This window comes from Brachyhypopomus gauderio, chromosome 8 (assembly GCF_052324685.1).
Source record: "Brachyhypopomus gauderio isolate BG-103 chromosome 8, BGAUD_0.2, whole genome shotgun sequence".
Lineage (NCBI taxonomy): Eukaryota > Metazoa > Chordata > Actinopteri > Gymnotiformes > Hypopomidae > Brachyhypopomus > Brachyhypopomus gauderio.
In genome coordinates this window covers 15,228,726-15,370,227 of record NC_135218.1, presented here as the reverse complement: position 1 = coordinate 15,370,227, position 141,502 = coordinate 15,228,726, and the positions used below count along the sequence as shown (strand labels likewise).

Here is a 141,502-nt window from a genome sequence, read left to right as displayed (position 1 = left end):
CGCAGAACAAGAACAGCAATTAAAAGTTACAGTTCAAGTCAGATGAGATGCCTGGTTTTGTCTTGACGTCTGGCAGTGTGCTTTGGGCAAGCTCCACTGTGCGTTAGAGCAGATCACCCGCTCTCCTATTCTCTGCTTAGCCAGGTTTAAAGAGCTGAGATGGACCGTAAGCTGGAAACACATCTCAGATTGGCTTTCCCCTCTGTGTGCTGTCCTTTCCCCCCTCTCCATCTCCTTCACAAGCTGGGAGATTAAGTGTGCATGTCTGAGGAGGTGCCTGCTGCTACCGTGTACCAAGAGAAATCAATGGGGATAAGCGCTGTTAGCTTATAGGCTAGCTAATCCTTATCTCGCTGAGCCACATCCTGTGTCCAGCCTCTTCATTCACTCCTGGCAATTACTAACCAAGCTAGACCAATGGAGCTGCACACAGAGAGGACACGGCCTTTATGGACACAGCTGTATTGATTCAGCATGGCTCGCAGTGTGAGTGGGTAACGGAAAGAGTAATCTCAAGGGGGCTTCTACAAATGCTATTGTGCTGAAATATTGTATTGGCAACTCTGGCATCTCGAGGCATACTGAGTTTGTGGGGAATGGGCACTTGTTAACCGCTAGACATTATGTTGAATGGATAAATAGCTTGTGTTGAATGCTGTCTAAATGATTTTACAATTAATCAGTAGACTTGGATGAAGCAGTAGACTAGACTTATGTTCACCTGATGCTCTTTTTAAAAATCTTGTCACATCCTTGGGTTTGAGGTGGAAGGAAAAGTGAGAATCTGTGTTAGCTGTCAGACCAGTTCGAGGCTGAGAGTCTCGTGATTAAAGGTTTGCAAGAAACCTGATGAGTGGGCATTAGCAGAGCCCCATTGTACCCGCAGAGGATCATGGGAGAAGTGGCTGAAGACAATAAGGGAAGCCTTAGACAGTATGAGTGAAAAATGATGTCCACTGGACCGTGAAATTCTTCCTGTGAAAAGAGAATGACACGTGAGAACAAAGGACACAGAAAGTGAGAGAGCGAGAGAATCTAGAGAGAGAGAGAAAGATATCAGTAGGTGAGGGCTATGGCCTAATAGAATGCATTTTGAAAGAAAACATTTAATTTAGGTTGAATCCAGGGCTGCCCCAGGGGACAGGGGGGTGGGCAGGTGGGGGTGGCGAGCTTGACGGATCCAGTGTGGCTGGGACATTTTAAAGCCTGCCCATCTTGTGTTCTCATTCGGAACAGCATGAGTAATGCGGCCCATTTGTCTCGCCAGGTAAGGGCCTGTCACAACCTCCATCCAGCGCGGAGCAAGGCCTGCCCACCGCCGACCCTGTTTGTTATGCAGCTGGAGTCACCATCACAGTTCCCAGCAGGGAGCGGAGAGAGTGAGAGAACTCAGTAAAACGCAGAGAAGAACGAGAGCAGAGGCTGCTCAAATATGACCGCTTCCTCTGTGCCGCTGACAGTAGACACTGCTTCCTGGAGATGGATTCCAACAGCAGAAGAGACCGAGGACCTAATCTACTGTCAATTTGATACAGCACAGAGGTGCCCAGCGTCGTTTTCTAACCCCACACCCCTGCCGAGTGGCTGGGCGTTAATGGCCAGCCAGCAGCAGGAACCCAGGCGGGGCAAACAGCTGCAGACCAGGAGAGTTGGGTCATTATGCATCTCCTCTAGCTTCCAGGGCTAATCTTGGCACACTTTTTGACACAGTTGTGTGGGAACATCGATCAGTGGCCTAAAGTTCCCTCCGCAGCTGTGGAAAAGTCAGACGAACAGGTGAAGCTGAAGGAGGCGAGAGGAGCTGATGATGATTGAGCATGATGACCAGGGCCATGCCAGGTCACTTTTAATCAAAACGCCCCGTGCTGTGCGCCACTGACACAGATGATGATGGCGACAATGATGATGACAACGAGGCTGTTGATGATTATGATGGTGATGATGATGATGCCCTCGGTCGAGTGTGTGTGTCCCGTTGGACTGTCTGAGAGTCTCAGGCAGCCCTCCATCTCTCTGACAGCCCCAACACGTGCAGCTGCATTACGGGTATACGCTTATCCCCAACACGGCAAATTAAAATGGGATCCTGTCAGCTCTGTTTGATAGCACTGAGGGCATCAGTCAGGCTCAGGGGACGGAGCAGAGCAGGCTGTCTCACCGTCCAGGCGCTCACATGAACACGCGTGTACAGCGCAAGCGTGTGTACAGTCACACAGAGAGACATACGGCAATGCAGCAAATGCTTTCGTCAGGTTATGCATATGTAATAGCAAGCACGCTATTACCCGCTTTATTTGATACTTGTGAATATCAAAATAGGACAAAAAGTCAGATGTAAACCAAAAGGTAACAGGTAGCTGTAGCTGAGCCCATAGAATTTGTGGTGATTAGATAGATAGATAGATAGATAGATAGATAGATAGATAGATAGATAGATAGATAGATAGATAGATAGATAGATAGATAGATAGATAGATACATACTGTACATACATACATACATACATACATACATACACACATACATACATACATTCATTCATTGCATGAGGTTCTAAAGTTATAGGAGTGTAGATATGTTCTGAGTTTCCTCATTTCATTGCTGCCTTAGCAACAACTGGCAATACAAACAGATATATCATTAACACAGTGTCCATTAGTGTTAAAATGTCAAATCCTTATTCTGACAGTTCAATGGTGTTCAACAAACCGATCAGTAAACCTCTCACTTTTTTCAGTGTAAAGCTGATTACATCCCTTGCGAGTAACGCAGCAGACAACTCCTGCAGTAATGCAGGAGGTGGAATGGGTGATGCTTTTGTGCTAATGATTTCAGCTATTAATTAAAGGACATGTAACACATCTAGATTGGCTGCAGTGCCACAGTTATTATCTGAAAGGTATTTTATATTGCTCTTGGCGAGCATGTCTTTGACGTTTTTGACGTGTCTACAGGAGATTAGTGGAGGATCCACACAAAGGGTTTATCTACATCATCCTGGAGGATTCTGAAGTGCTTAAGTATAATATTAGCCACTGTGTTATTTACAGTATGATATGTCAGCGCTATTTTTGTTGTCTTAACAGATTGTTTATAGGTCAGTGCATCTTTTCTCTGAACAGGTAAAACATGAATTAGGATACACACACACACACACACACACACACACACACTCATTTTGTTCACCATTGCGGAGGGGGTTGAACGCATGGGCAGAAGTATTGTGGGGACTGTTTTATTAGCTGGTGAAATTTGAGAAGGAGAGTCTGGCTCCTGAAGTGTTTTGCTTGGCTGACTTAAACAGGCCAGTTTTAGGAGAGCAGAACAAAAGAGCAGTGTGTACACACATGGCACACACACACACACACACACACACACACACACACACACACACACACACACACAGACACACACACACACACACACACACACACACACACACACACACACACACACACACACACACACACACACACACACAAACGAAGAGGCAAGCGAAGGTAATGGGCCAGCACTCTGATAGGTGAAGAAAACGCTTGGAGATTCCCTGAGTTAGCCATTGTTTTCAAGGTGTGAATGAGTCCAGCATTGAGGTTAAGATACATTAGTGCATCTCATATATGTGTATTACCTCATGCTGAGTTTTGATTGCAGGTAATGAATAAATAAATCTTTACTACTCCCTGCATATCCACCATCACTATTACCATTAATGGTGTATGATGACAAATCAATGAGAAGCCATTATAATTTCAGCATGGGAGGTAGGATAGTGCATTCCAGTAAAATCACAAATGATATTGGCCTACACACACACACACACACACACACACACACACACACACACACACACACACACACAGACAGACACACACACACACACACACACACACACACACACACACACACACACACACACACACACACACACACACACATAGCCTTGGCTTTGCACTGTAAAAAAAATCTGTGATTTGATAACCTCTAAATCAATATGACAGCACTTCCTGCTGACCACTCTGAAATTTTATTAAATTGCTCTTGTCTGTGAACAAGGACTCCTATCCCCCCTTGTCAAGGTTCCATGGCCCTGCTGGTTCTGACACCATGTGAATCATAGGAGCATTAAAGACACTAACCTAAATGTAAATTAAGCTTGCAGTGTTTTGTACAGAGATGGAAGCTGAACGTATAACACAATGACCCTGTCCCAGTCCCAGTGGACCAAGAGAGGGAGGGCAGGGCTGCCAGGCCAGACCTTCCAGAACATTCCACACCACCTTGCTTCCACTCATCATCCTGGCACACTTTCACATTTATTGACACAGTTTAGTGGAGCCATAGATCAGTGTTTGAAACATTCCAGTGCAGCTCTGAAAACTGCCCAGATTCATAATTTATGTGTTTACACATTTAGCTGCCCCTCTGTATCACACTGAAATGTGAATTGTGGATGAGCAAAAAAAGTAAAGTGTGTGCAGGTAGTGGAGACTGAACGTCTATGAGTCCAGTGAATGAAGATGAATCCGATGAATCTGACAGGGTTGACGTTTTTTACAAGAAACCTAATGGAACACATCTGGTTTTAAGACTTACTTTACAGTAGCACTCAGTCAACCACAAGAGAAAGCAGAGGATGCTTTGTTGTATGAAGGTTCAGTGTGTGTATTTGTGTGTGGATGTGTATATATGTATGTGCGCATATGCTTATATATGTGTGTGCGCATATGTTAGGAAGTGTTATATGTCACCAGCCTCTCAACACATGGTCATACCCAGACAGTGACTAAATGAGTATTAGTTCTCTGGGCCTTCTCATAGCAGGCAGACATAACACCACAGTGTTCTCCTCTAAACCAGGCCAATAAAGGGCCAAGGGCCCCACAAAGAGGCAGCACACACACACACACACACACACACACACATACATGTACATGCACCACAATCTGCCAGCACAGGTGCCAGATGGCTAAGGAGAGAGTGAAGGACAGAGCTGTTCAAGTGTGTGTGTGTGTGTGTGTGTGTGTGTGTGTGTGTGTGTGTGTGTGTGTGTGTGTGTGTGTGTGTGTGTGTGTGTGTGTGTGTGTGTGTGTGTGTGTGCGCGCACATGTTTGTGTCTGTGTGTGTATATATTCTTACAGGGACACTGTGCACCATCCAATTGTCAAAATCATTTCATTTATATGTATGCAGTGTATAAGCTACACATAAAGAGAACATGTATATTCAGGAAAATGTAAAGAGAAAAATGAATAAATAGAAAAAAGGCATATATTTCATTATAGTCAATCATCTCTGGTCACACCTTCCAGCATAGCCTCTGTCATTGCGAATTAAACCAGTCCAGTCTGGATTGTGAGAAAGAGTCAAGCTGCCTTGTGTGGTGCTGAGTCATGTAATAGCTCAGCACGGCTTCAGACCAGCTACCCCACGGCTACGGGGTGTGAAACTTTTCCACTTTTAAAACCATAAAATTGTATTTTCTTTTTAATCGAAAAAATGGATCAGACCTTCTCGAACTATAACAAAAGACCTTTATCTTTTATCACATGTCTATCATTTAAGCCATTATTCTGACTACACCACAGTGTATGTCCCTGGCATGAGCAACAACATTCACATCCCTCATCTGATTCTTAATTTTAATTACGGTCGGCCTCCCTCTCTCTCTCTCTCTCTCTCTCTGTCCCTCTCTCCCTCTCTCTCTCTCTCTCTCTCTCTCTCTCTCTCTGAGTCTACCCATGCCTTGTCCACCCAAGCACACTGTTGATTTCCCACGGGCGGCCCAGTGTTCCCTCTTTTATTGTTATGGCCTATTAAATTCCATGATAGACGGGCCAAGTTGGGGGTGGCATCTGTTCTCCGACTCGTCCCAGGTGGATACTTGCACCAGACAAGGCGGCTGCTTCTGCTGAGCTGAATACATTTGCTGCAAAGGTCAGATCAATTTAGGAATCATTTATTGTCTCTTTTAATGTCCTGTTCAGAACTGCTGGCCTTTCTCCCCCCAGAACTTCCTCAACCAACACTGGGCCTCAGTGAACTCTGGGAGTCTGGGGTGAAGTGTCGGGTTTGTAGTATGTCCTGTGCAGCTTGCCTCAGCGGGGGGTCTTGGCTGTCTCAGACACTGGCGCTGTGCTTGCGAGAGCCTATTACACGTCATTTGTCTTTTCACCAAAAAGACATCAGCAGTGTCCCCACTTAGCTACCGTCCTCTCTCCCTTCACTTTGTTTTTTTTTTCCTCTGTACACACAGATTAATTCATCCGTTGATGGGAGGTGAGCTGCACTAATGAATCTTCCGGCAAAATGGTTCCATCAGCTTCAATGTAATGTAATTAATCGAGAGAGAGGCACGGCTTCCCCCTTCTGACTCACGTACAGTTTGTACATACGGTACCATGGCTTCTGTGCTCCACCTATAGTAAAAACAATAAGCACAGCCATACCTAGTGCTTTTTAAAATCGTTTTGTCTAATTAATTTTCATCTGTGTGAGGTACAATAATGACAGTGTGAATGGTGGAATGGACTCAGTCAATTATGTGAATTGAATATCTGAGAATGAAGGATCAGTCCGATAATTACCATCACCAAATGCCACCAACACTGTTCACTATGGAAAATAAAGCCAAATTAATCCTTAATCCAGTGAACATAAAAAAAAAACAAACCAAAGAAAAAAAAAACAAAGCAAGCAAAGTTGTGGACAGCTGGCTCAGTAGATAAAGGCGGACGCTGGTGGCGGGCACCCTGGTTCTAAATGCAGCTCCTCGTTAACCTCCCTGCTGCCAGCGCACTGCTCTCATGAATTTCACATGATTAAACCCGTAGTGTGAAATGCTGTGGTTGGGTGGGGTTGGTGGGGGGTGCGGGTGGGGGTGATAGATCGGGCTGGATGGCGGGGGCCCATGCAGGTACAGCAGCTTGTGCTGTGCGCAGGTGGAGATCTGGATCTGCGTTCGGTTCAATCGCGGCAGGCGCCTCGTTTTGTTACTTAATTCCCTGCCTAATTTCCCAAGGACGCCTGCCTCCCCTCCATATGGCCGCCCCCCCCCCCCCCCCACGGCTCAAACGCTGTCTTATCGGCATGCAGCCATACAGCAAGGGGAACAACAGAGCTACTCTCCCCGTTCTTACGGAATCTCTGAGAAAATTGAGCTGTGATTGAGGTTTCGTCCCATTGACTGGCCGAACTCGGGAGACAAAGAGATCCCGATGGTAACATCTTCTTCTGCTGCTTTGGTGTGTAACTCCTTCCACACCATGATGTCACTGCCATACCTGCGAGACGCTCGGTGGATACGATTGATCTGTTTATCATTTACGCCCAGTGCTCTTATATTGATGCACACACATTAGCGGCGGGGGAGGGGTGGGTCTGCGGGCTAATTGCTTGTACTTTGCGCGTTCAGTTCAATGCCGATGTGATTGTCCAGACAGCCTCCGTGCAAAGCGAACAGGAATTACTCATCCCCATGGCAAGCCGGCCGTAATGTAATATACGCAGGGAGGACGTGAGTGAACATCTCAAATCCATCTGGCGGCCCTGGGAGTTGGATCTAGCCTAATGGGCCCATCCAATGTCAAAGGGAGCGCATTAGCATGGCTGGTGTTACATAAACACCCTTAATGGTTTATTAAGTCTCCAGCTGAGGGAGAGGCTCATGAAGTTCTGGACCCCGAGGCACTTCGTGATCCCCAAGGGAAGGAGTCTGGACATATTCACACGCATGATCTCACAAGGTCTCCAGCCTCACAGAGGACTCAGAGGCCCAGTGCTCGTATCCATAGGAAGGCCACCAGTATCAGATGGACTCCACTGCAGCTAACGCAAAAATCTTTAGTTTTAAAAAGTCATAACGCAAATGATGAATAAATAAATCAATATCTCACGGTCATCACGGGGGCTCCACTGTTTACTGCAGGCTTGTGAAACAATGTGTTGTTTTTCACTGGAGTTACAAGACGGTAGCTAATTTGGTAGAAAGCATGAGACTGAGAAAGCCACAGAGATGGAAAATGTGGGAGGTAGCAGCGGTTAGATGCGGTTGTGTAGCTACTTTTACTGGGGCAGAAAACCTAGGCGTGCCCTCAAGAAACTACGTTCTTTTAAAATCCTGAGATTTAATACTGAGCTCAAGAGTCTGGAACAGAATGGCCTACAATTGTGTTCTAACAAAGAAAACCCATAAGGGGGCACATGACTCACAAGTACAGAATGCTAATTAGGCTTTTATGGAGAAACACTTCAAACCCCAAAGAAAAATTGCTGCACCTGGGTGGCCAGTTTTTGTATCCAATATGCCACAGTAAAACCTCTTTGGAGGAGCGTAAGTCGTAAGTAAGATATTTTAATGCTGAGATAATTCACTTCCAGCTCCACTCTCCTTCCTAGCAGGGATGGATTATGGTCTTGCAAGGACAGAGATCTTTGGACACCACCCCAAACCTCTCCACCCCAAATATTTAGAGAAACATTTGTAAGGACACACTATGCACACAACCAAAAAGTATCAACATGTTTTAAATGTCAACATCAGAATTCCTAAAGTTGAAGATAGAATTTTAATTTTGCTGTGCTTGGATTGGTTGATCATCGGAACCCTCCAGCTGCTCTGACCTGAAGGCATACTGTGGAGAGGCGGTGGCTTCTCCTGAAGATCTCTACACTGGTGGTTCTTCAATTCTAAGCATGGTAAGCACTAATGGTAAAGCTCCTCCTCAGAGCTCATGTCCAGATAGCTGCTGTTAGCAGTAGCTTCAGTGTGCCCAGTGTTCAGTGCATCAGATCCATTACATTAGCATCATAACAATTGGCTTTCTCGAAAAAAAGACAAAAAGCCAAGTAAAACCATGTCCTATTCATCCTTGTCTTCTTTTGTTTTCCCTTTGAATTCTATTTGAGCCATTGTAATTTTGTCAAATTAAAATCGATGCCAGATGACAGACAACCTCTGATTGGATAACAAGCATCAGTGATTTTTGTTGTTTTGGTCATTCTGTGGGCATTCCGTTGGCTATTTTCATTTGTAAAGTACCAATACATAGCAAAACCATTTTTTCCTTTATTGTTGTGTGTGTGTGTGTGTGTGTGTGTGTGTGTGTGTGTGTGTGTGTGTGTGTGTGTGTGTATGTGTGTGCGCATGTGTATGTTATTTGTGAAGAAGGCTTGCTGTCAATTTTATATTTGTGAAAGGTGAATCTCTAACTCTTTTCCTGGAGTTCACAGAGACTCCAGAGCTCAGTGAGCAGTATATGGACTGAGTGCCCTTAGGGCATATTATGCTTTGTAAAATAATTTGCCAATTTTCTTTGTACATAATCTAGGGATCAGATTTTTACCCCTGCAGTCTTTGAGCTGCTTCAGGCCTGAGGCTCCCCACAACCCCTGAGGTCCCCCGAGACCCCAGGCAGTAAGAGGCCCCTGGGCACTCTTCCCACTGCCCCGGTCGGTGCTCCATCCCTGTTTCCTCATGCCTTAGCAGCTTATCAGTGCCAAAGGAGATGACATGCAGATGACCCGCTTGTAGTTTACATTCTGTTTAACCCACAAAACATTTGTGTTTCCTCCAAGATTTCCAAACTTTCTCAGCATATGAAGTAACAGTTCAATTTAATGTCCTATTCATAACAGTTTTCTATCAAATGTCACAATCATGGCTGCAGAACATTAACAAATTCACTTTCCATGTCTCTACTGATCACACAAACATCATGGTTTCCCATGTAATGTGATTTGTAAATAGCTAAATGAATGGCACTTCTGTTAGTATCTCCTCCATATGCGATGGAATTCAGTGTTTTTTTCAGCGCACATGGAGTCGCCATTAAAAGGTCACACAGCCACAGCTTTGTTCCCCAGACACTGTTGAAAGTCTTCAGCCTGGCCTGGTCTCCATTCGCCCATCCACCAGCACTACGACCTTTAACCCTGGTCTCCATTCGCCCATCCACCAGCACTATGACCTTTAACTCACACTCGCATCTCTGCCTCCAGGTCTGGGAAGACACAGCAGGGCAGGCGCAGACATTGAACATCCTGGCATATGGCCTTCACACAAGTATCCAGATGTGTTAGACATGTTCACACTGAAGAAGCACACTCCGAATAAACCGTGGAGAGTGTTGGGAGGTGAGATCATGTTTGGAGGCTTTGTGTGTTTTTGGTGCAGCTTTAAGCTCATTCTGTGTCAGCACCTCAGACCTCCTTATGGAAATGGTTCTCTCCATCTCATCTCCTGAAGCTAACATACAACTTGACAGGATGATGGAAGTGAAGCGATGGATTTGACATGACAGTTTTCATAAGAGGAATAAAAAGTACATAGAAGGACATAGGAGAGAGAAATACAATAATGTAATGTTAAGAAAAGAAAGACGTGTTATGCAACTAACCTCAAAAAACAAAGATGACAGAAATAACACTACCAAAATAAACACAAGTCATAATTTGGCAAATTACAAAATGTCTTATTTGTTAATACTGCCTGCCATTACTGAGCTGCCTAAGCAATAACCAGGCATGCAGTGACTAAGTTTAGAATTTACTTCTAAAAAAAGATACACACATGACAACTAGCCATCTTGCTTTCACACTCTGCGTAATGACTAACAGGGAAATGAACCTACTGAGGAGACACCTAGATGCTAAAGCTACTGCTAATGTTGCATCATTACGCTGTACACACAAGCACCAACAGCTACGCCTCCTGTCAGAACTCTTCCTATGGCGCACCAGAGAGCGGACGCCATTTATCTTTGGCGTAATCAAATTAAAAAAGTGGGGGGGGGGGGGGGGGGGGGGTGGAGTGAAGCCATGTGGGTGTCAGTCCCACTTCATGTTGTGGTTGACAGTAGCAGCGAGTATTCGTGGAAAAAAGGTTAATTGAACTATAATTCACTGCCAGTGACGGCGGCAACGGCGAGGTGAGGGAACGCAGGAAGAAAGGAAGAGATATGGAGGGGGAGGAGTCTGGGTGGGATGACAAATGCACAGTTTCAGGCTCCCTGACAGCTAAAGTGTGAGTGAGAGATTGGCTGACAGAGACGTTTGCAGGACAGCCAGGGGCGAAATTTAGCCAAGGTGGGAAAGATCTATATCCAGCGATACACAACGGATGGGTCCACTACAGGAAACTTGCAGGTTTCCTTTTGTTTAACACCATACGTGGGGCACTTCTTCACTGCCACAAAATGGCACTTAAAAACTTGTACACTGGGCATGTGCCTGACCTCCGACAGGTTACCACACACAGACTAAATTATGTGTGGGCCACGCCAAAAGCCAAGCACACAAATCACACAGGAGCTCGCTGTACACCTATTTTGCAAGGGCTGGAACTCCTTAGCCACACATATGTTCTCAGTAACTATCAGGGATCGCTATTCTTGGCTCTCCACAGTCCCCACACATCTTAAATCATTTCCAACTTGCACCAGGGACTGGCAGCCCATGCTAATATAAAGACTTATTGTGCTTCACATCGAACTTTGAGCAATAGCATTCAGATGGAAATATTTCACCTGTGACACACACATGCACACATATGAGCACAAACACCTTCATCTCTTCGGTGCAGGGCGTTTTCGTAAAAGGCGTGTGCATTTGAATCCATCTTGATAATCTCCTATGATGTATTTTGGTCTGGATTTTTAAGCATCACGATTGAACAACAATATTTGTATACTCACGGCTACATTAATAGGGGTTTTGACAAACTTCACTGTACATCGGAAGCCTCTATTATTAGGAAATACCAGAGAATAACTCCTATACACAATGGGCTTTTGCTATATCTCCTTTGCCAGTGTAGGTTCCTCTGTGCTCTGCATGCAGAGACATGGCTCTAGTTTCCACGCAGCAGGTCAAGGCTGGGGACTTGTGCTGGATACACTACCCTCACTACCCTCTCTCCTTTTCTACACAGCACTTCCACCACACGTCTCACACTCTGGACGGCCATTACGCAACGGCACCACGGGCGTCTTTTGTTCCTTTGTTCTCAGGCTGAGCCAGGTTTGCTTCTTCTCTTTTTTTTGTTACTTTCAACCTTTCTGTCCCCCAGATTCAATTACTCTTCCGTTCCGCCAGCCTCAGTTGCTCAGTAAATGGCGATGGCCAAAGTGCAGAGAAGGAGGTCCAGAATGTGGCTGATTGTGTAGAGGGAAGTAAAAAAAAAAACCCCAAGAACTTGACACACTCGCAATTATGGGGCTGCAACAGACACGCGAGAGACAGTGACAAAGCAGAGCTATGACAAAGTGTGTGATGGATGATTTTTTTCTCTTTAATTTCCACCACATTGGAGTGTACGGTGAGCTGGCGTGAGAGCCGTTTGTCACTCTCCCTATCAAACATCTCCAAGAAAAGTCCACCCCACCCCTCCAGCAGTTGACTAGCTGTCACTCACAGATTTAAAGAGCACTAGCATGGTTTCATAGTTCGTGTATAGTGTTTTGGAGTGCACCGTCATATCTGAATTTCAAATGACCAGGCCACGAGAGAGGCTGATAGGGTAAAGTCAGAATGCCATACTGTAGATCCATCACCTTGGAATTATCCCAGATCTTAGCTGCTAGCTTGACTGACAGCCTCATGATTGTTATTTAAGCCCTTTTTTTCTTGGCAGTGAAGCCTTAAACATTTGGCCAGATTGGTTTTGCTGACTTAAGGATTTTGGACTTGCATTTTCTGGGAATGTGAACCCACAAGTCTTACTGTGAAGTGTTTATGTGCCAGAAAAATCTCTCCCAAGGTGTGCGCACACACACACACATACACACACGCACACGAGTGTGCTTCCGCTTACACACTTGTGTGGGCAGCACACACAGCAGAAGCTTGTGTGTGTACGTGCAGAGATCTTCACAAGAGATCATGAAGTAGCATTCCACAAATCATTCTGTGGATTTTTGGTCAGATTATACAGCTCTCTTTGCAATGTAATAAAATTGTACAATTCTGAGGGGCACTTCAACCTGAATTTCCTACTCGAAGTGATGTTCATATCATTTCCCTCATAATCAAGGTGTTCTGTGGAGTTTGTCCTTGGGGAATCTCAGCAAGGTTCAGACCTGTTAACCTTTTGCTTCCGTTCCTTCTCCAGGCTATTTAGACACAGTGCTGGGAAAATTGAGCAGTAACTCATCCTGGACTATCCACCCTTCAGTGCCAAGGGGCACATGCATTAGAATGCTCAAAGAAGTCCATATAAGAATGGCTTATTGGAACGGTTCACTTACTATATATTTCAATTTGACCTTTGCATGAGACTTGTAATAACAGCAAAAATAGTTTTTAAGTTATGATTAATGACCAGTTATCTCACAGGTGTCAAACCCTTACACAGAGCTTTTTTTAATGAGTTGTGAAGACAAAAGTCATGTCATTTCTAAGTTCACACTTTGGGGTTGTTAGTTAAAGCCTCCTGTGGCAGGTGGAACTGCTCCACTTGGACTGAGTTTGACCAGGCATCATATGAAGACTTCCTCTGAGGTCATGTACAGAAACCTCACAGGCGGTGGGGCTGAAGGCTTCTTTTACTAGCGCCCTGAGCATAGCGAGATACTGGAAATAAGTGTTAATATGACATTTTACGGCTAATTGTAAATACAGCTAGCCGTAATGTGGAAGAGTTGAAATACAGTAAACGGTACTACTTTACAGACTTCCATCCCAGAACAGGTGAGAAAACACTTCAGAGGAATATGAAATATACAGCACCATCCCAACCCGGGGATGGAGTGTATGCCCTGAAAGGTAGCATCAATTCCGAAAGAATGAGGCTGAATGGAGACAAAGGAGATGGTGATTTGAAGGAAAGCAGCACTTCAGGCCCAACACAAAGTAACACAGAGCATTAGACAACCCTCATAAGGGCCGGTGATGTGGCACCAAAGCAACGGGCAATCAATTGTGGCTCGCACGGCCCCGCGGCAGGCCGTTAAGGAGACGGGAGGATTGATTTGGCTGTCACAGCCTGGGTGGCTCCGGGGAGACCCAGGAGGGCGCTGTGTCATCTGTTTACATGGCCACGCCAAGCCTTCCCAAGTCAAGTTCACATTTAAATGCTGCGAAAATTAAACAGCCCCTCCGCTTAACCCTTAACCACGCGCGGCGCCGATGGCGGTTTATGTCCGCGGTGGATCCGCCGGGCCCGCTCCGCCGGGCCCGCTCCGCGCTGCTCCAAACCAGATGTTGTGACCCATTTAGCTTAGCGAGGAATGTCAAGCAGCAAATTGAAGCCGCTTCTCATTGAGGCTGTAAAACGGTGACCCCCCCACATAAATCACGCGCGCGCTGGCGCAGAGCCTGCGGAGCCGCCACTGTCCGCCCACGTGAAACAGAAGGGGAGAGGGGGGCTCTCCTGCCTCCGCACGGGCCCGCCGCTAATCAGCGCTATCTTTTTCCATTAGACTCCCTGGCACTCAGGTTTCCTTTGGTCCACGCGTGCTATCGAGGCTCTTTATGCAACAGGGAGGCGTTCACGGAGGTCGGAGTTCGGCGTCTGAATGCAGGACGAATGCCATCGATGCACATGTGGACGTCATCTGCTCCTTGTCAGGAGTTTTTAATTCATACATATTTTTTCTCAAGTCGGGGCGCAACGTTCATCTTTAAAATACTTCATCCCTACACGTCAACACCATACATCCTGCTGACCCTGCTAGCCATGCTCAGGAGCTCACAGGAATCCCAGTAGTAGCTCGAGAAATAGCTAATTAAAATTCCTTTCAGCTTCACCAGGCAGAAGTGCATTTTCAAGGTCAAGACTAATTTGATACAGAGGTCATTTTAAATATTCATTGTTGACCTCAGGAGTTTTATTATTTACTGACATTCTCTCTAGGCCACGAGTCTCTTGTTAGCCTCCCTTCAGTCCGGTGAATGACAGCTGATACCGTTTGGCTTCAGGCAGAAACAAAAGAAAGCAAGGCAAGACATTTCGACCTAATATGCTGATTAGGATCATTTACAGGATTGCCAATCAAAAAAAAGTTTACCTGATTGGCTTTAACCAATTTAAAAAGGTTACATTTCCCCCCCCTGCACCTTCATTTCCCTCGCAGATTCATTTGCATTTAAATTCATGATGATTTTAATGGCAATTAAGGTTTGGCCCAAAGAGTTTTTTTTTTTTTTTAACATTTTATTTTCCTGGTGTGTGTAACAGTGTGGGCAGTGCTGTTCACCGGCTGTTTAAGCACCTGAAGTCATGTTCCTGGGCCTCAGGACAGGCGTGTGGCGTTCGTTAGCATGTTCCAGTGGCAGCAAATGTCTCTTTAAATGGCACTAAATGGCAGTAAACCCCAGCAGACCCTAACACGGCAGACATTACGACTCGGAGGTTCCTCGGGGACGGTCTTGATGTACTGTGTACACTGAAGTGGCACTGAGCCAGATCACAGGCGGCCCGTGCTGCCGCAGCTCAGCTGGTTCTGGTGCTGGGTGTTTCACGTCTACATGCATTATTCAGCGCGTGGAGTTCAAAGCGTACAAAGCGCACAGCCACACGAGCACACGTCTCGCAGAGGGACGGGAAGGGGACGGATCGGTCAGGCATGTCCCTGCTCCCTGGCACGGAGCTGTAGTCACACATCACAGGCACCGTAGAAAAGCAGAGTGTTTGGGATTTGGATACAAAGTTCAATATTAGATTGCCAGGCAAAAAATAGCCATCAGATAAAAGGAGTGAATAGGAGAAAGTCTAAGTTGGAAACAAAAAATGAAATGGAGAGGGAAATGCAAGAAAGAGAATGAACCCTTACATAATGCTTTAAGTAAGTCTGACCTCTGGTGGGAAGACTTCCTTATGGTAAAATAGAACATGTGTTTTATTGTGTAGTTCAGTATAGTAAAGGGCATATTAATATTACATATTAAAAGTAAAGCACATGATCAAAAACAACCAGAATTGAATTCTGAAGCTCATATATAAACACTCACTTTTATAAAAAGGAGTCCAGAGGCATAATGATTTATAAAGCATACAAAATTGTGAACAACACAGGGTTAAAAGTAGGTCTTGATTGGACACATTATGCAACAATTTGCAATAGTCTATACTGAGAGGGCAAAATGCATTATGCAATTCTTCATACCATAAAGCACAATACACTCAAAATTGTATCCAGCGTGTTACATGTGTGTGGACGAAGCTGCCTGGATGTGCTGTTGCTGGATGTGATCTCTGTGTTTAAACAAAGCCTAAACCCAGCGCAGTATGTGCCCAGTGAGGAGATATTTTAATCTTTCTGAGGAAGAAGGGGTCATGCATATGGCTAGGAGCTGATTGTTTTTTCTGTCATGTATCTCAGCTCTGTAACATCCTCTTTTATCTCTGTTTATATGTGCTTATCTCCTGCTCTGAAACTGCAGATGAGAGAAAAAAAGAGAGATTAAGAGGAAGAAGGAGAGAGATGTGGTGTGCCCATTGCTCACAATGTGGCTAATTGCCTGATCTGTCCTTGTAAGGTTTGTGGAGACCTGTTGTCTTGTTGTAACAAACTGTGCTTATTATGATTCATTCAATCACCTCTCCACCGCTATCTCCTTCAGTCTCCCCCTTCTGTACGCCCATCACCGAGTTCACACAACATGTCTCTCTCTCTCTCTCTCTCTCTCTCTCTCTCCTTGTGTGTGTGTGAGCACGTGTGTGCGCATGTGTGTATGCGCGTGTGTGCGTGCGTGTGTGTGTGTGTGTGTGTGTGTGTGTTTGTGTGTGTGTGTGTGTGTGTGTGTGTGTGTGTGTATGCGGTGTGTGATACTGGCCTAGAGTCATTGCTCTTTCCCAGACTTGGTCTGATGGTTCATTGAACATACCTCTGACCCACATTCAGTGCCATCACACTGGCTGCTCTCTTTCGGCCCCACTCACACACACACACACACACACACACACACACACACACACACACACACACACACACACATTGCATAACACTGAACCCCCCCTTCCCACTGCTTCTCTTTCACCCAGATCTCAGAGACAGCGAGCAGGCAGGGCTACATTCACACAACCACGTTTGCCTGCTGCTTTTAGGAACAGGCGCAGTAAAGAATATTCATGTCCATCTTTGATAATACATGATTCTGGTTTTCCCACTGGTGGAAATAAAGGTCTTTACAATTACCATACATAAAGTACACACCGTACATAAAATATATACCATACATAAAACACACAACATACATAAAATGACATTCTCCTTAGCTTGCAAGTCAAGGTTTCCACATTCTAAGTTTATCTTTCTAACTTTATCTTTTGGGCCCTCAGTTTCACTTTGAGAATATACTGAAAATCAGCTGCTATTTATTACAACCTCAGCTTACTGAAAGTTTTTCTACATGGGCCACATATGTGTGGTTCCAAGATATTTTCCATTGTGTGTGAGCTTAACTGAAATCATGTTGTGTGATGAAACATTCTGTGCTGAGGCTGGGAATTTGCCTTTCTCCTCACTGTGATACACAGCGCCCCTATGTGGTCATTTGCAAAAACAACAAAAACAACACACAGGTGTGCTGTTTCTGCAGCTCTTTTGTTCTCACTCCATTCTGGCACTCTACATAAACACTTTATCTGTTTTTCTTGTCATTGTGTATCAGCTAGCACTTAATCATTTGAAAGCACTTCATGCCATATAACTGACTGACTGGTTTCGATCCAGAAATGCATCCATCCATCCATCCATCTATCCATCCATCCATCCATCCATCCATCCATCTAGCAATTGTGCCACCATGCCACCCCAACTAATTGACAGAATGCTCGGTGTGACTTAACACAATGTTGATTCCAAAGGAAGCTGGTCAGTTTTGACCTGATGGGGTTAAAGTGCGTTGGCTGTATCAGTGAGCAAGTGTTCACGGCTTCAACGCTCTGATCAACTTTCTGCACTGTAGTCTGGAAACATAAGGATGTCTGTGGTTCCACATTCTGGCTGTAGGTTAGAGTTCATCTGGCTTATAGCCTCTCTACCCATCCATGCCCTATTATAAATACAATCAGATTCAGGAGGAAAGAGAATAAAATGAATCTCATCCCAATGGAGGATCATTAGACTTGCATGATTAAGACTTGATTCTGTGGGAGCTCTCAATTTTACAGTCAGTGCACATGCAAATTTCCCCATGGTGAAGTAGTAGGTAGCAGGTCAGTTTTAGTGGTGTGGTCCGCCACATTCATCAAGGGGGGTGGGCTGGGGGGGCAGGTGTAATGAGTCATCCATCCAGAGGCACTGTGGCGCTGACGCTGGGCATACAGTCTGGTGGCATTGTTTATTTATTCAGTTTCCAGAGGTTAATGGTTGTTTCCTTTTTAAATGGGTAATAAAGGATTAGTTATTCATAGACAAGTAGGTACTGCAAAGGGCAGTTTACCCAATAGTACATAGATGGAAAGGTTTGATCCAGGTTCCCCTCCTCTGAGATCCTTAAAGGTCTGTCGGACTGGAAACATGCACACGCAGTAGACACTCTTAAAAGAAGCAGCACTAAACAGAGCCTACATGGGTTCTTCAGATCATCTCTGCTGAAGAACCATTAGGCTCGCGTCTTACTGGTGTTTGGAGCTTTGTCCAAGCGTGATTATCTGAGGCTCTTCAAGGATTCTCTAAAGCCCCATACAGATGTGAAAAATGTCACATGGTCTTTTCTTCAAGACTTGGGGGACAGGCCTTATTCAAGGGCTGATAAAACCAAACGTATCTGACATTTATGTTTTCTGATATCTGATGTCTTCCTATGAAGTGCACAACGAAGAGCTCTGAACTCTCAAAACACCCATGGTTTGTTAGCTACTCCAGTATTAAGTGTTAATCATATGGTCTTCCGTGTTAATCACATGACACACATGCAGCCCGCACAGAAATCACGTTTGAAGTAAATCTTAAAATGTTTTCCTTTCCCCAATATCTTCTCAATGTAGTCAAAGGGATCACAGAGATCCACACTACAGCAAGATCAAGAAAGCAAGGCCCATGATGTTTTAATATTATTTTTGCATCACGCAACCCCACAGTAAGAGCAAAAGAAGCTTTCAAGATTTGTTCCGCTGCCTGCTTACCCAGGCGGACCCTTTGAGCGGTGGAACGCCTCGCCTTGCCTGTCTTACGCCATCCTCTCTGTCTCCACGTGTTTACATTTGTTACAAACAGCAAACAAACCCATTCATCTCTTTAATGAAGCTCGTGTGGTGCTAGCCTCTGATCTCGCCACCCCATCAGCACCTGCTCCAGGAGACGGCAGCACCCGTGAGGCTCTGAGTCAGCAAACGCTCGCTCACGTCCCCGAGCACCGTCTCCAGGGTCCAAGGCCACCAGAGGACAACGGCTCCAGAACAGAGGAGAATACTGTCCCTGTGCTCGGCCTCGGGGAGACTGAGAAGCTGTACGATTTGCCAAGCGTGTGGGAACCGTAGGGAGAGGCGGCAAACGCGCTCGTCTGAAGTAACTAGAATTTAGAGCAGATGGGCAAATGTAAAAGTACAAGCACAACAACAAAAACAGTGGTTTTCTCGCAAGTACACTTCAAAAACAAGCCAAAAGTGTAGTCTCTGGAAAATAATAAATTCTTGTGTGGTTTTACACGTACCCCTAACTAGTTAGTTTATTATTATCCACCTTTGTAAAATAAAAGTGCAACCCAGTGAAGGAGCAGCAGTGGTGAAGTGTGTGTGTGTGTGTGTGTGTGTGTGTGTGGGGGGGGGGGGGGTGCAGCTAATGGCGCTCTGGCAAGGTTAGCTCCTCCCCACGTGAATGATGGAGGGAAAAGAAAAGAAACAAAGCACAGGCGCGGCGGGGAAGCGGCGGCACTAATCCCAGCCAGGGCGGACGCTCGTGATGGGCATCGCCAACGCCGCTGCTGGCATATTTCGGCTTGACGAGCCTCATTTATTAAGCGCGGGGCTTTCGTGCGCACCGCGCTGCCTGGCAATCACCTTTCGAGCATCCCAATTAACTCCCTCTTAATTGATGTTGGATGTATTAAAGTTAATGAGGCAGCGGTCCATCTGTTGAGCGGAGAAGCGGAGAGGGTATTATCATTGAGAGGGCGCGCACGCACGGTGCAGCAAGGACAGCGGTTTGGGGAGAAGGGGCCCTGGCACAGAGCGGGAAGAAAGACAAAGAAGTGTTTGGCAGGCGAGGAGCGCACATGACCGCCGAAAGCACCTGGCATTGCTCTGGGGTTCCCCATCCGTTCGGCTCGCCTGCATTTTTACGAGTTTCATATATCTGCGATATGGGTCTATATAAAGAGGATGTATATATGACATATAATTAATGAGCCTCAGCTAGCACTGTATGTCCAATAAATAATAAATCTCCATTTTACAGATATACACCATGCTGCGTCAGATTAAATTTTAATTCGAGGTGATAGTGGTTTGAGCAGGCCAGTGCTGGAAATGGGAATGGAGTCAACATCTCTCTCTCTCTCTTTCTCTCTCTCTCTCTCTCGCTTTCTCTCTCTCTCTCCCTCCCTCTCTCCCTCTTCACTGACTCTCATAAACACTCTCACTCATTACAAAGTCTTTCTTTCTGAGAGAGAACGAATTGCGGAATGTCCCGGAGCGTTTCACTCTGTGTGTGTGGACGTATGTTTCAGGCCACAGGGAATTGCACCCTTGTGATCCGCCTCTCCCACTTCCTTGGGCTTGTTTAACTGTTCAGATGATATCAGAAAGAGAGCCTTATGACTGCTACGGCCGCCTCGGGCCATTCATAGATCTCCAATAGTACTGGCAATGTCACTCTCTGTAGAGCAACAGCCCAAACACACACACACACACACACACACACACACAATGATGGGCAGAGTGCAGGGGAAGAGGCTGAAAGAGAAAGCGGGTGAGAGTTAATTAAATGAAGCAGAGTGCAATTCTCCAGGAGAGCGGCAGATATAAAATGACGCACACATTCACCACACAGTGTGACATATTGTTCTCATAATTTGGCCATTACTACATTATTAGGTCATTCTTTCATATCAAGGTCTATTTCATTTGAAAAATACTTGCTGATAAGCCACTGAACAAAGGCTCCACTGGTTATAGCCATCTCGCCGAAGTGGCCCGTTATGTGTAAAACCCAAACCAAAAAGGACATAAAATGTCTCAGTGTTTTATTAGTAACATGAAACAATGTGGAGCTGTGCTATCACCAAATCACACTCAGCCTTTGCCTTTCTCGTTATTTATTAGAACTGCCTGCCTGTGCCTTTACTTCTTAGGACAGCCTGCGCCTGTGCCTGACAGGGAACTGTGTGTAATTGTGTAACTCTCCCAAACATGGGCCCTGAGTAATGGAACAGGTTCTTTGGCTGAAACTTCCTGTCTGTGAGGGCGCTAACTGCTGCTCATCTGGACGGTGTTCCTCTCTTCATCTCAGCCAGTTCTCCACCAGCGTTTGGCAGAGACAGAGAGCAGCAGTGGGAAACAGACCAAAAAAATGAGGAACTTGTTGGAGAAAAAGTGTGGGGGGGGGGGGGGGGGGGGGGGATTGTGAAGGTGGTCAAATTTTACGGTTCATCTCCCCCTCCTGCTCTATGTCCACTCAAATAGCCAAACAATTTACAATCGTCCAACACATTAACCTTCCCAAAGCTCCAGCGGTCCAATGAGATGCTCCACATACTTGATGAAACTCAAAGAGGCGATTGGCCTCCAGGTATGGAGAGACGAAAAAAAAAACCTAAGAGAAGATTTAAGCCAGAAGGAGAGGAAGGTGGCTCGCCATCGCATGCCTGGTCGGCATATTTAACCCGGCCATCTGCATGAAATATGGCCGCCGGCCGGCTCTCTGCATCGCCGCTCCCGAGGACGTAGTTAACATTTCCGCAGGTGAAAGGGGGCGGCGCCGTTAAGGAAAGCCGCACACCGGGGACGCTCAGCTCGGCGCTGCCCCAAGCCATTTACCGCATGAGTGGCCCCATATCGCCGGCAGCCCCCCTGCCAACCGGGAGGTGTTCCAGCATCTTCAGGTCCCCAGCTGGACCCTCTCTGCCCTAAACGGCATCTACCGTGTAAAGAAGACTGGGAACGACTGGAAAGAGGTTGAGCTCACGGTCTCGTCGCAGGCGGGAATGACGACCTCAGAAGCTCACCTCCACCGTTCTCCTGTTGTGAAGTCTACTGTTGTAAATTGACCATGGATAAGGGAACTTGAGGATGTAACCGGATGTGTTATCACTGGAGGGAACCGCTGGTGTTCTGTGCTAAGCTCGGCAATGACTGGAACTCTGAAAGGAGCAAATTCGTCATCTGTCATTTTGGAACATATTACATAGGGAACTAACTCAAATATTACATAGGGAACTAACTCTAATTTATTACATAGGGAACTAACTCAAAACGTCTAAGTGCGATTCAAGCAAGAATATATAATAGTAAATGATTTAACTGTTGTGAAGGTTTTATTGAACTGTGAAATTACTGATGTTTTCAAAGAATTGAATCTAATTAGTTCTTTTTAACACAAGGACATGAGATGAATAATAAAGAGGATTTTTCAGAGAACAGTTCTCTTCTGCACTCTAAAAGCAATTTGCATAACCTGAACTCTGCAGAAGATCTCATCAGGTTCAGTATTTAACATATGGACACCAAGTGCAGATTCTTAACTCTGCTATTCAGAGCAGTCAAGTGATCTACTGAGCCACAGACTTATTTTTTACCCATGGATACTCAGCCAACTCTATAAGTGAATTAACCAAGTGCAAATCTTTTTTTCAAGAAACTGAACATGTGAATTGCACATAACTTTGACTGAAGGTTGTTTTGGCATATTTGGTGGATATGTTTCTTTTTGGAGCAATTGCACAAACAAATAAACACAAAATGAGTCAAAAGAAAGCAGCGGTAACAACAGAGCAGATTAATAGGCCATGTGCAGTTTAATGCATTAGGGTTCAGCGTACGCTGCAGGAGGTTTTCATTTGGTAGACACTCTTGTCCAGAGGGACTTACATATATTTATCAGTTTAACAGTCTGTGTGCTCCCTTTGGAGGTGAACCTATGACCTTGGTGTTGCTAGCACCTTCCTCTGCTTGCACCGCCAGAGACTCAGTCTGTGCACCTTCGGTCCCCAACAATGATTTCAGATATCATTGTGACCCGACCCATAACCTGACCCTGAGGATCATTTGTGCTTCAGAATATTCAGATCAAATAGGACATCATCTTCTTCACGACTCTTTACCATGACATCATCAGGCAACACAGCAAAATCAAATGTGCTGAGGTGAATACATTTTTAATGCAATAATCTAGTTTACACTAATGGGCTTATTCTGTTCCTCCTGCTTGTTCCTCAGAGACAATCACAATCCCTGCAACCTCGTCTGCTGCCACATATAGCAGTTCATGAGCATATATTTATGCAAATGATTATTTCAGGATATTTAGGATATTGGGGCTTAATGTAATGTGGTGAGTATGCATCTCTGGAGAGACCACAGGAAACATAGGCGCGACTTTATTGAACACATTTGCAGACACGCTTATGAAGGTTTCATGAGGAACGTGAGGATAGCTCGGCATGTTCTGTGCTGCAGAGGCCGTCTGAAGAGCAATACAAAGAACAAAGGAAAGATGGATCCTGTGCCTCTTAGCCCAGCATTCTCTCTCTCTCTCTCTCTCTCTCTCTCTCTTTCTCTCTCTTGCTCTCTCCTTTTCTCTCTCTTTCTGCCCCCCCCCCCCCCCCTCCACCACACACACACACACTATCTCACTGTCTCGATCTTCTCCTCTCGCTGTCTTCCATAAACTGGAGTCAATTAGGCACCACTCCTGTTCTGATTTATTGGCCCGGTCGCCTATGGCACCGAGGACCCGCTAAAATTAATATGCATTTGCTTACAGCTGCCAGTGATGAATTAAGACTCAGAAAGACAATAGAGGTCACAGGGGAGCCTCCGTGTTTAGGAGAAGACACCACAGCTTTGGGGTGTTACTATTATTGCAATTTCTCACCTCAATGGTACCACAAGCCAGACAAGTGGACCTTCATTATATGTTTACAAACAGTCATTACAGCGAGTTCTGTAGCAGGGCCGTGTGTCACTGTGTCCGTTCCCTCATAAACAGTGCCTGATGTGTCTTCCGCCTGCAGCCACTCTTTTATGGCTCTGGATAATGTGCAATTATCAGCTGGATGGTGGGACTTGGATCATGATTTAGGGAACGAGGTCCTTTTAAAAGTGCTCCTCTCTTTATGACATCATAACTTTGTATTTCCTCTCGCTTATTTTCCACCGGTCTACTCCTGTGACAGAACAAGCGCAGTTCTGTGTTCGTCTGCTCTGGTCTGTCTGCTTTCTTCTCCATTAGAGCTCTGCCACTTGCTTTGCGGGTTTAAGGGTCATATCGTCTGGGTAGACTATAAAGAGAGCCCTGTCCCAGGGAAAAGGAGCTTCATGAGGCACGACCAGAGATCTATCACCTACGCACCTGCCCTGGAGCAAGCAGGTAATGGTCAATCTCGCCAAACTCATTATAGACATCCATGTTTTACTGGCTCTGTCGGCATCACAGCTTCTCCACTTCTTGTTACCGGGATGATGGAAAATGACCAAAATAATAATTTCGTTTTTTCTTCCCCTAAGTACTGGATTATGCATGGAAACTATTAACTGGTTTAATACCAGTAGTGCAAAGCATGATGGGTCCTTTTCTCACTAAGATTAAGAGCTGGGGATTTAATGATGGTGTGGCTGAGATTGGCATAACTCACAATAGGACCATTAAAGAGGCATTATAGAGAGGACTGTAGCATATATACATTTAACTTCAGCATGGTGGTGCCAAGCAATCCATCTTTCCTCTTTTTTTATACCTGTGGGCCACCACTATGGATGTCATGTCCCATACTGACATGGTGAGGGGGATGGGGGGTATAGGGGTGATAGAATGAAATTGTGTTGGAATGCTGGTTGAAGATGATTAGAGTGGGCTGGAGGAGAGAAGAGCAGAGGAAAGCAGGTACGAGGTGGAGAGTGAGCACTCCACCCTCCGCTCCGATCAGCCTCAGCACCACCAGAACCTCACACAACCCGACTACTTCTTCTAACACAGGGTGAAGAACAGCTACTCCCAATGTAATCTATACTCTCCCAAGATCTTTTTTTTCCCCTCTGGACCCCAAAACTTTTTTTTATATAACTTTGTTTTTAACTACGGTAAATAATAGTGTCAGCTGTAGCCCAAAAGTTGTTTTCAAATGCTTTGTTATCTTAAACAGAAACAGGTATTCATTTGGCTGCAGCTGCGGAGACCCGCTGCCTACACTAGGTCACTGCCCATTTCTTTGAGTCTTCCACAGGCTTATCTGATTACCTCTTTGTTTTGAGCTGGGCATTTCTCACAGCGAAAACTGGACAAAGAAAGACGCTGTCCTCCTCCGAGAGGACATCAATCAACTCCATGAACCGCAGACAGCACAATGGTGAATTAGTGAAGCCTAGTGCCTTAGTGAAGTGTTGCAATACTGTCCTCTACAGGTGGAAATAGGAAATTCATCGGGAGCTGTGCACAAAAGAACAAAGGAAAACACACAAAGGAACCCGAGGAGCTGTTACTCTGTGGAAATCAAGGCGCAAACAAACATGACCTATTAACTATAAACGCTGCCTAGTTTGAGCATGTTGTGCTGATGTGTGCAGTGATAACTACTTTGATACTGAACAAATTAAGTTTTGGGCTTTAAGATATTACTATTTCTTCAGTAATATTGTCACATTTTCTATTTCTTTATTTGCCCGTGACTGACTTGTGGGTGTAGGTGATACTTAAATAGGTCCTCATCACCCTGTGTGAGCCAGCTTGGGTGTTTCATTGATATGGTCGTTCAATGGCTGGAGCCAGACACTGAACCAGCCTGCTGGCAAACAGCTACCTTACTGCTCCAACGAACTCTAGCATGACCTAACCACACCCATGTCACCTGTGTGAGCATCTTTTTTCTCTTTCTCTCTCTCTCTCTCTCTCTCTCTCTCTCTCTCTCTCTCTCTCTCTCTCTCTCTCTCTCTCTCTCTCTCAACCTTTTCTCACCTACTTTCCCCGTAGCAGACATAAACACATTCTAATCAAACAGGTGGGTTTCTTTTTATTATTATTCATTTAAATACCAATTTCTTACTATATTTCACAAATTCTCATGCCTATGTAAAGAGGAGAAAAGAGTATGCATGGATTTGTTTTTATTGCTTATGTTCACAGGCTAAAATGGCCACCTTCAAATTTGTCAGAGTTATGATGGCTTTGTTCAACTTGCTAATCTTGGCAAGCATGTTCTGTTTCATCATCACATGTTTGCCTATAAGCCTAAGAGGGGGTGTGGGGGGGGGGGTTGGGGGTGTGGGGGTGGCAGTGTTTAAAATAGTAATTGCTTTTCTATATTTATTACCCAAGATTTTTATGTTGTGTGTAAAGTATTAAGGTCATTCAGTCTGCCTCTGAATGTGCAGAAAGTAATTTACACCCACGATAATACAAACACATAACAAAGGAGTTTACACCCGCGATAATACAAATATAACAAAAGGGATGTGGGCTTCACAACCCTGTGTGGAAGCTTACACCACCATGGCAATCACACTTTCTTACATACAGCAATTTTCATCTCATTAACTTTAAAGCTTCCAATTTTTCCACAATTGTTGTTAGCTATTATACCTACATAATGACACTGGCAAAATAAAGGGAAACTTCACTGTTGTTAGGGGGCTTTTTTCTAATACTGTTAAACCTCTTGCCCATTATGGTATACTTTCAATATTGTCGTGCATAATGGACAGTGTGGTTTCCTAAAAGTGATATTTATATACCATTTCATCAATTCAATTCTGAGAATACTACAGCATATAGCATGCTTTATTACCAAATTTGTATGCCATATGATTTGGATGGTATTGTTGTTTACTTTGAAAGTCTACAAAAGCTGTCTTGGCATTGTTTAACACATTATTAATAGATGCTTAATATATTTAGAAATTATATTCCTTAAGTCCAATGTTAATTAGTGACCCTTTAGGGCTATGGATTGTTCTGCATTACATTATCTAAATGCCATTCGTGTGTGTGGTACGACCAAACATACAATGAAGGTTGGCGGTGACATTGGAAGAAGCCCTAGTGCCACGTTTTGCCTGCTGCTGTCTAGTGCTCTAAAACACCCCCATTTGTCCGGGTCCAGGCAGTCGGCAGCTAAAGAGCCAATGGGAGTTGGTGTTGCACTTCTGTCCCCATCACAGTCACTGCCACATACGAGCAAATGAGAACACTTCAGAGCCTCCTTACATGCTTATAGAAACGAATCCCTGGTGAAAGTCAGGTAAAAATGGACATTTCATTCATGCCTTGGATGCATGAGTTTACTGGTTCCTGCTATCTTTGGATGTCTGCGCCATTCTTATCTACTTCGCGTGTCCTTCGGGCATATCTACTTCGGGGGAGTTTCTATTTCTCCCCTCTTCATCTGGATCTTTCTCCTGCGGGGATCTCCGTGGCCTTGTGATGTGCGAAGGCAGTCCGTTCTCCCGGCAGCAGTGCGCTGTCCCTCCTCTACCCCAGCCCTCTTTCATTTCCGGACTTTTTCTGGCCCATAAACTGATTTATATATAATCTCTTCTATGCATCTTCTCCTGACACCACATTCCCCACACGTGGCATTTCATTACAAGGATCAGGCCCTGCCTCATGGAAGAAAAGGAGAATGCCAGGAGCAATTATGAAAGGCAGCAGGAAGCGTTTGGAGATGAGAAGTTCAGGGTGATATGCCTGTCATATCTGATTTGCCAAGAGCTGTGCTGATTATCAAAAGCAGGTGGGAGAAAGTCATGTGGCAAACGAGCAGACTATTCTGGAAGCTGCAGAAGTGAAGAGGAAATATGTGAAGGCATCACAGAGGCAGCGTGGAGGCAGCGTGGAGGCAGCAGAGTCACACGGGCTTCATCTGACAGGCAGCTGATTTGCAGAGGAGCCGGCGTGACAGCTGGGATTGCGTTTGACATGAACTGTCAGGTTTCCGAGATGGTTACAGTGCCTTATATGAACCAGCACACTGACATCAACCCTCTCATTAACCCTTGTGTCACTGAAACACAATTCATCTTGCGCAAAACGAAAGTAAAATACTCTCCAGAGCACTAAACTTTTGACATTTGATTGGTGAAGGAAGAAAACAGTACTGCAAAAATGTGGAATTAACAAAGAAACATTGAACAAGCACAAAGATGCGTTGGATGGGGGAACCATAAGAATTAAATTTCTCCTAAAATCTTCTTTATGCACTTAAAAGTGTCAAAAAAATTATTACCTTTACTTAATTTAACAGATGCATTTGTCCAGAGTGACATATAAAGACACCTTTTATGTTTCTTACTGAGCCTTTTACCATTAATTAATGATCTAGCTGTGTAGCAGTGCTCGTGTCTCCGCTCCTGAATGGCTCTAATGTCAGATCACTTAGGAGGACTCCTTGCATGAAATACTAATATAAATGGTGAGTAAAGGAAGGTCATGGGAAAATGTGACAAAGAGACAATTATCCTGTGTGGGCATGACACTGGCTTATAAAGGTCCTAACACAGAGCTGGCTGCAGTGTGAAAGATATGCTGGCTGGCGCCATGGCCAGTGTAGTCTTACCAAGGCTAAGATGAACCTTCTCCAGTAGTGCCTGAGGGGAGATATAGTGTTCTCCATGCTAATTAACCATGTCTGGAATGATTGCTTTTATCAGTGTTTGACACTAGAAATGGGTAGGGAAGAATCTGGTGCTTCTAATCATCCATCTCCTTTAAATTTGAATCACCATTTAAACTTTTTTTTTTACATTAACTTTAATCATATAAAGGTTTTTAATGATGTAAACTACATATGTTTTGCCTCTGAAAAATAAACCCACAACTAAATGGGTGGTTTTGGCAGGGAGCAGGTCTATCCCTGAGTGTGGGTGGAGGTCCTTTCCTGCACGTTCTGGAGATCTTCTCCACGGATGTGCTTTCCTCTGTCAGTGTGGCCGTCTTCCTCATTGCCATCATCGCCTGCTGGGGGTCATGGGCTCCTGTGCCGCCTGAAAAAGAGAGTAAATGTCTCCTGATAACGGTAATGAAAACAGTCACCTTAACAAGCGATACTACATACATATGAATAAAATAAGCATTACTTTTCAATCAGAATGAGCTTTTCATCCTCCAATACAACAGCACACGCTGCCCTTTAGCTCCAGATAGTCTTAAAGGTGTGATAACTCGATTATACGGTTACGTCCCTGGTAATACAGACCGTGCCTCATTATGCATCTTCTCCGCCTTTGCATGCAGTTCTTCTGCGTTGTTCTGCTGGTTTTCATCTCTGAGCCCACGACTGTGGTGGTTGTGCTGACCTGTTCTTCATTAGTAAGTTTTGCTCTGAGACGCTCACCTCTTCCTACATCTCTCATTCCAGCCTGTTTTATGTCTCTGCAAATTCATATCATATTTTGCCCATTATTAAATAAGGGACGTTGGTGGATGCTCCACTACATTCAGCCTCTTAATGATGATTGCTCCAGGCTTTATGCCACCACTCTCACTCCCAGCAATTTATCCTGCTCTACCACTGAAGTTCAAGCATTTTATATGCAAAATAGGCTATTTACATATATAGCTATGCCCATTTACTGAAATGTATAATAATTACAGCAATTCTGAGTGAGTTATTGGAGGCATTTAAAGAGAATAATGCATTTTAATAAAGAAAATAAAACCTTTTTGGTCAAATTACCGAATAAATCTGTCATTGTGGAACAATCTCAGCTAATGCATATCAGGTGTCAAAGCCAGTGGTGGAATACTCTTGAATATTACGATGTATTTATGTTCAGCTGTCTCTGAGAATGGTCCTTTGCCCCACCCAAGTTTACCCAAGCCTGTGATGGACGTAGCGGACATGTTTTCCCTGCTCCGTGGTGGGAATGTCTGTCCAGGACCTTTTTTAATGGTCCACTGGGTATTTTTGCAAAAAGGAAATCAGACTGCTCCCTGAGCGTCACTTAGACAGCAGTCTGAGTGAAAGACTGTGGTATCAGACGCTCCTAAGACCGTTCACTAGGCCACAGGAAGGACGAGAGAGGGACATATGTCTGAATTATAGACACCTTGAGTCGTTAGGGGGAACATTCGGCTTGCACAAGCACATTTATTGTGCTGTTCATATCACCATCATTCATATCCCACTGTCCATTTATTCATTACACTGACAAACAGAATTGTTGTTTGAACATTGTATAAGCTCGTCTACAGCCAGCTGCTTCATCTGGAATTCTGTAGAGTATGGATTCCATAGGAATAACAATATCACAATACTGTGAATTTGAATAATATATGCATACATCTGAATAATCTATAAAAGAATGGAAGGAGTGGAAACATTTTTCTGTCCCTCATATACTGCAGTTCACCACTCCTGTTCCCTGCTGCACTCTAACCGCAGAAAGCAGGTCAGAATCCTAATGTCTCAAGACAGAGATAACAAAGTCCACAGACTCCTTCAGGAACAGTTTGTTTACTGTTTGTGAAGATGTTCCGCTGGTATTAACCAGGAAGTGTCATGTAGAATGGCATCGCACATATCAAACTTACAGTCATGTATAATATGTGTATGTGTATAATAAGTAAAAATTGATGAGGAGAAACGAATAGAAAATAATCCAACAAATAAATGGATCCTGTGTTGCAAATAAAACGTGTTGCCTTTGTTTGTAACATGGCACGTTCCTATTAGTGTGGAGTAAATGTCGTACGTATTGTCCTTTGTTCTTACGGTTATGGAATATGCTTCTCTCAGCAGGTCTGAGGTCTTGGGTGGTTGTGAGCTGCACCCAACCTTGTTTAGCATCGCCTGAGCTCAGCTGGGCTTCTAGCAGACTCACACTCCCCACAGCACCGGGCCGGGCTGCAGATGGGAGGGGATGGCTAGAGACAGTGATGGATTAGCCTAGCGAGCGCATAATAACCGCACTGATCTGCGTCCCTCTCCTTTCTTCATGGCGGACGGAGGGAGGTCTTTTAATTGCGGTTTGTCTGCATGTCCCCCCCAGGCTGGCGGAGCATGGCTCACACTGACCCCCCCACACCCCTGGTCCATCCATCTCTCCCTTTCGCCGGCTCTCCTGCAAATGAGGCTTTGTGTGATTGAAACTCATCAGGGTTTATTAATCCAAACTGCAACAAATAACACAGTGGGAGCGAAGGATCAAAGGGAGGCGGAGGGGGATGGTGCACAGAATGGCACATTTATGTTTTTTTTTTCTCTTCAATGTTTCTCTCGCACAGCACAGCACTTCAACTAATGTGGGGAGAGAGGGAGAGAGAGAGAGAGAGAGAGAGAGAGAGAGAGAGAGAGAGAGAGAGAGAGAGAGAGCGAACAACACAAAGAACAGCACACTTTTGCTAACCCAGTTGCCACATTAGTGCTTCCCTTTATATGGTTTGCTGCATGAAATGATAATTCGATTAAATATAATTGGTGGAAGCCTTGACGACCAGAAGCATCAATATATATGGAAATGTGCCTGTGATCAGGATCAACAATAGATAATCTTTATGTTTTCTTTACTTGCTTTGGTTGACTATGGACACCTTTACATCTACCAAAAATTTTCCTGTACAGGCACACCATTCCGGTCATAACCGTTGTGTTCCTTTAACTGATGCTGTCATTTTAACCTATGCCTACGTGTTGTTTATCTATCTGCTGCTACTTTGTCTATCTTCTGTTTGGTTTGAGAGCATCCTGGAGGCGTGGGCTATGTTCTGTATCAGCAGTGCGGGACAGACAGCGCAGTCACAGACGTGTGCAACATGACCGTGACGAAGGTAAGTCAAGGCTAATCAAAACACATCTCACCATACACCGCGTGCGTGCTTACGGGTCGGCCACCAAACCCAAACAAACCAGCGCACATTGATCTAGGCCTGGGGCGGCTCGCTATGCGGCTGTGTAAAAATTCATCAGTCATATTTCCACACTAGATCACCTCCTCAAAGCCCCTGCAGGCCAACGTGAGTGGGCAAAGGTGAATGTGAAAATTAGCCTGCTAAATAAACTGCCATAGGGACTCTGACAGAGTAATGAAACTCCACCTGGTGCATAAGAATCAATACTCAGTCATGTACCCATGAAGGCACAGGCACATTAACCCGGTAAAATAAATTTCCCAAATTTATTCTTATCATAAAGCATCACATACTCGTATCTGTAAGCTGCATAATTGCCACTAACTACCTGCCATCTCTCCTGTTGGGATGCGTGACGGCTATAGTGGCTTTACAAACTACATGGACTTCAGTGATTCCTATTACTCCCAGACCCATAGTGGAGTCGTCCCTGCTGGCTGCTGTAGCCACACTCAAAGCATCTGTGATGGAGAATGCAGTGAACAGTGGAGCGAAGGTGAGAGAGCACAGCCCTAAATGGACTGAATTGTTGGAAGCATACAATAGCCAATACCACAGCAGAGTAACCCAAGGCTTTCACCTGAACCGGAGCTTTTATAAAGGGATATAAACACTGAGCTGTAAAGTTGTGGAACTCACGATTATGGAAACTGTGTTTTCATCACCAGGGCTGCTATAAGTGGCTCACACTACCATCCTGCAGGAAAAAAAAACTCTTCATTGTGGGAGTAATATCATCATCGTTGATGGTCTTAAGGTAAACGTAGAACAATGGAACTGTGAGTCTTGGTCACTCATGCTGGTACAACTAGCAGCACGTCAAGAAAAACAACAATAACCTTTTAGAAATGTATTAACAACAAGTGGGTTTTAAACATAGAGCGCTTTATTATACAAGTTTAAAGCATTCGCTACAGTAAGGCTGAATTCTTGGACTGACTGAAGTGTGTTCTACATTTAGCTATGCTGCATCTATGCCTAACTAATGTTGTGCATGTAATAGATTCATAATGAGAGCATTATCGTTTTAGTTTATGAATTAAATGACATTAGCTTGTTTATAAAGTTGTTAAGTTGTTTATAAAAGCACTTGTTATTATCAGCAAATTTTTGTTATTTTTACTCTCTCTTTCATCTTTTAGTTGGCAGCAATTGCTGTGTTCATGTATCTTTACTGTTACATGGACAAAGAAAGCAACGGACAGTTCCCACGCATGAATATCCCCTTACAATCATTATACAGCTGCTTGTTGTGTAATGAACTTACCAAATGAGGCTTTCAACACAAATGTTTGTGTACATATACACTACCTTACTGTAAGACTGGATGTTTAACATCTTATTCACATAAAGCTGAAAATGTAAATCCTTGAAGTATGTGCATTTACTGTGAGCATAACCTTCATAACAGCAACAAATAAGTGTATGATTAACTAAATCGAGCATTTGTTATGAAACAGCATTAAAAGCTTTTGTGGATTTAATGCTTTCACATCTGAAGCATATTGAGAACAACAAATAATGTTTATAGCAGCAACCATACATCACATTACATGATAGATGTTTCATTATGGGATCAAATCACTGTTTAAAGAGTTATCAGCTGCCGCATTCACTGCTTCAATCAATGAACAGACGTGTTTGGTCAGTATAATTTCTTTTACTTATTTTTGTTAAGGGGCTTTTCAGATTGACTCGCGTAAAGAAACCCTACTGGCCAGCAATCTTACAACGCAGCAGTGATGCAGTGTTATTTGAGATAGTACAGAGAATGAATAGTCTTGCATCTTGGTCAAAGGAGACAACTTGCCAATATAGCAGAGAAGATTGGGGTTATTATCTTAAATGGACATGAGATTGCACAGCAGACCTTGCCACTCAATAATTCACTCTGCAGGGGTTTGTATACCATGCGAGTCCAGTATATTGACCAGGTAAAGGCTTTTGTTAAAGGATGGAGATTGGAATGTGCAAAAGTGCCTTGATTTGAACTAGATGCGTAATTCCAATTTCCCTAGTAATACATAGGTACAGAGCAGCAGAGCTGTACTTGAGGAAAAAAAAAGTCATTATAATATATTACGCAAGCCAAAAGCTGAATGCAAGGACCAGAAAGGCATTTGTCAAATGGAAGTCTACGATAAGCAAAGAGTTCATGAGTTCATGGTTGGAGCTCAACATTTTTCAGGACCATCTGCTTTGGAGGCCACCATACATTAAATGTGACACCTACAGTTACAGAAGTCCGACAGTGTGGAATGTGTATGGTGGGGACCCTCAATATGTAAAGGACCATGACCGTGGAGTTTAGGCGTGAAGGGATTGAAGTATGTCCTTTCTAGGCAAGGAAAAGCCACAAGCAGACGACCACTAGGTGTACTTTGTGTCCGTACCAGGATTTCTACTGGCTAGGCCTATGTCAATAATGGGAGGAATAGGGAATCTGACTCCACAGTGGAACAAGTGCCTGTTGGGTCTTATTATCAAGCCCCTTGTTGAACTGCTGCTGCAGTACATGGAAAGGAAAGGGCAGTAGAAGTCTTTTGATGCCACTCTCTAAAATATGCCTCCATTCTTCACAAGTCCTCAGCATTGCTTCTCACTCCTCCTGCACTCTTCCCAAATCCAGCCACACTGCCATAACTCCCTCGGTGGGTTTTGCTGAATAGCTCCTCAGAAAGAAAATTGGAGAAACATTTTGGCTGGCTATTCTTGGCATTGTAACAGAATGGTCCCTGCTCTGTAGTGGAGGCACAACCCACTGAAACCATGCTTTTATGCTCTTATAACGTAGTCTGGGTCGAAAGTTGTTGTTTTTTTGTCGAAGAGAAAAATGAATGAGTTTTCTAAACCTGTCTCAGTTTTCCCCTTTGGTAACAAAACTGTTTCACATCTCACACCACTGAAAGTAAACGTCCAGGTTTTATTCTGCTTTTTACAGATATTTTTTCACTGTGCCTGTGTAAATGTTGCCTATGTTCAACAGCATTCATTTTGTGCACTCTATTTTCCACAAATTGAACATTGCATTTTTTTTTATTGTACTGCATATCTATACTACATACCTAATTATGTACACCATCTGTCCAATACTTTGTGGGCACCTTTTCTGAGACAAATAAGCTACATTAAGTTCACCCATTGCTGACACAGACATTGAACTGTGCACATGGCCTGTATAATCTGCAAAAAAATTCACTGCTAATAGAACACAAGTCTAAGATCATCATATCCAATGCCAATAATCGGCGAGAATGGTCTAAAGTCCTCCAGTACATGACTGCTGAGCAGTGCAACCATGTCCTCTATGAACACGGTTGATGAGTTGGAGATGAGTTGGAGTGGTGTTTGTGATGTTGAACGAATCCCCCAGCACTAGTATCTTGACTTATGCTCTTTTGAGTGAATGCGGCTATGGGCTCACCACAGGGTCACAAATACCCTCCCTATTAAAACGCTTGACTTCGGAAGAACTATTAGCTAAGCACGTATCCACCAACACCATATGTTGGCTACAGTATAGTATGTTGTATTACAATTGAACTGTTGGGCTGTATATCGTCCTGTTCAGTGTTTGGGTACCAACAAAATGTTACTTTGTTAGGATGTTACACGAATTATATCACAATTTGCTAATTTTATGCATATGACGCTCACTGGCGATGGACCGTTATATTCAAAGCTTGCTTTAACTAGTATGCACAAAACCCAATGCTCAACATCACCAAACTGAAATTAGTTTTCAGCTCTTTTAATAATTCTCTGGTCATCAGTGAATACTGCAGAAAGATTTTTTTCGGATTTTTAACGGTTTTTCAAAAACACCATTTATTTTACCCATGTCCTTTAGACCTGGAGTTCCTAACATGGGCATTATAGCAGCTACAAGATGCCTTGACATCAGTAGTCTATTGACTACCAATATAAAGGGTACTATAGTGTCCAGGCACTTCAGCAGGGAACCTGAAGTAGTGTTTCAGGAAAAAAAAAACTACTCTGTCCAGCGAACCTTGAAGAACCTCATTTAAGTAATGCTTCAAAGAAGAGACACCTGTGCTGAAATGACAGCAACAGCATGGCGAAAGGTAACAAACGACTTTGTTTGGAAATTTGCTGAATTTCCAGCTGGTGAAAAGTACCTCGCCACTTTCAAAGCAAGTTAACCAGCCTAATAACCACGTGATCCAAGGCACACAAGGACAGGGTGCAATCTCAGCACACTAATCCTGCCTGGATGTCTGCTGAGTCTGCAGTGGAAAACAGTCCTCAGAGCAACTTCAGTCTATCCACTACCGACAGTAATAGAAGGGGAGAAAGCGAGAGCGTAGTCAGCTACTGCGTACGCGCCTTAAGAGAAGTGAAGCTGACACACGCCCCCTCCACGCCCCCATCCCCTCCACAAAGACCGTCTCTACATGAGCCTGACTGGTGTTCCTAAAGGGCTCTGAAACTTTAGAACGGCGTGTGAAAGGTACACGCCCACCATCTCTCCCTTCTGATGATGTCAGGAGTGAGATAAAGAGACTAGGGCTGATAAGACGGGGAGGAAAACACGATTATCTCTTCCCGAAGTGGAGAGAAGACAGGCGAAATGAGTTTTAATTTACGTCAAATATACACATACATAATGTACTGTCTGCTAAGTGTGTGTATCTGGAGACAGGTCTTAAAAAAAAAGAATAGCATACAAGTCTCACAGCAGTGAGGACACTCAAAATAGATTCTATTTTGTGTCTCAGTAAGGATTTGGCCTCATTGGTGAATCATGTAGCTTACATGCATGCAATTATATGCACTGTGGCATTTACATCGGAAACTGAGCAAGGTACAGATTTGCCTGGATTTTAATTTCCGATTCAGAAGAGATTTGCCTGTGGTGCTGAATAATTACAGAACTGCGTCTGCAGACTTCAAGGACAAGAGTCCCACTCATACTCCATACAAACAACGTTTTGGTACAAAACCTCTTTGAAATGTGTAGAGAAATGCGTAGGTAAAAAAACAAAAACCAACAACACACATAAAATAAAGCAGTCACAGATAACTTGGTTTTTAACTCAAATATCCAAAATAATGGCATTCCAGCATTTCGAAGCACAACCCAAAGACTCACAGGCGTACTGATGCACCTGCTTTCAGTGAGTCTTGTACTCAATATATCTACTGAGTTCCCCTTCAGTTGTGGAGTTATCTATAGATCTTTATTTATGACCAAGTAACTCATTGGATAACCAAACTATACCTTAAAAGATGCAGTTGTCCTCGATTGAGAAACGTTAGGTTAGTGAAGATGCTTTATACATGAAGATACAAAATGTTTACAACCTGAAGCATACATGAAATAAACAAAAACTATTGACCAAACTTTCAGGTTTATTAAAGAATACAAAACGTAATTCAAATAGATGTAACAAAAGGAAAGGACATGTTTAATGTTCTTTGTGACTTCTTTGAAAGGGGAAAAGAAGCAACACAGGCAGACAGTCACTCAACTAGTGCAGTTCTGCACACACAAACATGTAGTGACAGCACAGAGAACAAGTCTAATGTGTCTGGCTGTAACGTACCACATTTTAATTTTCAGCAGACAATGAAATCTCAGTCATGAACTGTTTTGGACATTATTGCATGATCATATATGACTACTATCAAATAAAGACATAGAATCACAGGACAATCCTGTGTAGTTGAGGATGACAGACATGACTCCTCTCCATTACTTGCTGGTTAACATACAACCTCTGACTCCTCAGACATTACTGATGTTCAGTGAGATGTAATATTTCTCAGACTGAACAACATCTGAAAATATTACTAAAGCAACCAGAAAGAGACTTAGCCATTCATTTAATTTACTAATACAACACATCTTCATACAGCCTTGAATTAAACATAATCACCTAAGGCAACAATGTTTATTTTAACAGGACCTTCTCTCAGCCAGCCACAGATCTCGTTGTGGAGAACACTTGATAAATAATAAATACAACCATAGTTATATATGCACTCCATTTGAAAATGTATGACAAAAATATGATCATTTTGTTTCAAAAATATATATCTATAGAGCTTTATCTGAAACAATGTTAGGCCTTTGTCTCTAAATGTATTGTTCTTGGATAAAAGTGAACTTGCTAACAAAATAAGAAACCCCAACAGGCTTGATACTGGTAAAATAAATAGGACTTAAGTTAAAATGTACAGTACATCCAAAATTATTCAGTAGTGTTAAAAATAGTGATTAGATTCAGTTATTCCCTTCTGGTGCAGCTTCTCTGTGATATCTAGATTTAGCTTCTCTTTTGATCAGCACTGTCCTTTATCATGGGACCAAATCAGGTCTATGAATTGTTTCCTGTCTCCTGTATTAAAGAAAGCACAAGGTCTGTTTTCTTGGCGTGGACAGACGCAGCTCATCCACGGAAGCTCTACGACTGGGGGGTGGTTTGCGTCGTGGAGCTCTTCCTATTAACCCCACGAGCTCCGTTCACCTGGCCTCACTCAAACGCGAGAGCTCACAGTCCACGCAAGCAGCACACACCAGAAGTGCAGGCAGCAGTGACTGGGCCAGCCTCTCGCTGCGGCCCGAACAAGGGAGGCTCTCGTAGTGCGGTGTGAGCGCCCTGGACCCTCAGCAGCAGGGCTACACCTGTTCCACAGGGGCTCCCTCCTCTTTGGGTGGAGGCTCCAAGTGAATCGGGGTGATGTGCGTAGGTTTCCTGACGCTGTGGGAGACGGGTTTGAGTTGTGGAAAGAGAAAGAGAGGAGAAGTAGAGAGAGAGAAAAACTGTTTTGGGACTCACGAGTAAGGCGAGACTGGGACGGCCACCACGAGGACATGGTTCTTCTTCCTGAAGAGTCTCCACAGGCCTCGGTGATAGCCTCGAACATCCAGGTCCCATACGTGCAGACACTACACACGGGGAACATACCCAACATTCTTTGGCTCGACACTAAGCAGTCACTAGAGGGCGGTGTGAGGCGTCCGGTGCCTAGGTTGATGCAGTCTTAGTTAGCACACGGGTCTGCGCTACCTTAGCCAGCTCAGTCCAGGTGCTGGTATCTGCCTCCTGTTCCATTCTGATGAACATAATGTAGGTCTTTCCCTCGGTGTCTGGGATGAAGGAGTCTTCACATGGGTTCCTGCTATGGTCTAGAACCTCCGCTTCACTACACGTACACAACAGACACGCGCACAATGACATGGGCCGAAATTGTCGGCACCCATTAAAGAAGACAATCTCAACTGAACCCAAGTCTGATATCCCTGCCCGTTTGTCCAACAGCTTGCAGACATTTTTAGAAGAGTACTGCTGGTAAGTATGAAAGACGAGTTTACTACTACTGGTCAATAACTTCAATGTTAAGAGTTGGTCATCTGTATTATCGAGCGCTTTCTTAAAAGCTGATTAAGGACCATGGGTTGAACTTACCGTAGCAGGTTCTGAATCTCTTTCTCATAAGCAGCGTTCTTCAAGCTGTAGATGGGAAGTACAGGAAGATACAAATGAGCACATGCTGGAGATGGTGGAAGGAGCACTTCACACCACACAGTGAGGAGAGAGCTCGCCATTTTACATACCCAGCAACATTTTTCAGCTGAACATTTGGGACCGTGTTAAACTTGTGCTTCTTAAAGTATACTTCCTACACAGAAAACGGAGAGTATTAGAAAATTATTAATTATCACATTTTTTCTAGGTTCTAACTGGACTTGGGGTGGGCTGCTCTCTTCAGTAATTGCTTTAAATAGCAGTTAATCTTAGGCTAAACAATATGGGTCTTGCTGCAGACATTCAACACCATCTCTGCTATCTGATGACATGGCTGCAATCCATGTTCTTTAGATTGACATTCATGCATCATGGCTCCAATTAAGATAATCGGAGTTCCACCTGCAGTCTACCCTCAAGCCTACGAGCGCTGGAGATATGTGCAGTTTCATTTGTCTGGAAAAGTAGAAGATGTAGATTACCAGCAGCCCACATTTATCAGTTCAGCACCCCATTAATTAACTGGCAAATGTATTGATTATTTTTTTTTTACAAGGTAAGCGTGGAATGTTCACGTACTGCAAAAGATTTACTGGCCTTCCAGCTTTTAACTCAAACGAGCAGAGTTAGCAACTGCGATAGAGGCTCTTGCGGCCACCACGGGCCGTGGACGTGCGCCGACACTCACATGGAAGTAGCCGTTCATGTTGAGGCCAATGATGCCGAAGTGGTAAGAGCGTGAGACGTCGGGGATGACGCACTCCCGCCCCTTCCTCTGCTCGGGCATACGCATCCACATGTCCCAGTCCCACAGCTAGGCGTGGAACAACACGGGACACGTTAACGTACTCAGGAAGGCACCGCGGAGGGGCGGTACTGAAAGGCGTATCGTTACGCCTTATTAATTTAGCCGCGTGAAAAGAACGAGAAGTTCTGCGGAGCTTGGAGCGTGATCCGTGGAGCTCCTCACCTTCTCGGGTGTGGGCCATTTGGGCTCCAGCTCATCCTTGTAGAGGCTCTTCTTGAGCACCCAGCCCAGGCCGGGCATGCTCTCCACCCTGTAGAGCAGCGACGGGTCTTCTGCCGTGTGCTCATAGCCCTGCAAAGGTCATTCAACACAAGCGCTGCTTTACTGTGCCGTCACAATAATGCCAAGGAACAATGGGGTGGGTCAGAGTAGCCGTCAACCAACGTCCGACTCTGACAGGTTCATCTAATCGTGGATGTGTATTATTTATTACGTACACGACGCGCTGGACAGAACAGGATATGACTGTGCTATACCCACTTGATCATTCCAAGCAGAGATACAATAGAGGGTCTCATCTTCCTCCAGCAGATGGATGGTTTGACTGAGAAAGCTTTGGACAAATGGGGGTGAGAGTTAACATGAATACTACTGTATCTGCACAATAAAGATGTAATATCTGATATACTTGGCTTAGGCCTTCTATAAGGAAAAACAAATACTGCAAGAAACTCGGCATACATTTGCAGGTCTTTGAGAGGTAGCATGCTGCCCTCTAGTGATCACATGCCTCTACTGCAAAAACTCCTCACAAGTTCTCACATACCTGAAGAAGTCTATGGAAATATCCAGATCTTCTTCCAAGACGATGGCAAAGTTAGCATCCTAAAAGTGAACAGGGTCAGTAACATGCAAAATCTCTCTAAGACCCTGTAGAATGATCCATCACATCACCACGTTCGGTAGGCTACGGGCAGTGCTAGCCTCCTTTGATGTTTGAGGAGACCACTGAGCTACACTTCTTGAGCTACATGCCTTGCATTTTTGTCAAGAATTTTAAGACACTTGGAAGATACAGTCAGCACTGGAGTGAGTTGTACAGTCTCCAGCAGCTACTTTGTAAAACAGAATGTATTGCACTCACGGCTTGGCTTTACCGAAAGAGCATTTGTAGCACGGACAGAGTTCAAACTACAACTTGAATCACACAAATTGCTGAGCAGCGGTTTTACTGTACAATTGGCATAATACTCACCGGATGTAGATTAAACGTTGCAGTCAAACTGGCTTTGTAGTGCTATGACAAACATAAAGCAAATCTATGTACACCATCTGTCTTCAATAACTGGGATGCCAGTATTATAACAAAATGTCATTAAAGAGATGTAACTGATCATTTAAAGAGGCAATCGCATGCACCCTTCACAACATCTGAACAGTCACCTGTGATACTCGTGCATTCTTTATGCTGATAGGAGTGTGCTGAACACCTTTAAGACCAAACAGCTCCACCACATCCATAGGCTCCTATAGGAGACAAAATCAGCCATTACGAACAGGGCCTGCATGCACCTTCCTGAGTCTGTGAATAGATGGTGCAGAGGGCCACACCAGCACAGAGGAGAGAAGCACTTACCTCGTAATATCCATCAATGAACACGGTGATCATCTGTGGATTCACGCCATGGGCTGACAGCAGGGAACGCAGCATTCTGCGCGCGCGCGCACACACACACACACACACACACACACACACACACACACACACACACACACACACACACACACACACACCTTCTTTAGCGGCCATATGGCACCTGGCATGGGCTAATGAAAGGGAAGCCTACTTACCTGTACAGGTAGTTTGGTCTATTCCCAGCAATGACAGCAACTGGGACGTTGTAGACATTATTGTTTGGAAGCTACATAAGAGGCAAACGGACTTAGTTGAAAAACTGATGCTGGAACAGTGTTGAATGGTCAAATGTACTATGTATAAACAATAAAACTGCTGAATAAGAAAATGCCACACACATTATATGACCAATAAAAACACTATATACAACAGGCTTCTATACCTAAACTAGGTACACCATTCCATTAGACAATGCATTACATATCGTCTAAGACTCCAGCAACTGCTGCTGCATGTGGCTGCAGGAAGCGCTTGTATCTGGGGAGGGTGAGAGTGAGGCCTTACTGGCTCTGGGCTGAACTCGATGGGTGCTGGGTCCTTGCAGCTACAGATACTGCCATAGCCCTCCACCTTACTGCAGAAGAGCTTTCTCCTGCGGTTTAGCTCTGTGTCGGCCCAGCGACACTCTGCCTCTGCACCAGGACACACACACACACACACACACACACACACACACACACACACACACACACACACACACACACACACAGTGCTGCTAGACCACAGTGTGACCATCTCGGGGCTGATAATCAGCTCATTAACTGTGTGCCAGGGGCTGTGGCATCACACTGGGCCAGCGTCCCAAGGCATGTGAGTAATGTCGATGAATATTTGTTAACCTTCGGTACAACTTGGCCCACTAACCACACGAGTGTGTAAAACTCGTGTTAACAATGAGAACCCAAGCTACGCAGTGAAAACCCATAAAAACAGACACTGAACCAGTAATGCAGGTCTGTACCTTCAGAGGCTGTGAGCTGAACCTCAGTCTTCAGCAGCACAGGGTCTCCCCACGTAGAGAGAGCCGGCGACTTGGAGTGCTTCTCCCCATAAACCTGACCTAAAGACACACGCTGTTAGCAGCCAGAGGACCACATGGACGAAAGGCACCTCAGCCCACTTGTGTGTTAAAAAATGGGCCAAGAAACTAGAGAGCCCTACCTCCTTTCTTCACAACCAGAGTCCACATATCCCTCCAGCTAAAAGACGTGGCCACCTGGCTTCCCAGTCCCTTCAGAAGGCTCTTGGCAGCATCCTTCAAATGGAACGTTCCCTCGTCCTGAGCATCACACAGCAGGCAGTAAGACTCACACTGACAGACATATGCTCAGGGGGGAAAAAAAACCGTAACAAGCACTTTAAAAAGTGCCGGTGTTGGAGGAAGCAGTTTCCTGTCACCTTGATGGTGAAGATGAGGACTCTGCCACGCGTGACCATGTTGAGGAAGAGGATCATAGCTTCATCTTCATGTGGGGAGTAGGTGTCAAACACCCTCTTTGCCATTACATGACCCTTCGAAGGAAAGACAACCTTTCAAGGCATCTTTTCATTCATTCAAACCTCCTCAAATAATACACATGTACAGTGAGCATTTTCATTTATCATCAGGCTTAAACCAGTGAACTTGGTTTATATCAGAGGACGTAAACTACAATTACTGCAAAAAAAGTGCACAGACTGCAATAATGATTTCCAGACACTGCAGAACAACTAAAGATCACCTAACCGTGGCTGTTAATTGAGACACTTAAATTGAGACTTTTAATTTGGCAGTTAATTCAGACACTACCTTTGGGTTTAAACACAGTAAAATGTCACTTTACCAACATGTCAAGGGTTTTCAGACAAATAATCTCTGCTTACGGTGGCCTGATTAAGCACGATGACATGAATGCCTCTTCCCTGTTCCCGCATCTCGTCCTCCAATACCTGAAGAAAACCGAAAATCAGAAACACCCCACACATGCTTTGCATTTCCATGCTACATCCGAACAGTGGCAGTGGGTCCATCCTGTGGTTCGGGGTGATCTCCTAGTTAAGGTGATCGCTAATTGATGAGCTGACTGAGCCAGTAATGAAATGAAACTGGACTCATGTGAATTACCTCAGATCAACACGTCTGTTGCTAATGTTATTCTGCATCAACACTAAACCAAATCAATCTCACAGCACAGTTTTTGAGGTGAAGCATTTAAACCAGGTTTTAACTGATTGACATAAACCCAAACTGTTTGAAGACGAAAATAAGTGAACACTAAATCACTCACTGTGGTACCATCTACTGCCACATACACCTTTGAGCGACTGGAGTACACCTCAATGTCCAGCACCTTGCGTCCAGTGGCTGGTCTCCGTGGGGTCTCCATGTTGACCAAGGAATCATCTGAGAAATCATTTAGCAATGAGGAGTTGCCCACATAACAAAAATGTACAATCTTAATAATCTATTGCTGTTAAATAACATGTCTAATCTTAAAGCTACAACATTATAGACAAAGATTTTATCACATTTATTACTTTTGCAAATGCAAAGTCCTCACATGTAAAGACCTACGGCTTGGAGATCTACCTGCCTGCAGAGATTATATCCAGTGCCAACATACCACACCTAAACATTTGGTTAACTGGAACTAAACCATGCAGGCAGGTAGACCCTCAGGCAACCCTGGCTTAAGGAGGTGACAGGTCAGCACTGATTGACAGTTCCTCATACCGTAGTCCCGCCCGGCATCATCCTCACTTGCTACTCTCCTCGTGTCAAGAATAAGTTTGATGTTCACAATTACTGTAATTAACAGGAACAGGACTGCACCGGCCTGAGGACATAAAAACAGAAACACTCAAATGAAACTAGAGTCTGCTGTCCTGAAATCTCACTGCAAAGGTTTAAGTGAACAAGTCAGGTGTGTGTACTGGTTATATGGGGAAAAAACAAGGCCAAACCACACAGGAGAAAACTGAGGTGGCTTCAGGAAAATACTCAGTGTAACTTTCCTGTTACATTAAAGGACAAATAAGTGGGCTTGCCTGGCAGAGTCGGCGGATAGCCCTTTTGTTGGTCAGTTTGTATTTCCATGTAAGGTAGAAGCTCCTCTGCTGTCTGGGGATGAAAGGTTTGGCTCGGGGGTTTGGAGTCCAGTTGTCCATCCCGGTTAACCCGCTTCTGCTGCTACTGCCCACACAACACCAGTGAAACCAGTGAAACTTTTACAGTGGAAATTTACCACAACCACACAATACATGTGTCTCGCTTTAACCACGACCCTGTAACACAACTAATATTACCCGGACAGCTATTTCTGTTAGGCCAAAGCATCAGAATAACAATTTAATTCAAAAGCGAAAAAATGGAGCAAACGCTGAAATACAAAGACTCGTCCGCCATTATGTGCCGTTGTAACTGTATGCAGTAATATCTCATGTTAGACCAGGTGAACAGCTAAAGACCTTTAATATCTCCACTACTGCACCGAGCTAGCGAGCCCAGCCCGCTAACCGTTTAACTCATACAGTTAATGCCCACTTATACTGTGCAGCTTAATTACACGTATGCACGGCGGATTAAGACCGTTTACCGTTACTGCAGTTTATGTGTTGAATTCACCCATGTTGAGACGGACGTTTCTTATATTTGTACTGGCGAGGAAGAGGACCGTTAGTGCGGCTCGCATGTGAAGTCTGGACGCTCATATATGAGCGAAGGCAGCAACTGTTAATCACGCAATGGCTGCCGCGAGGTTTATCCTTCAAAATAAGAGTCTGACGGTCGCGGTTTTACAAGCAAATTATGAGTGATCTTCATCCAATTGGTTCCCTAAGTAATACAAGACAAGCACTTGGTCCATATGTGTAACAAAAACGAGGGCGGGTTGTAGTCATTTTATTTCCATGTAGATATGATAGATCTCTACCATATCTACCACATCAGTAAACAGCTACAACTTACAGAAATAAGTAATATAAAGGCATCAAAACACTAAATATTTGGTGCTTCGGTGCAACATGAAGGAACTGACAAGTTAAAAACCAACAAAACAGTTTATTTAAGTAGTTTCATTAATTACCCCAATGATTACAATATTTTAGGATTGTTGGATAAAAGTGAAAAAAAAAAAGAAAATGAAAAAAAAAAAAAAAATGTCAACCACCCTAATAAAAAAGGTACATTATAGCAAAAACGAGAAGATAAACAATCTATTTTTTTTACATTACTAATACAAGCATTACATAAAAACGTCACACAGTTAAATGAATCATTCGTTTCCTCTTCGACTCCTCTTGTGACTCTTCTTTGACCGACTATATGGTAAAGAAACAAACGAGAATTTCAGGTCAGTGCCAAATAAGTACATCTCAAACACACACAAATTCGACTTTAATAGTGTTCCGTTACCTCTCTGGGGACTTTGAGTGGCTGCGGTGCCTATGGCTTCTGTGGTGACCTGTAATAACACCATATGGATCAAATTTGAACTAAATTAAAACCAGCCGAATTCTCAACAAAGGAAGTTACGTTCTACGGCAGGTCTCCGTACGAGGAGAGCAGAGATATTGGGGAAGCAGCAGGATACCTGGAGATTTGGAGCGGTGCCTCCGTTCTCTGGACCTGCTGCGGTGTCTGCGGGGACTCTTACTGCGGTGGCGGTCTCGCTCCCGCTCGCGCTCACGCCTGGGCGACGGGCTGTGGAAACACGCAGAGAACTCAGCGTGGAATCAGAACCACAACCGTAGAGGACCGGCATAGTCGTTCAGACACAGGATTAGTCCAATGCTCAGAATGTGATGCTGTAGCTAAGCACAGGTACGGTTGACATTTTTGCCGTGTTTATAAACAACAAGGAAAAAGCTGCATAGCAAACAGAAATGAGGAGATGGATGGAGTTGCTGGATATGTGCATGTACCTTCGTCTCCTGGGTGATCTGCTTCGTCTGTAATAAGGTTAAAAAAATAATAATAAAGAGAGAAAAAAGAAAAGCAATCAGTCATGTGGTTGGTTCAATGTCTTCAAAAAAGCTGGAAATCTTAGCTATAGCTATTACAGAAGGGACACAATATAGTGTACAAACAATAATTTAATTACCTAAGAAACTTGTAAAATGACATTAACTATTAATTATCTACCAGAGGGGTTTCATAAGGAATTACATTACTTAGGCAATTTATTCATGTGCAGAAGCAAAGATAGAATGGAACTGAGGAATTTCACAATATTGTTCATTCACAATAAGATCTGTGCAATATAATACTATTGATGTGATCAATAATTAAATAACTTTCATTTATAGTACTAAAACATCCTTTCAATACGTGAAGAGCTAGAAGACACGAGTTGCCAAACGCTGACCTTCTGGGTGAACGGCTGCGTCTGTAACGGGGAGAAGGAGACCTGCGGGGTCTGTCTATGTCTCTGTAACTCCGTCTGTGTGGCTCTGGTGTCTGGATTCGCTCCGGCTATACAGCCAAAGGATGAGGAAGAAATTACATAATTGTTTCATAACGATTCAAATACATTTCATCGTGTTTATAGTTTTGTGATTAGGCGCCCATTTCTCTAAGCCAGGGGTGGCCAACCCGCCAGAGACCAAGAGCCAATTTTTTTACTGTGTTACAGCAAAGAGCCACACCATACATGGGCATGTAAATTGTTGACGGTGGGGAGGGGGGTGGCGAGTGTAGATTGTTGACGGGGGGAGTGGAGAAAAAAAAAGTATTATATCGCAATCGATCGATCGCCAGTAGTTGGCGAATTAGTAACTCGTGTGAGCGTGTGAAGACAGTCAAATGCGTGTTTTCCACTACGCCGGTTTTAAAAGTATTAGCAGCTCGCTAGGCTTGTAAAGGCTTGTAGCAGTGTGTCACCCTCAGAGTTGATGAGGTAACCGGGCCACGGCACAGACTGTTTGTGCAGGTGAGCGTGCTGACCGGCTGGGGAGCCGCATGAAACCAGGCAAAGAGCCGCAGGTTGGCCACTCCTGCTCTAAGCCAAAGAGAGGAGTGTACTGAAGCGATTTAACAATGACATGTCTGTGATTCTAACTCATTGCCCTCCTCATTGTGCCTTTGTTGTACAAGTGAAAGCCAGAAGGAATCATAGAAAACACATTCAAGTCACTTGGGCAGTACCTTCTCCTCCTCTTCATCATCATCTTCGCTGGACTCCACCTCGTCCAGGTCTTCTTCCAGTGCACTGATGCGAGGATCAAGCTGTTCGGCCTCCTCCAGGACTTGTCTTTTCTAGAAGATCCACAACCAGCACTCAGCACCATCACTTCACAAGCTCAGATTTAATGCAGCAAAATGAGTTTCAACAAGTCTTCCAGAACACAGACAAACCAACCTGAAGCCTTGGAAGAATAACGTCACACACACGCTCTCCGTGAAGCAGTTCATCTATGAACTCATCCACATGCATCAGTTCAAACTCTGGAGAAAGATTGTTTAAGAGGCCTCGTTATTTAGCAAATATTACACGGTTGATATAATTTGTGCATCTGTTTTACTGTGCGTGTTTGCTGCTTACCTCCATTTCTGTTTTGACTTTTGATTTTTCTATAATCATTGTACAATGGTTCCAAATACTTGTAGCAGTCCACTGAGGTACCTGTCAGGCGCATATACGTCGCTCCAAGCAAGCGAACATATCTGGACAGAATACAACAAACAGTCCCAATTTAATTAAAGACACCGTCTTCACAAACACACGTGAAATCTGCTGTATATTCATTCTGTCTCCTTATGTTTCCTTTAATACTTCTCAGCTGTACTACGCTTCAGAATATGTGCATGTAATCCATAACAGATCACATCAGATGTGATTTTCCCAATAAGTGTAATTAAGAAATACAAATAATAATGGGAAAGTGAATACATTTGCGCTTAGAAGCAGTGGCTGTTGTCTGAGTACAATCTACATCGGCATATTGAGACCAAACAGAGCCAAGTATGGCAAAATTAAGCATCAAGAAAACAACAAATTGCCAAATGGCAAACTGTGATCACAACAGACATGTATGCAAATAGGCCTATAATATTTGTAACTTCAATAACTAATAAATTCAGAGTTATTTAACATTAAGAAGTAGTTACATCCTCTGTGAGCAACGATTATGCTGATGAAAACGAGTTTGACACCAGGGGTGGTTTAGACTACACGCAGCTCTCAGACCACTTACCTTTCAGATTCCCTATTATTCCAGTTGAACACACCCACTATTCTAAATCTAAATGTCCTCTCCACCCCTTAAGAAAATCCTTTATATTTATATGATATACGGGTACTTTGCTAAGGTCGCTCGCAAAAGCTGAAACTGGTCCAGGAAATCTCAATAAATTAGACAAATCGTGAAAAGCAATCAAAGTGTGATAGTGGGCTGCATACTTGAAATCCTCGTTCTTGATGAACTCAACGATGATGTCTTTCTCGGGTTGTATCTGCAGCATCTTGAGGGTGAGGCACAGGAACGGTGTGGGTTTGATGTTCCCTCCATACACCCCACCCACATACTTCAGCTCCATGGCTTTATCCACGACCAGCTCAGCTGCGATGGACACGGAGACGATTGAGAATACAGAAGAGAGTTCACATTCAAGGCAAAGTCATTTGTAAAGTAATTTGTAAAGCCAACAACACATCTATATACAGTTAGCTAGTGAGGTCAGTAACTATATAACGTTAGAAAATACTTCTTATAACTTTAATAGTCACGTAAACCGGGTGTTGCAGGAAATTAAGTCTGTGCGACTCGCCAAGTGTCACGAATGGTGAGTTAGCCACGTTAGCACTGGCTAGCGGCCGCTGCTAGCCAGCATAGCATAGCACAGCTTGCGCACCTGTAAGGCCAAAACATTCTTCTTTCCAGTATTTGGACTCGTAGATGCGCGTCCGTATGATTTTCTCCACCAGGTATTGGGGGTTAGTCCCGTGTATGCTATGCGCGTCTTTAACTGTCCTGTTCGCCATCGCACAGATGAATGAAACCCGCTCGTGCGAGCCTGCGCGAGCAAACGATTCACTACGCTTCCCGGTGCAAGACGATCACTTCCTGGGGGCAAGGGGCGGGGCGAGGGGGGCATTTGTCCAATGACGTCAATACGCAAACGGTTTTTTCGCGCGAAATAAGTTACGAGTTCTGTGTAGTAGCAGACTTGAGGTTAGCTAGCTATAGGTTAAATAACGTTATTCGTACTTTTTATGTTGTGTTTCCAACTAGCTAATTAGAGATATATGTTTAATGTCCACGTAAATAGGTTGTTTCGGAGGGTGTAATATAATCAGGTAGGTCATTTTAAGGTAAGCGTGGCAGTATAGTTGTGTACTAATATGTCCTGCTAGTATAGACAACTAGGCCCCTAACTAGAGAGATTTGCAGCGTTAATACATATTTTACATAATTTCAGCAACATGAGTCGGTATCACACAATGTTGCGTGTGCGAAGATTTTACAGTTGGAAAGGAAACGCTATAAATGAAGACAGAAAGCTGGGGAGACAGTATTACAAGTGAGTGAGCAGACGGTGGCGGGCTTGAAATGAAATGAGTGTATCTGTTGACCAGCTCATTTTAGAGCAGTTTGGTGCTGCTCATGGACGAATCAGCTGCAATTTTACAAGTAGCTTCGTTGTAATTGTAACAGATTATTTTGACAATATAATATAATAATAAATAAACAATATTAACCCCCCACAGGTATTTGACTATAGCTGTGGGTGACAGGAAAAGCAGTACAGTGGTGACTTTGGGACAGTACATTTTGATTGAAGGACACGACGATGACAACCCCTATGTTGCACAACTCTTAAAGCTTTTCTGGGATGGTAAGATGGTAAACGTGGTTTTTCCTGGACATTTTGTTTTCAGTGTCACTGCATCCACGCATCGTGTAACGACTTCTGTGTTTCTAGTTAATGGCAGCCAGATGAAAGCCGTGGTGCGCTGGTTCGTGCGTCTGCATGAAATACCCCAGAACAAACGCAAGCTCCTGGGCCGGGACCCACACCCACAGGAGGTCTTCTACTACCAGGATGGGTCCTGTGACAGCGAGCTGGAGGCTGAGACCATACTGGGAGCGGTGCAGGTATGTGCACATATAAAACTACAGTAGTGCCAGATAGTCCTTGTTCCAGCAGACACTGGGAAAATTGGTCTGCTGCGGTACTTTGTTAACGAGACAAAATGCTTCAGTGAGTATAACTACAGCCAGTCAGTGGGACAATGGGAATATATAGTAAATCAAACTGCAGGAGGCAGTGGACATGGGCTTTTATTACTTCTGGTTTCCTGACATGATGTGGCAGTAAGATCTGATCTGCAGATTGCCATCAGCCCAAAGTCAAATGAGCCTTTGCTTTAAACACTTAATGTGTTTTTGTGGTATTTGATTGCGATTCAAACCAAACACACAACTTTAGGCTAAGGGTTGCAGTAACATTGCTAACTGCTTTTATTTGTGTTTATTCAGCTTATTACAATTATACATTTGTTTATTATAATTTTCCTGTTCAGTCATTCTGTTCTTGGTGGTTGGGGTTCCTGATTCCCCTACAGGTAAAGCACATTCCAGCTACGCAGCCTTTCCCAGACAATGAAAGCAAAGATACTCTGTTTGTTAAACTTATATGGGACACTAAGTCTTTTCGTGCCATGGATCCGGACCTGATTCTGCTTCCTCGGAGCCCCAGATCTCCGCCGCCCCCCGCACATGCGACCCGAGCTCTCCCCACCCCGGACCCCACAGTGATGAAGCGGGCCATGATTGGCGTCCACCCGCGCACCTGCATGAGCACGGGTAAGATGGTCACCGCCGAGGCAGAGTCGGCCCACTCCGCCTCCAAACTCTCCGCCGCCAAAGTCCTGAACGTGAAGAGGAGGAGCAGGGTCTCCTCCAACCCCAACATTCGCAAGAAACTGGACCTTTGCAGTGAGTGCCGTTGCATTCCTTTAGGGGCAGAGACATCACATTATAGTAGCCATTGCACCGATATGTCTGTTTTTGCATTCCTAGGTCCAGCTAAGAATCTTTCCAGAGATGATGTTCTTTGTGAGATCTTGGATGAAGACAAGGATCCACAGGAAGACCTGGCCACCAAACTAGGCAGCTCTCCAACTCCTGCCATCTCCATATCCGTCTGCCTGACCCCTCTATCAGCCCCTCAGGAACATTCCTCCAAAGAGGACAGGTTCTCCCTGCGACCTTTGCACAGACCCGCTGAGCCCACGCTGGCCAGCCCTGACTCTGCCAGGTGAGAGCTCTGGCCTGTTGCATAGAAAGAGGTTCTCTTTCCTCTTTCACTTTCACCTACTGGTCTTTCTACTTGGTTATAATTTGTACCAAAATTATGCAGTGGTACATGTACTCAATATGCAAGTTATGTGTTTAATCCAAAACTGTAGTAAACGGAAATCTAGGCAGTGTGTTAGTAAGAAAAGTGCTGACTGATCTTTTGTGGAGAAGCCTCCTGAGTTTCCCACTGTCCTCCTAGGGACGTTCTTGGGGTCCAGCCCCTGGAAGACGATGTGCTTACGCTAGAGCCTGCACTCGCCAAAACCAGAACCCCTCGTAGGAGAGCGGCCACTCCCAGGAGGTTTAGCAGTAGGCAGACGTAAGCTTCACTGCCCAACTACAGGGTCACTCGGGCAGAGGGATGGAATCTCACACCCTTGGTGATGGAGTTTAGGGCATGTCTTGCTAACTCAAACTGCTCAGTTGACTTTCTCATCACAACTTCCTCCTTCCACCTGAACTGTTGATTTTTTAAAATAAGGATTATACCATTGTTTTAACGCAGTTTGAAATTGTACACAAGTGGAACCTTCACCCCCCCCCCCCCCCCCCACCACCTCCCTACCCCCCTCCGGGATGGATGTGCACCAGCGGTTCAGCGGGTTCAGCGTTTTGGTTTAAGTGATGACAGAATGAATAACCCCAGTGCATCTCATCCACCGTTAGCTCAAGGATCCTGAGCGAGAGGAGAGAGTGTGCCGCAGTGAGGGAGACGGCTCTCGCTGTGCTGTGAGTATTTCTGCCTTCCTCCTGGGTGCTGCTGTAGGCCTGTCGGTCTAGGACAAAACAGGCTTTTCTTTCTGGCTCTTTCCCCGTTGTTCCAAGCGTCATCCTTTTTTTTCCACCCTGCTGCATAGACGTTTCGCAAAGCAGAGCGATGAGTCTAGATCTTCTGATGCTCTGCTTCTCTCCCGAAGGAATCTGTCAGTAACCACCAATGCATCCTGTTTAACTTCACAACAGTGTAGTCTAGCTGTAGGTCTAGCACTGGAATGAGCTGTGTGGGGGGGGGGGGGGGCTCCTGAAGTGCAGTGGTCTGATCAAGAGAGAGAGCTGTTGTCTCTGTGTTTTGTAGTTTTGAGCGGTTGTTTTCACATGCTCCGCCAGGACTGTGGAAACTGCCGAGTCGTTTCATCCACTCCTTTGCGAGCTAGTGAGTGAATCTGAGTTGGCAGGGGAAATAAGTGATGTGTGGAGGGGCTAACTTCACTGTTTGTGGGTGTACTGCACTCAAACAGTACACCCCATTCTGCATGCAGCAGTGTGACCCAGACAGTCATTTAGGAAGGTTAAATGGCTCTGCTCTGGCCGCCATGCCAGGGAGCTGCTCTTTAGTCCGGTGGTCAGAGCTTCCTCTTCATCCTCTTCCTCTTCTTCCTCCTTTCGATCCTGCGTCTGAGTCCCATGTAGGGCGGGTGCCTTCAGGCTTCGCCACAAGCAGTTTCAAGTTTTGCCCTGTGATGAGCTACAGGAGGCCACGACCCTCAAGCACAGTGACGATGTGTAGCTCACCATGCTCTCAGAAGAGCTAGAGCAGACACCGGGGCAGGTCTCCAACAGAAGTGCTACGTGAACGTGCATGATGATCGTGTTGTGCTGGGTTACCGCTATCTGGATAGTGTAGTGGTTGTGAGATGGGTGAGTAATGACACATGAAATGATCGTGGTGATTGTGGAGGCATTCACCGTGAGGCGACTCGTCTCTAGGTGTCCGTCCATCTTGAGTTGATGCAGCATTGTGGTTATCAACTCCAACCGTCTCTTATCGGTCCTCTCTTGCGGTTACAACTGCGTTTGGTATTCTTGGTGTGTCAGACGGGCTACGGTTGTAGTTTCTTTGCAAATGTTTGAAGTCTCTCCGCATCCTCACTCCTCCACCCTAAGGACGTTTCTTATCTTTAGTCTATTTATCCTAAACTGCAAGTGGAGAAATGTGATGTTGATGCAGTTTGACTCAGTTTTTATTTGTACTTCACCTTCCTCAGCTGTGTGTGGGTGTGTGTCCTCATTCTGTATGAGGACCATTTCAACCAGTAGTTCACTGTTGCGCTGCTCTGGTAACCTTGACTGTCTAGGGAGGGAGGGAGGGAGATGGACAGACAGACATGGAGGGAGACGGACAGACAGACATGGAGGGAGACGGACAGACAGACATGGAGGGAGACTGACGGAGAGAGAGAGAAAGGTGGAGTAGTTGCTAACATGAGGTGAACTGGAGAGTAGGTGTTCACCTGACATTTCCTCTGCTTTCAGTAAAGCCTTGACCTTGTTGACCTGTGGCTGCGTTTCCTCTCTCCTCCCTGCTGTTTGGGGACGTTGTCAGTTAGCACGAGTGGCCTAGTAGTCTTATATACCCTCTCCAAACATCTGAACTTGAGGGATTAATGCTTTAGTGGATATAATGTGCATGAAAGTGTTCTCGAATCAGGATAAACAACTACAACTAATTTAGATTACTAGTGCACATTTGCAAATGTGATTATCAGCAGGATTACAGCTAATCACACATTCCTTTCTTCTTTCTCCTTCTTTCGTCCTGCTTTCAAAATAAATAAATAAAGATGTAGCGTACATTTATTTAGACTTCTAAGATATGTACCACGCACTGTGTTCTTACCCACGGTGCATTTCGGGTCGTTGCTCTGTTTCCCATGCATTTTGTGGCTGGAGGTCTTTCTGGGGTAGTTCATGTGGTTCTTTCAAAACTTGGATTGCGCAGGACGTGAGGCAATAAACAGAAAACCTGAACTGCCTCATTTAAAACCAAATATAGCATATTGACCCATGGAAGAAACTGAGGGGGCAGACCGACAAGAATAAAAAAATATATATTGTACTGTAGTACAGGATGTTTGCACATAGGCCTTTGTTATTCATCAAGAAAAGAGCTTCTGAAATAATAAAAGGAGGAAGCAGTTTATATTAGAAAAAGATGTTCGTCATAACATTATTGGGGTTCTGAAGAGAGTATGTTCATATACACGCTCTGCACACTTCTAGTTTGAGATGTTAACAGCACAGGTGTGTGTGTGTGTGTGTGTGTGTGTGTGTGGGGCGGGGGAAGTGGGTGTTGCGTATCCATGAAACCAACTGCTTGTTTTTGTTGTCTTAGGACTGAAGAGGAACATGAAATCTCACCTGTGCAGAGTGCGGACACGGCTGCCTCCAGGAGGAGATCGGCCCGTATCAAGACACTGCAGCTGTACGTCTCGGACCCGTCCTGCTGGTTAGAACTTTACAACGTGATCTGCAACTCCCCCTTGAGTGTGTTTGTGAACTACATTGTAGGAGTCAGCCGAGTAGCTACGGCGACCTGCAGTCAGACGGCGAGGATGCGGATGACGACGCCTCCTTTGCGCCCGTCGCCATCGACCTGGAGAGCAGCAGCGAGGAGGAAGAGGAGTGCAAGACGGACAGCGAAGATGAGTTCATCTCGAAGAGGAGCAGGCGCAGGACGGGAGGGAGGACGCCTCGCTCGACCGTCAAGAGCAGGGCGTCGGCCAGAACCCCGCGCAAAACGCCCAGCAAAAAGGTAGAGGGTGTGTTGGCAGGAGGTCTCGCGCTGTCGAGGAGCTGTGGGGTGTCCACACCTCCCGCTTTGTGGTTCTCACTGTGACTAATGAGGTGTGAGATGTTGCGACGCTCCTGTTTAATGAAGAGCAAAAGCCCTGCAGGCGTTCGCTCAGCGCCGTTTTTTAATTGTGCTGCAGTCTGCCCCTCCCACTCCCCGGACACCTCGTCATGGCAACCCTAGCATTCCGAACAGGAGCCGGCCCGCCAGGATGCCTGGGAATGTTCTGGAGGAAGCGCGTACGAGGTGAGTGTGGGCCAGAACCTCCCTGCACTCTTTACACTTCAGTCACGCCAGCTGAGAGTTAAAGGTGTCTGGTAGGAATGTTGACCTTTTTTTTTTGTCAGTAAGAAAGATTTTTGCCTTTTGAATGTAATGTCCAAATAAAGGCATAACTCTGCCTGGCCCTGCTGGTTATTGGGGAAGTCCTGATGGGTGGTGATGAGGAATATCTGTCATTACTGAATCCGCTCTCTGAATCCGCTCGGGTTCCACTCCTGTCATTTCCAGTGAAAATGTAGCTATCATGGGAGAACTTGGGATGAAGGCTGTAAGCCAGTCTGCTCTCTTCATCCTCGTGTAGTCTTCGCTTTGCTTTTTCCTCAGTTTCTTTGTTCTTAAATCGACAGGTTGCATGTGTCCTCCGTTCCCGAGTCCTTGCCATGTCGGGAGCAGGAATTTCAAGACATCTACAGCTTTGTGGAGAGCAAGATCATGGACGGCACTGGAGGGTGAGCAACACGCAGAGCCTCGCAAACCCCTGACCTTCGAGTCCCAGCAAGTGCACTGATGGATGTGCTGGGGTTTTGGGGGGGGTTTTCATGCAGGTGCATGTACATCTCAGGAGTGCCTGGCACGGGCAAGACCGCCACGGTGCACGAAGTGATCAGGTCTCTCCAGCAGGCCACGGAGCAGGAAGAGCTGCCCCACTTCCGCTTCGTAGAGATCAACGGCATGAAGATGACCGACCCACATCAGGCGTACGTCCAGATACTGCAGGTGCGCGCTCACTCCAGCTGAAGCTCTCTGTGGTTCCCACCCTTTTCCCGCCTTAACTTTGCCCGGCAACTGGCGCCTTGTCGTAGAAACTGACGAACCAGAAAGCGACGGCAGACCACGCGGCCACCCTGCTTGAGAAGAGCTTCAGCACGCCCGGGCCAAAGAAGGAGACCACCGTGCTGCTGGTGGACGAGGTGAGCTGTAGGTCACCTGTGGAGGGGGAGAACTTCAACTTCTTCATGCCATTGCACTGCGTTCAATACTGTATTCAACACTTCTATCCCAGCTGGACCTTCTGTGGACCAGGAAGCAGAACGTCATGTATAATTTGTTTGACTGGCCGACCAGACGGCACGCTCGCCTGGTGGTGCTGACCATCGCCAACACGATGGACCTGCCCGAACGCATCATGATCAACCGCGTGGCCAGCCGCCTGGTGAGACTCGCTTGAAATGGACTCTGAAAGTGCTGAAATGGTGGCGAATTTGAGATGGATTCATTTTCCAGGCAGCGAAATGCGTGTTTGATGCTTTGGTTGGTATGTTGTACCATGTGTGTGTTCACATGTCTCTCCAGGGGCTGACACGCATGTCCTTCCAACCATACACCTTTAAGCAGCTGCAGCAGATCGTCACGTCTCGGCTGAACAGGGTGAAGGCCTTTGAAGAAGATGCTCTTCAGCTGGTCTCAAGGAAGGTACAGCCAGACGATCCTCTACTACAGTAACTTTACAGTACTGCACTCGGTTCTGTGGAGGCAGAACTATTTTCTGATTTGAATAATAAAGTCCGTGTTCTGCCCAGCACCTCCCTGGTGACGGTTGTCTTTGTTTGTGCCCACTTCAGGTGGCGGCCCTGTCGGGCGATGCCCGCCGGTGTCTGGACATCTGTCGACGTGCCACCGAGATCTGCGAGCACGCCGGACAGCAGGGCGGCACCGGCTTGGTCGGGATGACTCATGTGATGGAGGCGCTAGATGAGATGTTCTCCTCTTCCTATATTACAGCCATCAGGTCTGGACGTGGGTGCGTCGCCGGGGCTGTTTTGTGGAAGGTGTTTCTGCGGTTCTGATCCTTGGTGCTGGACTTTGCTGTTCCAGGTGTGCGTCTCTGCAGGAGCAGCTCTTCTTGAGGGCGGTGATCGCAGAATTTCGCCGGCTAGGGTTGGAAGAAGCTACGTTTCAGCAGGTACTTCCTCCGCATATGAACATGTGACTCATAACAAAACATCGTACATGTAGGACATTCATTCTCACTCTGCCCCGCCCCCCGCCCCCCAATCTCCTTCCGGACAGGTCCTTGTGCAGCACCAGGCTCTGTGCCGTGTGGAGGGCCTACAGCCGGTGAACGTGTCCGAGAGCCTGGCCGTGTGTCAGAGGTTGGGCGCCTGCCGCCTGCTGCTGCTGGAGCCCAGCCGCCTGGACCTGCTTCTCCGCGTGCGTCTCAACGTGAGCCAGGACGACGTCCTGTACGCCCTGAAGGCCGAGTGAGCCCACCCACCCCCGTACTGCCCCCCCCCCCCCCCCCCCCCCAGCTCAGAGGAGCCTCACGTTCTCTGGGGCCACATCTCCACCTCCTTAAGGCTCACACAGGCTCACGAATGCCTGTGGGGTTGGACTTCAGCGTCTGGTGAAAAGTGACTAAGGGGCTGGACCTGCTGGTCTATCTACACTTACACATACATGCGGATGGACAGATTTCCTGTTAGTGCGTGTGAGAGTGCTGTGCTGTTGCAGGAGATGGCCAATGCGTTTGTATTCACACCACTGTCAAGCACTTAAGGCTTTAGAGGGATATTATCAGATATTTCAATATGGCCATCTTGGTGACTGTATTTGTCAGGTAACTCAGTTCAGTGATCGTTTAAAGAAAGCATTTAGATTTTTATCTCTGGAGAGGCAGCCTCCCTCATTCTTTGATGACCGAACCAAAAATCATCTGTATACTTTCTCATCTGTGCTCTGTGGAAATGTGTGGGAATTAAATCATGTTTTTGTGTGCCAGATATTTTATGACCATCCATTTTCTTAGAACTTTCATAAACTCAATAAAGCCATTAAATAACATGTTTTGTGAAGTTGTCTTTTTTTTTTATTATTGTGAATTCGGAATAGGTGTTACTCCAAAAAAGCTCAAGAGCATAAACGGGTCAGAATCCGATAGAATATGTTTGCTTGTATTCAAGCTGTGTTCAGATCCATTGAAAAACCCAAGTATTTTCATGTCTTTTAAATTTAAATATGCAACTGCGAGAATGTATTGTCACCTCTGTCTGAACTGTAATGTATCTTTACCAATAAAAAAGCACTGAAAATTGTATTGAAATAAAAAATTTAATCATACTTGATTGTGTATATACAAAAAAGAAAATAGCACAGACATCAGTACACCTGATTGCTATAAACAAACAATTTGCACAGTGCAAATATACATGGTAATATATTTGTCATGTTCATACAATTGAAAATGCTGAATAATTTTTTTTGGGTTTAATGTCATAACAGTAAACTCTTACAGTATTTGTCTACCAAGACAACCGTGACAGACATCAAAATGGCAATAGATTATTATCTGTGTATGATTTTAGATTACATCTGTGGTTCAGGCTAGCTCTCAGATTAATTGTTTCCGGAAGTAACTTTTCAACAACTTTTTGTTGAGGTTTTTTTTTAAAATAAACTTGCATACAATTTTTTCATGTTGTGGAAACTGCCACTTCTGCAAGCATCATATTGCACTTTGCAACATTGTGGGGAATGTACAACTCTGTAATAGTGAATCATTAAAAGTGTATCAGATGTACCCAATGCACAGAGAAGCAGAGGGTCTCTGATATGTAATGATCATCTGCTTTTGTTTGCCATCCAGTCTGGTGTAATATTTAAAGAACTTGTAGGTATGAACTGTGTACTGCCAACCACACAAAACATCTCACTGAAGTTGGGACCAAATGGATTATATTGTTTGCTAGTAAAATTTGTGATTAAGATTTGATGGATCTAGCAGTGGTACAAATCCTACATATATATATTTTTTGTAAACGTAATGCATATATAGAAAATTACATTCAGGAGTGGATTTTTGAACAACAGCTGAACAAGTAGGTGTTAATAACTCACTTCATAGAGCCTGATCACTAACTCCACTGTATAGGCAGGAAAGGGGCAAGATTGATCCCCACCATTTGCATTCAAAATGGAGGTTTTGCCCCTGTGGTAAATTGGTTTGAAACACTCCTTTACAGGCAATATTATACCTAGTATACTAAAATGAATCGAGGAGGAATAGGGTATTTTTTACAAGGGAGGGGAGGGGGGGGGGTCATTTTTGTCTTTATTTCACTCGAGCTGTTTCTGTGTTATCTAGATTGGTGTAGTGGAAGGCTGGAAAATTGCATTCTCCAAACTCAGCTTGCAGGTAAGAGTGGTTAAGGATGCTGGTGGAGGACGCTGAGAAGGTTGTAGAACAGATGGAGGAGCAACAGCACAGTCTCTCACCAACCAGACCCGGTGGTGCATGCCCACTGCACACGTAGTCATTCCCAGTCAGGCATGGGAGGACACTGGTGTCAAGGGTCACATACTCCCGGCTAACCTCCAGACCACCCTGAGAATACTCTCCACCGCTGTCCGCAGTCAAGGAGCCTTGTGGCAGGAAGAGAGGACAGGTCGATGCCATGGATGGATTCCTCATGAGCTGACTCCCACTTTCAGACATGATCTCTACCACTGAGGCAGGAGTGTCGTCACACATCTTGATGCTGAACTTGGGCTCCTAGTTCAGGGGCACAAAGTCATTACTAGTATTTAGAAAAGTATATTGTGATTTCAATTGAAAAGTGAAAATTCAAAATGTCTAATTTATTATAAATTATGATAGTAGTACACTGTACATGTGCTAAGATATAATTACCCAGTTTTGCTCATTGATGTCTTTCAGGAAGTTCTCCAGTACCTCGTTAAGATTTGGCACTGGTGGCCATAGGAACTGCTTGAGCTTACTGATGGACAATGTTCAGAAACATTATATGATTGACACTGTAAACAAGTATCGTGAAACCCTGATAACTGACCATGTATTGCATCATCTTTATTTCAAATAAGTCATGTCTGTTCTTCAAACCAACCTGACATATCTGGTGAAGGAGGGATACAGCAAGATGGAAACAGAGAGGATGAGCAAGCTCAATGGGCCACATACAATGAACAGGAACCCTGAATGCATGTAGATATGTGAATATGTAAATATTGCAAACTATATGAATATGTAAATATAAATATATGAATATGTAAATGTTGTGCCCCGTTATAACAGTCTAATTGTTAGTTGATAGTTTTCACATGTTTTCAAGGACTGGCTATGAGAAAGCCTGAATACCTGTATTTGATGGTAATTGTACCATGAGTGGTTTGGACCAGTGGCTCCAGTGTCCCTTGTAAAATGTTCCATTGGGCATAGCTTGGACTTGGATGGTATAATGGCTACCCATTTGAACATCCAGGCAGATCTTAGCACTCATTATTGTCAAACTCTGCAGAACAATTACAGAGAAATGTAACGTGCTGCCATAGAAGCAGGAAGAAAAAATATACCCCAGTGCTTATTTCCATTTCTACTCTAGTTATTAGGGGCTTAGTGGCGGTTAGCTTGATGCTTATGCTAATTACACACCTTCCATTCATTTTCTCCTTGGAGCTGGTAGCGGACGTTGTACTTCAGGTGCTGGGATATGAGTGGAAGAGGGCAGCTCCACTTCAGACAAAGCCTTCCCTTTTCAACGCTCTCCTGCAGCCGTCGTGGAGCCTCTGTCCTGACTAATCACAGAAGGAGAAGGCGTAACTGGCACCCAAGCACAGATAACCTTTACATGGTTGGGAGTGAGTATTAGGCAACTGTATTTATGACTGAGAAGACGGAATCTTACGATGTGACATCGCAGCACATGAACATGTCACATGAACATTTGTGGTCATTTCACCATGTTATCTTTCCAAAGCGTTTTTTCCACATTCACATCTTGACCATATGTAAAAAATACGTGTTTACATTTTTTTCTCATTTATTAAAAAAATTCACTGAAATGAAAAATGTCAGTATGAGAATAAATTGTGTACCTATTAGTTTTAACTGTGTAAACTCCACAGAATAGTGGGTTCAGTCTTTTTCATTTCTGGATTATCATTTGTAATTCATAAAATGGTGTTACCTTTCATAGGGTTTGTATACTTTCACAAAACACTGTGTTTATTCTGTAGTGAAATTTCTTACTGTAACGGGAGGCTGAGGCAGGACACCTCAGTGCCCTCAGGACTTTCAGTGTTTTATTTAAGTATAGAAGCGCTTAGTGCTATTAGACACAAAACACTCACAGGGACGTAGTCAGACAACCACTGACAAATACGCAGACCACACTCACACATAAATACATAAACATAAACAAGACACAAATGCGACACATAACATTAAGACAAGTGACAGGTGATACGAATCACGAGATACGATCTAATAAAGAAGAACACACGCTCACACACACACACACACACACACACACACACACACACACACACACACACTTACTGATGTTATTCATGCAGATCTTGTCCATGTAAAAGGTACGACCGAGGGGCCCCAAACCACTTCTGAGGTAAACGTGGAAAGTGGTGGACTCCTCTCCGTAGAAAATACAATGTGTGGCAGCGTCACTGTGCTTACCACAGCTCTCCCACGTACTACTGAAAAATATGACACAGGCATCATAATCAGCGAGTCTTTTTTCTTCAGTATAAACATGAAATATGATGGAAGACCCAGGGCTACCTGTTACTCTGCCTGTAATGTAAGGTGTAATTGGCATCACTATACAGCTCCTTGTTCCATTTACACTGGATTTGATGCAGGTCGTGAGTGTGGCACTGTAATTCGATGCTGTCTATAATAGATTTTGCACAATAGAATTAGAATGAGACAAAATAAATACACAGCGTCACAGTTCTGAGAATGTTGGCTGTTTTTGCTGCCCGTTACAAGATGGGAGAGAAGAACAGCATGTAAGTGAGGGACTGGGTCCAGTTTGGGGTAGTACTGTCGTAGTTAAATCCAAGATAAGACATCTTCTCACAGAGTCAATTTAGATGTGACTGGAGTAAAAACAGCATTATCGTTGGTTCTTATGGTGATGTCACCGATTGTAAATATTGCAATGTTTGTATGATATTGTTAATATTGCTATGCTGGCCTCGTGGGAACCTTTCCCACTCTCCAGTTAGCTAAACACCCCCACACAAAGGTCACGGACGCCAGGATGGGTTCAGACCAGTTTTTTATATGGCAGGTGTGAAACTGTAAATGCAAATACAATTTACATGGATGGATGGATGGTTTATTGTCACATCGTACAAGTACAAAGTGAAATTACATTCCCCGGGACCAGTGTTAAGGCAGAGTCAGAGAAGCCGCAATAGCACTTTCGCATGCAGCCCTACACTCTTCAGGACGGGGAGAGAAACATAGAAAGATAAACATTAGGAGGAGACAAAAAAATATGACCACAGATTATTCTCGCGAACAGGACAACAGTTTGTGTGCATGCAAAAAATCCCCATAGCACATACAGCATTGTTAACACAGACAGTAAGCAGTGAGGGGCGTGATTCATCCAGATGGGGGGTGGGGGGGGGGGGTGTAGAGGCCTGGCACAGAGTTTTTGTGTCAAAGTTCGCGGTGAAAGGCGAGAGCCATCTCTGACAGTCTCTGTGTGGGGGCAGGAGCAGGTAACCAAGACGACGACCTTCCGGGAGAGATTTGTTTGGGCGCCAATGCAGATAAGAAGAATGAAGAATTTAGCAAGGAGCTCGTCCTTGGGAATTTGAGCACACGAACTCCTCTTTAAGGCAGCGGTCTCCCAACTGATGCTTTAGTATGCACATATACATAGTGGTTATGAATTCAGATTCAATATAGATCACACAAATTTGTTACATCACTACACAATTAATTAGATAACTCCTTATGACACGGATTAACCACTTACATGTTTCATAAGTAATTACTATTTATCTAACACATATAACGCAGTTTTAACTGGAATACTTACAGGGAATGCCTTCATGAACTTAACAGCTACGAAACAATACCCAGCCGTCTCGAAATCTAAAACGTGCAGCCTAGCCGTCTCTGCATCGCATGGTCTGAACAATTACTTCCTGGTTTCAACTTCAAGGGCCAGGCTACAAATTAATCTAATTGGGGAGACAGAACAATTGCCTTGTGGTCAGTTTGCACCCTGATTGGACACAGGATCCCTTACTTGCTGATTGAGGCACCCTGGCCTCAACTGCAGGTGACCAGCTGCTCCACTGTCCTCTGAAGCTGGTGGAGTTATCGGGCCTAACTCTCATCTTCACAATGCAGCTCTCTCCTGGATCCAGGGAGGGCAGTTCATATTCACATGTAGGACTGCAGTAGTGTTTAATCACCTAGAGTGGTAAAATTAGCACTACAGTAAGTATACGATTTAAAGGTCCTTTAAGAATACAATACAATTAATGTTTCTAACTCACCTGTGTAAACATGGCTTGCGAGTTCCTATAGGAGTAACATATTTCATACTCCATTTTATTTGATAATTCTTTTGGTTCTTCTTGGTTTTGCCACCTAACCTGCATTTTCCCTACCTTCTCAATAAGGTGAAGAGATATATTTGATGGAGGATACAGCAAAACTGGAGAGAAGGAATGTAGATAAATATGTCAATCACATGTAAGAGTAAAAAAAAAGAGAAACTAAGGCCCTCACTTTAAGACCAACACTAAGAGTAACCGACACTAAGAGTAACCAACACTAAGAGTAACCAGCATATACATTACACAACTCTGTTCACTTACCGTGTTCCTCTATACTGACAGTGCGTTTATAGATGGTTGCGTTGGTGTGTGTGTCCATCACCTTGACATGTATGTTGGTGAATAAGAACACATCACTTGGTAGGAAAGAACAGACATGGAGCACTTTGCCCTCCTCACTGTTCTGCTGACTTATATTACACGTCGTCTCTTCACTGTGAGAAAAACATCATTACCCAGCATGCACAAATACTGTTTGATATTGTTACAGTTTACATGGTATTGACACCAATACTTGAATCCAGTGCACCAGTGTTTGTTAAAATGTTTTTGCAAAAACGTGGGTAGTTTCTGTGCATTCAGTTAAATTAAAATTATTTACTTGTCTCATAAGAAAAAACTAAAAGTCAACCCATAGGGTGTTAATTGAGCCTAAAGTGCAAAGACCTTTATAATGCCACTTTACATAGCATACTACCAAACTTAAGGCGACAGACTGAGGAAACAGTACTGAAACTTGATTCCTCGCTCTTGAAGTGATAACCAATAAAAACAGTAAGATGTGGCAGGCCTCAGAAACAAAATGGTTACATTTGTTCTCATGGGGGTCACAAAATGAAACGGTGTACTGGTGTTTTGTTTGGTTTCAGAATTAAAATGGACACTATGAAAAAACTGTGAAGCATTTCGATGGCAACATACATGTTAACACCAGTGAATGTTAACTGCTGAGTCAAAATGATTAAAAATGGTTATTATTCTGTTTATATAATTCTGTCTGTTTTCCAGACACTGACAAGTGTGCTGTTCAAGCAAACACAGCATTTTCTTCATCAGCCTCCCCTGTAGCCCCGTGGTAGCCGCCTGCACCATTGTTCACAACAGATTCTCTCCCAATACATTTATACAATGTTTAAATCTGAGAAAAATTTTATTTCTGTATATGGCACTTACTTATCTATTCTATAGATAAAATTGTATGATGTTCCCAGAGGTGCCTCCCAGAAGCAGGTGAAGTCATCTAAAGTTTTGGTGAAGCACTTTGGATCCTCCTCAGCAGACAGCAAGGCCTGATCTGTAAATGAAGACATGCTCAGAGCAACACTGGGATATGGAGAACCCGCCATGAAACAGCCCTGAGATGCTGCCCGGCATGTCTGAGTCCTCCTTCTCTGTACGAGCACACTGCACCTTTTAGTCAGTGTAGACTCGGGGGATATGGATGCCGGCAGATTCAGTTCGTCTTATCGACTGCTGTAATTTGTAGGGCGTTAAGTAATATATAACAGTGTACTCCATCTCTGTATGTAAATACCATTATTTAGAATTATTGAGCTTATTTATTCATCAATTTGAAAATAAATTTTGCTCTGTAAACTCTGTAAGTCTGAGCCGGTTCAGACTTTCCTGGGGCCCTAAGAGCAGTTTTGATAAGGGGCCCTCCTACCTGAGCTCTGAGACCATGGCTGTGTTCGAAATAAACTACTACATACTGGATACTGGATACTGGACTCAGTATATACTGGATACTGCATACTGGTCCTCGTAGTAGTATGCAGTACAGTTTCCAGTATGCGACAAAAGCAAAGCACACTACGGGTTCACGTGAACGTAGCGTTGCATGATGGGATGCAGTACACCACGAAGATAGCTCTGTTCGCGTACTGGAATATTTTGCGGAAGTAGTAGGTCATCCGGGTATGTTTCGCGTACTGGAAATTTTCATTTTGGTCACATACTGCATACGGCATACTGATTTGGGGCTCGATCAGTACGCCAGTAGTATGTAGTAGGCTATTTCGAACACAGCCCATTTCTTGGCAGCTGCACCTGACTCTCCACTGGTGTTCTCTCTCGTTTTTTTGGCTTAAGAATAAACAGCCACCAAAGCCAAAAGTATATTCAGGGCTTGATATGAACGTTCGACTTGGGGGGAGTGTGTGTGTGTGTGTGTGTGTGTGTGTGTGTGTGTGTGTGTGTGTGTGTGTGTGTGTGTGGTGGGGGTGGGGTGGGGGTGGGGGTTGTCTGTTTGTGCGCGTGACTGAGGGTGGGGGGGGGGTTGTCTGTTTGTACGTGTGACGGAGGGTGGGGGGAGGGTGTGAGATTGTATATGTGCGTGTGATGGGGAGGTAGAGGGGGGGTTCGAAAAATGTAGTTTCGCTTCATCTTCTCATGATACACTTGGCACGAGGGGGAGACGGGTTCTTAAGTTTGCGGGGTCAGCACGTGTAGTGAGTGTATAGGGCACTCTGGCTCAGGGTGCTCCCATCTCTTAGCCTCCCCTGCCACCAAGACAGCTTTTTCTGATTAGCAAATCGTCAAGTTTGATGCATATACTAATTTTTCAATAAATAAATGGTAGTTCATAGGAACTATCGAGGTCAAAATGAGATCTGGAAGATTAAGAAAATGGTTTTGGTCAGAAATATGAAAGCCAAAAACCTGCAGGGAGGCATAGCTGGGTTAAGTGTGATGGTGTATCATTCCAGCTCTAGGCTGTACAAACAACCTTCATGGACGTGCCATATGATGGAAAATTAACCTGCAACCTCATTTCAATGTTTGAAGTATTTTACAGAGTGGTAAGAAATGGGAGAAATGGTTATGGTACAGAGAAAAAAGATGATACCACTGACCTAATGATAGAAGGACAGACCTGATGGTTTGCATTTAAAAAAGAAAGCAGGGAAGGACCCATAGGCTACTCCATTCATGTTTTATTTTTGTTCTATTATTATTATTGTTCTATATATTATTTTTTATTATGTTTGTAATTAAAAAAAAAAAAGTATTTTACAGAGCATCTGCAAGTCAGATGAGTTTTGAAAACAAATGCTGTGAACTGATAAAGTCTCTTTGGCTACAGTTGGCAAAGGAATTGCGTTTTGAGGAAAGAACATCTTGACAACTGTGAATCATGGGAGTGGAGCTATCATGCTTTGGGTTGTGTTGCCATCAGTGGAAATACTGCACAGGTGGAGGGAAGAATAGAGTTTAACAACTATTAAAAAGTTGAAGCTGAAAAGCAAATGGCTTCTGCAACAGCATAATGATTCAGATTGCACTTCCAAATCCACCATAGACTACCTCAAGAGAGACAAACCGAAGTCTTTGGAAGGGCCCTCATAGTCCCTTGACCTAAACATGATAGATCATTTATGTCTAGAAGTCAAATAACCTGTGCATGCAAGATAACCCATGAATTTCTCAGATGATTTCAAAGACGAATGGGAAAAACTCCAAATACAAAAACTGAAGACATGTAACTGTTTACAAAACGTGTTTGCAAGCTGTGCCTCTGTACTGACTCTGTAAGGTGTGAAATATTTTGCACACACTATGATTATTTTGATTACATTTTTTATGATGTTATGAAAAATAATAAATGTGCATTAGGATTTGTTGAAAATATGATTGAATATGTTGAAAAAGTGTTTTAAGTTTGACAGACTGGTGTGCTGAAACTATTTGTATATGATTTTGTATATATATATATATATATATATATATATATATATATATATATATATATATACTATATAGTACATATGATTGCATGTATACAGTTCAAATACAAGGTCATATAACAGACCTGTATTTTTAAGTGCGCATTCACTCAACACTTGCACAAGAGGACTCTGTATTCGAGGCTTCACTATATCAGTGGGACATCTTTCAAAGTATGGTAAGATATTTAATATAGGTGTCAATATGTTTATACTGTAGCTCCATTCATAACTGACTGTATTAATAGTACCAGTCCAGACATAGTAGTACAGGTACATTTACAGAGTTAAACACACACACACACACACACAAAAAAATCTTGAATTGACAACGACTTTTGGTCAACAGAAGATTACCGAAGGAAAAAAAGTAGTTTTCATAATGGAGAATATACAAAACATAAACACTGACACCATTAAATACAACTGTGGTGACAAAATTTTGTAGATTACAACCTATAACTGTAGGCATGTCAGTTTAATTGGCAGATTGCCACAAATCTCATATTCTCTCATATTCCCACGTGTTAGGATTGGCTGTAATTTGGCTGCATGTTCCTCGCAAAAATCTCTGAATTCACACGGACACATTTTTGCAAATATTACATGCATCATACTGACACACATGGGACAGCTGGAATGCACATGCATCCCCCAAAAACTGTCACTGCGGTGAGGTTGCTAAAAAATAATTGTCTAAGTTCATAACAGAGAACCTTAAAGCAACATACAGAGCAGCTTTTGTCCTACCTTGTTTTGACAGGAGGGGATCACAGTTCATCTGCACAATCAGATAAAAGAGTAATATTGACCAAGTGAGATTTGCATCCATTCTAAATCGTGTAGCTCTTTAACTCATGATGACCGTGAACTGCATGTATGTCTGCATGAGGGTGGTTGTGTCAGACAGCTAATGAGGGATTTTCACTTTGGGTGTTGTGGGGGTGGTGATGGTGGTGGTGTGGGTGACTCTATCTGACAGGGCTTCATCATAGTAGGAAGTGTGTTTGCAGTGGATTTAAGTAGACACCCATACTGGGCCTCTGTCTTGTTTTTACCATGCAAACATACGTGCAAACGCATGCTCACGTGCACATACACACTCACACTCACACTGACACGTCAACAGATTCTAATAACAACAGTTATGTTTGCTTGGAAACGTATATTCCTTTGGTTATAGCTTAAAAAAAAAACTAAATTTGAAGAAAATATCTTGACACAGAATAACTGCAGAGTCCAACACTTCTGAGGCAAACACATTTCAATCTCCCTGATATTATAAAAACACAAGAGAGCAGAATATTTGATTTAAAAATATTGCACTGCAATATTTACATTGTTACAGTAGAATGAAAAAGAAAATTATCTCTTAAAATACATTTCTATACTATGAATACATTATGGTGTGGCCAACTTTGCACAAAACAGCAACATGGTCAAAGAATGATGGATGTTAAGACCACACGTCAGACAGGGTGATAGACATCCTAAATGCTGCTGTTTCTGCATGATGATGAAGTATTTCTGGAGGTAATCAGTTCAATTTTCAAGGACAGCTGTGATGAAGCTCCTTAAGTAAAAACAAGTAATATAGCATTAATCCAGACTCCAGCTAAGACGCTGAGCGTCTGAGAGTGTGAACTGAGCACAATCTATTTCACCACACATCCCGGCACAGTGCAACAGTTTTCCAAACAAGCGAACATTTAAAGGATGCAGAACGACCCCACTTTGTGTTTGCAGAAAAGCCTCCAGAAAAATCCAGAAAAGCATGCCCTCTGTGCATGTATGTGCTTGCAAGAGTTAGTGAGAAAGCGTGCAAGTGGGAAGGAAATTGAGTGTCCTACGTATGACAGGCCCAGAAGCCTGCGGCTCACCGAAGGAGGAAGTGCCCTGACAGATCAGTAAGCTGCAGGCGAGGCAGCCGACCTCAAGGCCTTCACTGAAAGCCCGAAAAAGAGCGAGAACCAAGACAACTAGTTTATCTGACACAACATATTTGTGTAGGGAGTCCTTGCTGTATAAGTGCTTTATTTAATAATTGCAACAATATCCAGTTCTGTGTTGGCCTTTACCTGTACACGTGACATACACAGTCAGATGCACAGAAGTATAACATTGGTACTATTACTAGGTTATAGATAGAAAAGAAGTTCCCTATAGAAAGCACTGAGACTGTACACAAAAATAAAATCAAAGGCAAACATATACATGTAGTGGTAAAAAAGACTATAGTACTCAACCAAGATTTCCCTCGTAACTCAAACGCCACATAGAATGACTTGTATCTTTTTCCATTGGAATATCTGTCCTTTCCAAAAGCATCACCAGGGAATGATGAACAATGAGTCCACTGAGTAGTTCAAATCCCCACAGATCCCAGCAGGTACAAGTTCAGTGCAAAATTGCACTATTTTAGGCTCCACTGTTTTTTTCAAGTGTTCAAAGGCCAATGGCCAGACCATCCGTCATCCAGGCAAAAGGAGAAGAAGCTCCCACAAGCGTCCAATCACGGGTCTCCTCCTAGAACCATGTGGTCCTGTTTGAGTGCCTCTTTGTGCGCTGGAACCGGACGGCAGGAGGCTGGCAGTAGCGAAGTGGCCGGCTGTGGCGCACCTCAGTCGGAGCGTGGAACCTACCGGAATCTGGGGGGGCGGGTAGTCAGGCCTCTTCGGCAGTGGCATCTATCCCAGCATAGGTGAAGTTCTCGAACAGAGCCATGTTGACGTAGGCCTGAATGGAAGGGCACATTCATGGTGATGGACAAATGGATAGGGATGGTTGGCAACAGAGAATGAGAGGAGTAGTGGGGAGCAAGGAGCAGAAAGAAGGGAGGAGGGAGGAGGGAGAAGAGAGGAAGGGATGAGGAGAGGAGAGAGGAGCACGTCTGGCCAGCCTTACCTTCCTGGCCTCCTGCATTCTGATGAGCTGGACGGATATTTGAGAAAATGGCGGACGCTCATAAGGTCTGTCTCGCCAACACTGTCTCATCATCTCATACCTGCAAAAAGAATTGTATTATATTAAATAGAGCTGCAAGGAACGGGACAGGAGTGATCTGGCAGAACTCACTAAGAAAAGATCCCACAGCAAAAGTCCCATCATGGCAGAAAAACAGGAACAAGGGTTCTGTTGTTCATCTAACCAAGTTGTAAATTTCAGAGAAAACAGTTTGATACATTGCATGTTTACTTTGAGCACAGTGTAGATAAGATACTAAGAATGGCAGTTACTTCAAGAAGCAGTTAAAGCTTCAAGCTTTTGTAAAGATATTACCCATTAGCACAACACATGGGTTCAAATAAGCTTTCAACTTCATTATACATGCGAATGTCTCCATAGTCAATATGAAGCAATTCTCTGCAGGCAGGAATGAACCTGTTTGCTGTGTTCAGCTCGCTGTACCTTTTCACGGCTTCACTGCCTTTTAGCGCAGCTACGGCTTAATGACACAGCGACCAATCCCAGAGTGTGAAGCTAGTTGGAAGAGGAAGACATGAAGGGTTCTTTCTTACACTTCATCATCACAGTTCCTGGGCTTCTCCATCCTGTAGCCCTGAGGAAGCTTCTCGTAGAGCTCAGCACACGTCATCCCACAGTACGGCGTTCCACCTGCCAAACAAGAGTTCATCAGCCATTTCTTATCCATCAGGCATTTGTTCCAGCCAAATGTAGCTTGATTTTAAAAAGCGCATTTGCATTTTGTTTCCTAATCACTTTGCTGGATGGTGTGGACCAACACATCTGTTTCCTTAACACTAAGGTGCTCTTGTTTCTGTTATGGTGATACATTATCTTCCTTCAAAACATGAAAATCATGACTGTTAACACTCTAATAGCACCACTAGTGTGAATAAAGGGCAGTCATGGCCTGGTGGTTAGGGAACTGGTCTTGTGACCAGAAGGTCGTGGGTTCGATTCCCAGACCTGAGGCCATGACTGAGGTGCCCCTGAGCAAGACCCTTAACCCTCAATTGCTCACTTGTATATAAAAAAAAAAGAGAGATTAAAATGTAAGTCGCTCTGGATAAGGGCGTCTGCCAAATGCCATAAATGTGAATGTAAATAAATGGTTCATGGTACAAGACCTGCTGATTTGTATGTCTCTCATCATTTAAAATGACAATTCTGAAGTGGTGATGGAGAAACTTTGTGATAATATCAACAGACACCACAGACGTGCCTTATTAACACGACAAGCTCTCTATCAGCCCGATCATCTTTTATCACTTTTACCCATCTAAAAGGCACAATTAACCAAATCTTACCTAAACTTACAATCTCCCACAAAAGCACGCCAAAAGACCAGCTGAAAGACACAGAACAGCATTCTTAAGTCAGAGCAAGATAAACACCATTGAACATATGACATGTATACACCAACTGTTGGAAGGGAACTGTACTTGGGATAAAATCAACTGGCCCACGCGGGAGCTGCAATAACTGTACAGCACAGCATATGGCCTGCAAGCTCATTACCAGAGGAAATTTCTTTGTATTTGCAAACTGTTCCGCACACCAAGTTCCTCAGTGGGTAAAAATAGCATTTTTTGGCATGGTCGTTGTGGCCTAGTAGCAAGAGTTTCCTGCCCTGTAATCAGCTCCTCCCTCTTATTTATCAGTTGTCCGTAGACCAATGAGAGAGGGATGCATGCAGAAATATTGCAGAATGATGTGTTGTTTTGAGCTGAAACCATGGAGTGACTCAACATGGGGCACAGTGCATTATCTGATCATTTAATAAACATGCTTTAATAATGTCTTAGGAAAGCAGGTACAGGTGCAATGTGCAGTGTGATATTGTATTTTTAAAGGCTCCCTCAGCCGCTATGGTATTTCCTACAAAACATATATATATTTTTTGCTTTGCAGATCTTTATATAATACACACACGAACAGACATATACACATGCAGAAGAACGTGCAACTTACACATCGCTCTTTGTGGTGTAAACACTGTAGTTCAGTGATTCGATAGCCATCCATCGCACAGGTAGTCTCCCCTGGGGTATAAAGAAGAGGACTGATTATTTGTTTTCCTATCATTCTGATATGTACTTTTTATGACCTTTGATATAAAATCGGCATGATATAACATGCTAGGACTGTGACAATAGGGATTCAGATTTCTATTTAACCAAACCTGTAAACTAGTGTGTGGTACATAAACCTGGAAATCTATGTCCTTGAGGTTATTTTGTGCAAGATAATTCAAAGGACATCTCACATGTCTGTTTGTAGAGTGAAGAAATGTGGGAAAAAACTTTCCTCTTTACTATAAAGTACCACATTATGGAAGCCCAGAATATTGTTTCTAAATAAATATCATAACATATTCTAGAACAAAGTATGTGTGATATAAATCACTCTTATTCAGTTCATTGTGTTAGATGTTAAAGATGAGGGTCCTCTAGGTGTTTTTATGAATTCCAGGTGTAACTATATCACAGCAATACTGTAACACTGCGACCCCAATGTTTAGCATCTTTATATTTTGTGCAAGTTGATTTAAGGTCAATGGAATAGAGATAAGAAATCACAGAATTCATTTTTAAAATCCTACATTATTAGCCACCTGCAGCACTAGGCCCAGGTGTTATGTTAACTAGCCTTATATAAGCCTAACAACTGTAAATATTATACTCACCATGGTCTTTTTAACGTATACCTCCTCCCCTCGAGAGAGTCCAAAATCTGCAATTTTTGCTGTCAGGTTTTCCCCAACCAACACATTCCTGGCTGCCAAATCTCTGTGAATAAACTAATATCACATCATAGAAAATAGTCGTCATCATCACCAGGTAAAGTCCTGTACCAGAGAATTCAAAATTCCATAAAACCCTAAAGAGACGTAAACACAGAGACCATGGCTGCCCACCATCCGCAGCCATGCGGTGTATGTGTACCTGTTTATCACTAAGGTAATGCATGCCCGTCGCCACGTCCACGGCGAACTGCAGGAGTTGCTGGGCGGTGAGCGTGGAGGAGGTGCCATGTTCTTTAGCGAAGGCGGGGTCTGTCTCCAGCACACGGCTCTTCCTCAGGAAGTCCAGCAGGTTCCCGTATGGAGCGTACTCGATGGCGATGTACAGGTAACCTAAAGGTGTGAAGGTCGAACAAACGACAACATGCTGCATTCAGTGTGCACTACATATTCGCTATTAGCAAAAAACGTAAAGAATCGATGACATTTGGCACTATTTGGAAGTAATTTGACAGAACACAATGTTTATTTAGTTTTCGATATGTAGTGTAGTTCGGTTTGAAGTGATTTGCTGTATGCGGTCAAAGTGCAGTTTTGTTATTTTTTTATTTAGGGTGTATTTGACATATATGATGGGTGTATATCGACAATACAGGAAACACTTTTTATACATCATTTCCCCATTTCAAGGAACTATTTCTTTATGACAAATTATATTTTTTCAAAAGAAATTCTTATGTTTAGTATTGCATTGAAAAAATGCTGGTACACACTACTGATTACACTTGGGTAGAATTTTTAAGCAATTTTTCATGTATGTGCACATGACGGTAATTGGTAGTAAAAAATAAATAAATAAAAAAATTTAAAAAAGCAAAAACCCTTTGAACTCAAAGTTCCCACGAGTCACGCTGGTGGTCAACTTCTTGGTGGGTTAGTTTGGATGCCACAGCACATGTAATGAAACCTCAGCAGCCTCACAGTGGCAGTTCAGCACCCACAGTCATCCCTCCCTCCTGTGACCGCTGTGTTGGGCATGATCTAGACGCAGAACTGACATCCTATACCATTAAACTATAGGATGACCAATCAGCTAATCGGTATTGATACTCTTGATTGAAGGGAAAAAATTTAAAGTGAATCAAATTGCAGGGGAAAGGGCTGATTAGAAAGAATATGGTCAAACTACAAAGCTTACAATCACTAGCATATTTTTAAATAAAACTTTGGCAGTGCAAGGTGTAGTATTAAAGTTTTACTTTTAGGGGAGTTGGCTGGGGTACCTATTGGTCCTGGCTCATGACCTTAGGATGTTTTTATGACCCTGTTGCAAAGCTTTGGCAGCTGATGACTGCTCTGCCTGGCTTACATATCACAAGAGACTGGGCAGCTGGTATGTAACTTCCACTTTTAGTCTTTTCCTCAACTGCAGTGGCAGCTTTGGTGGCTGTATTGGCTAGTCAAAATCATTCCTCAAATTTCCTGGGACTGCAGAACATTGTAATTAGTTTATTCATTATGCAGCCTACGTTTTCAAGCATTTAGGTGGATCTGATTCAACTCTTTGCAGTTGCTTTATCAGTATAAACCAACAACCCGTTTCCATTGCCTTCTGCACATTTCAATGCCAGTATGTTTTACAGATAAACGTATTTCAACCTCCATCTTGAGCAACTGGCTTTTTCTCCACATTCCATCAGTCAAGTACAAGTTGCAGGACTCCTAGTTCTGGAACTACACAGTAAGATGTAATCTGCTCTTTCTGGTCTTGATGCTTATCAGTGGTTTACATCTTGTATTGAAGCTTCTTTGGTCATGCTGGTGTAATCATTTTTGTCTTTAATCATTTAGTATTTAACACATCTTTGAGGACATCAGGATATTGATCTTAATCTGTTGAATGGATTTCCCTGATAATTGTAGAATTCTTTCCCAGTTTTGACTGGGAGAATTAGTGGGGCCAAAACTAAGACCAGAAGATGAGTTACCTGTCTATGGTGTAAAAACATGTGTAGTACAATAATGACTAAAATATAATAAACTATAACCATAAACAACTGACACATTTTCCCATGGGCCTGACCATTATCTGTGTGGTGGCCCTACCACTTGAATCTGATGAAATAATTATCAGCACACATCCCATTGTTTTGCCTCTGTCTGTGCTGCTCATAAACTCTAGAGGTTTGGTTAACTACACAGCTTAATTCTCTCTAGGTGAGAGTATGTAAATTCAAAAACTCATGCTATGATTTATTTTTTTGGTGCACCCAGTGAATTTCAGTAATTTAATGTACTTGCAGGCTTGAGGTCATTAACAAATACTTATAGTCTTATACTTACTGAATCTGAACTATTCACCTGTCATCCACAGTATTCATGTATGTAGGCCAGTTGGCTCTAGTTGCCGAACATACATAAGTGTCCAGCAGGTGGCGCACTCACCTCTGTTTTCACATGCTCCTAAGAGGTTAATAATGTTGGGATGCTGGCCTAGCTTGCATAACACCTCCAATTCACCAGCAAAGTCACGGTGATCATTCTCTGAGGCAAATTCTGCACAAGACATACAGAGATACACTTGCATAAAACAGGCCTAAGACCACAATACTGCTTTGGTGCTTTCGGTACTCTCAGTAAATATGTGTGCATAATGTTTGGGAGATTGATCCTCACCTTTAAGCATCTTGATGGCGGCACTCATCTTGGTGCCATCCTTTTTGATCATGGCTTTAATGACCTGTCCGAAGTTCCCTTCACCAATGACATCCTCAAACTTGATGTCCTCCCAGTCCAGGATAGGGTACGTGAGGGGCTCCGGTGTGGGCTTGGGACGTCGAGTCAGTGTGAGGGTCCCTGAGTTGAACTGCAGAATAGTTTCTTCCCCCTTTTTATTTGTAGGCACATGTGTCACATACCCCATGTGTGTATGTGTGTGCATGTGCATGTATGTGTGTTTGAGGGTGATGGGGGGGGGGGGGGGGGGGGGGGGGGGGAAATCAAAGGGGTTGAGAGATACTTTTGGTAACCATCATCAAATAGAATTAATAAAATTCAGCAGACCAGAAAAGACATTAGACCTCTCTCCACACTATGTATGCTCACCGATCCTGATTGGTAGGTGAATGTGCGCCTGCGTTTGACAATGGATTTGCGGATGTAAAAGAGGGCGAGTAGCGCCAGCAGGATGGTGACACAAGTTACTGCCACTGAGCCAACCACAGCCCAAAGCAACTGATGCTCCTCCCCCATGGACCTGCCCACCTCCAGTGTGGTGGGGCTGAATTCGACAGAGCCTGATGGACAAATCAGAGTCACACCACATGACTAGTTGGCCTAATTTGTCCCTTCTAACACATAAAAAGCACATGCTTCTCTCAACTAATTAAAACATCAAACAACAATAAAACTCTGTGCCAAACACTCAAATACTGTGATAGTATTTAAGAAATACGTCCAGAAATACGTTTTAGGCTATTTGGCAACATAATGGACGAATATCTAGAGCATTGTCATTTTTTTGGTGTTTTTGTAGCGTACCGTCTCCTTGGGTCTTGGCCTGCACGAACTTGCTCCACTCCCCAGGCACCTTGGAGAAAGCCCGCACCCTGAACTGATACAAGGTGCTTCCATTCAAGGCTGTCACGTCCTTGGTGGTCTTGTTCCCATCGTCAGTGTCGACCCACGGATGCAGGCTTCCCTGGCCAACTGGCTGATATTCGATGACGTATTTGATGATTCCACCGTTGGGATCCTTGGGGGGCTGCCAGCGAACTCGAACCGCACTGACGGATAAGGGGTCGGCTTGCACGTCCCGTGGAGAAGAAGGCCCTATTGCGGAAAGGGGTCAGCATGTAAGCTTGGCTTCGCACTTCTTTGAAGATTACTTTGACCAGTGAATATTGCAAAGAAGGCTGACGGAGTACAGACCACACAGTGATACCACAAACAACCTTATGCTCCTTCCTAATTCTACCATAAACCTCTTTTTCTACGCTATGCCCTGAAACAGTCCATACCCTACATCACTCTGATCCCGCTCTCCTGCTGTAGCAATGGGACAACATTAGACAACATCTACCACTTTCAACTAGTGTTTACTGCCACCTAGTGGCCATATATATACATATATATTACCCTGGCTGTTGAGGCGTATGGGATAGGCCTTTGAGGCGGGCCCAAGGCTGCCACAGTTGACCACCCGGACGACCACCTGGTAGTCACGGTGGTACTCCAGGTTGTAGAGCTTTGTGGAGAGTACATTGAGCAAGGTGGTTTCCTCCCACAACTTTTCTTCGTGCGGTCCGTAGAGCTGCACTAAAAAACCAGTAGCCTGGGCTCGACCAGCCGGCAGGCGCCATTTGACAGTGGCGTTCCGCCCCTCCTGGGAGCTGAAATCAACCTCCGGCCTGGCCGTGGGCTCTAGCGACACAGAACAAGCAGTCAGGGCCAGTCCGCCACACCTGGCAACTCACAGTGGTCACCTCCTATTCCAACCAGTCAAGATGGACAGCAAACTAACACTAAACCACAATCTAGCCATCAGTGGAGATCTGACTCACTCCTGTCAGTCACAGACATCATACGAGCTGTTGATGGAGCTACAGGGGGCGTCAATGGAAACCCAATGGTGCGATGGTGTTCCTGTCTGTTATCCTCTTTAACCTCCATCTACCCTGCACGCTCTCTTCACTTCCTGCATCAGTTCTCCCATATTCCCTTCCCTTGGTGTTACAGTGAGCACACCTGGGCAGTCGGTCTCCATGATAGCTTCTGGACCAACGGGCCCTTCGCCTCCATCTCCAGGCCGAGTGAGCTGCACCCGGACCTGGTACTTGGTCATGGGCTTGAGGTTCACTAGGGTAATGAGATCACTGCCATACACTGAAAAACAAAAGCAGGAAAAGACTATTAAACTGAACGTGCATTAGGGTTCATGAGCTCTGTCTCATTGCCAAGAATGGTTTTTAGTTCATCACTTATGAAAAGGTAATACAGAAAGTTATTTAGCTGCTAATCCAGGAACACATTATTTCAAAGTTGTTTGAGACATACAGGCGAAATGTATCTGAATATCCTATTTGCACATATGTTGTCTGTGTGCTGTCATGACAGCAAAACATAGTTATTCTGTGCTCTTGACACAGTATTAACTGTTGTCATTGATAAACAAGTAACACCTCATACTGACTTATTATGCAGTCCTCTAAGGGTTATCATCACTAAAAGTAGCTCTTTAATCCTGAAGACAGCCATCTGTAGAAAATATTTTCCTACTCTTCAAAACAAAGTCAGATGAGCTTAGTGAAACCAGTATGAAGCCAAACTATTGTCTCAAGTGTTGAAAACCATCCCAGCTCCAAATTCTTTTCCACTTAATACTGTTTAAACCCTACTGTTTAAAATCCTACATAAACAATGAAATCATACTACAGTATTTTATCATCCCCTAATATAATAATACAATGCTAACATATCACATTGTAACAGATAATAATTTTATTAGGAATGAGTCCAACAACATGGAATTAGTCTATGTATGTCTGATCAGTGAACTTTTGATTGATTACTAAAAAGCTGTTTGACAAAATAACCTTTTCCCACCTATAATAGAGGACCAGGAGTCTTCTGTCTCCAGTGGCTTGTAGAGTAGCTTGGTGGACACGATGGGCCCATCACCTCGGTAGTGATCCACAGGCTTCACAATGAGCTGCTTACTTGACTTCTCTATCAGTTTGGGAGCAGAGGTCGGGCACGGGGGCTCTGTTGGACGATTTGTGGAATTAGGAGCTTCTCAGTCATTCATGCCATTTTGTTGGTATGGTAGAAGCTGGATAACCACACCTTACCTTTAACGGTCAGGCTGAACTTGCGGGAGTCTTGCCCTCCGTTAGTGGAGACCCGACATTCCCACAGACCTTCGTAGTCAATAGTCAGGCGCGGGATCTCGAACTGGGCTGTGCTCTTGTTCGAGTCCATCGTGGTGCGAGAGGCCTGTTGGAGGGAGCAGCGTATGAGTGATTCTGAACTCAGCGAAGCGGACGCCACACTACAGACGCAGGATTCATCGAACACATCACCTCAGTTTGTGTAACTTTGCTGGCTAACTTTATTTACTTTGTGTTTTGCATAGTGGTCTACAATCTCACAGTGGCATATTGCTTTGTTTTGTAAATGCACTGCTAGAAGGAGCCGTGCTGCTTCTTGCCTTGAGCACGGTGCTGTCCAGCTTCCGTAGCTCGATACTGCTGTGGCTGGGGAGAGGATGTCCCGTCGCTGAGCACAGGATCTTCGGGCTTGAGTTCAGGTTCCACTCCAGGTTGCTGGCCATGTCCAAGATGTGTGGAACACCATCTGGGGAGCCAGTAACCAAACCTGATAAGTAACTACATTAATCGACGGCTGGTGTGCCAGACCGCCAGATCGCCAGACGATGTCTGCAGGGTACAGGCAGAGGAGAAGCATGGACTAACCTAATTTTTCACAGTTTTGTCCTCTCCAGCCAGTAGGACACTGGCAGCCACTGAAGCGACTGCACTTCCCTTTGTTTTTACAGTTGCAGCTAAGAAGACAGTCAGCTCCGTACCGTCCCTCAGGGCAGGCTGCAGAAGAGAGCACAGCATGCGTGAGGGCGGAAGGTTCTAGACTTGCCTTCAGTTCCAGTGGTTTTTGTGTTGTCAGTCCTGCTGTTGTAGTTTTCATAACATAGTATCCAGGCTTCTAGCGATATGCAAATGTTTTTATACTCTTTTGGTTAGTTATAACTGTACGATTTTATTTCAGTTTGGATATAATTTTGTTTTGTTATGTGAGTTCAAGAAAACGCTTTTCTAATAAGCTAAGCTACGTTTTACATTTTAGCTAAGATTCATCATAATAATCCTTGGATGACAGTGACAAATCTAACAGGCATTTAACAAATGAAATACACTTTCTGATACGTTCCAGTGAGTACACTTCAGGAGGGAGAGCTTGGTTTGTTTTTTTGTTTACTGTCAGAGACAATGCACATTAATCAACATATAGTTAATGTGTCAGCGTAAGACAATTGCATAGTTTGCTCATATAGCAATAAACAATACTAACAATAAATGCACAAAGATGGCATTAAACAACTGAAGATGAGGATGAGAGAGAGGAAGGAGGCATGCTTCTGTAAGCCTGTACATCTAACCAGACAAGAAAAACTTGGCAAACATAATAGAGAATGTTTCTTTGGCCAGTCTTGGCCCTGTTGTTCCTGGCAGGTTTCATTTACACCTGTGCAAACCTTTGTAGGTGTATAGAGATGCCATTAATAGTGGTGTGCTGAAGTCAGCCTAATGCCAGTCCTGCTTCAAGCATTTCACTGCTATTAAGCGGTCAGGCTTACGTTTGTTGCAGTGCTCTCCATGCCAACCGCTTACACAGGAGCAGCCGTACGGGTCCACGAGGCAGACAGTCAGGCCCTGGCAGCCGCCCTCAGCCTTGCAGGTGTCCTTGCAGTTTCGACCAAACATTCCCTCTCGACAGGCTGTGGGGCCACACCAAAACAGACAGCGGTTATTGCAACGGAAAGCTGATGGAGAAAGCATTTTTCTTTTTTCATTGCTGATGAAACTAAACTAAACTGAAATAAATGGGCCTCGCTGCGTATATGTCAAGTTCATGAGGTGTCCCATTCTTCACTCCACACTAACAGGTTTAGCTGCTTTAACAATTGACTGTTGTCTGCCCTAAAAAGAGTTGACTGCTCAAATTGACAGTCCTAGGCAGTTCACTTGAGCAGAGCGGGTTTTCTGGGCCTGTCATGTCACGGTGCAGATGTACTCCACCCACCTGTCTCACAACGTGTTCCCATGAACCCTGGTGGACACACGCAGTCGCCCTCTCGGTCATGACACACGCCCCCATTAAGACACTCGGGACATTCTTTATCACAGTCTGCACCCCATTTGTTCTTCGGACAAGCTTGTAAAATAGCATTAGAAACAATGTAAGCTAAAAGAAAATACAAAATGTAACATTTCTGTCATAAGAAAACCTTTTTTATCTTCAAGAGCAGAATTTAAAAAGTGGGATAAAAAATAACCTTAATATCTGCCAGTGGACCTATGTTTTGTGTTTTCTTAAGCCATTTCTATTCATCATGGTCTACTCATCATGAAATGTGATTAAAATGTAAGGAGCAGCTGATATTTTTAAATTGGGTTTTAAAAATAAACACCAGAGAGGCATTATGAGGTCTCAGACATGGCACCAAGCAGTGATGTGAGAGGGCAGTACCACGGACTATGAGTCTCATCCAGGCTCCGAACAGGGGGCTAGCCCCCACGTAGCTCGCACTGTAGATCCCCGCCTTGCTGTGGTCTAGGTTGTCCACGGTCAGAACTGCCATGCGGTCCCCAAAGTCACCCCAGTGCGTCATATAATAGTAATTACCTAGGACATGCAACATCAAATCATTCGTTTAAAGATTAATCTTGCAACTATCTACTGAGATTATTCCTTTGACCAGACACTATAGAACATTCTCTAAAGCATTTGCAATCAGATAAATAAAATCTGAATGATGGAATTATTTGCATAATCATTTCACTATTAGTGCATTCAGATATAATGCTCATTATACTGAGTTTCACGGAACAAACATGACATTAACTACTTGGACTTAAAAACACAATCAAAGTTTGGTCACAAATGTTTTTGCAAAACTTTTACCATTGAATTTCCATGTGATGTCTCGTTTTTCCGAGCCCAGGACTTCCATGGCCAGATCCACTGTGTCTCCTTTATTAGCCGTTAGAGAGAGTCTCTGTGGTCTAAAGTAAGCTTACAAGTACAAATGCACAAATTATACATTATAGATGACAGCTGTTTATAACCACCAGTTTTGATAAATCAGATTTGATAATGTCCTCTATTACATTAGATAAAAAAAAAAGTTGCATTAGATTTAATCAAAATCTATTAAGCTTCTAAAGTGTTAAGGCATTCTTGTGAACATGTGCCTGTGTTTACCTTCATTGTAGTTGCTGATGAGGGTCACGCTGGTATGGTGACCTGAACCGTGTTTAGAATGGCAGTAGAAGATGCCTCTGTGCTCCAGGCCGCTGAAGCCGGAAGCCTCCACCTCTGTGGGCCGAGGTCTGTGCACTGTGAAGTGAGGAGCGCTGGGGAGGATGACTATGCTGTTGTCCTTCTTAATGCTAAGCTCTTGTCCTTCGCTGTTGCGCTCCCCAGACGAGCAGGACAGGCGGAAATGCTGAGCAGAACTGGCCAGGTTGGAGGTCATGGTGAGATCCATGACTGCATCTGGGAGGGAATATATACATATGTATGTATGTGTGTATGTGTGTGTGTGTGTGTGTGTGTGTGTGTGTAGATATATATGTCAACACATCCAGATACACACAGCTTGCATCTTTATTAAAATATACCTTGTGAAAGGGGAAATCCAAAAAATTATTCCTTACAGTGAAATTGGTTCACCTGACAGTTAGTAAATGAAAGACTCTGTGGGAGAATAGTGTGGTAAATAAGGAGGACTGCCTACTCGAAACTCTTTACATTTACGGCATTTGGCAGATGCCCTTATCCAGAGCGACTTACATTTTTATCTCATTTTTTTAAAATACAAGTGAGCAATTGAGGGTTAGGGCCTTGCTCAGGGGCACCTCAGTCATGGCCTCAGGTCTGGGAATCAAACCTGCGACCCTCCGGTCATATAAACAATCAGTGCGCAAGTGACAGAGACATGTTTCATCTTAGCAGTAAGTGAACAATGACAGCACAAAAAATGTTAGAAGGACTAAACTGTATTCACTACATGTGCAGGTCTATACATGTAAAAAAGTAAACCAGACATGTAAAGTAAACCAGATATGTAAACAGGTCTACCAAAACTCCACTGACTAACATCCTGCTAATCTTCCCATTTCCACTACACTCCTCAGCATGGCAAACACAATGCCAGGAAACACAGATGAGCCATAGACACGACTTGGACTCATTCTTCCATTATAACTAGGCAGCATTTTAGGGCCAAAAAAGTCTTAGCAGAGTGTGCTCACAAAAGAGTGTGTGACACCACTTTACTTGTGGTTTATTACACTTCTAAAACTGAAGTCCAGGTAGAGCCACTCTGGGACTCTTCGCCTTTTCCATATAAGCCATATAAGCTTTTGTCCATGTAAGGTATTGACCATGTACACTTTGTCCATGTAAGCCTTTATTATGTCACACAACTGCCAGAGCTAATACAAGTGCTTTCAGGTTTACCAATTGTGGTTTAATTGCTATTTTGGTAAGGAAGTCAGAATTTAAGACACAACAATTCACATTTATATATTTACTTTTAAAAACAAATGTTTAACTATAGTTCAAGTAGTACAACAAGGAGTGCCCACCAAGACTGCTTTGAGAAGCCCTTTACCAGATATTAGCAATGGCAGTTGGTACATAAATGTGAACATCACAGAGACCAATGATTGGATACAGCTTGTGTATAAAGAACGTAATGTGTGAATCCTCTGGGTCACAGTTTGCAAAACTTACCTAAGGTGCTGATGAGACAAAAGAGGTAAGCGAGGTGAATCATTCTTAAAATCCCACTTTTCTGCTTGAAAGTCCAAGTGAAATTGACCAAGTAAAGTAGACATCAGAAATCAGCACATTCCACTGGAGCGTTCCAATTTGCCAGACGCTGGTGCGCACTGCTGTTCATTCCCAGAGAGAACCTGATGTCTGGATAAAATGCCCTGTCACAACAACTGGGTGGGAAAGGAAGGAAAAGGCGTAGTAAAAAGACACGGCAAGAGAGGGAAAGGGAGAGAGAGAGAGGGACAGAGGGAGAGGGAGAGAGAGAGACCAATAGAGAGAGAGACAGACAGATGGAGGAGAAGGACTAAGAGAGAGGGACAGAGAGAGTGAGGGAGATAGATGGAAATAGGAAGAGAGAGAGGTAATTGAGTGTAAGGATGTGTTTAATAGATTTGCAGATGCTCATATGTTATCAAACAGGCCACAAAACATAAAATGCTAGACAGCATTTCAGTAAGAAAATGTATTGGCAAGAAATAATTGTATTATGATAATAATGAGATGCACAACAAAACATTTCAGATCTAAGCAACTATTTCATCACAGTAATTTAGATATAATATTTTGCAAGACACTGTAAGTCTTGATTCTATTTGAGGTCACGAGACCTGTTATTACCATCATGTCAGCAGGTGTGTGGTGTTCTAAACATACTTCCTTTCATGGAGTAGGCAGATAGCCACAGACACATCAGGAAAAATATATCCCAAATGTATTTGTTAAGATTCCAAAAATCACTTGTTGTAGCACAAACAATTCTGACGACTATCATATTCTGAATAGGCCTATGACATAATTAAGGCTTCAGAACTATTACATGGTATATCATTTAAAGCACGTAAAAAATTTTAACTAAAAAAGCTACTATTTGACACTCTCAATTCCTGAGAGGAAAACACAGTCTTCTTCAATCCCTGAGAGGATTACATAGTCTTCACTCAATTTATTACAGGATATCATTGTTCTCACACTCACAAGTCAAACACTGGCATTACAACAAGTCGTACTGAAGAGCTTAGTGAATTTGAATGTGGCACTGTCAAAGGATGCCACCTTTGCCACAAGTGAGCTTGCAAAATGTCTGCTATGGTTAACTGTCTGTGTTATTACTGTGAAATGGAAGTGATTAGAGCAACAACAGCTCAGCCATGAAACAGTAGACCACCCAAACTCACAGTGCGGGCAGTTGAGTGCTGAAGTGTGTAATGTGTATAAATCACCTATCCTCTGTTGCAACACTCACTAAACAGTTCAAAACTGCCTCAGGAAGCAAAATCAGCACAAGAACTGCGTGTCAGGAGATTTGTGAAACAGGTTTAAGGGGCCGATGAGCTGCACACAAGCCTAAGATTACTATGCACAACTCTAAATGTTAAATGGAGAAATGTACAGCATGCTACAGTAGAGCGGTGGAAACATGTCCTCTGGAGTTATGAATAACATAACTCGATATCTGGCCACCTGATGGACTCTGGGAGAACACTATATACCCAACAGTAAAGCTTGGTGCAGGGGTTTGGGCTAGACCCCTTGGTTCCAGTATAGGGTAATGTTAGTGCATGGCATACAAAGACATTTTACACCATAATCTTCATCCAACTTTGGGGCAGCAGTTTGAGGAAGGCCCTTCCCTGTTCCATGCCAGTGTTCCTGTGCAGAGTCAGGTCCATAAAGACTCAGCTTGATGAGTTTGGTGATGAGGAGGTCAAATGGCCGACACAGAGCTCAATCAATCAAATTTTATTTATATAACGCTTTTTACAACTGTTGTTGTCACAAAGCAGCTTTACAAGTGTCCGAGTCCAAGCCCCCAGTGAGCAAGCCAAGGGCGACAGTGGCAAGGAAAAACTCCCTAAGGGCATGAGGAAGAAACCTTGAGAGGAAACAAGACTCAGGAGGTGAACCCATCCTCCTCTGGCCGACGCCCGCCACCATGACAACGATTTAAAGAGAAAGAGAGAAAGAGAGACATCTTGGTGTAGATTTATAAACATGAGTTCTTTATGTAATTCCTGTACAGTCCCAAACGTCTTGATGGTTGGTAATGTTATACATGAGTCCTTTATGTAATTCCTGTTTAGTCTTATCCATCATCCACACTGGTTAGTCAGAGCAGCTGGTTGGTCCTCCATCATATCTGGTTAGGCAGGAGGCCCAGGATGGATCTCTGCCCTAAACCCTGCTGAACACATCTGGGATGAATTGGAACAGGAAATGCAAGAGGCAGGCCTTCATCGCAACATCAGCACCCGATCTCAACTACCCAATTAAGTGATGAGGCACAAATCCTTTTGGACTTTTGGAAACACTTCCCTGAAGTGTGTGTCAGGGGGGACTCCATATTAATGGCAATTCCATATCAATGATCATAGTGTTGGAATGGTATATTCAACAAGCTCAACAAGCTTATATATGTGTGATGATCAGGTACGTCTAGATATGTTTAAAGTGTTTATAGTGTTTGTGTGTGTGTGTGTGTGTGTGTGTGTGTGTGTGTGTAGCATATGTTGTTAGCAATGTGCCCATATGAACACTCTGCAACTCTGCAAAGTGTCTTCTGATTTGTTTTTCTTCTTATTATTCTTATTACTTATAGAAATAAGTGGCAGGGTATTGCAGGGTAGTGGTGCTCCGAGTCAGGAAAGGAGAACAATCAGTGCCTGAATGTTGTGTCTGAATACTCAGTCATCTCCCTTTTAACTACATGGGGGCGACGGCATGATAGCACATGCACACGCCGCTCTGGGCCACTCCTGTGCACACGTTTGCTAATTCGTGCAAGTGGATTAAGGGATTTTGTTTTCTTTACATTTCCTGATAACCTCAGACAATCAAGGTCACCTAAGAATGACAATGGTTGCATTTTCCTGTTTTGAACTGGCCTAGGAGTTCAAGCCAAAGGGCCAAACACTGACTATTTGGCCATGATTTATTTAGAATGTATAAGAATTTTCTATTTTCATTTATTGCAGTAATATTTCATTCACATCATATTTTAGGAATTCAAGTATGCAAGTGTCATAAAAAAATAAATCTTTGTTTGGCATACAGGAAATCATTTGCAGCGTCGTGTAGCTGCTGTTCGTGTAGACATGACTGTGTAGTACTACACAGGTTTCACATTCAGATCACAAAGTGACATTTCTTTGTAATTATTACTAATGCACTGGCCAATATGGTCATTCACGCCCCCCACCATTTTACAGCAAACATTAACGAAAGCCTCGTATGCCATCTTGTGCTCCCTGCAGACTAGCTTGACTAGAGCTATGTGTAGTACAGTGTTTGGGAGCGGAGTCTGTATGGGGGGGGGGGGGGACTGGGTGTTGTGTTGACATAGTCGGTGTGCTCTGAGTTTCTGAGCAGGAGTTGTAGTAAAGGAAAAGCGTCTGGGTGGAGACTAGACCTCCGTACCTTTCCCCAGACTCACTGTCTACCAGCCTTGTGTTGCCTTGCTGCAATTATGCATCTTTGTTATGAAAGTGACGATGGCAGCTGATCCTTTTTTATTATTTAGTCATACATCTTCATAGTGAGATTATGAGATGTGACCTAAAGTCAGAAAAAGCTCTTATTTCACCAAACACTTATTGTCTTATTATCATTTTTTATATTCATTATTTTTTGCAGTTTGGCTTGTGAGTTGTTGGACCTGAGTATAAAGACACTGTCCTCATTAAATATATCATTTTATATTCAGTTTATTACAGCCCTTGCTGGCAAGCTAACTCACTACAGTGAAGTTTACCAAAATGCCTGAAATAGCCCTAAGAAAATTAACATGTGGGTGTAAAACCTAGCACACTCAGAAAATTTTGTGTGTTGTAGTAGCATGTGAGACTTAAAGAGAAAGTTTGTATTAAATTCCCATTTCCCCCCATTGTAATGAGAGCTGGCAGGTTTCCACATGCACCCACACACCCCTACACTACACAGTGTGAGAAAGGGAAGCCTGGTAGGCCAGGGCCAGCCTCCAGGTCTAGCATCCCTGCTGAGGAAGCCCAGCGTGAGACCCCAGGGCCTGTGGCCACTGCGATAGGCCCCTGGGACTGCTGCAGGAAATCCCCCAGTGATAAGATAGAGGCACATTAGATCGGCCGTGAAAAACTCTTATAAAGTCTCCCAAGAAAATCTCATATCTCATCCCACACTGACGACCGTGTGCATGCACGGTGTGGTGAACGGGGAGAGGGGGAGGGGTGCTAAAATGGCATTTGGTGAAAACTCAAGTCGGGCTGCACTGTAGGTTTCCCACTGGAACAATTCTGTCAGCTTGCCCTGAATCTGGCGCTGATGGTTTATCCATGCGTGCATCCGTGGAATAATAAACATGAAGGCGGAGGGGAGGAGAAGATTTTACTTATTTTTTTTACTTAGTCAGCTAGCTGCTGAGTGACAGGAGGATCTCTAACAGAATAAGCCATAGACATAAAAGCTCTAGCAGAATCAAAGTGAAAAGCGTTCTGGAGTGAGACACAAAAAGCACACAGAGAGGGGAAAGATGTGAAAAGTGTCCTGTTGACAAGATGTCACACAGCGACTCTCTCGCATATATCAGACTTGATTGATCGTGCGCTGAGGGCCTCTATGGCAAATCTTCAAGACAACAATCCTGTAGAATTTAGATGAACCACCATTACCTGAGCAAAGTTATTAATCATATAAAATGGCAAAGTTTTCAATCATTGTCCTAGTAAAGAAGCAAGAATGCTAGTTAACATTAATCCTGCTTCCTCTTCTGCAGACCCTGTCACACACCCACCCCATATACCCACCCTGTCACACACCCCATATACCCACCCTGTCACACACCCACCCCATATACCCACCCTGTCACACACCCCATATACCCACCCTGTCACATACCCACCCCATATACCCACCCTGTCACACACCCACCCCATATACCCACCCTATCACATACTCACCCCATATACCCACCCTGTCACACACCCACCCCATATACCCACCCTGTCACACACCCCATATACCCACCCTGTCACATACCCACCCCATATACCCACCCTATCACACACCCACCCCATATACCCACCCTGTCACATACCCACCCCATATACCCACCCTATCACACACCCACCCCATATACCCACCCTTTCACACTCAGCCCATATACCCACCCTGTCATCCAATCTGTCACATACCCACCCCATATACCCACCCTGTCACACACCCACCCCATATACCCATCCTGTCACATACCCACCCCATATATTCCCTCTGCAGTGCAGTGCTATTCAGTTCAGTACCATCCTTAGCACACTGCATTAGAGAAACCCATACAGCGTCGACATATTAACGACGTACTTTTTGTGCGCTATAAAAATGGCGAAACATGTTCAGACTGTAGGAAGCAAGTTTCTTGTTCTATTCCTGAAGATTGGAAATAACAACTGCCTCATATGGCATAAAGTTTGACCGCCTGACCAGGGTGCTCACACCCTGTCCTGCATAAAGGCCTGGGCATTAAAATACTGACTTTTGCTTTTACAGCAGCTTGTTGGTATAAAACAAACAAAGACCCAGCTTGGATTGTTGGCTTAGGGTGTGGTGGTGGTGATCAGGTGGAAGTCCTTGTTCCAAACTCAGCTGGGCATCTCTGTATGAGTCTGGCACTCCGCCAGTGCTCTGGTGGCCTGCACCTCCATAGGATGAAAGGTTGGGGGTTCTGGAGTTAAAGGGAGTTCTCTGTGAGGCCATTCAAATGAGGCCAGGCAGCACAGAGAGAGCGGGGAGAGATACCCAGATATCCTTGAAGAATGTCTCTGTTTGCACATTTACACAGCTATCACAGTATGATAAATGCTATAAAACTCACATCGGTGACCCTCAGTCAACAGTAGAAATGTGGTTCTAACGGTCACGTACGTGTGTGTCGCCGTTCAAATGGAAACTGCAGGTTATTTTGATGAACTTTTGTGAGGTGCACATGACATGTCTGACCCAGTTTCCTCAATCAATACCCCCATGGTCCTGTTTATCAGCACACCACAGGGAAAAGGGGAAGAGTTCATTCCAAAATGAACTGATGCGCTGTGGTGATCTAAGCGATGGCAACCGTCTGCTGTATTTATGTGTGTATGTCACACAGCCCAACTACAATTGCACCATGAGAATCTACCAACATTTTTGTCAATGTAATTAACTAACCCTAAACCCTAACCCATTAAATTAAGGAACACTATCATAAGGTGGTTAAGTATTATACCTGCCTCATGGTTTGATTATTGATGAAGAGTGCTCAAGAGTTTCAAAATTAGTTTACATGTTGTCCTACAGCAGAACCTCCAACCACACTCCAACCTTGAAAATCTTTCCTATTGACTTGGACAGGCAACTCAGTCTGTGATAACAAGCAATTATAGTAACAGCTGTAAGATGCCAGTAACCAAGAGAAAAGTGGACATACATGCTGCATGCCAAAAATAGCCTTGAACCTTGAACATTTCTTCCTGTTTCCTGTGACCACATGCTCACTGTCCTCTAATCCCTCTGTATCCTCTAAGAGACACCTACATTACAGCTCCTCACCATTGCTGAAAATAAGATCACAAGGCATCCATTTATTCTAAAAAAGACATGAAAAATGTATTTATATGACCCCAGTGAACATTTCTGTGGGAAGGTCCTTCCCAGATGTCCAGAGAGGTCAATAGTACTTCACCATCCCAATTTGTTTTTTTGTAATATTTTGCAGGCTGAGAAATAAAACTCACCATTGTTCATATGTCAAAGCAACATTTTTTATTTGCATTCTCCCTACTGTCCCAACCTTTTCTCATTCGGCGTTATGTTATATGCCATTACATTAAACATGTAGACTGTTCTTTATTACCTTCATTCAGTGGTTATCAGGTAGGAGCCTTGGTTTCTCTCTGCTATCTACCACGCTAAGCCCTGGCAGGAACATTACTGTCCATGTGCAATCATTTTCACTACAGTCAGGGAGACTTTATCCTGCCAAAATTCTTCAGAAACAGTGAGACCACAGCCAGAAGACACCACTAGCATCCAAGAGCACGCTGGGGATTATGGGAAGAAGGAAAGGATAGAGGAGACCAAGAGGAGCTAGCAGAACAGGCAGACAACAGCAGAGCAGCAAACATCCCATCAAAGGCAGATTGGAATTCAGGTGCAGGACTGATAAAGGAAAGGTGTGGGTCATACTGCTACATACACATCTGCACACACATAAATGGAGGGATGAAGCAGGATAGATACATGAGGAAGAGAGAGATCCAGCGAAAAGCAGAGAGACCTGTGGCACGGAGGAGGTGTCACAGAGGCCCTGGGGCAGGAAGTGGTGTTGCCGGAGCCGATATGTGACCAGGAAGCCAGGCTGAGCACGAATCAAATGGCAGGCAGGCAGCAACAGGAAGAGCTGCTGGCCTCCTGTCTGCTGAGTGTTTGCTCAGCCCGCCACCATGTTCCCATGAGCCCAGCTGGAGACGTGCATACACTGGGCCAGAACCAAAGCCCAAACAAGACAAGAGAAAATGGACACCCGAAACCAAAATGAAGATTCGGTTGTTGTTGACATTTTTTGCTCAACACGGATCAAACAGATGCGTCCAAATGGGGTATTATAATCATTATTGTTATTTATGTCAATTGTAAACAATGTGGCATAAACGCCAGGTTTTAATTTGCCCTTGGTGTGCAATGTTGCTAGGCTTGTAAAGGGTGTTTGTGGGTTTTTGCCAGCCCTCCTATAGGTGGCCTGTGTGCTTAAGCCCCTCCCCTGGTGACCTTCATGTGAACATGTTCCCAGAATTTGTGGATTTTGTAAATCAACTGTATTTAGTTTGGGAGATTTAGAAATTTTTGAAATTAACCTAACAAGATCGCTTCACTCGGTTTGTTCCTTTTATATGCTTAATCTCACATTTGCATGAAATCAAAGGGACTTATATTTCCCATCTAGTACTTTTTATTGCCCTTAACATTTTCCCATGCAAACAGTGAGCATGTCTTATATACACATTTTTTTAAAACATCAAACCATTATTAACTTTCATACATAATATGGCGCCAGTAGCCTAATAAAAGAAAATTGATGGAGGCTTTGTTTTGTACATCTTGAGTTAGAATACAATCTCAGTTTCTTTGTCAAAGCCTCCATGTTCACAGCGAGGCCAAGGAAAACACTTTGCTGATAAAATCACTGATTAACATACCGCTTGGATAAATCACTTTGCTTTTACAGAGGGAGCAGGCTTGACGGTTCTCATTACGAAGGGAAATGAACGCTTTTTAGACACTCAAAGGAAACCAAAGCACAAAAGTAGTTTGAAAAAGCAGCATCCAATGAGCAGAATCAAGTCAGAGTTTAGTATGCGAATAGTACAAAGGGACCTATAGGCAAATATAGGCAAATACACTGCTGATGTGTTTGTGCATGTACGATATGTTTGTGTGTGTACAATATGATGTTCTCTGTGTGTGTAATATGATATTTTTGTGTATGTGTGCGGGTTTGTGTGCAATGATGAAAGCTTCGGACACATGTCCTCACACTAAACACAGTAACAGCGGTTTGGATGACACACATTAATTCCTTGACCAGTTCATCGGTGTCTTTTCTAAGACAAATGGACCATTGTTGAAGTCCTTGCGTTGTTTTTTCCCTTTAAAGAGATCGAAGGCACTGCAGCTGTCGCTGTGGTGCTCCCTGCTCCCCTCGCCTTCCTCTCACACACACACACACACACACACACACACACACACACACACACACACACACACACACACACACACTCACACACACACACACTCCAGGGCTTTCCCTTTACTCTCTCCTACACACCACGATGGCGCCAAAAGATCAAGAGACACACGTGTACTCTCTCAGTCAGTTTCTCTCTCTCTCTCTCTCTCTCTCTCACTCTCTCTCTCACACACACACACACACACACACATACACACACTGTATACATACAAATTCAAAAGTGCTTGTACAGATGCATACACTCCTGCAAGATTTGTGCAGGAAATGACTCTATTGTTGTCAGGGTTCCTTCTCTTTCTCCTTAGTCAGTCAAGGTAACCCAATCAAATCCACCCATCACAGCGGAGAGGCTGTTTACGCACTGTGTCTACTCTTTTTGAAATCCCCAGATGCACAAGTAAATCCATTAACAATGGAAGACTTTTTTATACAGGTCCCTGTGCTTCCTTAAGTGGGATGCGAAATTCTCCTCCGAGACTTGAGAGGGCAAAGACAAAAGAGGTTTGAACTATCTGACATGATGTCTTTAAATTACTTGGTAAGCCTCCCTGTGTATTCAAACCATAATAATTCAACCTTTGTTTACAAGAATAAAGTAAAGTGAATCCAGGTTGGAGAGACTGAGCTCATGTCGCGGGTTGAGCACAGGGATATATCTCAGTCTTATGACTGATTCTTCTGAGGGGCAGGGAACCCATGCAATGTGTGATTATTGAGTTACTCATTAACTTGTTCCTCAGGTGACATGTTAAAAGCACACCTCAGCTCCCTTCACCAACCTTTGCACAACATGCCTCCATTTGACATTTTCTTTCTCTGGAAACATCCAACATGACCTCGTTTAAATGCTAATTGTGATTGAAGACTAAAGCCTGTCAAATTTAGAACACCTGGAGGAGCAAAGCTCAGGTAGGGCTTCCATTTTGGAGTTTCAGCACTCAAATGCCCTTTGCTTGGTAACATATGCCACATTCGTATTTACAGCTACAACAGGCTTCAACCAGAAAATGCTATGTACATGTACAGTAAGCACTGTATGTGTTCCTAAAAATCCAGAATGATTATGATTTGTATAGGAATTTAACTCCTATTCAGTCTGTTACTGAAAAATAGAGATTAAATTATTTCAAAATCTATAATTACAAAGGGTTAATAAAACATTTTCTTGTTGAAACCTGTAACAATATAGCAGTATAGCTTTGAGAAATCTCTAAGTTGGAAATCTACTCAAACTTGGCTTGTTCACATGGATACAAGAGGAAGCATCACAGGTCTGTGTCTTTGCCAATGTTATCTGTTGTGTGTTAACTATAAACACAAGCTTGGCTAGTTTCTGCTGCCGCATTACAGTCTGTTTTGAACCACATGACAAACACTAGATAGGTAGGACAGCGCTAGGCTGGTTTCCAGCTCTTTAACCTCAACATATGGAATCCACGTTTACTCTGTCTCTTGGGTTTATGGACAGGTATTTTCCACTGATATAGGCTGTGTACAGAAAGGCTGAATTGAAAGGTAGGGCAGTAAACGTCCTTCACATATACTGTTGCTTTGAGGTAAACTATAAATCAGTGAATGATTAAAAGTACGCTGGGAACGTATTGAGGAGGTGGCAATTTTGGAAGGTTTTCAGAGCATGACACTTAAATTCCAGCAGCTGTTGAGTAGATTTTAGCCTCACCTGCTTTAAAACGCGACGTTGAGTTAGAGTGGAGTTGGGAAGACACAGGGCAGTGTGGGGGAAGGGTGATTTACTTACAATGGTGCTGTTGATCAGGTCAAATGAAGGGCTTCTTCTGTGAGCTCTCGCAGCTGGGTTTCAGAGTCGAGGTGTGGGATGGACACTAGCAGGCTGCCCTGGTGGAGGAAGCAATCAGTGATGGAGCAGACACGAGTTAGTGATGGGGTGGTGTTAAAGAAGAGGCGCTGGGGTGTGCCAGGAGCCGTCAAACAGGCAGCCTGTGTGTCTCCCTTCCTCATATGTCCTCCGACAAGGAGCTGGCTGTAGTGCGTTTTTATCATACACATACAGTATTACGAGACTGACTTTTTGTCACACACATGCATACCAGCCTACTTGAAAATGTCTGTGTGCGCCACACACACACACACACACACACACGCACAGGCTTTAATATTTGGCGGTGTTTTGGACCCAGGGCGCTTGTTGTGCACATGGAATCTTGAGACAGGAAGAGATAAAAGGAGCTCCTGACGAGTGTTTACAGCCCACATACTGAAATGAAGAGTGTGAGATGCGGAGAGGAAGGGGCCCCGTTCTGTGGCAGACGTCTCCGTAAACAATAGCTCCTTGGCGAACAGTGCTAAACATGAAAAACACTCACTACTGTACAGGCTGCATACACATTCACGACCTCAAAGCATCTGTCGTTTGTAGTTCACACATATGTCTCCAAAGGTCTTTTGATAGTGCTGTGCCTTGTGATGCCTTTACAGTACTGCACTGTGAGTCCCATGCATATTTCTGCATTCATTTATTCATCAAGATGCCTCTCGAAAGAACTGGGTGTAAAACAATAATGCTGAGATGGTACAGCAATTACTGCACAGATAACTCTCAGCTAGCTCATTTACTCAAATCTACTCTAACCTGATTATAACCATTTTATTGTTCAATTTATTGTTCGAATTGTAAAACAAGTCCTGAAATGTATATATATGCCATTATCAATAGTCTGGGTCTCTGTCTGCAGGACACGCTGCAGGATGCGTCCTGGTGCTCACACTCTGTGTGTGCTCCTCGCTGTCTGCAGCTTATGTTTCTGCCACACACTCCTAAATGTTGGTCCATGTGATGTCAGCACAGAGAAGGTGAGTGACAAGTACCCTGCTGCCTGTTTTCTCTGAGCCACAGAGAGCCTCGCTGTTTCAGGAATATCCTGTTTGTAGGCGCTCATTTCCTGTTTGTCAGGACAGGCGTTCGCCCTGGCTTTGTTAGTGCTTATCATCTGTACAACCTTTTAGTAATTACGTAGCTACTATCTGGTACCTCAATTATTATTTATAAACATACCTAAAACCTTAAAATATATTTAAAATGATGGATTGATGAATAATGAATTTCTGTGTAAACAAGTACTTTAAACATATCAGTCACATTTTAAAAACTGTTTGTATAAATATGGTTCTAGTAAACCTTGTATTACGCCATATGAACTGTTGTATATTCTGTAGATGTTTTGCATTTATGAGACATGATCTTTTTAACAATTTTGTGCCACTTTTCTTTGTTAGGTTACATTTGATTGTAGCAGACGAAATCTCACATCAATACCACAGCATATATGGGCAAATGTGAGCAGGCTGGACCTCTCAGATAATCACTTAAACCTGGTTCACCTTAAGCTCTTCAAGAAGCTGCAACATTTTGACCACTTGATCGAACTCAATCTATCAGGAAATTATCTCCCCCTACTGGTGAAGCATCATTATCACCTTCCATCTCTGGAAATACTGGATCTCACTGGATGTAAGTTAGCTACAGTACAACCTGGTGCTCTGTTGAGCTTTCCTAGGTTGCAAAAACTTTTACTGGGACGCAATCATTTGCAACCCCCTGTGTCTGCCATACTTCGAGACCATGGGCGGATTCGGTTTGTAAACGTCAGCAAAAATCTTCCACTAAAGAGCAGATTCAGAAAACCAGAACAAATTGCACACAGAGCTGATGAGCAGATGGCCCAGGAGAATCACCTTGATGGTGTGTATATTTTTCATTCCCTTTTTTCTGTTTGTTCTACTTATACTTTATGAAAACATTTTTTATGAAAATTGCATGTTACCCATGTGTCCCCATGTCTTGTATCTAGGCACGGGACACGCTCTAAACCTGATCACCCACCGTTCCTTCCGTCGTAAACTACTATCAGACACCTTGGTGGACACTGCTGGAACAAACAGAACCAACAAGACACTTGGTTGGGTTTGTGTGTGTGTGTGTGTGTGTGTGTGTGTGTGTGTGTGTGTGTGTGTGTGAGAGAGAGAGTGAGTGTGTGTGTGTGTGTTAAAGTCATTAAGTCTGACATAATGGAAATGAAAATTGGCTAGTTTTATAATAGATTTAAGTCGTTTTATATACTAATTTTTTCTTGTTTGCTCTGTTGAAGCCCATTGATTAACCTACTCGCTCTTTTTCTCTCTAACCAACGCTGCAACCATCCACGTGGGAACAGATGCTTCTCCGAAAAGTTCACACGACTGGAAATACCTTGTAGGGGTTTTGGTGACAGCCATCGGCGTCTCCATTCTCATCGCCGTTGGGGCAAAATGTAAAATTGTACACCGATATCTATCCAGCTACAGGCATTCAAGGTTAAACGAGACGGACGGGACAAGTCAGTGCGACCCCGCCAGCTTCGAGGTCGGATTCTCGAGCCAGGCCACGCGCTCGCGTGCACGCGCCGATGAAATGATGGAGGACGACGATGACGGGTTCATTGAAGACAACTACATACAGGCTAGTGATAGGGAACGAGCAGCACGAGAGACGGAAGACTGGGAAGACGACGGGGAGGAAGAAGATATGGAGTTCACCATTGGTTAGACACGTAAATCCGCTGCCACGAGCTGCGCGTCCACGAGAGGGAGCAGCCTGCATCATTCTTGCGAGGACGGTACCGAGAGTTTTTACAAACCAGGTTTATTTGCATTATTTAGAAAACCACAATTTAAATAATGTATACATGTATGTATGTCCATGTATGTATTCGGGTGCTCACTCTATGCATGATAAATGGTGCAGACTCCCTTCATTTTTGACAGTGCTTTCACTTTTTAAATTACAGTCTCGTTTACTCAAATATTCGCCCTCCTACATCTGTTGTCCAGGTGATGCACACAAGCCCCTGATCATTTAAAGTGGTTCCTAACATTACACAACGTGCAAAACAGCAGCCCCAAGTCCCGATGCTCGAGGCGTTTAACACACGACACAGAGTGTGTGGAGTGTTTTGAAAACGCACGAAGCTGTCAGCTGTACTGAACGCGTTCAGTGTTACAAATGATGTAGTGCGTTTGGGTGTGAACATAAAGTTATAGTGACAATATAGCAAATCCCGACGAGCGGACAACCCCATTCAAAAGCCGCAGAACTGGTCCGACGCCTCGGGACCCGGAAGAGCGAAGATCGAGGGATGGAAATGTCTGTTCTTTTTTTCTTCTGCAACCATTTGATTAAACCGTAAACTTTCTTATCTGTGAGCTGGGCTGTACTACTACGTGACCGGGATGGCAATGTCTGCCGTGTTCCTCCTGGACCTGAAAGGCAAGGTAAGATATAAGATATTATGAGGTATAACTCAGAAGTGAGTTGCACCTGTCGGCAGGCATGGACCAGTCGATTGGACTATAATCTGCTCATGTAAGTTACATCTTGTAAATGATCTCAGGTAGGCACTCCATTGTGTACCACTATCAACAAGATTAACAAGAGAACTAGTTGTAAGTGTCACCGAAATATTAAGTGTTTTAAAAGAAAACTGGAAACTTCATAAAGGCATGGGTGAGGTCAAACAGACGGTATTGGTGTAAACTGGTCAGGAAACAGGTGCAGCGCCATCTACCACCCAAACCCGTTTGTGCTGTACTACGACACCAAGCGACGTAACTTTAACAACCTGGAAGTCAAGTGAGTGAAACCGGTGGTTGCGGTTTCCGCAAATACGTGGTTACACCTTCACACTAAGGCCTTTTACGTGTTACTCAAATATATTATCTCATTTGAATAACAGACAAAAACAATATTTCGTCTTTTTTATTACTCATTGTACTGTTTAATTTAATCTGACATTAATAGTCATTATTTAAAAGCCTATGTCTCCGTTTATTGCTGTTTTAGTGATAAAATATTGTGAGTGGTTGGGGAGGGAGGGAGAGAGGGAGATGGAGGGAGAGAGACTGAGAGAGAGAGAGAGAGAGAGACTGAGAGACTGAGACTGACTGACCAAGGCCAAGATGTCAGGCAGCCAGAAGACTTGAGTTGAATGGATTACTCTCTGATATGCCTGGGACCCCTGGCAGTGCTGATGAAAGCTTTTCTCTTTGTGCCCTAGAGCAGTCTGATATCTTTTACCTTAAGGCATCCTCACTCAGTCCACATTATATTAGCAGACACTCTTTGATTCTCTAAGCACCTGTCTCCCTTATATCCAACAGGCTACTTTTTAAGTCAGGTTCAATGGGCTTTCAGTCTGACTCCCTTCAGATGGTCGTTACTAGTTTTGTCTTCAAATCAAAGTCTGACCTCGTTAACAAAGGTCATACAAGATGCTCATACTGATTACATTTCAAATATGGCCTATATTAATTTCAATGACTGCAATCAAACTTTATGCTTAAAGTTACAGTAACAAAAGATATCTAAGGACTGAAACATGTTATTATGACCTGACCTTTTATGCATTTGCAGGTAAAATTAGGCCTAATGTCATGTTTGTTTTAGTTACAAGTTGAAAGTTTGATCATGTATTATTCAACACTATAACACATAATATAAACAGTGAGATCACACCAGCACAATGTTTATGTCCATACTGTGCATTTTAAAAAACAATAGAAGTACAGAAGTGTATCAAGCTTTTTAGAAGTGGGGGTGTTCTGGGATGTCAGCATGTGTAACGTATTTCAGTATCATCTTAATCTGAACACGGTCAGCCTGATTTTTTTGACTAGATGGTCATTTTGACTAGATGGTCATTTTATTATGACTTTTATTATGTAATTACTTTTAAAAAAACAGATTCAATGTAACCGATTTTGGTACATCAATGATAAAAGTGTTTAAAACTGTGGGTCATAATGGAAGATAATCAAGAAGAAATTACTGATTTTAACTAAATTAACCACTGCTGACACATTGCTGTAATTTGTTGACTTACCTCACCACTACTGTTTCATTTCCTGTTGAATATTAAACCATGGTGCTTCCTGTAGTTGTTTTAGGATACTGTTTTCTTTTTCCTTTAATGAAAGTATAAAAATGTAATACTATTGGTATCAACAGTGAATACTGCTGTAATCCTGTATCACAGTTTTTTTCACTAAATTTCCATTGTCAGTATCAAACTTAATAAAACTCATAGGTGTGCAATTATATATTTCTCTTGTCACTAGATAAACCAACAAATATTCTACCATTATATATGTTATTATTTTCATTTTATAGCAAAGGTTTGACTGACCTCTGTTGTACTCTTTTAAATTATTTGAGTCACTAGACTTAAGCAATAAATAACCTATTTACAGACTGTATGTGTGAAGATTAGCACTGTATTTGCAGTTTCCGTGTTTTATTCAAATATCTTATTCTTTGAAAGTCTCTTGTCCTTGTCTGATCTTTGCACAGACCTTTTTTTTAGAAAGCAGTGAAGTATATTCATAAGTTGAAATGCTTTTTTTAATATATATTTATATATTATGACTCTGTGAGGTCAGTGAATTGTGACCCGCTCACTCGAGCTGAGTCACCTTCTTTGCCTTGTGTAATATGAAACTGCATCTGGATGTGGATGTGCATCTGAAAGTCATAATCAATAGTAATAATAATAATAATAATAATAATCTGAATGACATAGTATTGCTATGTGCTACTTTGAGCATCACATTTGCCATAGATTGACATGAAAGCAAGTAGATCATGACAGGATTATGTTTATGCTACTTAAATGATTTTGAATAAAATGTCAGTGTATTATTGAGTTGTCCATTTCCCACCCAGGTCCTTGTATGCCGGAACTACATGGGTGACATTGACATGGGTGAGATTGACCACTTCATGCCAATCATGATGAAGAAGGAGGAAGAGGCGGAGCTATTGCCTGTGGTGACACATGGCTCCATCCATTTCCTTTACATCAAACACAGCAACCTCTACTGTATCCTTGACAAGCCTGCGTTTTTCTGCTCTCTATGGCTAGATCTGTCTATCTTCGATGGTTAATGCACACAGTGTTTTCCTAATACCTCTGCACATGTTCAGGACAAACTGACAAATCCCTAACGTTTGTTATTCAGTGGTAGCAATGACCAAGAAGAATACAAATGCAGCCCTTGTGTATTCTTTCCTGTACAAGATAGTGGAGGTGGGTATGCCTCTCACACACCCAGCCTGCTTTACGTGCTCTGGAAACATTATTCACCCATGTGCTGCTGTGTTGTCCCATGCGTATGTTAGCAGGAGGATTCTGGGTAGACACACAATGACTGCAGTTAGCAAAAAGACGTGCAGACGTTGCTTACCGCCTCTGATCCTCTCATTTCGTATGAAATATCGTGCTTTGCTTGGCCTGTGGGATCAGAATGTTTTGATGAGTCAGTGTGAGCTCCCTTGAGCACTCGTGCCACTGTGACATTGTTTATCTGTACCAGGTTTTCACAGAGTATTTCAAAAGCCTGGAAGAGGAGAGCATACGTGACAACTTTGTGACCGTGTATGAGCTAATGGATGAAGTCATGGATTATGGTCTTCCTCAGACGACGGACAGTAAGATATTACTAGAGTGAGTACTGTCTGGGTCATTGTATCTCATTCATACAGGCTGACTGACCTTTTCCCACCCTTATCAATGTTCATTAGGTCCACTTTGCAGACTTTGCAAACTACAGCTTACAGTAGTACAGTAGGGTTTGTGTTTATCCGAGTGCAAGCTCTCACTGACATTATAACAGTTCCCTGTCAGATCCTGTCTTACACAAATGAGCTGACAATGTCAGACGCTTGCACACAAACACATGCACATTAGCCTTTCATACATTTACAGTATACAGTGTTATTAGGCAAAATGAAATAATAATAGTAATAATCATCATCATTTATGTAACACTTTTGATTCTATAATCTCTATAATCTCAGTAGAATATTTGTACAGTGCATTGCATATTAGGTGGTACTGATATTTGTATATTGTGTGTGTGTGTGTGTGTGTGTGTATGCCATGCTCACTTGACTGATAGCTTGTTTCTTCATATACATATATACAAGTGCATATACAAGTTCAGAGTCTATGGTTAAGTGTGAGTCTTGGTATATTTTGTGCATCATAATCATGTAGGTGATGGAAACAGACTAAAACAGCTTCAGGTGTTTGTCTGCCTGCGTGTCTCCATGGATATCCATGTTGCTCCCAAGAGCCTCTAGCAGCTCTTTCAACACTCTGACTCCAGAGCTGTGTTTATCTAGTCGTCTGTCTCACACGCCTGGCTCTCCTGCAGTTTGTGCAGAACTAACTTGCTCTGTGTTGGATCTAAAGATGCGTCTCGCTCTTGTTCTTTGAGTTATTTACTCGCACTTACAACTTTTCTTGGTGCTTAAAATCATAAAGAGTATATTAGTAGAAGTGCTGATGCTTGCATATTTGCCTTGTTCCTAACATATATCAGATGAGGAGCGGTGAGAGATGTTTTAAACAACCAAATTATGTGCTTCAGTTCATCATATCTGAAGATCGGTTCATTTTTTGCTCCGGTGCCTTTTGGTTGTTGTTTCCATCCATGCAGGTATATCACCCAGCAAGGACATAAACTGGAAGTGGGTGTACCACGCCCCCCAGCAACCGTTACCAATGCTGTATCCTGGAGGTCAGAGGGCATCAAATACAGGAAGAATGAAGTTTTTATGGACGTCATTGAGTCTGTCAACCTGCTGGTGGGTTCACACATGCCATTCAATAATATTTCTATACATAAAACATTTTTGATTGCCGCTTGGTGCATTTTCTAGATGCAAAATGAAGCCTTTAAAAAACAAAAAATAAAAAAAAAATCATGTTATTTATTTATATCAAACAAAGTTTCCAATTTCAAAGTTCTGTCTCTTCTGAGTCCAATTAGAATTGTAATCTTGACTTTCTCCAAGTCGGTTTCACACTCCTCCTGTCTGCTTTGTCTTTCCCCTCACCATTACCTCCCACCCCTCCTCTCACCTCACCTTTACTAGTGTTAAAGAATGTAACACTGAGTGTTCACACTGTGTATCACTCCTCGGTCTGGTGATCCTTAAACAAGCTTCTTCAGATGTCCACTGTCCCATGTCTGGGGTCTCCAGACGTCCTTTCCGTTAAGGGATGGAAGACACCTTTCAGTCTCACTTCATTTCACTCTTGCTCCTGCACTGAGGCTGTGATGTGCATCTCCTCCAGGTCTCAGTGCTCTGGCTCAGGGTCTGAGGCTGTGACGAGACCCCGGTGGCACCGTGGAGCCCCCTGATTAACCACATGGTTACTCTGATTAACCACATGGTTACTCTGATTAACCACATGGTTACTCTGATTAACCACATTTTTAGCTTTCAGTGGTTGCTAATGGCTTGTTAAAGTTCAGCTATGCAGCATTTCCTCTACCACATTGATTGATTGATTATTGTATAATCACTAGGAAGCATACAAGACATAAATCATAAATGCCACACCTTGTATGGCTACAGTCTACAGGCAACACGTTGCCACGTCAGATTTATGTAGACAATCTTTAGACCTTTATCACTAATCAGTTTTTGACTATACAACGCTGGCTGGATGTTTTTGGGGTGGCATGTCGCTTTAAACCGAGCAGTGTCACTGAGAGGAGAAAGACCCTCAGCACTGATGCACTGAATACACTCAGAGCATCAGAACATGCAGCACTACTGCCCTGCCTGGTCAGTGCCATGGTGGAAATGGACTACTGCTGGTCAGCAGAGGTTCTGTTGTTAGGAACTGATCAGTGATATGTGAGGCAAACCGTGTTGGGCAAATTGAGTCCAGCTGTTTTAATTGTAGTATAAAGTGTAACTCCTGTCCATAACTGTACATTGTCAAAATACTCCTGTACACTAATAAAATGGCTGATAAATACAAATGTCAATAATAATGGTTATGATCCCACGATGGTGATGATGACATGCATCTTGACCTTTTACCTTTTGTGTGTGGCCTGAATCTCCTCATGTTCTTCTCCATTTCCCAGGTCAGTGCTTCAGGCAACGTCCTACGCAGTGAGATTCTGGGCTGTATCAAACTGAAGGTGGTTCTGTCAGGCATGCCTGAACTCAGGCTGGGTCTCAATGACAAAGTGCTCTTCGAGATCACCGGCAGTGAGTACTCTAATCTAGCCGACGCTTCTTAAAGCTGGCTTCAGATCAGTTTGTTTGATCAAGTGTCTGCAGCAGGAGACCATTGTGCACCAGTCTGGTTCATCCTATTTGTGCTGCCTTAATGGATTCCCTCTGATTTGTTTCTGTTCACTGCGTGCCTTGCAGATCACATGTCAATCACCTCAAAGATCAACACTCACTCATGCATTCTGCTACTCTAGACCTAGCTGCAGTGATAGAGTCAAGCCAATTTAAATTACTCAAATGGTAGAATTCTACGCCCAACAAGATAAAGATAAAGAACTCATTGCATGGGTTTATGAATGGAATTCGTAGCTAGGAAGGGGTAGTTAAGGTTCAGTGTGTTTTGACTGGAAAGTAGACAGTTTTGAAATCGGTCTGAGGATGTAAGCAGTCTGTCATCAACATAAGCATTGTCACCCATACCTGATAACCTTAGTTCAACCTGAGAATCATATGACCTCAGATCAGTTACAAATATGAAACCAGTCATAAATGTTCTTTAGATGAAGGAAACACTGCCCTCTCCAGGTCAACATAGTTAAATATCATCAAAGACATAGCAAAAGATAATGTGACATGGTGCATAATGGGAATGTTTTTAAAGAACTTCAAAACATGTAATGAATTATTATGAACAAATAAAAGAGGTCTGAGCATGACAGTTTAAAATGTAGCATTGTCTAGGCTCTGTTTAAACTTACACTGCTTAATATTTCTTAACCTTTAACATTTTTAATTGTAGTCAGTAACACCACTAAAACACATTTAAAAACTTTCCTAGAGTATTAAAATAACACACTGCCTCTCCTTCAATGGACCAATCAGCTTTTCTCACTCTCACTGGTAATTGCCCCAGGGGAGCCAATCAAGAGGCATTAGAGCAAGAGGTCACACCCCCTGTGTGACCTTTCTTTAGGCAGTGTGGCTGATGGCATCAGTATTTGTTTGGACATGAGCACTGAGGGACGCGTCCCCACAGGCGTCTCCTGACAGGGAAGGGACAGGGTGTGCCTTACAGCACATTTTTTACACAGCCCTTTTATGCTTCTCTGTAAATGTCAGTGACAGATAGACGGAGAATCAGTCCTTTCTAGACAAGGACACCCCATATATTGATACAGCAACACTAGGCTCAGAAATGAACTGGTTCGCTTGCTTGAGTGTTTATAAAAATACAAACACAATACATTTTCTTCAGCAGAGAATTGGTTTCAGTTCCTTCTCCTACCGTACAGTTACACAAATCTATACGTACACAAATGCACAAACACACACGCACAATCACACACAAATGTTGTTCACACACAGCAGTTCCAGTTCTGAGTTGTGAAGGGTCCATTTCACAGACTGGATCACAGAGTGCAGTGCTGAATTCCCGGAGTGCAGTGCTGAATTCCCAGAGTGCAGTGCTGAATTCCCAGAGTGCAGTGCTGAATTCCCAGGTGGTGTTAGGGAGCCCAGGCAGCTCACAGACCCAAATCATTAAGAGATTTCACTGTGGCTGAGGTCTTCTGCAGCTCATCGGCACCTCGCCTGTAGCAGCTTCTAACTTCACACGCACCTTTGACCTTCCTTCTGCTATATATTGAGTGGTTCAAGATAAAAAACTAAAAGATCTACAGTGTTCACGTTTTATTATATGAACATATGTTTTATTATATGAACATATGTTTTATTATATGTTACTGTATTTACTTTAATGTAAATAATTATTATTTTAATGTCAATTATTAATTTCATGTCAATTATTCATTTCATGTCAATTAATTATTCATAGTAAAATAGTAATATTATAATCAACAAATGTATTAATATCCTTCAATGCAATGCATTTATGGCATGATAAAATCTGATGCAGTCTTTAGTGGGTATTTTGCTTAGGTCAGTACGTTTTGAATATGTGGACTTGTGTTTCTGTTCCTGCAGGACCGAAGACCAAAGCGGTGGAGCTGGAGGACGTGAAGTTTCACCAGTGTGTGCGACTCTCTCGCTTTGAAAATGACCGAACCATCTCATTCATTCCCCCAGATGGAGACAGTGAACTCATGTCTTATCGCCTTAACACTACAGTGAGCATCATATGCACAGAAACACACACACACACACACACACACACACACACACACACATTTTGATTTGCTTATACCATTGTCACATTCTAATGTATTTAGTTTAGTGCTGATGGAATATATCTGTTGTCCAACAGGTGAAACCCCTTATATGGATTGAAAGTGTGATAGAGAGGTTCTCTCATAGCAGAATAGAGATCAAAGTTAAGGTACAAGCTTACACACACACACACACACACACACACACACACACACACACACACACACACACACACACACACACACACTGCTTGGTGTGCTCTCAATGCCTCTGCACTTGGTCTTCCTCATTCAGCTCATCATCATCTCTGATGTTTACCTGACATGCGCCTTGGATATCGTATAAGTAATGCAGGCTTTCTCCTTTTTGTCTTTACGCTGTGGCCAGGTTTGGGTAGTTAATGATAAACCAAACAGTAATCACAGAAGGCAGTTTAAGGCCCTTCAGTCAAAAGGGCCTGTTTGTAGTAGACAGCTACAATCCAGTGGAAGTGTGTTTTGGGGCTGGAGGTGTATGTTTTGATCGCAGCGGTATATTTTGACCCCTAGGCACGTAGTCAGTTCAAGAGCCGCTCTACTGCCAACAACGTGGTCATCCTTGTGCCCGTGCCCAGCGACGCTGACTCCCCCAGGTTCAAGACGAGCACAGGCCAATCCAAGTGGGTGCCGGAGAAGAGTGCCGTAGAGTGGACGATCAAGTCCTTCCCCGTGAGTGCCACCACCACAACGCCATACGGGGAGCCATGTTCGCGAGCAACCATCTTCTTCCTCACTCATGAAACCACATACCTCATGAAACCACATACCTTTTACATTAGCGTCAGTGTAGTCTGAACAACTCTCTGCAGTTACTCATCAATATTCCTCACGATTAATAATGAAATTCTAATACCAGAAGGAGGTTTAGGAGGTTAAGGAGCTTCTTGCAAGCCTGACGTAGTGGCTTCAAAAGTATCACACACCTGAAAGTGTTTTTCAAGTGGAGCTCAAAGCAGCTGTGACCTAATTTCCACTATTTTCAATCAGTGCAAGTCTAACGTGTCACTCACAATAGAGGTGTGAGTGTGATGCAAATGCATGTCTGATTTAAATTAAACATTCTAGACATATGGCTTCACAGATCTGCTTGAAGGACTGTGAGTAATGTTGCTCGAGGGAATGAAGACACATCTGTTTACTGCTGCCTTAGGAGATGTAGTAGGAACTGGCCGGTTCATATTGATCATGCTGAAGCCGGTGGCATGTGAGCATGCAATAACACTTCAGACTCAAAGGACCACATGTGTAACCCTGCATTCCATCAAGAGTAGTGGGACTATGACTCATATTAAATTGTCATTTCTGTTATTAAACCTCTGTGACCAACATGGACAAAAACACAACGGTTGTGCTATAAGCTCTGACAGTAGTCAGAGAAAATGTAAATAAGTATTTAAGTTATTTAAAACTGTAATACATCAAAGATAAATATATATGCAAATTGAACTATGTCAGCAAGCCAGCCCATGGATTATAATACATTCGCTGAAATATGACTTTAATTGGGTTGCATGTGCATTATGTGCAAGAGCGTCCCAGCTGAGCTAACACTGTAACTGTAAGTAGCATCTTATCTCTGTTACAGCTAGAATCTTTACTGCTGTTTTCCTCAAGACAACCGGCATGTTTAGTCAAGTCTCTTTTGAAATTGCGAATACAAAGGCCATGTGTTTATCTTGTTCGTGTGTGTAATGAGATAACTCGAAAACATGTTTCTAAGAAACAGATACGTGTATGGCGGTTGCTATGCATAACATCACATTTATGTTACAATGAAAGCGATAAAACGTCAGACTCTGTCCCACAGTACTGATAAGAGTGCATTTTTCTGCATTGCCTTTCCCTGGCTGAAGTGGGCCAGCAGTTTGAATGGCGTTTTTGTGGTGCGTTTGTGTTTTACAGGGAGGGAAAGAGTACATGATGAGGGCTCACTTTGGGCTGCCTAGTGTGGAGAGTGATGAACAGGATGCCAAGCGACCAATCACAGTGAAGTTTGAGATCCCTTATTTCACTGTGTCTGGCATTCAGGTGAGTTAGGTGATCAAATGTCCCTGTTTGTCTTCTGGGTCCACAGCAATGCCGGCTTTTCAAATTATTTGCGTTAAAAAAAATCTAAATAGATAGTTAGAGCTGTACTTGTGAAGAGAAATGTGGTTTTGTGTATTCAGGTTCGATACCTAAAAATAATTGAGAAGAGTGGCTACCAGGCATTACCATGGGTGCGATATATTACACAGAGTGGAGGTAACCACCCCACCCCCCCCCCCCCTCGCCCCAAACACACACACAAATACCTTCTAGACCTACCTTTGCCCTTCATAAAAACTCTCATAAAACTGGACTGAGCACAGCTCTCTCTGCTTCTCTCTGTTTATCTCTCTCTCTCTCACACACACACACATATACACACACACACACACACACACACACACACACTCGCACACTGTCATTTCAAACTTCAGCAGGGTGTAGAGGACTATCAGTTTTCCATTCATATGAGCAACACCAGAGGAGAGGGAGGTTCACTACTCTCACTCATATGAAATGTTAATGAATCAGTGTATCTTACAGTGTATCCCATGTAACTTACACAAGGATGTAGTCATTGCCCACCTTCTCAGCAATTACACGTTTCATACATTTTATTGACTGTGTTGGGTTTTTTTCTATATTTGACAGATTATCAGATACGGACAAACTGAGGGGATTTTCTTGAGATATGCCTGTTTCAGCATGTCTTGGAATTGTTTCTGCTCTTCAGAGAGATGGCACTGTACTGTCCAGGGTCTCTGCCTCGCCTGCACTGTGTGTGGATGACAGAAACTGAGATAGACAAAGTGTGTGCTGTCTGGATGTGTTAGTGAGTGTAAGAGCCTATTTTAATATTGCAATAACAAAATTAGTCATGCAAAGATTTTGTTTAATAGGAAATACGGATTTTGATAGGTTGGTGGGTTGTTTTATTATACTCTAACATAATTTGTTTGTTGTCCAATTGAATTTGTTTTTAAGTTGAATTTATATGTATTTAACAATTTGATGGGGGAAGTGAATCCATCAGTGTTTTACGGTATTTGTTTAAAAAGGTATTTTATTACTTATCTATTATCTATTATAATCATTAAAAAATGAGGAAGTGATAAGCATTACCTCGTTGACGAATGAAATAACCCCACTGACCAATGGAATGAATGCCTGGCACACAAAATCAATTATTAATAAGTCAGTACGATATCAGGCTGAGGAGTAACACTATATTCTCACCACAGTATCACTGTAGCCTTGTCTGATGTGTTTGCATTTGCAAATTCAGAAATGCAGAAGAATGCCTCAACATATGCACACACAGACACCCCTGCACACACAAACACGTGCAGATACGTGTGAAATACTCATGTATGGCAAACAAAAGACTTTTACAATTAATTTGGGAAAAAACGTTTTCTGTAGCTCTATCTGTACAGCATTTGCTGTTTATATATGACTAAAGGAAATGACAACAAGAAAAGACTGAAACTCCATATCACACAGTCTTCAGTATCTTGTGATTAATCATTAGGCCTGAACTTCGTTTGACATGTTTTCAACCTCCTGGCTGCAGCTGTCTCGCGTGTGTCATTGCGGCACAATGAAAAGAAAACCCAGCCATAATTCCCTACATGCCTTGCTTCCCTCGTCCAATCAGTGGGCCTGCCGTATGTGCATGGAATATTGTTTGCACCTCTGCAGAGGCAGCAGTATTTGTGATTTGCTGTATGACAGCCCGTGTCTCCTTGTCCTGCACGCACCAGAGGCCAGTGGCGTGTTAACCTCCAACTAATTATTCCACCATGCCGTGGCCTCGGAAATGTATTTTTGATCTCCTGGGTTGTTATTTACAGATGACATCGTTTTCCTTGATACTGTACGACATGGGATTGGGAGGGAAGAACTTGCAATAGCTTTGCTCCCTGTCCGTGGTACGGCTGTTTTATTCCACTCTGAATGGTCTTGTTGTTCATGCTACCTGTATTAAACTTCTTGATCTCTGCAAGCTGACACGGTTCTGGATGGCTTCACAGGTTCTATGTCTCCCCAATTTATCAGCTGATAAATGCTGCCAGGTTATTGAGCTGTTGGCCTAAAGCTCAAAGCTGAATAGTCTCCGCTACGTTTGCTGAATTATTAACGTTAACCACAGCTACAGTACAACTACCAGTGAAAAGATTATGCAGAATCGTTACGATCAGTCTGAAACACACGTACCGTATATGAGTGTTTTTATACGTGTATGTGAGAATAATGTAATCGCTGCTTTGCCAGGTTTGGGCTCTTTCTTGCAAGGCTGATCGGGGACTGCATGAGAGAGCATAATGGCTTAAAGACAAGCTAACATAGAACGCCGTTGTTCTGGATGTGACGGACAGCAGCTTTAAGCACAATGGGCTGTCTGTGGTGGGTGAGAGCGGGCCGGGCCCTGCCTGTGACACCCAGGCAGTCTCTGGGCCTCATCTAGCCCAGCTCTGCTCCTGCAGGGACGCAGCTGGAAAAAGAGTGTACCAGCATGTCTGATGCTTACATACACACACACACACACACACACACACACACACACACACACACACACACACACACACACACACACACACACTTTACTGAAAAAGAAACAGAACCAGCTCGTCCCACTTTGTTTTAATTTTTTTTATTCCATGTGCTTTGTAAAGAGAACCATAGCAAAATGAAATTTGTTTTGTCGCATGGCTTTTCTTACTCAAATGTCTCCAAGCTAAACAGGGAGCCAGTGGGCCTCAGCAGTCCTGAATTCATCACACCTCTCGAGCCCTTTGGCTGTGAAGAAGTGTGCTATGCCACTCTCCCGAGTTTGACACTGGCTAAGAGAATCATCATGTGCAAAACAAAAGGTCTGCTCAAACACATAAAACTGTCAACGTGTTTAGCCAAATTCCAAACCTTTGCCATCTGTGCTTTTTTTTTTTACCAGCTCACAGAAATCGAAGCTAGTTCAAAAGTCTAGGGTCATAAATATACTCACACTGCCTCTGTTTGGTCTCCTAATCCTAAAGAAGAGGTATAGAGGACACTTTGGCCTTAACTCTGCCTCAATTGATGGAGAAACCGTTTGCACAGAGTATAAAATCACACACATGCAAACCGACATGGAGGACGCATCCTGTCACACAACCGAAACAGCTCTGACAAGCAAGGTCCACACGGACCCTCCACTTGGCACGAGTCTCTCTCGCTCCCATAAATAAGAGTGTGAAGGTCACACACGATCCACTGTGATGTTCTGGTAAGGCTCATTGATGCAGGAAGGCAGAGGTTGTGTTGTGAGTACTGTATGTTTTACCTAAAAATAATTCATAATTTAAACCCCATCAGTGCCTTTTCATTGATCTTTTTGTTGGATGAAACTTAACAGTAAATCATAGTAAAGACTTGAACCTTATAAGTCCATAATATCACGCTTCATATCACGTTCAACATGACAGCAAGTTCAATACACATCTCATTAGAAATGTCAGAGATGGAGATGAGAAGATACATATAGTAAGTCAGGTGTTTTCCTCCAGGCTTGGAACTTACATATATTCCTCAATCAATCAGAGTCTATTGTGCAAAATGTTAATTAGTGGCTGTGTTTCACAATTGATCCTCTCTTGCAGGCATGTGGTCTAAAGAGAAAAAAAGTCTGGTACAGACCCGTCCATGTGTTACTGCGTGTGTTACTGCGTGTGCCACTGCGTGTACCACTACGTGTGCTTGTGTCCACACTGTTATATAAAGCTCCAGTACATTCTGCCACACGCAGCCACGCGGTCAAATGAGCTGTGCCAGGCTCGATGTGGTTTCTCTCCTCGCCCGCATCTGTCCCGAAACCGTGAAGACCCCCGCCACCCTGTCCCTCAAGCTCGGTTCAGGCCTCGCCCTCTCCGAGAGGAAAACCACGGCCGAATACACGCCCACCGCCAGCACCGTGAACCCCCCACCGGCCAGCAGCGCCACCCCCGATATGAACATGTCGTTCAGAGCCCAGCCCGGTTTGGGCATGTGGTAAGCCAGGGCCACGTCCAGCAACACGGCCCCACACACGAGCAGCGCCAGGCCCGTGACCAGCACCACCAGCACGTCCGACAGGCCGCCGCTCTTCAGAACGTCAATGCGACGCCGGCTGCGAACGCAGTTCATGTCCTGCACGGCGGAGCTTAGGAGCTGCTTCAGGAGCACGGCCAGCGCCAGCAGACACAGGGCGGTACCGGCGCCCAGCCGCCACTCGCTCGACAGGCTGGTGGTGGTGGAGAGGAGACCCACGCCGCCCAGGCCACAGCCCAGGATCAGGGCCACGGACACGCAGTAGCACAGCAGGGATTTACGGGGCTCGCTGAACCACCACAGCTCCACCTGCTCCTCCAGCAAGTCCTGCTGTATGCGGGCCGGGTCGGCTGGCTGGGGACCCCTCGCCGGGGGGAAGTCCTCCAGCTCTGACATGGTGCTCCACACCCAGCTGCTAAAGAAGGTTCTGGAATGCTTCTGATGTCAGTGATGGGGAGAAATACCTGCCACAGAGTAAGGAAAGAGACCTTTGGAAGTCTGACTTAAATTGTAATGTACAAAAGACAGCTTACTAATAATCCCAGGCCTAATGCATTATGGAATTTTTATTCACAGCAAATACAAGCATGAAAGGTTTAATCATTTAAGAAAACACTTATTACACAGTATGCTGGGTCAAACATTCCAAAATGAGAAAGCACCTACAAAACCTCTCATTACTTTTCAATCAAATGCTAATTAAACTCAACCAAGACCGGGCAAAGCAACAAGCAAAAGACGCTGTCACACATCTGGTGTTAAGCTTTCCCAAGGGAAATTCAGACTGTTCTTCTGTAATCCTTCTAAGTCGCTGGCAAGACACAACACCTCTGTTGTGACTTGCTGGTGACTGTGCACTGTGAAAATGCATGTGTTGAGAGAATGCATATGTGTGGAGGGTGTGTGTAGCGTGTAAGAAATTCCCTCCCACTTATACGCTGATGTGTTAATCCCTTTATCGATGGCCTGTCCGTGTAGTCACCGCAGGCCTCAAGGTTGTGGCACCCACAGCTTGTCTTTACAATCCTGTCAGTGGCTTCACCAGAACACACAGCCATGAGCGGACTGCTGTCCTCTGCCGTCTACCCTGAAACGGTGGAGTAGGTACCGGCTGGCGGGGCAGACAGGAAGGGAGAGGGGCTCTCTGGCGCTGCGAGACACTCTCAACACAAAACACTCATGGGTTGTTTTTCCTGTTTGTTGACTCCGGTTGAAATGGCCGCGTGGTTTAGCATGAGCATGTGTGACACTTTGTTAATTAAGTCCCCACAGACTGGAGCCTCTTGTCAGTGTCATGCAGTGCGTTGAAATAGGGCACAGTAAATGGGAGGGGAGGGCAGATATGAAATAAAGCTAAAATCAGGATCGAAGTGGGAACATGGTCCTTAATCAGTAGGACAGGTAACGGTGGAGGTGTGTTAGAAAATAGATGACGCTTCTTTAATGAGAATATCTAGGCACAGAAGCAGGCAGGCCTGATTAGTTGTGTTGCACCAGTGGGTTCTGGGAGAGACGCAGAAGTGCTAATACATTTTCCTCTAGTGACTAGGATGGAAAAACACAGTCATTGCACCACTGGCTTTGGAAACCAATTTGATCTGCTTAGCTTTAGGTTCTCTGATGGTATGTCTTCAGGACATTAACGATAAGAAAATAAATCAGTTTTCTTATGAACATATTGCTGCTTAACTCTTATCAGCCAAAAATCCCTAAAAGGGTTGTTCTTCATTAGGCATCCCATTTCAAAGGAGATTCTCCGAGGCCAGTAGTGCATTCTTTGGCGTTAGATCATGTTCATACACAACACGGGATTAACTGATAACTACAAAGTACTAAAAAGCCAGAAAAGTGGCCTGTAATGTAAACAGCATGGGCCAGTCTGATTCAGAGTGACAAATCACATGTGTTGCAGACAGATGGAACGGCCATGCAGACCTTAGTCCAAACCTTTATGAAGGGGAGTGAGCGTAGTGGAGCAAGCTGGCCCTCTACTGTAAACGCATCAGCAGAAATGCCTCGACTACAGTATGTGTGCATTACTCATTGACAAGACGATGTTTTAACAGTGATGATACAACGATCCTTGCAAATACAATAAGCATAAAAGATGCATGTCAATTAGGAGATGACATATCCAAAACTCTAATCCTATACTAGGACGCTGTCCTGAGCTCCTAGGTGAGTTTGGACCAGGTATCTGGGTTTCTTTGACAATGTCTAACTGCAAGACTCTCTTCACTTCTCTTGCACCACCCTAGCTGCCAGGTGTGTTCCAAACCTGGTGAGGGTGTTGCATCAGACTCTGGACATGTAGTGGGCATTATGCTTTGGTGTCAGAGTCTATACTGCTGTGCAGCGTGGGTCTGAATAGGAAGCATTCATAACGCGTGCTCTTGTCTTGAGTTTGGTCACCACGCAACAGCTGATGCCTTGTTTATCCGCCGCCGGCCTGCCAGACAGTAACAATGAAGGAAGTCTTCTTGGTGTCCTCCTCCTGGGTGAGACCAACTCCTCGCTGCCCTGTAACAGGGGTGGACGTCTGACGGGAGCAGAAGGAGCCGGTGAAAGAGCTTGGCCAGCTCCGTTAACCTTTTGGACAGGCAAGACTTGTCGCATGCTATTAAGAGAACCGATGAGACACTGTACATGCGTCGGATAATACAGACATGACCTATTTAATCGAACCTGAGTAAAGGGAGTAACATTTGTGAGATCTTTGACATTCTGATATGATGCGGGAACTACAGCATGCAGAAATCTGGAAGTTGTCACTTTCCCTATGAGTACGCAGCAATTTTGTCTCCAAAAAAAAATATCACGACGTACCTGAAAACCAAGAACATGATAATTACAGTTTTGAATAATGCAGTACAAGTCTCCCGAGGTAGAGGGACACAGCGATAAGACCGTGCTTCCTCACACTGCCAAAGCTCACCTTAATCCACGGGTTATCAGCCAGCACACGTGGCTCAGGTTACAGTCAGGCGTAACCCCGGGAACAAACCCAGCACAGGGGCTTCACTCACACCTTCGCATGCATTACACAGCCAGACAGGCTGTACGTCTCCCGAGTCCCTCCCTTAATCTCTCCTTCTCTTTCTCTTGTCCGCCCTATCGTTCTTTCTTCGGGCCCACTAACCCTCGCTCACACATTCGAATTGCATTAGCGTTCTCCGGGCCGGCCAGGTTCAGTCTGTTTGGAAATCAAAGCTCCTCCCGTTCCCTCCCCCTTCTCTCCAGTTGCCTGCTCTCCATTTCACACACTCGGCTTTTATTGTCTGCAGCCTCACCTATGTCTGCCGTTGTTTTGCACTCTTTCGCTCCGGGACCCTGCTTTGTCCCACGCACGCTATTATTCTCCCGCCTCTTTTCACCTGGCTGCTGTCTTGCAAAGCAAACTGAAAGAAGAGGTCGAAAACAAACAGGATATCATGAACAATGATAGATTGTTGCCGCCACACTTTGTGCGCACCGTCTCCATGTCCTTCCTGCATGGTCACCCTATCAGTTTGACACGCTCTTCTCCAGATGCCACAGTGAGCATTTTAAACACTGGACTTGCATTCTAGGCCGATTTCTAGGAGATTCTTTGGGGTACTTCAGTCTGAATGCTCGTTCATTTTGTCTGGCTAGGTCTTTAATTCCCTGTAAACTCAGTAGTTTTCAGTGGCTGGCCTCCTGCTATTGAGCCCAGCTGCAATATTTAAGGACTAATTAAATCACCAATTAACATGCGCGTCCGCCCAGCCTCACACTGCTGACGAAAAGAAACCGGCTCAGCCCTCCCCCCACTTCCTGCCTCAGCCCAGCGAGGGTGCAGGTCTTCTCTCCAGGCCAGGAGCACCGAACACAAGGACCAGAACCTGATCCCGAACAGGGCAGCCATCCAGGTTTCCCTCTGTACCATACTCCACCCTGACCTCCATCTGTGTGATAGTCTCCAGCCAGGTTAGACACCTGCACGCCCTCTCACTCACGAGGCAGCTCGGTCTGTGTTTCCGTCGTATGGAAAAACTGTGGCATCACAAAAGCACGGCGTTGCATGTGGTGCGACGATTGTTTGTGCAGAAGTGTTGCCACGAGACATGAAAAGCGTGAGCTCCAGATGAGCTGCCTGTGTGTGACTGAGGGTTCAAGAGCAAACACGTTTTGATGTTTTCATCACTAAACCTTTATTGGTTTTCAAATGCATCTGTCAGAATCTTAGCAGGCCAAATAGGATGTTCACATATGTTAACGTCGTCTTCTGTGCAGCTGAAATCACTGCGTGTGCACTTTGTGTAGTCAGCTTTTTATATTTTTACTTTAAAGCACTTTATATAGCTTGTTTCTATTTCTGATGCAAAAACGTGTTATGTCACTATATTGTCTGTATGTGAAGTAATTGACTGTATACCATGTGTTTTACAATCAATAACGTGGTTTAAAGGTTAAGTTGACATCACGACGTGAACCAAAGTACTGTTGTTGCCTGCTTTTCCAAATAGAAAACAAGCCCTTGTCCAGTATCCACATTCAATGCGTCAGCAGGTACGTGGAGAAAATAAGCCGTTCCGTGCGACTAAATTGTCCCTAACGTACTCGAGCTATACATTATAATAGATAAAGGAAAGAACTTCAAACGAAAACACAAATCAAACGAAACACATTGCTTACCGGACAGGTTAAGCTACCTTCACAAACCATCCCAATGACTTATTATTCCCTCCGAACTTTATTATGGATCACAATTCGTATAAGGATCACAAGCCAGCAAAGTAAAGCTCAGAAACAAAGTTGCATCTTTTTATTTTCTATTATTCTACATGCGTGTTTAATCTTAAGCAGAACTTGTAAGTCAGTTAATGTGATCGTGAGAAGCTCTGAGCCCTTCCCGGTGTGAGGTATCCTTGGGTTCTTACCTGGGATGATGGGCTACATTCTGTCCCGGACAACCGCGCTTCGGTTCGGCTTCACACGCGCCGCTTACCGCCGTCGCTTGGACCCAATAAACGGCGTGACGCCTCTCCGTGTCATCCCAGTTAATAACCCACGGACTCAAATCCACCGCATCCTTCTGCTATCCCGGATGGCGTTGCAGGTGCATGTGCCTGGTTCCTCCCGGACTTCAGCCCGGTTCGGGGGTGTGGTCTGTTCTGGTCGCTCCGCGCAGGTTCGGGCGCGTCAGCACCTCCCGCGGTTCCGCGGGGACTCCGGCGGGGTGACGGGGTAGGGCTCGTGGTTTGAGGGGTAAAGTGATATTTGGAAGGGAGGATGATGACTGTGTTACTTTTCTGCGTTACCTACGTCATTAAACACTAGCAGATTTACCGGATAGCAGATAATAGTCAAGCCAGGTAGGATATATTTCCATAAGTGTGGTTTATTATTACTGGGGGTAATGATAAAATTAATGAGCAATGTTTTGCTCGCTGTCAGAGAAAATCACAAAATATAAACTTAAAATGAACTTCCTCGTTCGTGCATTTGAACTAGAGTACTGTGGCGCCTGGGTGGGACGAGAACACGTCTATGAACGGATACTACTATTTCATCCTGTTATACCTGCTTTTAAACCAACCTGTAATATCAGTAAGGCTTGTACCTTTATATGTTTATAGGGAGTAATGCAGGCAAAGACAGCACTCATTATTTATTTCTTAATTCATTTTAAGAATGTCGTTTTTTTGGAAAGACACTCTTATTAAAACTACGTTTTTCCTACAAACAATAGTTGTGTAATTGATCTCAAAATAGCGACACTCAGTGGCTGGGAAAATGTCAACTAGAACAGAAGTGAAGTAACAATGAAATGTGATTCCCTTCGATATTAATCCCACACACGCACTCACTCACTGGTCGGTCTGCCTGTCTGTCGGACAGATAGACAGACAGACAGACAGACTGTCTTCGTCTTTGTTGTTGTTTTTGTTGGCACACACCACGTATCAGCTACACATGTTCATTCTAGCGTTTAATGGGACAGTCTCTCTGCTGCTGTGCAGGTCGCCTGCATCCTCACTCACCAGAATGTAAAGCCCCTTGCCTCCACACCCCACTAAGCTAACAGGTCAGGTAAGGGTGCTTCTCATTTGCCATATACAGCATATTCCAGGTTTCAACAAAGTTAACCCTTATGCTCACATTCTACACAGTCATAATCTAATAGTCTGTTCAGTGTATATAACAATCTATCCCAGGTCATGTTTCACAAATCGTTTCCATGTCTATGGTTTTCTCTTACCTCTCCAGCCCACACAACCTTTAGATAATTTCTCAAATCATTACTCTCCAATCAGAGTGCCGTTCTCCTACACACAGGGGTAGGGGCGCGCGCGCGCGCACACACACACACACACACACACACACACAGTTAGATGGTCAGGAACACACATTCTCGTTTTCCATATAATGACATCCTCTCAATAAAGTAGGCTGCAATAAACTCTGGGGCTTTAAGGTGGCTACTAAATGTGGCACAAATGTACAGGTTGAGAGAGATGCCTTTTTATTATTGATGTCAGTACAAATTAGGAATGTAGGACATGGGTCAATATTTTATTCCTGGCTCTATCTTAAAATCAAATTATTATTATTTTTTCTACTGGAAGTAATGTTAGAAATAAATTAAACTGAACTCACCCCTTATAGACTCGCCATTCTGTTCATGAGGGGTTACCTGTTCTAATGTTCTACTGACCACTCCATCATTTGGGGATATTGACCACGTCACCCTACTGGGCATAGTGCTGGTGTGCTCAGATGTTGTCTGGTTTTCTGGGCTCCTGGAGCAGCACCATGCACACGAGGGCCTCCACGCTGCACACTTGAACGTGGAGAGGGAGTGGAGAGGTAAAACAAACCGTGTGTGTGTGTGTGTGTGTGTGTGTGTGTGTGTGTGTGTGTGTGACAGACGGTCACATTTCAGAGCTGTCTCTGCAGCGGGCCTGTATCAGTATCTCCCCGTGCATCTCCAAGGCAGTAGTGCTGAGTGTGAGCCTGGTCTTAGACACGGTGGCCTCCTGAGCACTCTTTCCTTTTTTTGTGGAAAGTGTTCAGCTCCTCCACCTACAGGGAAGGAAACGGAGCAGCCATCGATTTCTTTCTTTCTCTCTGTCTCTCTCTCTCTCTCTCTCTCTCTCTCTCTCTCTCTCTCTCTCTCTCTCTCTCTCTCTCTCTCTCTCTCTCTCTCTCTCTCTCCCACCCAGGTTAGTGCTGATCTGTCCCATCTTCCCTGCATTCATTTGTATTCTAATTGCTACGGCTTGATGTGACACACTACATTTTGTAGAAGCCTGTTTTCTGTCAATGTGCAGCCAATACTGGTGCTGCGCTTCTGTCATGGACTAATGCCACATGAGATATGGGTAGACCTAAATATAATGTATGTAGACTGTGCCATTTGTACAGTATCTAAATGTCTCTGAACTATATGCATCACATATTGTTTTTCAGCAGGAATAAGTAATGCTCCAGTTGGCCTTTGATCACATTTCTGCTGAAATTGATCGAGTATTTGTGCTTTTAAATTGTCCTCTCATTGGTTTGCAGGCCATGTGGTCCACCTTGAGTTTGATCGTTTGTCTGGTGCATCTCTATGTGAGGTTTATTCTGCTTTTGCAACTCTTTGATTTTCGGAATCCATCGCAAATTTCCACTTCTTGATTCTTCATGTGATCACTGGATCTCCTGCAAAGCTGCGTTTGGTCAAACCCCTCAGGATATCAGAGTTGAACTTCATAGCAATCGAGGTAGAGTTCACTATTTTCAAACCCTCAATCTAACTAGCTATCGCACACATTTAAGACCATTGTTATTGTGTTTGACACAACACATCATGACCACACTCAAATCAAATCATACTGCATATCTGCTTACACCAGTACGAAACATGAAAAAATCTCCTATTAAAGGCTATTTTATGTCTGCTTTTTTCCCTCTACCAATCCAATTAGGCCCTAGAAATTATGCTGGCCAAGTTTAATCTGATAGGGCATTTGTACTATTTAAAAGACCAAGCAAATTCCTGATTGCAGTAAGGCAGTGCCGCTCAAAGGGAGCAAGTCTGAAGTGAGCAGCACCGTTTGAGCCGCCTCTTACAGCGCGAGTTCTCGTCATGAAAAGTGCGTCCTCTTTCAAGGCAAGATGAAACGCCCGAAGTGTGTGGCATGTCAGTTGCGTTAGAACAACAAGCTTGTGTCGGTCATTATTATTCACCGTGAGCATTGTGCTTGATACTGGGGAGAGAGGCGCGAGATCACAGATGTGCACAGTCAAAGGGGATGCGGGAAGACAGGGAGAGGGAGAAGAGAAATGAAAAGACTCGGGTCCGCTGTGTCCTGTTATCTGTGTGAGCGAGTGAGCGCGAGAGCGGGAGAATATTAAAACGGGCGTGCGAGATGAGTCATGTGGGCGGTGTGTGATTATTCATTAGTTGCAGGCCTGCTGCTGGTCCACTCGTGAGCGACACTTCTCGAGTCACCTTGGCCCGGCCTTGTGTGAAAGCACATGGTCACCCAGTGGATCTGGAGCCAAATCTAGGGCAGGCTCAAGGTTTCTACCTGTAATTACTGAAAAGGGACCACATGTATCTGCCACTGCTAGTATTGCTGTGGATGTAGCAGTTTCAAAGCAGTGCTAACAGTGGTAGATAATACATTTGTGTCTTACTGATTATGCTGCCCCCCATTCTAAATTGCATCTTGTCCTAAACGGTCTCCTCTCTCTTTTGAGGTCTTTCTGCAGGGATTTGAGTGCCTGCAGTTTCTGCTGTGCTATGCCCTGCCCTCCATGTTCCTGTCATCAGTTTTCTTCTGTGGGCTACTGACCTATACAAAGAGAGGGAGAGACAATAAATATGACCGACTTCATTAACTTTTACTTTGAAGTGTTTGGAGTGATAAATCACCTACAGCTATGCAAGAGTCCTGCTGCGTGGAGATTCAAACATCAGATGGGTTTATACTAAATCTGGCATTTTGATAGGCTATAATCATAATGCAGGGTACTTCAGGTGCATAAGTATCCAAAAGCGAAGTCTGTTTATGCGTACATGCGTGCATTATTTAATAACTGGCAAATAGTTAAATGGATTATATGGGGCATTTGCGAAGCCATTCAAGTCCCCTTCAAAGTCAGATAAGCAGTGTCTTACCTTCTTTCCTGACGCGTATGTCCCCTTCAGTCTGGTCTCTCACTCCTGCTTCAGCCATCTCTCATAGCTCAGACCTGGCGCGTGCATCTCACCGTCCGTATCCTCCGCTATCTGTGTCTTCATCTCCTCAAACTGCCTGGGTGTGAGACTACTCCTGATAGTGTGTGTGTGTGTGTGTGTGTGTGTGTGTGTGTGTGAGGGAGATAAAGAGAAATGGAGGAGGGGGGGTGGTTGGTGGTATAGGTGCCTACGTGGCTCTGAAGAGTACTGGCTAGTCCATTAACTGCATGCATCCCAAAGGGAGGGAGGGAGGGACAAAGCAGAGGGAACACAAAGAAGAAAAGCCAGCTTGTCGGGCACAGGAAAAGGAAAATGTCGCCAAGGTGATAAAAAGATAAAGAACGAACCTGTTTAACACCAGAAAACACACAGAGGCAAGATGGAATGATTCAAAATAGAAGAGGGAGGCACACAGGAAAACACAATGGTCAATCCGTCTTGACGGCTCAAACGAAAAACTTAACTCTGAGTTCCCCAGAATCATCCCGCTTCATCCAAACGTGGCCTCCTCCATTAAAGGTCGCGCTGCTGCCAGGTTGGCCCAAAAAGATGACTTCAGCAGGGGCGGGCGAGTGGAATAATAAGGTGATTATGTGTAGCTCTTCATCACTCAGTCTCTCCTGCTGTTTCAGACTGATGGACCCGACGTTGCGTTTCTTTCACGGCAGTGGCGGTGTCCTCGGCCTTACGCCAGCGTTCCCTTGATTAATCTGTCTCCTCTCTTCCAATCAGTGTCACAGCGGGAGAGACTGGCCGTGTGCTTTAGGCCCACTGCCTTCATGCCCTGATTTGGGCTGCTTCATGAGACCGGCCTCCCCCGCATGAAGACCCACGCATGCACACAGACCCTGTCTGTGGATGCTGCGCACTGTAAGCCATTAGCCATAGTTCTAGAAACACACGCGCACTGAACCAACACCAGCGCCAGACCCATCTCCTGTAACAGGGCGTGAGCTCCTCAGGGTGGTCCCTCATCTCCACGCCCCGGGACACCTTCTCATACTCCACCTGCACCTGGCGGCCCTGGGACTGGTGCTCCTCCTAACGCCGGTACCTCCGTCACCAGCCGCTTCGCCCATGCCGGGGGGCAGGCGGGGAAACGTGTGAGAGGTGGGGAGTTCTGCACTGTCCCTGCGCTGGGACTGACCCGGGCGCTCAAGTGGCTTCTGAATGAAGAAGCTGCAGTTTTGCGTTTCCTCAAATCTCAGTTGAGAGGACATAAATGAAACGTGTCTCTGGTGAAATTCTGCAAATTTGCCAAACTGTTTGTGTGTGTTGATTCTTCTCATCTAGTCTCGCCCAAATCGTGTAGCTTACTAGCGGAACCACCACATTTACACTTCTACGCCTTCAGGACCTGATGGTGTGGAAATAGATGGAGGGGCACTGCTTAACACCTTCTGAATTATGTATTTGTACTACACAAAAAAACAATGATTTACAAAGGATGAAGAGTCATACACGTATCTAACTGACCAGAAAATGTTGGAGTGTTCTGTTTGAAGACTCTGAAAGTTTGAACCGCCATTACCTTCTGGTTTTCACTCTTTACTTCCTCCACCTTGGTTTTCAGCTCCACAATGGCATCCTGATAATAGTTGGCAATGAATGAACCAAGATTCAGCCACAGCCCAAGAGGCAGTTCCTGCGTTTATAGGCATACATTTACACTCATCCTTTTACTGTCATTCTTTTATAGTCATTCTTTTTCCACCAGGTCGGACTTGACGATGAGAATCTCATCGTTGTAACAGATGTCTTCATGTTTTTTTATCATTCTTCCTTCCTCATCTGAGATCTTTCGTGTGAGCAGACGTTCGTGCTCAGACACTGTCAGCAAATTCTGGACATCAACATGTATAGCCATCTAAGGACAGAGAGACAATAGCTTTTTTATTGGTTTAATAGTTCAATATCTCAGGTGAACAAGAAATTCCTCTCATTCCTCTGGTTGAGGAAGTGCAATGCAGACAAATGTGCACGCATTTGAAATGGCGTGTCTGCACGTTTGTGCGTGTGATGGTGCACTTTGGAAGGTCTATGGAGTGATTGACAGTGGAATAAGCTGACTTTTACACAAAAAATATCTGGTGGAGCAAAATAAATGTTTTCCATATCACCGTTTGGCAGCGTAATAGCTGCTTTGTCTGTCACAGTGACTGATCAGATTTAAGCCCTTGCTCACAGCATTTACAGTGAAGGCACTTGCAATGGTCTATCACAGAGCTCTCCAGCAGGTGTAGTCCAGCAGGTGTAGTTCAGGGAGGCATTTGATTGACTGCTCACTGATTGTTTTTTGTTTTCATAGTCTGCAGAAGAAGCCAATCAGGACCAAGAACACTGCCCTCCGCTCCGCGGGGGAAGAGGTATACGGGTGGCGAATATTTGTCAGCTTTTATGTTTAGCTGCTGTTTGTTCCAGACTTATTGGTATCGCTTGATTGAAATGTGACCTTCAGGGTCCCGGTTTTCCAGGCCAGTGCTCCTGCTCTGATGGCCCAATCTATTCTGAATGTGCAGAGAAGCTGCACTCAAAGTGCTTTTGGGGAGGATTCAATATTGTGATTAGTGCTTAAGTCTTAAAAACTCAAGCCAGTGGTGTCAAGGACTTTTGCTTATATTGACCCGGCAATCGGATTTGGTCTTACCGCGGAGGAGCAAATGGAACAAGGACACCATCAGGTGTGCCTCTCCTGTCCCCGTAGTCAAGACGGTCCTGGAGGCGGGAGAGAGAGACTGTAGTCCCAGCCTGGACACATGACCTCAGCCTAGCCAGGCACCAACCCTACATGCACACAGCACTACGCATTACACCTTCATGAGTTGGCCAGTTTATTTTACTATACAGATGCTTCATCTCTATTTTACTGTGCAGTTATATGGAACGTTTGACTCGTTCACCTATAAAACATTTTCTTTTGCTTCATGTTCCATGAATGCTATCGTGGTGTGACCTTGCTCTCACCTTTTGTGACCCTCATGGTTGAGGAAAGTTCTCAAAGCTGATGGTTGAGTAGATCTGTATAACATTTCAACTGACTGCAAATATGTCACACACACTATGTTATGAGCAACTAATGTTTTTAACCAACAAATATTTTAATACAGACTGCAACAATGTGGGGTCAATGGGAAAATTAGCCTCTGTCAAATCTGATCAGGCCTGCAGATCAACACACTGCTCAATTCACAACACACACACACACACACACACACACACACACACACACACACACACACACACACACACGTGGGAAAACGGTTTGATTTTTGTCTTCAAATGTTTTATGCAGTTTCACAGTCACATTGCAGTTTGAACAAATGTCAGCCTTGCCTGTTAATGCTGTTTATCATAAATGAATATTTTCAATGCATGAATAATAATTCACATCAGTCATCACAGAGCAGTTAAAATATATGGCCAATAATACAGTGAATCAGCATCAGGCGGAGGAATGCTCAACAGTTCTGCTAGTCTCTTGTTTTTGCCTTAGCGACTGGACCAACCTCTCTACAGATCTACACATTCTTTCAACTCTTTGAAGCCTCTTGTTGCCATTGATGAGCAGATTCATGAGCTACAGCTTCTCAGAGAGCCAAACCAGCAGAAACCAGCAGAAAGAGGGTTGAAGTATAGATGAAAATGCTGTAGACCCCCACAGGGAGCTCCTCCCACAGCTTCTGTGTCCTGATTCATAACAATAGACAAATTATACCGAATTTAGGTTTTGAGGGGTTGATGACCATACCAATTATGTTTTGTCACATGACTGTACACGTGGATTGTGCTGATTCTCTTGTCTGCTTGTCATGGCAATGGATAATTCCCCCAGTCTCTCAGATAAGCACCTGCAGAGCAGGGTGAATGTCGGGAAGCTGAGGTAACTGAGGTGGGTCCTACTTCTCATCATCCTCTGCCACACTAAATGATCACTCACGACAGTGATGCATTAGCAACATTTTCTTGTTAATGCAAGAACAAATGGTGCCATTAAAATCCATGCCACCCCCTTCATAAATCCCAGCACCCAGTGAGATGCCCTGAGCTCAGTGACGGTCTGATATTTCTCCAGTGCTGGTCTACCTTTCCTGGTGTGGCCTGCTGCTCTCGGCTGTCATCCGCACGTTCCACCACAGTCCGTCTGACGGGCACAAAAGCAGCCGCCCGGATTCAAGATCTCGCTCCCACAGATCTGTGCATTGTCCCATTGTTCAAGCTTTTCCAGACAGGTGTCACTCACGTTTCCCAGGTATGAGGAGTCATTCACATTTCACATTTACCAGGTGTGATGTGGGATAGACACTAGGCATGAAACACCTTTGACAGCAAATCCTTTTGCTGCTAGCACATGCCCAGGAACCAAATATTATTCTTTTCACCCATTTTCTTTTAAGACAGTATGGCACCCTGATACCTAGCTTGCCTTACTTGAGCAATAGTGTTTGGCAACTGCTCTTCATGGTGGCCAACATCCTGGTTCTCCAACATCCAGTAGAACAGGGTCCAGTCTGGGACTCCTGACAGCTCAATCAACTGGTTGGAGTCGAATGTGAAAGCCATGGAGACGAACACCTGGGCATCTCCACTCAGCACCTTCCTATTCTGATTCTGCTTGTGGAGAAGGTTGAGGAAGTGCATGATGGTCTTTCCTCCGTGTTCAGAGTGATTTGAGTGTATGGCAAAGCCTGGAGATGCGGAAAGCCTCCACATCTATGAAGATGCCACAATTTCTGCAGGGTTAGTTAATGGTCTGGTAATGGTAGCAGTCATGGTTGGCCACCATTCTGGGGGCCAGAGCTGTAGTGAAACTGCAGTGTAGCTGACAGTGATCCACTGATCAGCTCTCTACAAGTGGGCACAAATGCTACAGATGACTGATCCGTATTAGGAGAGATATGGGGAAAGAAAAGCTTTTAGAAAAGGTTTTTGAACACAGCACATTGAAATTCCAAATTGAAATCTTTAAGTGCTTATTGAGCTGCTAGCTGTGAAATCGTATTTTGTCTCGATTTGAAATCAATTCATTTTTACGTTTTCTGCCTGGCATAATGCCTTATAATTAATCTAAATAATGACCTCTTAAGCTCTCTTTGACACTGGTGGACCCTTCTCACAGACTTTGCAATTTGTGTTGTAAAGGATAAGAAAAATTAATACTAAAGATAGAAACACATTGCCTAAAAACAGTTTCAATCAATAATCACCATTTTTATACTCTTTATAAAACTGGAATTCCATGACCTAAAAAGAGTGAGAGAATAAAATAGAAAAACAATCCAAATTACACAGGCCATACAGGACTATACTCTGAAAAGAAAATATTCTGTAAAAAGTAATTACTTCATTTAATAGATTTACAGAACGTTACATGAAACCATAAATTTTACATTAATGGTACTTCATGCATCTTTGGTACCACACACTGTAAATGTGCATAAGAATTCCTCAACATTTGTTGGCATATCCTAATAATAATACATGTAGTGTTATTCCAATTTGACCTGATTTCTCAAACAAAATGATCACTGTTAAACAGTTAATGTAACAAGGCAGTTACAGCCTGAACTCAGTCTAACTCTAAGTCTAAGTTTTTTTTTTTTTTTTTTTCAAAAATATTCCACAAAAGTAGTTTGTCATTCATGCCTGGAAAACTGCATGATTCCACATCGGCTTAATCATATGGTAATTTGGTTTAATAATAGACCGACAAGTTCTTCTTTCTAAGCGCTCCATGTTGGAGGACTCTAGGGAGGAACAGCTCCAGAACAGATGCAATCCTGTGGCTTTCACCCAAGATTCTCCGTCTGCTCCTTCAGACGCCAGGCAGCATCCATGTATTTGGTGATTTCCGAATTCTGGCGTGGAAAGTTCAGTCTTCTGTCTGTGCGATCTGAAACGATCTGAAATGTAAAAACATTGCTAGATCACTATCATGAAGAAGAACGATCGCACATTTATCTGGGATCAATCTGTGTAGTGAAAGACACTGTTGGGAATGACCTCATATTGTTATTTACATAATAATGAAATAGGATGTTACCTGTATTATCCATCTGCTGGTGGTGACAACTATTTTTATTCAAGATGTCTTTCTATTCATGGAACTACATGGGCATCAAACTCAGCTCGGTTGTATTTACAGTCTTATTTCTAGATGACACTCCCAGAACCCTACCAGAGGGGTGGAGATCCAGCCAATTTCCTGGGCCTCAGTCATGGGGTGAGTGTACTTCTTTGTTGGTTCTAAATTGGCGCTGTGAATGGCCTTTAGGAAACCAGCTGGCAAGGAAAAAAATGAATTACCCAAAATATCATAGAAAAATTAACTGAGGAAAGTAACATATAAATTATCTCAAGGAAATTAACTTTTCAGAATTTTAATGCGCTTTCTTGTTTCTATTTAAGAAGCCCATTGTCCTGCATGGCTGGGTGGTGTGCCTCTGGGTTCTCTGTGGTCTAAGGAATCAACACAGTAATATTTAGAGAATTCCAAATATCATGATGCAAGAGCCGTGGCAGAGGTGTAACTTTGGCCACAACCAGCAGATCACAGGTCCCAGTGCTGTCATGGTCCATGACAGAAATAAGGCAGGTCTAAAATTACTCCCCTCTGTCGTTCTATCTCTGTGCTAGATAAGCAGCAATGAGAAGATAATGCAACGGAAGCCGTGGACGTGCGGAGAGATACGTTTAGAGAGTGCTTGATTCTGAGGTAGATCCTTTTGGTGATTTTTTTTCTCATAAAGCTCTTTTCATGAAGGATCAACAAATAACGCTCCTACTCAAACAATCAGAATATCGCCCAAACAAGTCTCCAATCTCAGATTTTGTTTTTGTTCAGAGTATGAACTGTGGTGGTTACCAAATATATGAATCTTAAAAAAAAACATCAACAACATCATCAACAACAACAACTACAAATAAAAAAAACATCTAAAAGAAATTCATTGCATTGACTATCTTAAATTCTGTAACTTGCAGCAAATTACATCATAAAAAAAAAAATTAAGTGTAAATTTCCTTAAAACACTTACGGTCCTCCTCGACCTCCTCATGCATTTTCCATGACATGGGTTTATCAGTCAAAAGATGCACTGAAAGATTAATGAAGCATTATTACTGTCACTATTGATTCACATTCTATGTTGCAAGCGGTGATTGACTTCTAAACACCAGCCGCTCAGTCAGACCCACACAGCTACTGACTTCACCTGCATCTGGGCTCTTATCAAATCCATCACTGCAGAATACACTTGACTGATGTGTATGTCTAATGGCTTAACAATTGTTTGCAAATCTAGTCTGTGGTGCTAGCAAAACCTGTCCGTGCTATACTATACCAATATACTTTCCTATATTATACACAATTCTAAACTATACTCACTCTTCTTCAAAGGGTTGACGCTGAACTGGGTGTACAGTTTCTGACTCCTCCGCTCCTTCATTATTGTCTCCACATGAATTGCATTTTGTTGAACTATATCCACGGGGTCCTTTTCTTTGGTTTTACCTGAGGCTGCCATCCTTGCTGATATGTTTGTGGCAATAAAAGGGAGAAGGAAATATATCTGAAACAGCTGAGCCAGCTCGCGCAGCCTTGCATCGGAGCAAACACCTGCAGCGTTCACCTAAAGTTACATTTGTTACTTCCGCGCGCTCTTTCGTTGCCCGGCAACGATGAACAGATTTCGGTTTGTGTTCTATTCTTGCCTTGGCCACACGAGGGCGTACGAAGCTCATTTTTCAAACTCGAGCTTTCGGTGAAAGACGAGAAAGAAGTGCTTTTCCTTTGTTGTCTGTGTAAATTGGAGTAATAGCTTTTCACAATCTTGAGTTTTTTTTAAGGTTTTTTATATAAATAGTTTTTTTCATCAAGTGCATAAATGATAATTAAAAAAACCCCAAATGATTCCACGTATTGGCTGCAAGTTATTCCACCTATTATTCCTCATTCTGCCTCTCCCAAGAAGTTATTTGGTTGCCTTGAGATCCCAAGAGCTATTATAGCAGACTGGGTAGTGTTTCATCTGCTTGTGAATGAAAAGCTTTTCTTCCTCTGGGCAGCTAATAGATGAATATTTCCCAAATCACGCATGTCCTCACAGAGCAGATGTCTGTAAAGTCAGACTTGTTTCCTGTCCAGTGGTCTTCAGGCAGCATTCATGTTGGTGATTTGACGCACCATGCCACATCACTGGGGAAGGCTGGAAGAGATCTAGAGGCAGCTAGATGCCGGAGTGAGGACGTTTTTTGGGGGTGGGGGCATTCTCCAGGAGGCTGTGTTACGAAGTGCAGAAGGATTCAAGAAAGTGGCACACAGAGCAATAGAAAACCTCACTGTGAAAACCAGTATGCAACAGATCTCAGAACTGTACCACAGACTAGAAATTAAATCCACGACAATGAACATGGCTTAGTGATACTGAAGACTATGTGTCCCAGGAAGCATAATTCTTTATGCTTGTATCTTCAGAAGTTGATCAGTGTCTGCATGTGTTTGAGTTGGGTTGTTCTGCCTTTGCACATCAATGTATTCTCAAAGAGTTGAATTCACCAGTAACTGTTTCCTGGTCAAATCTGAACCTGTTTTTCAGGTTCCAGAGTGAAGATTCAAATTAAAAATAGCTTACTAATAAGACATAATAAGATATAATTTGTTTAATTTGCTTTCAGCAGAAACATACTTGTTCAAATGGGAACAAATTAGTCTTTGTTAATTCCTAATGCACTGTAACATGCCATCAATTACAAATTAAGGGCACACTTTAGTGTTACAATTTTCCAAAGCTTTAAGTTGTTCCCTCACTGAAACATCTGTTAAAATATTTAAATGTGTTTCTTTAATACTTTACATGTGGTTGTGAAATAAATCTGAATAAGGAGCTTAATGAAATTCTTTTTTTCTCATTAGATTAATCATTGTAACCTGAATTTGAAAATCCTACATAAAGGCTAATATATGAAGTACCATGGTAATGAAAAAAATTTCTCATAAACTGGAGTTGGTCTCATATTTTGTAGATTACTGATTAAATGCCTGTTTAATTATTGAATTATCAATATTTCTAAATTTATATATGTTTGATTTATATTTGGTCATGTTTATACAAACTTACTGTGTCATAATTTTAATTTTATTTTAAACAATTAATGGCTGTAAATATAGACAGGACAAGATGTCAAATATCCTGTGCCAAACCATCAGAGCCTCGCGTAGGGCCCCGCCCACTCTCTTCATATTCAAAACCACATCATCACAACTGGTCATCTGTTAAGCTCCTTCCTTCATATTCAAAACCACATCATCACAACTGGTCCTCTGTTAAGCTCCTCCCTTCATATTCAAAACCACATCATCACAACTGGTCCTCTGTTAAGCTCTGTTCATATTCAAAACCACATCATCACAGGCTCTTCACAAGGATCATCAGGTAGGCTCCACCCCTTCGTTGTGTTGCTAAATTAAGGGCCACGATGCCTCCAGAAAGCTCATCAGCAAGGTCTGGTGTCTGAGCCCCACCCTTCCTCCAAGCTTAAATTTGCATATGTAAATAAGGTTAACTATTGCAAATATTTACATTCATATAATCCCTATGAGTACTGAGACTGTTTAGCAAGTAGCAAATAATTAGCTATTTGGACACGGAAGCTCCAGAGTGTCTGTGTCGAGCAGTCATCCCTCTGTGCTCAGATACAAACACACACCACTGACTGGCCTATTGTCTCTGCAAACATGATGATTCGCATCACATACATACATGGGCTGTGTATCTATGTGTGTGAGAGTGATGTGTTTGTGCACGCGTGTCTGCGTGTGTGTGTTTGTGTGCATGTGTGCTTGTACTTATGTTAAGAAAAAAAAATACCCCTGTTATCAAACAGACAGCGTTTGCCCACTTTGAGGGTAATTCTACCTTTGTGCCATTCCCCCAAACACGGGGGATGAGGAGCGGCTAAAAAATGCTTATCTGAGAGATAAACCTCGGTGGCACACCGATGCAGCAGATAGTAGTGAACGTGCTCGCCGTGCCCTGGCCAACACTGACGCCACCTATTCATGGGAAAGCAGCTTGGAGGAAGGGACTCAACACACACTCCAGCCTGGAGCACCGGCAGATTTATCAGCACACTCGACCCCTTATCCATAATGAGCAAGGCACAGTAACTCGTGCTATAGCGCCCCAGAGATAGAGCAGTGTAGTGAGGATATCACGCCGGTGCTCCATCACGCTCCGTCTAGCCTGCGTCTCTGTGTTTTGTCTTTGTGCTGATGCTGGGTGTTCTCAGCAGCCTCGGAGACTACGGCACAGAAGACGGCTGCTGCTTGCTTTGACTTTGTTCCCATGTGGCCTATTAACGAGTCTGAGCAACATGTAGACTAATCACTGTGGGTGTTTTATGGATTCATCCCATGATGGCTTCCCTAATTAGTCCACTTACAAGTAAAAAAAAAATGTGGATTTTCAGTTAGGATTGTGTCAAATAGAAGAATTTATTCTGTCTACATATTTATACTCAACATTTGTCTGTTACTGCCTGTATTATGAATCCTTATTAAAAATCCACTACCACAGAACAGATCACAGAGGTGGAGGGCAGTGTCCATCTCACCCAGCTCAGTGCATCCACACTCCCTCTGAGCTCGGAAGGCAACGTGGGCCTAATTTATCCTCGTCGAATCCCTGCACACTTGTCTTCATTATGTTTCTGATTGAGCGACCGTAGAGATGATGATCTCGCTAGCGCGGTAGCGAGGATCATTAGCAAAATGTGGGCGTGGCCAATGAAACGTGGTGCCCTTATAGACCCGCCTGGGCCACCGATCTGCCCCGGCTGCTGATACCACGCTGCTGAAGCTGCCAGAACATTCCTCCTCTCCGCGTTTCTCGTCTTTCTCTCTGACATGCCCATGAGCACTGAACGCATTCCTGCACTACAATTACACGTATCATTTTTTTCCCACAATCATGTCATCTTGCTCACTTATTGTCATGTGAGAATGATCTTACAGTTTTACAATCTACGAGTGTAATTTCACTTAACAAGCTGACCACCCAATGCTGTTCTTTAAAGCCAGGGCGCCTCACCCTCAGGTCTAACAAGCCCTTTTAACTGTGCTTGTGACGTGCCTTCATGTCCCTGAAGCAACACATTAGTCAGTGAGACACTGGGACATTGGAAGTATTGTTATTGTCCTATAAGAGGTTTCATTTTCAATAAATGTGAGTTCTGAGGCATGTCAAACCATTAATTTGTTTAGTGGGGTATTAGCCAAATGAATTCACATTCGACACAGGCCACCTAAGGCAAACTGCAGGCGATTCTCATTTTATGCACTCCATTGCCGTGGTTGTTAACCTGAGAACTATATTGATGCAACATGAGGCAATCTCTTTTTACTTGTTTCAAATCACTTTTATGTGTAGATTTCTATCAGACTGTTATCACTCTGAGGTGCCAAGAGAAAGTTTTGCCCAGATATCAAATGCCTTTCTTTTGTGTTCTCTTTCATTTCCTTGTGTTCACATGAGACACGCCCTCCATTAGTGGAAGTGCTTGTGTTAAACAATGTATAGATGGTACTGGGCACACCCAAATATTCTACGCAAGAAATGAGATCTTGCTCGGAGGACAGCACTGCTAACTTTTAGTAATTGCTGCTGCCTTACATAAGCCGTATGAAGGAATCTTTATGTTGTAGATGCTGCAGTAACATCACCAGTCATAGCTGGTGAAAAAAAACTTTCAAATTAATATCTGAATAAACAAAATGACATAAAATACAAGCTGCATTAATGTCATGCACTGCTGTTGTTACACCAACATTAAAGCATAAATGTCACAGAAGGTATTCAAGAGATACGTTTGTAAAATGATCATTTTGGGTTATTAGTTTGACATTTGTGAAAGCATGCTGCCGCCCTTTCATTGGCTAGTTTTGGCACTCATCTCCATGGAAGAGCGTTTATCTGATTGGCTTAAAACACCGTCTACACCTTACAGACCTATCCAGTGTCTGCTCTTTGTGTATCTCTTCATCACACTGCCATCAACTAAACACTAAAACAACAGACGTCTTGACGCAAAATCAAAAACTAGTGCGAGAGGTGGTATCTCGCAAACAACCTTTTCTTCTTTTTCTTGGCCCAAGACCTGAACAAGTGTCGCTATAGTAGCGGCGGCCTTTGTGCTGAAGTGGAATCTGGAACGGGAGAGAATGGGTTCAGCACTCATGTCACATTCCTCCGCAAAGTGGCTTTGTTTGGGAAGGAGCACCAGCCACAGTGGGAGACGGTGTGGAATGCAGGGTGAACGAGAAGCACCCTTGACAGGTGAGAGAGACGATACTGGGGGTGAGAGTCACTGAGAGAGGACAGGGGGCTCCATCTGCCGGCACCCCCCCCCCCCCCCCCATAGATGCCCTGCTCTGCTCTCCTGCAGGCCAGTTCCAGAGTTCATTCATTAAAGCTGCTTATCTGATAGCTCCATCTTCCTGACTTTTTTATAAGGTGGTAAATGTCACTGGACACTACAGGTACTGCAGCTAACACTGCAATGCTCACCCGTTTGGTCCTTTCACCCAGAATGATGTTAATTATTCATCAATCTCTACCTGATCAGATTTTCACTTGCTTTACATTTGTCTTTTATATGACATATAAAAGACTTTAAAAGAGTATATGACTTTAGGTATTGTATAGGAATATTGATATCACACTGGCGCAAGGGTTCTTCAGGCATTTGTCAAATGAAAACAACGGCCATTGTTATTTCGGATTTCAACATCAGGGCTGAGACAGACGTGAATTTAAATCTTTTAAAAGTTCTTTCCTGTGTGATTATAAGCTGGCCACATTAAGAAAACAGCCTCGTTTCTTTCAAATTGTGGCTGAGAAAATAAGCAGGCAGACCCTCCCTGACCAGTTGATGAGCCAGCTTAATGTCACATCTGTCCTCAGCTACCACTTACGCTCAACGACAAAAGAGGGATCGCATTACCTGTGAGAAGCTCGGCCGTGTTTGCAGACTATCGTTTGGGACGTGGGCTTGCTAGGGCCTTGTTCCAGGAGCCAGGCGGACAGGGCCCTGGCTTTGGGCGTGTTGTGAACATGAAGGAAAAGATGACTCCTCAACTCAGCGGTCTGCAGAATACTAGAACATTTCAGTTTATTGGTTTTACTCCACAACTAGACAGCCATTTGACATTGTATTAATCTTTTTTTTTTCACAGTGTAATTTTCAGCTTCATATTTTGCTAAGGTTACTAAGTCAACTTGTTTGAAACCTGTATGGACAGAGAAGATGGTATTAGTTGAATGCGTTTATGATGTACATAAATTGACAGTAGCATATGAGAAACTGCAGCTGAATGTTGAAATGGTGGTCACGAGACTGAGAGTTATGGGCTCATTAAGTTCATAGAGACTCAAAGATGGTCCATTAAACCTTTACTATGAGCTGTTCACCTCACAGGTCCTGAATGGCATAGCTAAACACAGCTTGTCCATCAAACTCCTTTAGATAAAAAAGTGTCTCTTTTCTCTTCATCATAAGTTCTAAGGAGAGGAAGGAATGTCCTCCCTGTCTATCCTGCCCTGCAGTTTGTGTAGCTTCATCCATCAATCAGCTTCCAGAGTGAACTCCAATTGACTGATGGGGCTGATCTCAAAGCTGGAAAAATAGGTCGTCTTTCTCTTAGCTGTCAGTCGTATTTGACCTGTTGGGTTTTACAGGGAAGCCCAATGATCACATGACACTTTGTACTCACTTTTTAACATGTCTTGTGATGTCAGAGCCACTGAGCACACAAGGCAAGGCTTCTTAGGGTGAAACTCCACCCAAGGTCATTTTGTTGATGTCGGAAAAAAGCAGTCGGATAACGTGTAGCACATCTGTGAAGCTTTGTCACACACACATGTAACTTCGGGTTCTTCTGTCAGATCCTGGTGAAAATCTGCTAATATGAGGGAAATGGGTTCTACACGATCACAAGCTATGTAGACGGATGCAAAAGCACTCAAGAGTCAGTGTTGAGTGGTATGAATGAATATGCACTTACATCAAATTTTTCTAGAAAAAACTACTAGATAAAATCTCTACTACTTGTCAAGAACAACTAATATGTCTGAATCTGTGTACCGCCTATGTAAATATGGTGAGATCTTCATTTATTAATGCCCAGCAAAAAATGTGAACTATCTCTCAACATCTTCCTCACTCATTCCCATGACCTGCCCCGTTCTAGTGAAGACTCATACATGTCCAAGCGTGAGAGACATGATGCACGTGTCAGTTAAGGTTCCAGCGGTGCACACTGTTATTGTTCAAGCTCTTAGAAGGAGGTGAGAGACACACAGCTAGACAGATGCACACTGGGCTGGCGACTCCACACAGGCAGATAAGCACACACAGTCTCCTCTCCTCCCCCTTATCCAGTGGTGCAGCAGCAGCGTCTGTCGGAGGGAGTGATGCCAATCACGGGCTTGTCACTCCTTCAGAGTGGAGACAGTGATCGGGTTACGTCGTCTGAGGGCCCCCTCTTAGAGTAACACTTAGCTTAAGAGTCCCTCCTTTGTTCTGACACGCATTCTCCCCACTAACTGCACACCTTAGGGTGGCCATCGTTGGCCTGCTTGACTTGGGGTGTACCAGAGTTTCTCATGTCACTGCGAGTTTCGGTGTTAAGGAGACTTGATTGACAGGAGCAAATTTGAACCTGGTTGTAGATTAAACATGATCTGAATAAGTATTCCACAGCCAAAACTTCTTTTTTTAGTAATCACCTTTCGGTTTATTCTGCGAGATCCAAATATGTCTCCAAAATAAGGACTCGCGTTTGAAGAGTCAACATCAGGGTACCTCTGGTCTTCAGGGAAATACAAATGGTGAATTTCCTACAACCCTCAACAGCTACAGGTCCAGAGGAAAGACAAACACAAGCTAAGGAGCTGCTTATTATTTGCAGGGCCGGTAAACATGCCGTTCTGTCACTAATCCACTCTTACAACATGGCAAACTTCTTAAGCAGTTTGTGAAGAGGATATGACGTTTTGGAACTATTTACACACAACTTCTTTCTGGAGGTTCTTTGTATTTTGAAAAATTATTTACACACACTGCTAAAAAACCCAAAGCCTTCTGAATGTGGTGGTTTAAGGTGTCACACTATGCAACATGTACATAGTGACATAAACCCAGCTTGAAAGGCTTGTGAGATCAAGAATCTTGGGCATGTCTTAATATTTTGCCATTTAGCCTTTTAATGAAATACACCCAGAAGTTGTGGTGAAAAGATGAGGTGAAATATGAGACTATCCAACTATTGCAGCTACTAATAAGGCTTGGTTATATTACTTTTATAAAGCACATTCCAGTTTTGTGAACAATGTAGGTGCTGCCTTACACTGCTTCATTGCAAACCTGCTCTTGCAATCAAATATCTGCCCTTGACCATACAAATGAACATTTGTGTATGTGTGAGAGAGAAAGACAGACACAGAGACATATTTTATTTGATAAAATCATAAAAGTTCCTAATAACGGCTTATGTCAAACTATTCAGTTTAAAGCCAGTCAATAACTATAACGTAGAAATCACATTAATATGTTTAAATTCTGCTATGTGAGAATATGAGTTCACAAAGAATCTTGAAGGAGTTCTTCTGAGTCATTCACATTCACATGCATGTTTCCCACAATGTGGATTGAAATTAAGCTAACAGATTTTTAACCTTTAGCTTCTCACTTTGCAGGGTCTTGTATAGCCATGTCAAACTGCTTCAAATATGGCTGATATGTTGATGTAACATTCATACAGTGGTGATTTTTCTGTGTTTTTATGAAGTGCCTATAAGTTTGAGAGATGATATTGTCACGCATCTTTTCTCTCACTGGAGACAGAAGGTTTTCATTTTTCTGTGAGATACTGTCTGATAGCATCAACACACACCAGTGAGTAGAAAGATGCAGAAATCCAAACAAAAGAGGCATCAGTCCAAGGAGCAGTGGAGCAGTAATGGAAAAGGAGATATGAGTGTGTGTGTGTGTGTGTGTGTGTGTGTGTGTGTGTGTGTGTGTGTGTGTGTGTGTGTGTGTGTGTGTGTGTGTGTGTGTGTGTGTGCGTCTGTGTGTTCGTGTGTTTTGGTTACTGAGGTCAAAGTTATGGTTAGGTGTAGATATATCTCATCATTCGGTTACAATAACACACAAGTTAATGGAAATACCTCACAAAGAAAGTATTACAAGTCTGCGTGTGGGTGGGTGGGTGGCGGGTCTGACATCTGCCTGATAATCAGGATCTCATCGACTCTCATTGGCTCCTTTGGCAGATTGAAGCATTGCTGACACTAACATCTGATTCAAGAAACCAGTCACAGACAAACAAGCTCCAGCCATTGCAACAGTGGTCTCGTCCCTACACGCTAACCGCCATCAGAACATCCCAAACCATCCCTGAATGAGAGGAGAGGAAAAGAAGAAGGATGTAAATATGTCTGTGAACAGATGGGACACCAAGTCATAATCCACCAAATCAGAGCAAAAACAAAGCTGGGTGAAGAGCATGAACCCCTTCATGATGGTATCAATAATCCAGCGTCCACTAATCCAATCCTTCATGGTAGTATCAATAATCCAGGGTTCAATAATCCAATCCTTCATGATGGTATCAATAATCCAGCGTCCACTAATCCAATCCTTCATGGTAGTATCAATAATCCAGGGTTCAGTAATCCAATCCTTCATGATGGTATCAATAATCCAGCGTCCACTAATCCAATCCTTCATGGTAGTATCAATAATCCAGGGTTCAATAATCCAATCCTTCATGGTAGTATCAATAATCCAGGGTTCAATAATCCAATCCTTCATGGTAGTATCAATAATCCAGGGTTCAGTAATCCAATCCCTCATGGTAGCATCAATAATCAGTGATGTTCACTGAGAACATGAGGTTCAGTGATGTTAGTGAGAAAACAAACTTTGAACAATGGTGTAACGTTCTGTAGTTCTGCTCACAACATTCTACATTGATAGGCTGTATCGTCACTGAACAGATTTAAACATTACATTCAGAAGCTTGGAAGCTAAATCAGAACTTTAAATCAATCCATTGGTTATGACCTGAAGTTCACACCTTCACACGACTGGCCTTCACAACAGACCTTAGACACACTCTATGGCCCAATAAGTGCCAAAAAAAGACATACAATGATTTTCGATGAGCTCTTTTCCTTGAGATCAGACCACAGACAGAAAATGCTGCACAGTTGCTGAGAGTCCCGAAAAGACCAACAAGTGAGACTTCACAGATGACTCCGTTATGACCCAAACTCTGTGCTCACACAGGTCCTGGTTTACACTCAGTTCCTAATTTAAACAAAAAAAAAAAGCAAAACAAACAAACAAAACGCAAAAAAACAAATTGGCTAGCTCACCTCCCACCTGCAAAGCCGTTATGGTTAAACACAGATATCTCATATTGCTAAAAATTCTCATTCAAACTAGAATGAAGCTGACATGAATTGGACTGGTCAGCATGCAGGGAGTCAGCAGCCCAGAGCAGCCATCATGTTTTGGAGAGCTTGTGTCTTTAATTAGTATAGCACAACCAATCTAAATCAATCAAATCAATCCAGCAGCATTTAACTGAGGAGGAGGAAGAGAAATCAGGGATCCCTCTGACAAAGGACTCTAGGGTAGCAACCAAACACTGAATTCATTCATTACTTAGCATTGCAAGTAGTGTTTATGAACAGATAAAAGTCACTAATTAAAAGGAAAAAAAAAGATGTCTCAGGTTTCAGGACAGAGGAGGCATTGTGCTGTATAAAACATGGGGCCATGGGGAGGTGTGAAACCATTACTGCCTGCAGCAAACACAGCAAGCTGGGAGTTTAAGTTAGCTAGGAGAGAAACACTTCAAGTCCTGCTTGGTAATCTCAGTTATTGCATAACTCTATTCTGAGTAGAATGTGGTTTTGAATGTTTTTTTCACAGTTTGTGGCTTGTACAAGACTGCATTTTTGGTTTTGTGTTTATTGTTGTGAAAAATTGAATTTTGTTTCAGGAAATGTGTCTTAGATGCTGGGGAAAGCTGCAACAGATGGTTCATACTGGACGTAATTTAAAGCAATTTTCTTTTATTGTGTTCAATGTATTTTTGATGAGACCTCTTAACTAATTAGATTTATGTGGAATCACCATCCAATTGCATTTATTTTTCTTCCAATGTAAGAGTTCAAATATTGCGAAACCTACAACATGCTCTACCAGCTAATGTAACTTAAGTTATTTCTGTCAGTCTGACCAAGTGACAAATTACCCTGTAATATTGGACAAAACTGGTCAAAATGCTCTCTCTCTCTCTCTCTCTCTCTCTCTCTCTCTCACACACACACACACACACACACGCACACACACACACACACACACACACACACCCTCCTGAGTTGAAAATGGTACATGTAAGGTTTTACAGGCCAGAGTGGTGAGACTCCTCTGTCAGCACAACACTCATACAGTCAATAAGTATAAGTGACAGCAGTCTCCATTCTTTCCCACAAAGGATGCAATCCAAGCTGTGAAGCAGTTTCCAGATTTTACATCTGTCAGACATAATAGCGTCGCGCTCACATTGCGGCATGTAAATGTACAGGTATCTCTACAGAGCAGCGCCTCTCACAGCAACCACGGACCCCTCTACGGTACTAAAGTTATTCGTGCTAATGGAGGGCTCTCAAATTGAGCTGTGTCAAAATTATGCAGCACACCTGATGGCTTAATGGAACCCCAGAGACCCCAAACCGTCCAATTCATCGTAAAAGGAAACTAAAAATGAACGCTCCTTGCTCCCCCAAGCTCAGTCTAAAACCCAAAGCAAACAGTGAGGCGGTATGGAGACAAGCAAAATGAGCCGCCTCAGGAAAGCAAAATAATTCTGCGGATAAAAACGATAGCTCGGTCCAGTCACCGCAAGCTTGAATGGCACCGCGCTAACGTTCCGACCACTCATGCCAGAGTGCTGGTGTGTGTGAAGCCTCTCAAAACAAACTACAAAAAAAAAAAAAACACCTGCGGATTGTAGCGCCAATGAGCTTATGATTTACGGGATATTTCATTTAATTTTCTCTGGGAATACAACCACAAACATGAGCCAAGCTTCTTGCAGATCATTTCAATAAAATGACTAGTCACAGCTTTAATTCGTCTTTTCATTCACGTTCGTTTCTGGTACTCTGAGAGGCCATTCTGTCATGTCTGTCTCCTCTTAGATTTATTGTGAGTGTCAATTTTGAAGTTTTATTTTTTATATTCTAAATTCATCTTTTTCATATGTTACTTGGCAGAATTTATCAACCCTTGAGCATCCATATCAAGTGCCATTTAATTTAACAGATTTACAGATCTTTTCTAAGTACAAGGGTATAAATTTTAATTATTGCTGAGGGCACTTAACCTTATGATACAAACATGAATAAAATTAAGAGATTATATGTATGAAAACCATCAGAATCCTTCTTTATCAGGGCCCTAATTTGTATGTAGACCTGAAGGGATTGTGACACTTGATCACGATCATAAGCTCAGCTGCAGACAGTGATGGAGAACTGAATATTTTAGTTTGATTTCCTTCCAAGGTTGGATTGGATACCCAATCCCATATGTATCAGAATGTCACTCTTCCCTCTGGTGTATGCGGTTGATCTGTGCTGCTTCACTGCCTGGTTAAAGGGGCTTGCTATATTCAGGGACCTTGTAATGAGACCTCGATGCCTTCCTGAACCGCGCCTACAGCAGATCAGGTGAGCTGCCCTGCGATTTTGGCGTCTAAGCCCTGCTGCCTGGCCCTATC

General features: G+C 43.6%; 9 protein-coding genes and 2 long non-coding RNA genes across 21 annotated transcripts; 5 read left to right on the top strand and 6 right to left on the bottom strand.

The window, feature by feature from the left end:
• The first annotated feature begins 31,461 nt into the window (after window positions 1-31,461).
• On the top strand, window positions 31,462-33,263 carry LOC143521055 (uncharacterized). Its single transcript, XR_013132614.1, has 4 exons — window positions 31,462-31,859; window positions 32,306-32,436; window positions 32,609-32,697; window positions 33,083-33,263. It is a non-coding gene; the product is annotated as an uncharacterized LOC143521055 (long non-coding RNA).
• A 4,032-nt stretch (window positions 33,264-37,295) lies between these two features.
• On the bottom strand, window positions 37,296-45,583 carry pomgnt1 (protein O-linked mannose N-acetylglucosaminyltransferase 1 (beta 1,2-)). Of its 2 annotated transcripts, none has more exons than XM_077014843.1 (22): window positions 45,453-45,583; window positions 44,905-45,049; window positions 44,591-44,693; window positions 44,145-44,260; window positions 43,741-43,806; window positions 43,276-43,389; window positions 43,039-43,156; window positions 42,839-42,937; window positions 42,382-42,509; window positions 42,033-42,103; window positions 41,818-41,893; window positions 41,625-41,708; window positions 41,437-41,478; window positions 41,008-41,066; window positions 40,722-40,794; window positions 40,404-40,532; window positions 40,122-40,247; window positions 39,523-39,587; window positions 39,374-39,418; window positions 38,975-39,110; window positions 38,744-38,853; window positions 37,296-38,665 (listed from the first exon to the last, which is right to left on the bottom strand). In XM_077014843.1, exons 2-22 carry the CDS (start codon window positions 45,022-45,024, stop codon window positions 38,584-38,586), a joined length of 1,962 nt encoding a protein of 653 aa, XP_076870958.1. In that variant the 5' UTR covers window positions 45,025-45,049; window positions 45,453-45,583; the 3' UTR covers window positions 37,296-38,583. The 2 variants fall into 2 exon arrangements, with proteins under 2 accessions (XP_076870958.1, XP_076870959.1); XM_077014844.1 differs by having other exon boundaries at window positions 44,905-45,046.
• Window positions 45,584-45,741: 158 nt separating this feature from the next.
• prpf38a (pre-mRNA processing factor 38A) lies at window positions 45,742-49,899 on the bottom strand. The gene is made up of 10 exons (XM_077013636.1): window positions 49,709-49,899; window positions 49,257-49,416; window positions 48,399-48,520; window positions 48,216-48,301; window positions 48,002-48,112; window positions 47,223-47,329; window positions 46,780-46,806; window positions 46,449-46,558; window positions 46,271-46,319; window positions 45,742-46,176 (listed from the first exon to the last, which is right to left on the bottom strand). The coding sequence occupies exons 1-10, from the start codon at window positions 49,836-49,838 to the stop codon at window positions 46,131-46,133; spliced, it is 948 nt and encodes a 315-aa protein (XP_076869751.1). The 5' UTR covers window positions 49,839-49,899; the 3' UTR covers window positions 45,742-46,130.
• A 71-nt stretch (window positions 49,900-49,970) lies between these two features.
• orc1 (origin recognition complex, subunit 1) lies at window positions 49,971-58,238 on the top strand. 3 transcript variants are annotated; one of them, XM_077014840.1, is made up of 19 exons: window positions 49,971-50,153; window positions 50,276-50,377; window positions 50,565-50,692; window positions 50,780-50,952; window positions 51,423-51,795; window positions 51,880-52,117; window positions 52,358-52,477; window positions 52,825-52,887; window positions 55,271-55,360; window positions 55,447-55,690; window positions 55,869-55,975; window positions 56,359-56,460; window positions 56,557-56,728; window positions 56,815-56,922; window positions 57,015-57,164; window positions 57,305-57,424; window positions 57,574-57,740; window positions 57,827-57,914; window positions 58,022-58,238. In XM_077014840.1, exons 2-19 carry the CDS (start codon window positions 50,280-50,282, stop codon window positions 58,214-58,216), a joined length of 2,736 nt encoding a protein of 911 aa, XP_076870955.1. In that variant the 5' UTR covers window positions 49,971-50,153; window positions 50,276-50,279; the 3' UTR covers window positions 58,217-58,238. The 3 variants fall into 3 exon arrangements, with proteins under 3 accessions (XP_076870955.1, XP_076870956.1, XP_076870957.1); XM_077014841.1 differs by having other exon boundaries at window positions 49,971-50,168; XM_077014842.1 differs by lacking the exon at window positions 52,358-52,477 and having other exon boundaries at window positions 49,971-50,377.
• Window positions 58,239-59,333: 1,095 nt separating this feature from the next.
• mpl (MPL proto-oncogene, thrombopoietin receptor) lies at window positions 59,334-69,937 on the bottom strand. Of its 2 annotated transcripts, none has more exons than XM_077014829.1 (12): window positions 68,824-69,937; window positions 65,522-65,642; window positions 64,610-64,782; window positions 64,286-64,446; window positions 64,033-64,201; window positions 62,544-62,655; window positions 62,304-62,458; window positions 61,398-61,540; window positions 61,104-61,257; window positions 60,853-60,940; window positions 60,639-60,726; window positions 59,334-60,500 (listed from the first exon to the last, which is right to left on the bottom strand). In XM_077014829.1, exons 1-12 carry the CDS (start codon window positions 68,903-68,905, stop codon window positions 60,060-60,062), a joined length of 1,887 nt encoding a protein of 628 aa, XP_076870944.1. In that variant the 5' UTR covers window positions 68,906-69,937; the 3' UTR covers window positions 59,334-60,059. The 2 variants fall into 2 exon arrangements, with proteins under 2 accessions (XP_076870944.1, XP_076870945.1); XM_077014830.1 differs by having other exon boundaries at window positions 62,304-62,455.
• A 153-nt stretch (window positions 69,938-70,090) lies between these two features.
• Window positions 70,091-84,635, bottom strand: tie1 (tyrosine kinase with immunoglobulin-like and EGF-like domains 1). 2 transcript variants are annotated; one of them, XM_077014826.1, is made up of 23 exons: window positions 84,317-84,635; window positions 82,781-83,074; window positions 82,481-82,591; window positions 82,046-82,201; window positions 81,599-81,730; window positions 81,153-81,293; window positions 80,254-80,382; window positions 79,989-80,134; window positions 79,630-79,774; window positions 79,385-79,543; window positions 78,527-78,664; window positions 77,918-78,202; window positions 77,321-77,611; window positions 76,886-77,076; window positions 76,457-76,667; window positions 76,226-76,336; window positions 73,983-74,173; window positions 73,724-73,837; window positions 73,009-73,079; window positions 72,345-72,385; window positions 71,592-71,688; window positions 70,978-71,077; window positions 70,091-70,809 (listed from the first exon to the last, which is right to left on the bottom strand). In XM_077014826.1, exons 1-23 carry the CDS (start codon window positions 84,357-84,359, stop codon window positions 70,738-70,740), a joined length of 3,369 nt encoding a protein of 1,122 aa, XP_076870941.1. In that variant the 5' UTR covers window positions 84,360-84,635; the 3' UTR covers window positions 70,091-70,737. The 2 variants fall into 2 exon arrangements, with proteins under 2 accessions (XP_076870941.1, XP_076870942.1); XM_077014827.1 differs by lacking the exon at window positions 77,918-78,202 and having other exon boundaries at window positions 84,317-84,633.
• A 7,157-nt stretch (window positions 84,636-91,792) lies between these two features.
• Window positions 91,793-97,672, top strand: c8h1orf210 (chromosome 8 C1orf210 homolog). 3 transcript variants are annotated; one of them, XM_077014832.1, is made up of 5 exons: window positions 91,793-91,959; window positions 95,822-95,939; window positions 96,363-96,828; window positions 96,938-97,045; window positions 97,301-97,672. In XM_077014832.1, exons 1-5 carry the CDS (start codon window positions 91,895-91,897, stop codon window positions 97,669-97,671), a joined length of 1,128 nt encoding a protein of 375 aa, XP_076870947.1. In that variant the 5' UTR covers window positions 91,793-91,894; the 3' UTR covers window position 97,672. The 3 variants fall into 3 exon arrangements, with proteins under 3 accessions (XP_076870947.1, XP_076870948.1, XP_076870949.1); XM_077014833.1 differs by lacking the exon at window positions 91,793-91,959 and adding an exon at window positions 93,756-94,016; XM_077014834.1 differs by lacking the exon at window positions 91,793-91,959 and adding an exon at window positions 94,482-94,622.
• A 585-nt stretch (window positions 97,673-98,257) lies between these two features.
• On the top strand, window positions 98,258-110,397 carry ap1m3 (adaptor related protein complex 1 subunit mu 3). Its single transcript, XM_077014831.1, has 12 exons — window positions 98,258-98,396; window positions 100,843-100,999; window positions 101,139-101,206; window positions 101,493-101,623; window positions 102,621-102,768; window positions 104,067-104,193; window positions 106,144-106,286; window positions 106,424-106,495; window positions 106,875-107,033; window positions 108,267-108,392; window positions 108,533-108,608; window positions 109,044-110,397. The coding sequence occupies exons 1-12, from the start codon at window positions 98,355-98,357 to the stop codon at window positions 109,064-109,066; spliced, it is 1,272 nt and encodes a 423-aa protein (XP_076870946.1). The 5' UTR covers window positions 98,258-98,354; the 3' UTR covers window positions 109,067-110,397.
• An 883-nt stretch (window positions 110,398-111,280) lies between these two features.
• tmem125a (transmembrane protein 125a) lies at window positions 111,281-117,714 on the bottom strand. 3 transcript variants are annotated; one of them, XM_077014838.1, is made up of 3 exons: window positions 117,359-117,714; window positions 115,748-115,855; window positions 111,281-112,921 (listed from the first exon to the last, which is right to left on the bottom strand). In XM_077014838.1, the coding sequence occupies exon 3, from the start codon at window positions 112,851-112,853 to the stop codon at window positions 112,185-112,187; it is 669 nt and encodes a 222-aa protein (XP_076870953.1). In that variant the 5' UTR covers window positions 112,854-112,921; window positions 115,748-115,855; window positions 117,359-117,714; the 3' UTR covers window positions 111,281-112,184. The 3 variants fall into 3 exon arrangements, with proteins under 3 accessions (XP_076870953.1, XP_076870951.1, XP_076870950.1); XM_077014836.1 differs by having other exon boundaries at window positions 111,281-115,855; XM_077014835.1 differs by lacking the exon at window positions 115,748-115,855 and having other exon boundaries at window positions 117,359-117,711.
• On the top strand, window positions 117,544-129,176 carry LOC143521683 (uncharacterized). Of its 2 annotated transcripts, XR_013132809.1 has the most exons (6): window positions 117,544-117,793; window positions 118,442-118,511; window positions 119,350-120,187; window positions 127,793-127,870; window positions 128,056-128,362; window positions 129,047-129,176. It is a non-coding gene; the product is annotated as an uncharacterized LOC143521683 (long non-coding RNA). The 2 variants fall into 2 exon arrangements; XR_013132810.1 differs by lacking the exon at window positions 118,442-118,511.
• cfap144 (cilia and flagella associated protein 144) lies at window positions 126,893-129,173 on the bottom strand. The gene is made up of 4 exons (XM_077014839.1): window positions 129,035-129,173; window positions 128,685-128,744; window positions 127,826-127,929; window positions 126,893-127,550 (listed from the first exon to the last, which is right to left on the bottom strand). Exons 1-4 carry the CDS (start codon window positions 129,171-129,173, stop codon window positions 127,437-127,439), a joined length of 417 nt encoding a protein of 138 aa, XP_076870954.1. The 3' UTR covers window positions 126,893-127,436.
• Window positions 129,177-141,502: the final 12,326 nt, after the last annotated feature.

Coding starts and splice junctions, on each gene's coding strand:
- ap1m3 (XM_077014831.1), top strand. CDS start 98,355: ATGGCAATGTCTGCCGTGTTCCTCCTGGACCTGAAAGGCAAG. Junction 101,624..102,620: donor GACAGTAAGATATTACTAGA/GTGAGTACTGTC, acceptor CCATCCATGCAG/GTATATCACCCAGCAAGGAC. Junction 106,287..106,423: donor CTTATCGCCTTAACACTACA/GTGAGCATCATA, acceptor GTTGTCCAACAG/GTGAAACCCCTTATATGGAT.
- pomgnt1 (XM_077014843.1), bottom strand. CDS start 45,024: ATGGACAACTGGACTCCAAACCCCCGAGCCAAACCTTTCATCCCCAGA. Junction 42,104..42,381: donor TCGAGTTCAGCCCAGAGCCA/GTAAGGCCTCAC, acceptor CCTCTTATGTAG/CTTCCAAACAATAATGTCTA. Junction 41,894..42,032: donor AGACCAAACTACCTGTACAG/GTAAGTAGGCTT, acceptor GCGCGCGCGCAG/AATGCTGCGTTCCCTGCTGT.
- tmem125a (XM_077014836.1), bottom strand. CDS start 112,853: ATGTCAGAGCTGGAGGACTTCCCCCCGGCGAGGGGTCCCCAGCCAGCC.
- tie1 (XM_077014826.1), bottom strand. CDS start 84,359: ATGATTCACCTCGCTTACCTCTTTTGTCTCATCAGCACCTTAG. Junction 82,202..82,480: donor CATCACATGGAAATTCAATG/GTAAAAGTTTTG, acceptor TGCATGTCCTAG/GTAATTACTATTATATGACG. Junction 76,668..76,885: donor TCACCTACCAATCAGGATCG/GTGAGCATACAT, acceptor ACAAATAAAAAG/GGGGAAGAAACTATTCTGCA.
- cfap144 (XM_077014839.1), bottom strand. CDS start 129,173: ATGGCAGCCTCAGGTAAAACCAAAGAAAAGGACCCCGTGGATATAGTT. Junction 128,745..129,034: donor CGTCAACCCTTTGAAGAAGA/GTGAGTATAGTT, acceptor TTAATCTTTCAG/TGCATCTTTTGACTGATAAA. Junction 127,551..127,825: donor GCTGGATCTCCACCCCTCTG/GTAGGGTTCTGG, acceptor TTTACATTTCAG/ATCGTTTCAGATCGCACAGA.
- c8h1orf210 (XM_077014832.1), top strand. CDS start 91,895: ATGAAGATTCGGTTGTTGTTGACATTTTTTGCTCAACACGGATCAAAC. Junction 95,940..96,362: donor GTGATGTCAGCACAGAGAAG/GTGAGTGACAAG, acceptor TTTCTTTGTTAG/GTTACATTTGATTGTAGCAG. Junction 96,829..96,937: donor CCAGGAGAATCACCTTGATG/GTGTGTATATTT, acceptor TCTTGTATCTAG/GCACGGGACACGCTCTAAAC.
- orc1 (XM_077014840.1), top strand. CDS start 50,280: ATGAGTCGGTATCACACAATGTTGCGTGTGCGAAGATTTTACAGTTGG. Junction 50,378..50,564: donor CTGGGGAGACAGTATTACAA/GTGAGTGAGCAG, acceptor AACCCCCCACAG/GTATTTGACTATAGCTGTGG. Junction 50,953..51,422: donor CCATACTGGGAGCGGTGCAG/GTATGTGCACAT, acceptor ATTCCCCTACAG/GTAAAGCACATTCCAGCTAC.
- prpf38a (XM_077013636.1), bottom strand. CDS start 49,838: ATGGCGAACAGGACAGTTAAAGACGCGCATAGCATACACGGGACTAAC. Junction 48,113..48,215: donor TTATTCTTCCAAGGCTTCAG/GTTGGTTTGTCT, acceptor TGGATCTTCTAG/AAAAGACAAGTCCTGGAGGA. Junction 46,559..46,779: donor AGATCACCCAGGAGACGAAG/GTACATGCACAT, acceptor GTGTTTCCACAG/CCCGTCGCCCAGGCGTGAGC.
- mpl (XM_077014829.1), bottom strand. CDS start 68,905: ATGGATGCAAATCTCACTTGGTCAATATTACTCTTTTATCTGATTGTG. Junction 62,656..64,032: donor CAGGGTGCCTCAATCAGCAA/GTAAGGGATCCT, acceptor AATCTATTATAG/ACAGCATCGAATTACAGTGC. Junction 62,459..62,543: donor CATTACAGGCAGAGTAACAG/GTAGCCCTGGGT, acceptor CATATTTTTCAG/TAGTACGTGGGAGAGCTGTG.